This window comes from Micromys minutus (genome assembly GCF_963924665.1).
Source record: "Micromys minutus genome assembly, chromosome: 26".
NCBI classification, from domain to species: Eukaryota; Metazoa; Chordata; class Mammalia; order Rodentia; family Muridae; genus Micromys; species Micromys minutus.
Window position 1 is genome coordinate 12,988,205 of NC_137961.1, and position 144,179 is coordinate 13,132,383.

The following is a 144,179-nucleotide window of genomic DNA, read 5'->3' on the forward strand; positions in this document are numbered from 1 at the left end:
AAATTTATGGCCTTTTCATTAATAATTATTGCATATATATATATAAATATATGTATATATATGAATGACATATTTAGTCTATATAATGTTACTTGTATCTATTTGTTAGTGCTGACCCTTTGGCACTGGATCACAAATTGGTGTGTCCTTCCCTGGGGCAAAACCACTCTCCTGCTTCCAGCTTTGCGAAGTTATACACACACACACACACACACACACACACACACACACACACACACACACACATGTTCCTCTTCCCAAACTGCCAGGTCTGGACTCAGTCAGAGAAGATGAACCTAAGCTTTGAGTGATTTGAGGCCCCTAAGAGTGGAGAGGCCTATAGTTCTTTATAAATATGAGGTCTTCTGAATGACACTTTTGGACATCCCAAAGATTTTATTGTTGAATATTACTGTAACATGTACTTACACATAAATACCCCCACTCCATATTTCAATGATAATGTAACACCAATAATTTACATTTTGGTATTATCAGCATTTGCTTTAATAGCTCATCTTTTATTTTGTTTTATAATACCTAAGTTATTAAGTTTTATTATTTCAAGCATACCTATATGTCTGAGTGTCTTTCATAATACAGCACATCACTGTTGATCTATAATTTATTTTTGTAATTCTTTCTCTCTCATTTCTCCCTGTGTGTATATCTTCCTCTGTCTCTATTCTATTCCTCATCTACCTATCCATCTATAAATTATGTCTGTCTATCCATATATTATCTACTTATCTGTCATTTATTTATTATCTATTTATCTATCTACCTATTATCTCTCTACATACCTACCATTACTTTCAACACATAAATGGCCATAATACAAGTTCTTGTTGATAGCTTTTAGGATTACAAAATAAAATGAATAGAACATAGAAATAAAACTAAATAAATCTTATAGAATTCCAGAATCCTAAAACAATTACAACAAACCACTTTTTCAGAACTAATTGATGCTTCTCTTTTTAATATAATAGAAAAAGATCAAATCTTAGAAATTAAAATTAGTATAAAGCTTTTAGGCCACTCTGCTTTGATGCCCATCCCTTGTCTGAATAGTCAGTCTCTTCATAGTCAGTGTTTGACAATCCACCATTAACTGGAACTCTTTGAATATTTCTGATAAAAGTCCCAATACAGTCCTTTGTTCAGGAGTATTCTCTTGGAAATTGTTCTCTGATTTACTGAGGGAATGTATATTTTTGGTACCATTAATGTTATTTTTAATTACTGAGTAAGATTAGGTTCATTTTACATTTTAATTAGCATGAATATTTTCTAAGCTCTCCAATTTTCAATAATAGCTCCTAACCGTTTCAGCTGCCCAGTCCAGCAGTGAGACCACTACTGACTCCCCAATCTACAGACATAGTGCTGTGGGTGACATAAACTCTGCCATCTGTTGTGTCTTTTGATTAAACAGAAATTGCCCATAGACTAGCGATATGTCTCATTGGTAGGGCATGTATCCAATGTGTGCAAGGCTGAACTTCAACAAAGCTCTAGTGTATTACCAACACGCACGCACACACACACACACACACACAAACACACACACACATTTTATGCTACCATTTTCCAGGTAACTAATTGAGCAAAGGTGTAGAATTTTGCATTTCACAATAATTATTATTTTGTGGATAATGGTGCATTATTATTCCGGCTGCTTGATAAATTTCTACATTGTCATTTATGCCTTCAGTATGTGGACTCTCACCCCTGCATCTCTCAATATGAACAAAATCTTCATACTTAAAAAGTCTTTCACTCTATTTCTTTAGCATACTATATTATTTTATTTTTTTCCTCTTTAATTGGCTTTTATTATTTCAGTCATCCTGCTGGGTCACTCTTCCCTGTTTAGTGCTGTTGCTCCATAGGGTCCATTACTAATCTGCATGTCCTGCCAATGCGATTCTATTCATCTACGTTAAGGTTTATTAATTTAGGATTTGTAAGGTAGAACGGATTGGATTAAAACTGGTTTGCGAGTGTTTAGTTGTATTGGCTGTGGTGATAGAATACTATGACCAAAGCAACTTAAGGAAGAAATTGTTTGTTTTGGTTTGTAGTTCCATAATGGTAGAAAAAAAATGTGATATAGGAGCATGAGACTCTTGTGACCCACAGTCAGAAGGCCCACAGATCGGCCTTTGGAGCAGGCTATAAGAAATCTCAAAGTCGGCCATGATTTAATGATTTAAGTACTTCCTCTTGCAAGACACATGCCTGACAGCTGGAGACACTATTTGGAAAGCTAATAAGGCCCTAATATAGGTGGAGTCTTGCAAGAGGAAGGCAATGAAGATCATTTGAAGCTCCAACCACAACAGTAAAAGTGGTCATGAAAGTGTTTATTTTGGATTAAATTATCCATATACTGCTTATAGAAAAGCATACAAAGGATTCATTTGCATAATTTTGCTTGCCCTCTCCTGAACACAACAGTGAGCTCCTTCTCTACTCTCAAAACTTCAGACTTGCCAAGGACCCAGTGCTTCTGTTCAGTAAACGTTGTGAACACCATACAGTGTTGCAAGCTAGAAGCCCAGACATTTCTCATGCATGTTTCTTCATTATCTTCCTCATGCTATAGATCTCAGGCTTCTATCAATATGACATTTAAAACAGTCCATAGCCACCATCCCTCCTGCATTCCTACTCAGAAAAGCACCAATATTCTTACCATGGATGCTTCCTGCCTCCAGATGGAGTCCCTCCCATTCTTTCTCCAGCCTAAAAAGTCTTACTAAAAATAAATTTAGAAATGATTATGTTCCACTCTCGCACTAAGAATCTATATTTACTTCCATTATTCAATGAATAAAGCACAGAATGTTACTTGGTAATTGCATGGCATTTATGCCATTCCCTGAAGGCACATAGTATCATTAGCCTCTGATGTTGCATCATGCCATACTCCTTCATTCTCAACCTGTGCTGTATAGTCAGGACATTTCTTGAACCTGAATCTTACCTCTAGAACTTGGTCACCTGGTTGTTCTATCTTCAATATTTTTTCCACCTGTTCCTTTCCTCATCTTCAGAGCTTAAGCAAGATGTTGTCACTTTTACCAGATCAAATCATGTGCTCCATAATGTAGATTAGGTAAGGTCTTCCACTGTATAACTTTTGAATTCTTTATGCTTTCTGGCATGGGACACACTGTCAAGAATCTTATCAGTTCATACTACACAGCATTCTAGAAATCAGACATGTTCCTGTGTATGAAAGCAGCTCAAGAAACCTTATAGGCAACCTTCCACAAGATCACTGATATAAAATCCCAATAGAAAAGGTCCAGCAGTCACCAACTGCTTCAAACATATTTATCTGCTGCCTTGGCTGAGATGGAGCTATTGCATACTAAGGTGGAGGCCCCCTTATTTACCCTTTAATCTGTAATAAAATACTAGCACCATGCTCAGCAATATTAGCTGATTTGTACTTTTTCTGAGTATGTCTATAATCTATGAAATTTCACTAATATAAAAATTAATAAATAAAAAGAAAAGACATGGGGCAGAGCAATCTAGCAGAGAAAAGCAATGTGCCAACCTGACTCCCAGTCTGTCATTTATTCCCCATTGCCACAATGCAGTTTGTTATTATTAATCTTTTGCTATAAGATTCACCCCTCCACACACACACACACACACACACATGCATCTCAATCAATTATTTTGTACAGAGTACTGCCTTAAAATTCTTAAATCGCATAACCAGCCTGAGAAACAAAGGAATAGAAGGAAAAGAAACACTCATTTATGTTTTATAGAGGGGACATTTATACACGGTTTTGAGGCCAAGACAATCTTTCTTCTTCCCTAACATACCCTAATGATTAACCAAGGGAGTGCAGATACCAGTTCTCCCAGTACCTTAGAATTCGCTGTAGAATCCAATGAAAATCAGATTCATTTTTAGTAGCTGGACACACTCTTGCAATCTCTTCACTTACCTTTCAGTTTCAATTCCCCACACACAATGTATTTTCTTCTCTTTCCAGTCTGAAGATCATTCTCTTTGACAGGGAAGACAGAAATAAAATAGAAGATTCCTGTTACTTCTCTTTCCATGTTTGCTAACTTTATACCATCTGCTCACAATCAATAGAATTACAGCTTAGCTGTATTCCCTTGCTCAGAACAAAGCTAATATGCTTGTAGCTTCAGTATCTTTTGAACATAGTCTTTATGGTATAGTACTGATCATTTGGTTAGGTAAAGATGTTCTCATATTCCCAATTTTTATCACTTTTATGTAAGTAAGCCTCAAACATATAAAAGTTACATGTGCTCATTTTTAGTGACTAAGATATCATTTGCTTTTCACATTGCAATTTGGGTCTCTAGATGAGGTGTTCTATGGTTCCTGGCATAGTTAGTCTTATATCTAGCTTACACATCAAGAAACAGACCCAGGATGCTTCTGAAGACTTTCTGGTTTCAAGGATGTTTCTCGTTCCAGACATCTTACTCTCATCTTTTCATTAACAACACAGTATTCTTTCTAACCAGAGATACTGCCACACCTTTAGGGTCTGTATGATGTCTATCCAGGATCTTTTAGCTTTCATAGTCTCTGTTGAGAAGTCTTGTGTAATTCTGATTGGTCTGCCTTTATATGTTACTTATCTTTTTTCTCTTCCTGCTTTTAGTATTGAACATTCAGTGTTTTGACTATTATGTGTCAGGAGGAGTCTCTTTTCTGGTCCAACCTATTTGGAGTTATGTAGTCTTTGTGTATGTTCATGGTAATCTTGCTCTTAAGGTTAGGGAAGTTTTCTTCTATGATTTAACTGAAGATATTTACTGGGGCTTTTAGTTGGGAGTCTCTGCCCTCTTCTATACCTATTATCCTTAGGTTTGTTCTCCTCATTTTGTCCTGGATGTCCTGGATGTTTTGGGTTAGGAGCTTTTTAATTTTTGCATTTTCTCTGACTATTGTGTCAATGTTTTCTGTTGTCTTCTACCCCTGAGATACTCTCTTCCATCTCTTGTAGTTTGTTGGTGATGCTTGCATCTATGGCTCCTGATTTCTTTCCTAGGTTTTCTACCTCCAGGGTTGTCTCTTTTTTGTGATTTCTTCATTGTTTCAGTTACCATTTTAAATTCCTTCACCTGTTTGGTTTTGTGGTCCTGTAGCTCTTTGAGTGATTTTTGTGTTTCTTCTTTAAGGGCTTGTTTCTACTTGTTTGCCTGTGTTCCTCTGGTTCTCCTGTAATTGTTTAAGGAAGTTATAACGGTGCTTCACAAAGACCTCCACCATCATCATGACATATGATTTTAAGTCTACATCTTGTTTTTATGGGGTGTTGGGAAATCCACTACTTGTTGTGGTGGGAGAACTGGGTTCTGATGTTCCAGGTTGTCTTCATTTCCATTGCTTAGGTTAGTTCTATCATGTTATCTGGGATTATAGGTGATCATTTTGTCTCTGATTGGAGCTTGTCTCTGCTCTAAGTCTGAGGGCCAGTGGGCTCAGGAGAGAGATTGCTCCTGGGTGTTTGGCTCTTTGTGGGCAGGCAGTAAGTTCTAATGGCAATAACTAGATTCTGTCTCCATGGGCTTGGGTAGAAGAGTGCTTGTGAGCATCTTCCTGGTGCTCAGCTCTCTGTGAGCAGGTCCTAAGTCCTGATGGTAGTGTCCTGACTCTCTCTCTAGGCTGGAAAGGGTACCACCACATTCAAACTGCTTAACTACCCTGCAAGATAGTTGTTTTTTCTTAAAAAAAACTTTCAATGAAAAAAATACTTTCAATGAAACACATACATATATAAATTTAGTGTTCATATAAAAGGCCATATGTTAGTTTGACAGTCACAATAAGAACTCACCCCACATATATATCAGGCATTAACAAAACAGTTATCTGTGTCACCACAGTTCTGGTGGTTAAAAATCCAAGTACAAGTACTAAAAGCACTTGGTATCATTTGAAGAGGTTTTTCTTTGCTTTCAGATTAAGGTCTCGATACGTCCTTATCACAGTGGTGCCATTCAGAATGTTTGTTCTATTTTCATATTACCTTTTCATGTATAAACAGCAATCACACTGGACTCATGTGTATTCATGTAACTTCCTTTTCTCTTAATTAGCCGTTGAGAGCTCCTTTCTCTGAATATAATTAGATTCTGAAAGAACTTGGCCTAGAGCCTTCAACATATAAACTTCAATCATGATTCAACTTATTATGAAAAATTTATTAAAAATAAATTTCTCATTATATATATATTATATATCATATATTTATATTACCATGATATATATATATATATATTCCCATAAAATATATAGAGATCTTTCATTTCTTTTTTGCTTTCATACTTGTTTATTATAAAAATAATTTTCCTTTTTTTCTTTCCTTGCAACATTATTTAAAAAAAAATCAGAGATACCTGTACAGATTACTAAAAACATTTTGGCAAAAAACTACAAGAATATATTTTTGTCAATGCTTGATTTTTTAAAGGTTTGATAGCATGCATTGAAATATTTTAAGATCTTTCCTTTCTTACTGTACATTAAGTGCTGCTTTATTGTAATAAATTTGACTCACTGTTTTTCCTTTTTTTCTTGTTTTCTTTTTTTTTCTATTTAATTTTTTAACTCTTTTTAAACCAGAGTCTTATTGTGAAATCCTGACTTTCGTGGACCTCTCTGTGTAAAGCTCAATGCCTTCTAAGTCACAGAAGTACCCATGTCTTTGCATTATAATTGTGTGCACAACATATCTGGTTGTAACTTGGTGTTATTATCTGTTCACCAGTGATTTAAACAGAATTCCTTCCAAGTGTTTGCAATAGGAAATAGAAAAAAGTGAAGAAAATTAAGCATAGTGTCTTTATATATGTATGTGTATTAATGTGGACTATATTATCAATAGTGAAACATGGATAGGAATTGAAATAGCAGTGCTTTTTTTTAAAGTTCTATAGGTAAATCAAAGTTGTTTTCTATGTAGCTGTACTGATATCCACTTTCTGAAGTGAATTTGTTGTTCTGTGTTAGCAAATAATTTGCTATTTTCCAGGATATGTAAGGGAAAACTATCATTTCTTTTTTTGCATTTCTTTTATTGTACATTATCTTTATCTGATCATGCCCTTTCTTTAAAGATAAAAGACAATTCTGTTGTGAATTCTCGCTTTAGTTCTATACCGCAATTTTGATTGGGCTGTTTGGTTTTTTTGGAGGTAAGTTTCTTGAGTTCTTTACATATTTTGGATGGTAAACCTCTTTTGGATGTGGGGTTAGTAGACATGTTTTTCCAATCTGTAGGTTGTCAATTTGTCTTTATTGACTATGTCCTTTGCCTCACAGAAGCTTTCCAATTATATGAGGTCCCATTTATCAATTCTTGATCTTAGAGCATGAGCCATTGGAGTTCTATTTAGGAAATTTCCCCCTGTGCTAATGAGTTCAAGGCTCTTTCCTAATTTCTCTTCTATTACATTGAGTGTATCTGGTTTTATATTGAGGTCTTTGATCCACTTGGACTTGAGCTTTTTGCAAGGTGAAAAATGTGTCTATTTTCAGTTTTCTACCTACAGACAGCCAGTTAGTTATACCAGCACTATTTATTGAACAGGCTTTCTTTTTTCCATTGTATATTTTTGGCTTCTTTGTCAAAGATCAAGTGCGTGTAAGTGTTGGGATATATTTCTGGGTCACTGATAAACTTGTCTGTCTCTGTACCAATACCATGCAGGCTTTATCACTATTGCTCTGTAGTAGAGCTTTATGTCAGGGATGATGATTCCCCCAGCTGTTCATTCAGTGTTAAAAATTGTTTTTGCTATTCTGTTTTTTTTTTTTCCCTTTCCAGATGTATTTGAAAATTGCCTTTTCCATGTCTATGAAGAATTGTGTTGGGATTTTGATAGAGATTGCATTGAATCTGTAGATCACCTTTGGTAGGATTTCTATTTTTACTATGTTAATTCTGCCAGTCCATGAGCATGAGAGGTCTCTCCATTTTCTGGGATCTTTGGTTTCTTTCTTGAAAGACTCAAAGTTATTATCATACGGATCTTTTACTTGTTTGGTTAGAGTTACCCCCCAAGATATTTGTTATTATTTGTGGCTGTTGGGAAGAAACTTGTTTTCCTGAATCGTGAATAGCTAAGAAGCACCTAAAAAAATGTTTAAAGTCCTTATCAGAGAAATGTAAATCAAAACGACCCTGAGATTTCCCCTTACACCAATCAGAATGGTTAAGATCAAACCATTACTTAGGCTATGGAGCGCTCACAAAAAGAGTCCTATTATGACTGCCCTCTGAAAGACCCAACAAGCAGCTTAAAAGAGTCAGATGTAGATACTTGCACCCAACCAATCAATAGATGCTGCTGACCTATGTTGTTGAATTAGGACAAATCTGGTGGAAGCCAAGGAGGCAGGCAACCCTGTAAGAGGAACAGCAGTCTCAGTTAACCTGGAACCCCGAGATCTCTCAGACACTAGATCACCAACCAGGCACCATACACCAGCTGATATGAGGCCCCAACACATATACAGCAGAAGATTACCAGTTCTGGGTTCTGTCAGAGAAAATGTACCTAACTCTCAAGGGACTGGAGACCCACAGAGTTTAGAGGTCTGGTGGGGCAGGTGGGTAAGGACATCCTGATGGAGACAGAGAATGTAGGGAGGAGGTATAGGATGTGCAACATTTGGAGGGTGGACAAGGAAGGGAATAGAATCTGGAATGTAAAAATAAATAAATGATAATTCTTTTTATCTTCTACAAACTACCTTTCCATAGACTTTACATGTTTCATAACTTTGATTGTTTAGCAATGGCTACAAAATTTTACACATTAAGAAAATTAGCACTTTGTGATATGAGTTAACAGTATTTATTTTTGTCATGTGTTTTTGGATTTATGTCTTTTCTTCAATAAGAAAAGCTGTAATTTAGTGAACTTGAATTTATTAATACATTTTCATAAGTCTTCTATAATTTGGACCACCCTAAGATGGCATTCATCATTTCAAAGTTATAAACCAATACTGAATGGTTTGTGTTTCATTTTGCATTTCTTAACATTTTATAGTTGTTTTTATCAACATTAGTTCTTTGGATTATCTGAAGTTTAGTATGTGTCAGATAGAAATTCAAAGTTAATTCTTACAAATGGCTTAACTATTACCTTTTTTAAAATTTAATAATTCACTTTTTCTCATCTAAACTGAAAATTTTTACTAAGTGGGAAACCAAACTCATGGATTTAGACTTAGCTAGACTATGTGTTTACTATCTTATTTTCTTAAATAGAAGCATATATCACTCTCTCGTTACATTCTTAGATTTATAATGGGAAACATTTCAACAAAGATTGCCATAATTATACACTATCCCAAAGTTACTGTGACTATTATGATAATAAATTCCATATTGGGTTTTGACGTACAAACATGGAGTAGAACTGAGCTAGGTATGTGGCTCACTGTGGAGTGCAAGCTTAACATGTGGGAGAACTTTGCACATTTTATTGTTCAAGCAGAAGAATAAAATGGTATGCCAGAACCTTAAATGTTTTAGTTTTCCTTTGTTCTCTAAGAATTTTAAATGTCCTCATACACGATTCTACTGCTTTGAATGTTCCCTTCTTGATTCCCACTATTTTGTTGCTGTTGTCATATCTACTGCCTCCCATTATATTTTTTAACTGCCTGTTATTTTCATCAAGTAGACTTTAAGTGGTATTTAATATATTTTATTAGGTTGTTAAAGCATGATGCTGTTTTCTGTGATTTGTATGATACACACATATACATATATATGCATATATATTCATAGATTTTTATCTTACTTTCATGGTATAGAACATAGCCTAACATTGTTTTAATGCAGATATTTTAAATGATATTTACAATGCTTTCCTGCCTAATTACGTTTCGGAATGAACTGATATTTCACATTTAAAATAATGGCTTTATCACAAACCATGTTTATTTTTCATAAAGCATCTAGTGTTCAGACAGCATGGTCTTACTGTTATTTATAAAGAAAACATTTCAGTGATGTATTATTCTTCCTGGCTGGCTTCAGAGTAAGATCATAAATAAATGTGCAACTGGGAAGCATGTAATCTCAAAAATGACTTAGGATAATTGAATCCTTTAATACCTTTGCCTAAAACAGCAGAACTAGAACATCACAACAAAGCATGGCCTCATCTCCTCATGGAAATTATCAGAAAGAAAGCTCATTCTGTTTAATGTTTACACAAAAATACAAATATTTGGAATAGCAAGTGTCTGGAATCTCTTATTTGCTTGAGAATGGCTCCCTCATAAAATGAGAATTTGTTTTCAGAGCTTATTCACTGTCTGGAATGTTCTCTGCATGGACTTGTGCATATAGTATCTGTAGTGGGACTCGTGATGGTGATTATGATACATTGGAGGAATAAACACATTGAATAAATGAGCACTTTCCCCTGAGGAAATCATAAAACATATGAGACTAACTAATCTTAATAGAAATTCTGGTGGCAAATAACTCTATCACAATAACAGCAGTAACACCTCATTTAGATAGTTCCTCTTATCCTATGAACCTTTATTATGTCATTACATTATCCTTAAAACTTATAATCATAATGTAATTCACATATATTTCTTATCTGATTTTATATACTTAACACTTTTTAAAAATCAATCTGAGTATGGGTTTAGTAGGAAAAAGATAGATCTATCTATCTATCTATCATCTATCTATTTATCCATCTATCTGTCATGTATCATCTATCTATTTTACCTACTGGTCATCTATCATTGTTCTTTTATATTCTGTATGTTCTTATTGGAATCTTCTATATCCACATAACCTTAGCACTAAGAATTGGTGTGGGTACACAGTAACAAGAAATTAATATTTGTTTAAAAATATAGCTTATTTGAATTAAATAATAATCAATATCAAGAAATAATTGCCCAAATGCTTTGGTGTAATGGTGTGGATGCTTAAACAGAAAAGCCTAGATAATCCAATAACAGTCCCTTGAAATATCTGGACCTTTGTACCAATCCACCTTCATAAAGTATATGCCATTTATAGTCTTAGAATTAATGATTATGTGGCAACAAAACTGCAGAGTCAGAAATCAATGTTCCCACAATTCTTGCTGGTCTCAGTCATGGCAAATACACAAACAATTGGGATTTCTACCTTAAAACAAAGAGCTTGCTTTTTTGTAGTAAAACATAGATCAATTAATGACAAAATGGAAAAGCACACATAAGCCAATTGCTCATTTGTGAGTTGAGCAGTCTTAGGCATGAAGATTTTGGGGCTCAGATTTCTTAGAAGACAAAGCAGCTTGGAAGTCCACCCAAGTTCTTCAATTCTTTCCCTTATGGACAATTTCAAGCATCCCAAGAACATCCAGTAAGAAGCTGAAGGAGCCAGCAGCTATAGGTGTGACCTTCCAGTAACATGTAGTAAAGAGGAGATGGATAATTAGGGTTCACCAGGAAGGTGAGATCCAAGACTCTTTAAAAGGCTACCATCCCCTGAGTAGTTAGAAGAGATCACAGAAGCTGACATAAGCACTAAAGAGAGCTTTTTCCGAATCAAGAAATGAGCATTTTTTTCTGTCCTCTAGTTTTGATGTTGTTGTTATTGCTGTTTGTTGAGACAGTTCTTCTCTACAGCATTAAACTTACTTCTTATTTTCTCATTAATTTGTGTATTCACTTTATATTCTGATCACAGCCTTTTCCCCTCCCCGCAGTCCCACCTTCATAGACCCTTTACCCCATCCCTTTTTCCTCAGAGAATGGGAAGTTCTCCATGGCTACATCAAGTCAAAGCAGGACTAGATGCATTCTCTGCTACTGAGCCCAGACAAGGCAGCCTAGCTATGCAAAAGGGATCTTAAAGCGGGTTATAGAGTCCCAGAGATAGTCCACACTGCAATTATTAGGGGACCCAGATGAACACAAGCACATCTTCTACATCTGTGTAGGGGGGCTAGGCTCACTGGTTGGTGGTTCAATTTTCACGAGCTCTTGGGGTTTCAGGTTAGTTTACTCTGTATAGCTTCTTGTAGTGTCATTAATACCTCTGGCTCTCTACATCCTTCCTCTCGCTCTTCCACAATAATCCTTGAGCTTAGTCTAATGTTTGGCTGAGGGCCTCTGTATCTGTTTCTATCAGTTGCTGGATGAATCCTCTCTAAGATAGTTGTGCTAGGCTCCTTCTGAAAACAGAGCAGAATATCATTAACAGTGTCAGAGATCGACTTTGTTTCATGGGATGGATCTTAAGTTGGGCCCATCATTCTGTCCCTCCAATGCTGGGATTATGGCTGTGCATTACCATGTCAAAGTTTGGAAGTTAATTTAGTACTTAGCAGAAGAAGAATAGCTGTCTTTGAAGCATCAGTACCCAATGTTTAGAACTATGGAACAAGGAATTATGGGGGTTGGTGGTGAACAGAGAAACATGCTCACATGTTGTTCAAACATTGAGAAGAGCAGAGACAGAACTGGGTATTTCTTTGATCACAAGTTGCTGGTCATGTGAATGTTATCAGAGAGCTGAAGTTAATCTCAGAAACACATCTCTGCAGTAAAAAGTCAACTAATTGAAATTAAGAATGAAATTAAGCATGAGTCAAGACTGATAGAAAATGGTGAGACTTCCCAAGACTGAAGAAAGTTGTATATTTGAGAAACAAATATATAATGATGTTCTAATAAAAAGATGAATACTCTGACAATGTTCGAGAACTACAAATATACTTCTTAGCATAGACACAACTTAAAAAGTCACACTTGGTTGACCCATACTCTAAACCAGCCAGTATGGCTATACTAGGCAGAGTAGGCTAGAAAGTCAGAGCAGCATTTTAAAGATCAAACATCAGCCCATTAAATTAATACTTCTGAATGCACATGAATAATGATATAGTCCCAAATTAAACAAAGTTAAAACTTATAAGGCTGAAGAGAGAGAGAGGCTTCTCTTACCCACTCATCTTTGAAGAACTCCCAAATGGGGAAAAGACTGAACTGATCACAAACTTCACCACAAAATAACTCACATATATTCATAACTAAGTAATGTTCTTCTAGCTTGTAAGAGATATAAGGTGCCAAAAAATTCACAACATGCCTTAAGAAGAATGGCAACAAAGTACAAACCCTGTTACATGGGAAGTAGATACAATTATCCTAAAGGAAAAACTACAAGTGACTCTTTGCAATAAAGGAAGAAATTTAAAAAGTTAGTATTCATTTCAAGGTAATACAAAAATAAGAAATTAAATCAAAATAACTGCTTTAGAATTTCACTGCTATGAAAAGATACCATGACTACAGCAACTCTTATAATGTATACTGCTGGATCTGGGTTCAGTCAGAGAAGATGCACCTAACCTTCAAGAGACTGGAAGCCCCAGGGAATTTGGAGGTCTGGTGGGGTAGATGGAGTGGGGGATGGTAAGGATGTGGAATAGTCAGAGGGAAATAAAATTTGGGGTGTAAAAAAAAGGAAAAAATTTAATAATAATAATAATAATAATAATAATAATAATAATAATAATAATAATAATAAAGAAAATAGTACACTCAATTGAGGCTGGTTTATGTTTCAGAGGATTAGTCCATTATTATAATATTGGGAAACGTAGCAATGTATAGGCTGTGGAGATAGAGCAGAGACTTCTCCATTTGGATCTGCAGGCATCAGACTAAGAATTGTCTTAAACATGAGATTTCAAAGTCCACTACTTAATGACACACTCCAACAAAGCCATGCCAGCTCCAAAAAGGTGGTGACAGTGACAGAGGAGATACAATTAAAAATGTCTGTGATGAAAATGAAGTAGAAAAAAAAAAGAATGATTTTTCAAACAAGATTTTTTTCTATAGTATAAGACTGTCTGATTCCTAGGTCAAAATAACTAATGCTATGTAAATATACATAATGTATGCACTAATACAAATTTGCTTAGTTTCTTTCTTTTCTAACCAGACAAGTGGAGTTACCAAAATAAACAAATTAGAGCAGTTGGTCGTCATTTAAATCTGGACCCTGTGTACTACAATATCAACCCATTGGGCAAAATGTGTCCATTGGTGTGTGTCTTAGTCAGTCTCTCTATTCCTGCACAAAACATCATGGCCAAGAAGCAAGGTGGGGAGGAAAGGGTTTATTCAGCTTACACTTTATTTTACTGTTTATCACCAAAGGAAGTCAGGACTGGAAACCAAGCAGGTCAGGAAGCAGGAGTTGATGCAGAGGCCATGGAGGGATGTCACTTACTGGCTTGCTTCGCGTGGCTTGCTCAGCCTGCTTTCTTATAGAACTCAGGTCTACCAGCCAGGGATGGCACCACCCACAATGGGCGGGGCCAGGAATGGCTCCACCCACAATGGGCTGGGCCCTCCCCCTTGATCACTAGTTGAGAAAATGCCTTACAGCTGGAACTCATGGAGGCATTTCCTCAACTGAGGCTCCTTTCTCTGTGATAGCTCCATCGTGTGTCTAATTGACACAAAACAGTACAGTGTGGGTAGGACTATTTACATGGTTAGCAATCACTCTCCTTATAAGATTTCATAATTTTGACACAGGACATGATTTATGTCTGCTCCTATAAACATGCCTAAGAAGTCATAGGCCACAGCAGAGAACCTACGGATGTTCTAGTCATGTCGCCGTACCTTCGTATCCAAATTTTTTGATACTTCCAACCTTGGATGAAGAAGCTTCTTATTAGTGGGGAAGGATAAATAGAGTGGTGCATTGATCTGCATTACTCTAGTGATACACTGTGGAGCACTCAGTCCTAAATGATATCTTCATTAAGCTCTGCCCCTCAAAATTCAGAGGTCTGTGTAGAAGAGTAAGTGGAAATGTTGTGAGAGACAGAGGTCATGGAAAACTTGAAGAAAAGTATCTTCCAGCCACAACAGAGCTGATGTACACGTGAACTCCCTGAAAAGAAGAAACCATGCACAGGACTGGTATAGTTCAATCACCCCACCCCACCCCCAAAATATCCATCCTGGATAAGGAGAAATGGGATGCAAAGTCACATCTCTGAACATTAATATGTCCTGGAAAAAAAGAAAATTTAGTTTTGTCAAAGGAAATATCAGCTGAGTCTGTCAACCACATGTCAGTGTAGGTTTGTGCTCAGAAGTCGTCAGTTAAAATGTGTTTTATGTTTTATGTGCCTTAACTTTTTATGACTTTTATCTTCTTGGTTTTGTGGTGACTTTTTCTTTTTTAAAAAGAGAATGAAAAAAAGAAAAGCACGATTTTGTGTCAGTAAGGAAGTAGAAAGGGCCTGGTAGAATTCAGGGTAGAGGAAAGAATAGAATTAAAATATACTTCATGAAAACATAAATAACTAAAAATGTAGCAGAAAAAAACTTAAAGCACAAATACTCATGTATTTCACTAAAGTATATAGGAAAATTAAAATGTTATATCTATTATTAAAGATAAAAGAGTAGTTGCGTTAAAATATACATATGTACTATATATATTTGTGAAGTAGGCATTTAATTCAGGATTTGATGGGACCAAGAATATAGGAGAAGTTAAAGGTCAGCTTCCAATTGAAAGACATTTTGGTTGCAAAATACCTTGAATCAAAATAGATGCAGAAAAAAAATGTGTTACTTATTTTTTTTTTTTTTTTACTGTTCACCAAGTTTTAAATACAAAATTTCAAAACATCTTTTGCTAGACCCACAGAGAAAGTAGCATGTAAATTGATTGATTGAACTACATCTGAGGATTGAAGACACTCTGGGTTGCAGAGACTTTGTAGCTCTTGGATAATTTTTCTTTATCTGTTTTTACTGCAACAATATCAGAGTTTTCCAAAGTGACAAGTTATAGATATGCATAAGTAATGTGATATAGCTATCTCTTAATAATTGGCATTTGTATTTTTGATAACATACAGACCTGGATCTATATAAATATCTGTGCCTATATCTCTACTCTGTATATATTTTATTGGTAGAGAGAGTACATATGGATGGATATATGCATGCAAAAGTTAACTGAAGTGGTAACTTTAATAGTAAGTGCAGCTTGCTGAATATTGGAAATGGCTTGTCACTTTCGATCACATTTGAATGTCAAGTACCTAGTTCAGACACAGAGATGTGGAAGGAATTTTATCTTGTATTTATGATGTACGATGTAAAGCAGGTGCTCTTAGATCTTCTAATGATACTGAAAAGTCTTTTCTGGAAAAACAAATCAGCTTGACAAGGAGAGGATTTCCAAAGACCCTATCAATGCCTGAGAAGTTATTAGATGGTGCTGATTGCTGGCATGCAAAGAAATATATGTAAGATATTTTTATTTTTCTAGGAGTCTGGTCACTGGCAGGTTCCTTACGTTCCTGTGATTGATCAAATACACATATGCATATTAGTTGTACTTATTGGGGTCAATAGATTAAAACCTAAGTGAATAAATAAAAACTTTAGTAAGAAAACATGATTCTGGGAGGAAGATATGATGAGGAATTATAAAGAGATATAAAGGGGTAGTGAGGGCGAAGAGATAGAACAGAGATACTTTATAACATGGTCTGAAATTTTCAAGTAACAAACTTTTAAAAAGAAAATCTTGTTTTAACAGATTAATTTTATTAATAATATGTATTATCATTGTTAGCTTGTCTATGACAGTTTGGGGAAATTTCAAGCACAGAGTTTTCCATATAATCACACATCTTATTTATTGATATTCATAGTTATAAACAGTACTATTGGTAAATAAATGTTTATTCTTTATTTTTGGTGTATAAATTTTTATTTATTTGCAAAGTATTTTTATAATAAAAATTATAATGTGCAAAGTATGTAAAAATTAATTTATAGCAAAATTTCAACAATATTGAAACAAGGACACATTCTATGGTACAGCACTCTTATAAACCAAGAACTTAGGCAGTGGAGGCAAAAAGATCAAGGTTTACCTGAGATATATACTTAGTCTGAAGTGAATCTGGAGTATATAAGATTTTATCTCATAACAACAAAGAATTAGTCAAATTCTGACTTTATTTTCACTTCCTTCAGGCCAACATTTTAGTTTGTTGTTGTCATGGAAACAATGGTACCTGCAGACTTATTCATGAACTACTCTCATGCATCCTGATGGCTACTTATGCCAAAGGATGACCTTAGCCTAAATGGCCACTCCCAACAAGTTTTGAGAAGGGCAATAGTTCAGCAATAAGTCCCTAACAATTGACAGAACAGAAGGACCTGGGGAACAGTTGTTGAGAAGATATCTATCTCCCATCTACGATTGTCACTCCATTTCTGAATCCTGCACTAATCAAGAGAGAGTGAATATGAGAACCTTCATGCCACAAATACTGCTGTGGGAACTCTCTGGAACCAACAGATTAAGTTTAAGACTTGGAAGCCTGCACCAAGCCTCTAATAGCCAGAAAATCAAAGGCATCACCAGCACCAACACCAGAATCACTACTACTACTACCACCACCACCACCACCACCACCACCACCACCACCACTACCACCACCACCACCACCTTGTCTGCCTCCAAATCCAGGGTGGGGGAACTGAAGCTGAGAAGAGCCCCTTCAGGGAATTCTCCCATGGCTCCCAACACTCCTGTTACCCTTAGGCATTTTCTTCTAAAACTACTAGCTACATACATACTAGAAGGTTTGCTGAAGTCACATATAACATGGCATCCACATACCCACCTAAATGCTTATTCTTTAATAACCTATCATTTGTGTATTAATTTTAAATCCATCTGTGTACACATGTGTGTCTAGGTGTAAAATCGTGTTGTCCACCGTAACACAAAAAGTCTATTGTATGTACTTAATTTTTTCCCCATCTGTTGATTTTAAATTCACATATTAGAGAATGATTTAGAAGGTAGAAGAAAAACTTTGCAACACATTTCTTATAAAATCAAAGTAAAAACCCAACTATTGTAACACCTCTCAAACAGGAAAAACATATTCTGAAAATAACGATCAGTTCTTAAAAAAACTAAAGACATTTGTGAGATACTCTGTACATCTTTCCACGTTGTTCTCATTTTCTAGTTGGAAAAATGAGTGTTGTCAGAAGCCAACAGTTCAGCAAAGGCATTCAAGCAAATGCAACTCTATTGAGAATCACCTTCACCAAAATCGATGAAGTCAGCTGTACGAGTGACTCAGTGTAGTGTGCTTACCTCTGTTGGTTTTCTCAGGAGATGCCTGGCTCTGCGCACCCTCCCCTACGTACATCAGAGTTGAGATATGAAGTTCTTCTCAAGCCCACCAAGGACCCGATCTACAGAGAGGCAGAACTTGATGCAGCCCTTGGCTTTAGACCACCTATCCATCAGAATGGAAGACAAGTAAATGTCATCTCTCTTAAAATTATACAGCCTGGGATGCTCGTGTGTATGAGCAGATCATGGACTAAATTAATAATACCGGTCTACTTAACCTTCCCAGAATTTACTAAGTAAGCAATTATCTTAGGCTCTTATGATCTCTCCAGTTTTTTTTTTTTCTTTCCACTACTGAATTACACAGTAGGATGGATTTAAAGTTTGCATCAAAACCACAAGCTAAGAAGTGAGTGTTCCTATTTCTGGAAATTGTAACTTTCCACTGTAGTTGCAACAGTGAAGGGAAGGTTGCCATCCTCCTGGCCCATGAAGTAAGGCTCTTTCCCTGCTCCTTCTTCTTGCTCATCAGTCAGTGATCTGGGTTTAATAAACTTGCCCAAAAAACCAAAGTGCCTCATTCTGTGACTTGTGACATGGTTTAATGCTCTTGTTGCCTCCCGAGTGGCATTAAAACAGTCCAAATTAAAAGCTAAGTATTTTAAAACTAGATTAAATTATGTATCGCCACTTTCTTTGCTTCAAAATCTCAACCTCATGTTGTCTTTGAAATTGAGTATTAAATTGTCTCCAGTGGTCCTCAGTTTTTCTTCTCTTTTTTATCATTTAACCCAGTAAGTTAAAAAAAAAAATTTTTTTCTTTCCAAATGCAGTTTCTGAAAATGTGCCAACGACTTGCTCTGAATCAAAAGTAAGAATTTCTTTCTGCGTTCTGTTTCTTTTTTAAAAATAAGGAGAGCTCTACTTGAGGCTGGCAGGCAAGCACATTACATTTATTGGCCATGACCCTGATTTTGCATGGCAATAGGAGATTTGTGCAGCATTATCTCATTAAATTATTTAACTATCCATGTGAGTGGAGTATTTTCATAGGTTTCACAGATCAGACAACACAGTAATTTTCCCAAGAGTTCATTGAGATTTGATCTCAACATATTTTAGGAATGTGGGAGGTTAAAGGATGAAGCAGACATGGTAGTCTGCATTGTCAGTTAAAATGATAGTCCTTTTCGTCCTCTTACATCATCTCAAAATCCAGTTCTCTCAAACACTACTCTGTCTCCATATTCACTAAACGGAAATACCAAGCTTTCCCCAAGCTCCATACTTCCTATTTGACCTATGAGATCTGAAGCGGTTAAACATTTCTTAATTCACAAGAACCCGCGATGGGTGTTTCTTAGACTCCTGAAACACTGAGCAAACAAAAACAAAAACAACCCCCCCAAAATTAAAAAACAAACAAACAAAAACCTAGAAGCTAGCCCATGAGAGATATGGCTTCCACCATGTTTGCACATTCAAGTCCCCTCCACTTTGATCATTCTTTCCTAGTAAGTATTTGTTAGACATTCCATAACTTAATTATTTTAGATGCAGTCTCAAACCCTACCTAACTACATCGTCATTTTAATTAATTTTCTAGGGATTTAAAATGCAGGGCACTACAGTTTTATATGAAATAAAACAATTCAGTTGACAAACATAACTTTCAAAATCTCATGCTGCTTCCTTAAAATCTCTCTCTCTCTCTCTCTCTCTCTCTCTCTCTCTCTCTCTCTCTCTCTCTCTCTCTCTCTTCTCTCTCTCGCAACTGACATGTTCTTGTAATAATATTAAATTTCACTTATCTGAAAAGGTATTTTACATAAATATTCCCTCAGTACTCTATTTTTTTTTTATTGTCTGAAAAATTAAGCAGTGTCACCTTTCCTCCTCCTTTAGCTAACACCTTGTGCCAGTCTTCAGATGCCTACCATTGTGCATTGAACTCAGACAATACCAAAGAGCAGTTCTGACCGAAGCTGCACAGTGGGCAGGAGAAACAAGTAGAAAATGGCCTGCATTAGGGCTGAGAAAATGATACATTGTTAGCTTTCTGATATAGTAATAAAATGCTTGAGATAACCAGTGTATAAGTAAAGCACTTTATTTGTCTCAAATATTGGTCTATGACCAATGAGTTGCATTGCCTATGGGAAATTGCATTAGGCAGAGAAAATTCGTCATCTTATGACCAAGGAGTGGAAAAGACAAAGAAAGCCCTGAAGTCCTCCCAGCAGGCCTGGCTCTTGATGCCACTTGCCCATTGCAACACTTTGAAGACCAAGTCTTTAACACATAGACCTTTGAGAGTATTTGAGTTCCAAACTATCCCAGAGACCCTAAAGTGGACATCCTAAAAGCAAAACATTGAACATCTTTTGCTCTCCTGTTCTTGATTTCTTCTTTGCCTTCAAAGAAAGATGAAGCAATGAAGACAGCTTCTGCTCTACATTTTTTGTTTATAGATCATAACAGCCTAACTTCAAAAAGTATAGTTAGTTCATACCCAGAATCAAGAAATGCTGCCAGAGAGGACACAAAGAACAACATCAGACCATCTGCTGTGCTCTCCTGGAACTCAGTTATTATGAGATCCCTCTGATCTTGCCCACGTTTCATCATGGCTGGGTATAAAGCATAAAAATTAACTCACTATAGAATTTGGAAATTCACTTTGGAGACTCAGGTAAAATACAATGCAACCCAAACTAAAATCTATTCTCACATAAATCTACAACTAAATCTGTTTCCTGTGTTAGCCTTTTTTACTTTTAGTAGTGTAGGCCATGGCCTTTTGTGATGGATGGAAAAGGAATGGAGACATTGATTCACCTTTATCCTAATGGGTTCCATTTCCCTCTTCAAGAACAAAGTGTGTAGACAGTGAGCAATGAAAAAATGAGCCAGGATTTATCCACATATGAATAGCATACTTTGAACCAGAATATAGGTCACCAGATAGTGACAACCCAAACAGGAAATAAGAAGGTCAGAGAACTCTCAGAGACAGTAGCTTGCAGGCATCTGCATATGAGCAGGGGTTTGGGGTAAAGGTGTGGTCCTCTGAAGAACAAGTTTGCAGAGCAGGTCTGGCAGAACCAGAGTATGCAGCAATGTATACCCTGCCCACACTAATAACAGGAGGCATATTAGACAAAACAGAGCTGTGTGATCTAGTGTGTAGGAACTTGAAGGAAGGAGCTGTCTTCCCTCATCGTTCTTAGTCTTCTACAGACCCCAGGTGGGCCTTTCTTTTGGCTGTGTACATCCAGACGAGGTGGCAAATAATGACCAATCGGGGAGTCCATCAGCCCTGGAACCTAAGACCACCCAAACAGGTTCCCCATCAGGCTGGTGGCTCTGCTTCTCCTGTTGCCACAGCAAGTTCTTAGAAAGGCACAACAAAACTTTTTTGTGACCCTTGATGCTGTTGTGTTCCCCACCTGTTGCTGTCCATTGCTAGCCCTGTCATCAGAGTACCTTGTTCTACAAAAATCAGCTCTTCTTTGTCTCATACCTGTAAATGTGCTATTTTTAATTTTGGATTTTTGCCTCCAGGTCTATAAGTGAAATCAGTTGTTTGTTCTTTCTTTAGCCCTTGAGGGATCATGAGCCTATTAGACTGTCAGGCCAGCGCCTTAACTCTCTGGAGTGTGCTTGATGGTAAGGACAGGGTTGAATTGAGACTGACCTCATGCATGGGTGTAGATGAAGGTCTATTTGTTCTGGAGCTGATAACTGTGACCTAACAATTCTAAAATGATGAAAGAAATCTTGCCTTTGGAACAAAAGCCATTTTAAAGAGCTATGAGCTGTTGGGTATCAAGCAAGTGTTTTCAGACTTGCAGTGCAACATGGCATCTTTACACCCAAAGGTGACTGCCCTTTTAGGACATCAGTAGTGGGATGGATGAGTGAGCCTAGCCCTAAATTAAAGACCAGGAGCCTCTGACATCCTCATGCTGAGTTTCATTTCTAGCTATGTTTCTATATCAGTAAATAGAGTGTCTGACCATAAATGGTGATATTGAATTACAAGATATGAATGTTCTCAAAACTTAACTATGTAGTAGAGCTCTCTCTCTCTCTCTCTCTCTCTCTCTCTCTCTCTCTCTCTCTCTCTCTCTTCTTTTAATCAAACACAAATAATTCTTGGAAAACTTGGCAAAGGCTCTGCATTTCTTTAACAGAAATATCAATAGACTTGTGCATTTGGAAAGATTACAGTTATATGGCCAGACTATTTTTCCCCCATCCCATACTTTGTTTTGGGGAGCATTCACTTTTACTCCACTGTCTGTCTTTGGTGAGGAGGGATAAGTATGTACTCTAAATCTGGTGGTCCCAAATTATGTCTGGTTTCTGGTAAACTTGCTGTGTGCCACAGGCTTTCCTTCTAAAAAAATAAAAGAACCAACAATTGGAGTTTAAAAACATTTAAGAATTAGCCTGTGTATTTATTTTCAGAAATCTCTGCTGAGAGGATCTGGAAGGCTCCCACCTGTGGTCTTTGTTTCCAATGTCACTACAAACCACCATCCTAACGGTACATTCAGGCGCAGGGTTCTTCAGGAGCTGGGATTTTCAGTTTTACTGAGCTTTGGTTTTCTGTTACTTGATTAGCCTCAGTATTTTTCCATGCCCAAGACACATTCTTCTTTTTAAAATTGGAGGAAAAAATATAAGCAAATAACATTGTCAGTATCAATAAATCTGCATCATGGGATTCACTTCTTATCATGGTTTCCAATGTTCTCTGTGCTTTTCCAACCTCTTGTCCCTAATAATCAACTCTGATGTTCCACGTGCCCTGCTTGTGCCATGCTCAACCCAGCTCTGAGCTGCTTTCCACGTTAGAAATGAGAATGTAGGCGATTTATCTAAATAGTTAGTATACAGTCCTGATGTTGATCTGCCCTCTGAAAGCCAAGAGGGTCGAGTCAGCTGGGAAGAACAGCAGGAAGATGGCTGGCTCTAGGGCAACAAGCTTATTTTCTGCTATAAATTAAACAACCTAATACTACCCTCCCTAGCAAAAAGAATTAATGGCTGGGATTGCACAGTTCACTTTCAAAAAATGGAGCATAGGATTGAATTCAACTTCAACATTTTTTTTCTTTGCATTTTTTTTTGTATAGCCCAAATTGTTTCTGCAGCAATGGGAATCACTCAAAGGAAGACTGGGAATCAAAGCTGCTTAATGGTTGTAAAGTTTCTTTAAAACTAAGGCAACAAGTGCCACAAGTATTAATTGCCTGACATAATAGTATGTGAAGTCATAAAAAGTAATGATTATCCCATCTTCTGTAAATTTTATTGCTCCCAGTATAAAGCTTAGCTGGGTTTGATGTCTTCATTCTTGAAAGTCAATCTCTGCAACATGGCTTATTTCATCTTCTCTGTGTGGCCATTCTCTCCATGAGCAGATGACACAATTCATTTTTCTAAGCTTTGAAAGAGCATCTTGCATAAATTATTACTACCTAATCATAGGCAATTTACCAAATCCTAGCTTTTGAGACACTTTAAAATCAAAATAAAAGCTACATATATTCAGTAACAAACATGGATGCCGATGTGATAATGCCAATCTTACTACCTAATAATGATTATTGAGCTAGAATTAATCTTCCACATTCTTGCTTTAAGTGGCTTGGGATAATCAAATGTGGGATTAGAATGGCAGTTGGGTCAAACAAAAAATGAAATAAGATTTCACCTTGCATCTAATGCTAGCACAACTACAAACCTACACATACATATACATACACATAACCCATAGATATTTCTACACACAAACATACACATGCATGCACACATACAAACACATATATTTATACATACAAACATATATACACACATAAACACACATGCATAAAAACAAGTGACCACATATATAAGCATACAAGGTACGCACACATGTACATATATACATACACAGTATTGAAAACCCAAGTACTCACAAATATATATTGAACAGTTATACACACACACACACACACACACACACACACACAGAGTGAGAGACACATACAAACACACCAATATATGTACATATATGCATGTATACACAGACATGCATCTAACTGTATATATAACACACAAAATGTATATACACACATATGCACATAAATACAATACACACTCAAATATGTACATACAAACAAACAGAAAAACACTAACCACATATACATATACACATAAATGAACACACACATACATACACACAGTCATAGATGTAAATAAATACATACATAAACACACATATAAATGTACACAGACACACAAGTACAAGCACACACATACCACATCTATCACCCAGATACATGGGGAAAGAAAGCAAGTTAATAATCTTGAGCCAAACAGATGTGATTATATATGATTGAGCATGTTTTATTTTATTTTATTTTAGTTCTCACAAATGTAGATCTTGATGAAGACCAGTTTGTTTAGAGTCCCACTGATTTAATTTGGGTGAACTATAATTTACTGGGCTGGAGGAGAAACAGTAATTTGTTGAGGCCCTCATCAGCTCATTAGAACCACACTGGGAACACTTAATGGTGTACAACCCACAGATTTTTGTATCCACTTCATTGTAATTCCCCTCCCCCTGTCTGCTGCTTACTAATCCAACTGTTGATAGCAGGATCCCTTTCAAACACACCCCAGAAAATGAGAGTTATTTTTTAAAAGAAGATTTAAGTCACCAAGAAACACATAAAGCCAACATTTCAGGGTGTGAGGCATGCTGTTAGGATAATATATTCTCATGTATTGTTAACATGTAAGATTGGCTAGCTGTTAAGTACTGCAAACTGCAACTTACCAGAAGCTCAAACATCCTACACAACAGAACCGAAAATAATTACTCTCCCTGAACAGCTATTGTCTCCTGCCTCAGCTTTGCCTGGACTAATAAAAGGTTTCATTTTAAATGGTGCAAAAGAAATGTCAGCATTGCCAAGATATACAATACTCGGGTGCCCTGCTCACCATCCCTTCAAACACCTATGAAATTAGACCTAGGTGAAAGCTTAAACAAACCTGAAGATCCCCCCCCCCCCCGCACATTTTCTCTTTACCACTGATTGATAGGATCACACAAAACCAGCCTGGGTTCCAACACCTTCCTTTCAGATGACAAGGTCTTGATAAGGGCCGAGGGCGCTAGTTAGGGGGTATGTATTTCCGGGCCTATGATTTCAGTTATGCACAGTGGGCAATTTAGTTCAAAGGAGCAGGGACATTTATTTTGATGCTTCATAGGAGAAAGAAGTGGGGGCAGGGACAACAAAAGAGAAAAAGGCCTGAAAGGCTTCCTGCATTCAAATGTGTGCATCTGTTTTCACTTTTACTGTCTTGAAAAGAAGAAGAAGATAACGTTTCAGTCCAAAGCTGCCTTCCGAAGCTTTGCTTTGCTAAGAAGAACACCGTTGTGGGGAACATGGCAGGGAGCAACCCTCCTAAACTCTCGTCAGCTTTGGACTTCACAGTGATTTTTAATCAGATTCCAAACTATTAGCAAAAATAAAATTATACATTAGGGAAGTGTGCTTCTTTATCAGTATTTCTCGGGTAGTTTTGTTTTAAATAAGCAAACACAATGAGGTTTGGAGAGATATAGTTACCTTTATTTCTGCGTTCTTTCTTTTTGCTTTCTTTTTCTATGCACAATCATATGATAGTCACCCATCACCTCCTTTTACTGTGTGTTATGGTAGCTACCATTAGCATACATTTTTCTTTAAAAGAAGTGCAATTTATTCTTTTTAAAAGTTAGACACAGTATTTAAACATTATTGGCAATCAATTCAGTGCTGTAACAGAGAAGGTGAGTGGAAGAGCAAGCAGCTACCACCTCCCAAGACTCCCCTGAGGATAGAGTGGGGCTCAGTCTTCCACTTACTAGAATGGGAAAAGATGGGCAATGTGTGTAAAGTACTTGTTCCACGGGCACACATAGGCACCGGGAGTGATAGCCAGAGCTCCACAAAGAAAGGAATGTCCTTTCCACCTTTCTTCACTGGTTGAAAGAGACATCTATGCCAAAAGAGGAACCAGTGAAAGAAAACAATGGTGTCCATTGGAACATATACCTTTATGAGTTTTCACAATGTAACACACACAAGCACGTGCATATGCACATGTGTTCTGGAGAGATACACAGAGAAAGGAGACACAGTCTGGAATTCAGTTATAAGTGCCATTTCTGGCCAAAACAAATGTTTGAGCCCAGAGACAGAGAGGTGGCAAGAAGAGCTCTGAGGCTGGTTCTTTCTGCACACCCTGGGGTCTCAAGGACTTTGGACTCATAGTTCTGTTCTGGACTTTGGGATGGATACTCTCACAAAAATGATGCCATCTTTTTTAGATGCAGTTTTCTTTTGTAAGGGAGTAACAGATTCATGCTTTCAGAGCTTCTCAGTGTTTTTACTTTCTCAAAATTATCAGCTCAAAATAATCTTTATGCCAAGGAGGCATATTTTCGGGTGGCATATTCTTTCCCTTTTATCGGATTTGAGTGTAGCAGGTTCATCGCCTTCTAGGCACAGTAATCCAATATGTTAACGTGACACGCTGTGCTCTGTATTACATCTTGAATTTTTCTTCTCTTTATCACATTGCCACTAGAATTCTGTCAAATCCATAACTATGTTAATGCAAGACACTTGTCAACAGCCATGACTTTATATTTGTTAAATATTTCTTTACAATAATCTATACTTAAATGGTATTGTTATAAAAAGCATGAGAGTATGAACTAACTTTATAAATTCGGTTTGGTAACCCATCCTAAAATCTAAGAGCTATGGAACTCATCTTTGAATATGGCTATTTCGTATATTTCACAATAACTTTCTGCTAACATGAGTGATAGCAAAGACTGCCTCATCCTCACTGTGGTAGTGATTTTGGCCTTTTGGTTCTACAGAACAGAGAAATTCTGGTTTGTAAGACAAATCGTCACAGATCATATTTTTCAGCTCAGTTTACATTTTCTTCACTTAAATCACTTACCTAACCGGGAAACTTCAAAGAAATAATGATCATTCTTGCTTCATTTTCTTTAACACCATTTGGTTTCATCTCCATTTGAGTGGGAATTACCAGCTAAATTCCTTGAACATATTCAAACTTTGTTTTTAGCAGACGAACCCTTTACATTTTTCAATGTTACCAGGATGAGTTCTGACTTGTCACAAGATCCCTTTCTACATTTTTGTTTCCCTATACGTCATTAATTTTTAATGTTCGCCGCTTACAATTTCTTTTGTCCGCTGTTATTTGACATGGCTTAAAAATCGTAAGGACAGTTTCCTGCTTCTGGAATTCTGCATGTAGCAATCTGGGGTCATATTTTCTTCTGTTAGGCCTCTCTCTCCCTTTCTAAAGAAATTTGTGTGCTTTTCTTAGCTTGCAGTGCATTTCCTGGGGAAGAAGACCTGCATCAGCATCTCTGTGGTAAAACTTTAGCTGACAGTTGGTGAACTTCTGTTTGAAAACTGAAGTTTCTCTACAGACACTGCTTTTTAACCTGCCCCCTGTGTTCTCTGTACGTGGCCTATTCTTTTTGAGCTTCTTGAAACTTTCTTAGCTGTGTCTCCAATGTCAGGATGTTTCAGGCTCATCTGGTTTCATTGTAGCCCTAATCCTAGAAGTAACATTTTTTTTCCTCCACAGTCTTCATTTTCTACTTGGAAAATGGCATTTGAAACAAAGCTTTCAGGGCTGGGAAAATTGCTCATCAGGTAAAGACTCATGGTACAGAAAGACTGATGACTTGAGTTCAGTCCCTAAAGTCCATATCAGGTGGTAGGAGAGAACCAGCCCTAGGAAGCTTCCACATCACATCATGGACATGCATATACACACTAACACTAGAACTAACAACAACAATAACAATAAAGCTTTAAAAAATAAAGAAACCACGCCCTTGACTATAGCTGTACTTATTTACCATGAGAAAGTAACTGCTCCTACATTATAATGAAAAAAAAAAACCACAATAAAAGATTTGCTGGGCAGCTATACAAAGTGTACTTTAATAGAACATATTTAATATTCAAAATTGGAGTATATAATATTTTTGACTCGAATGAAGAACCATAGACATCATTCTTCTTGTTGTTGAAATGCATCTTCTAAAGTAAGAATATGGCTTTAACCATTCACAATTTTAATTTTTTTTAAGACCAAGCATAATCACACAAAAATTTAAAAAATTTAACCATTTTCCAAGAAATTATTTCTCAAGTATCTTGAGTTTCTTAAGAAGGAATTCTATTAAGAAAATATTTTCAAATAATGTTATGTTTGAATGCGCTGCTAACAGATAAACAATAATCTTTATGTGATCATTGAATATATAAATTTATAATGATTTGCTTTGAAATATTAGCATATTTAATTCAAGACAGCCAACAATATTCAAATTGATTGAAATTCTCTACATCTCTGCATTAATAACAGACAAATTAGAGACTTAAGATTTAAAGATGCTGCCTTAACAAGACAGATCAATTATATGTCATTATCCAATGATGCTATGAAAAATGGCTTTTTAATTACTACTATTATCCATTGGAAGTAGAGTTGCAAGGACACTTTATTAAATAATGTTTTTTTTAGCATTTCTCCAAATCACATCCTTTATGATGTCACAGTGAACGATATGGAGATTATTATGAAAGAAGATGGTCTGTTAGTAGGTTGTGAATTTTGGCTATTATGGTCACATAAAAAGTATGAAGGTTACTGTGTATGTCATATCACTGGCATGAAAGGACATTTTACTTTTAGGAAAAAAATCAATATATACCATTTGTTAAAATATGAGAAGAGCTTTCATTGGTAAGAAGCCAGAACTGAGTAATTTTGCGACTTGACTCGTATGATCTTTCCTCATCTAATCAAATGCATATCAGACACCCTCCAAAATATTAACTCAGTGAAAATACCATATACAGTAAGACCAATGGGTGTTTCTGTCTCGACTGAATTAGCTGATTGCATTTTCTAGTAGCTGTCTGAGATAATGTTCTCACGATTTTAAGTCTCAAGAAGTTGAAAAGCTCCTTCACAATAGGTTTCTCATGACATACCTGAGGCACTGAGGTATCTGAGTGTCATGTTCGCGATGGCAATGAAATAGGCCATTCCTGTAGCTACTTTCACCGACACTGTACATAGACCACATGCTGCTGCTGCCATTTTGCAAGAGCCACAGAGATTCCACTACAAAACTTGGGTATAAAACAGGGCGGGGTTGGTTTATTGTGTTGCACTGAAAGGTAGTTCTGAAGGGCACTTGGGAAGAACAATTTTTTTTCTATGAGAGCAGAACACTTTTTATTTTACATTTTGGCCAGCACCAGAATTATGAGGCTTTGATTTGTCATTTTCTATTGACACTATTCCACTTTTCATGAATGTTCATTCCTTGTTAAAAAGCAGAATATATATATATGTGTGTGTGTGTGTGTGTGTGTGTGTGTGTGTGTCTGTGTGTGTGTGTGTGACTTAAAAGTGAGTATTTTATCTCATAGAACATGCAACACTTGTAAATCCAAAATATAAATGAAATATTGTCATAGTTTATCATAGCAGCATCTCCTGATATTGGAAACACATGCTTAGGATAGACTACTTGTTTCTTTTCATGTTTTTGTGTATGGAGTGGTAGTGGTAGTGTTAGTTATTGGTGTGGTGGTGGTGGTGGTGGTGATTGTGGTGTGAGTATGTGTCTGTGTGTGTGTGTTCATATGTATACAGGTACTTGGGATATGCATGCACATATATGCTACAGTCAGAAAACAAGCTTGAGCTTTATCCTCAGGGGCATTGGCTACTTCATTAATCCAGGCTCTTTCATTGACTTGGAACACACCACTGGCCAGTAAGCCTCGAGGCTGCTCCTGCTCTGCCTTCCCAGCATTGGGATTACAAGTTAGCTTCACTATGCCAATTTTTAAAGCCTGAGTTGTAGGGACCAAATTCAGCACCTTATGCTTATAATGTAAGCATTTTACCACATCATCACTGGAGCCTGGGTTAGACTATCAAAAAATCATTAATACAGCATTGTAAGATTTCTGTTTAACCTCACTGATTACACATAGAGGTCCAAATCTATTTTCCATAATTTGATGACTTTTTACTAGTTTACTTTTTACTAGAGGGTCCTTGGGAGGCTAAAATTTTGAAGACGTAGATTTGTTTTATTTTTGTCACTGATTTTTGAAAACTGTTTAAAGTAAACTTTGCATGCTATCTGAATAAAGCTTTTGAGGAACTTCAAAGTCGGCTACAGAACTTGAGGAATGCATGGCATGTAGTTAGTGTTATTTTTTAATGCTAAGGATGGGACTCGGCCTATGCATGCTAAGAGAGCTCTCTGCCACTGAGGTAGCTATACCCTCCCTCCATATGGTACATATTATGACATACACTTACAGAATTATGTCCAGACTTTTCACCCACTTTTGAAGCCATTTTTATTCTTGACCCCTACCTGGAGTTGGTCTCCTCTGATGTAAAATGCCTTTCCAGACTTACTTGGCATTTTTCTAATACTTCCATTTGTTTCCACTTGTGACGTGTATGGGAAGAAAAATGCCACTCAATTCGATCTCAGTTTCATAGCTGAGGCTCTTAGAACAAATGTGGATATATTAACTGAGGAAAGGTTGCCCAAAACAAAGTGCAAAATTGTAGCACTTTATGTGCCATGGAGTATCCACAAGTAAATGAACACCCTCTCCTGCAAAAATGAGAAATCGTCTTTTCATTATTTTTAATGTCAGAAAACATAAAGGAGATAATTATGAAGAAATACAGTCGGATAGAAGAGGTGTGATGTAATGGTAGTAAACCACGTGCAGCTTATCGAGAACTATGTGATTTGATTATCAAGGGGAAAGGACGCTGATTTACTCTGGTCATGGGGAAGACACCACTCCTGTAATGCTTCAGAAGACCAGAAAGCCATTGTTGGGTTCGTGATAACCTTCAGGCAGAAGGAAAGAAGATACAAGTCATTTTCTTGCTGCTGAAGCTTTCAACTGATGAGATGCCATCACTAGGGGCAGTACCTCCTGAACCTCATAAGTAGTTCTTTGTTTTGTTTTTTGTTTGCTTTTGTTTTGTTTTGTTTTGTTTTGTTTTATCCTATACTGCCTTTGCATTCCTTACACTTGTAAAACACGTGCGATTTTTGGAATTATGTTATCTCTTGTTCCAAGTCTGTTCTTTTGGCCCCAAGTAGTTTTATACTCTTTGCTTACTGAAGTGTACATGCCATTTGTTTGTTTGTTTGTTCCTACACACTTTCTTCCAGCGCCAAGAGAAAGAAGCATTGACTGCTCGCATCACTCAGAGGATAGGACATGTCCAGTGCCGTAGGCATTTTTCCAACTGTTTCTCTGTCGGGTCTGGCTGACATGCTAACTGATACAGATGGACCTACATATAATCCAGTAGTAGACATGAAAGGATGGTGGATGCCCACTTTCATTCCAAAAAATATCCCCACTTGATTTTGATGCAAACCTAAATGTCCCGCGCTACCGTCTCGCCAGCAATAACGCACTCAGAACACCAGGATCCTTCTGCAGCAAAGCATTAATTGCATCTTGAAGAGAAAGACCACGAGGTCCCGCAAGCTGTCCCTTATATAGGCCCCAAGGCTGCGTGTCCACGCCTAATTGGTCGCTTACTCATGATCTCACTGGCACGCCCCGGGGTGGGCAAAGACTTGGCACGAACTTGCACATGCGCACACAGTTTGATTACAGAGAGGGGCCAGGCTGCCGCAACGGAAGTCAGCGCCATCTTGTGATGGCGAATGCTATCGAGGCTTTCCACACCTAAAACTTTTGTAGACATAGTCACCTGAAGGCAATTGAACAACTGCAAAGAATGCCGTACTTGGAGGTGAGAGTAACCACATTGAGGTTATCTTTGTTGCTTACCGCCAAATAGTTCGTAAAAGTACCTAAAGCATTGGAGACTAGCAGTGCTTATCAGAATAGCAAAATTGCATCCAATTTTTCATTGAAATTGCCATATTCTAGTGAATTATAGATACTATAAATCAAATGTCTGAAAGAAGATAGAGTATCTTCACCTTGGCATGTCTGTATTAGACATGCACACTACAATACTATTTTAAACATGCACATTACAATACTATTTAGATAATAATATAAATAATGATGTCCCTCAACAGCCAGTGTTAAGGGTGAGAACACCAAGAGAATGTCTGCCATCATTTGAAACTTAAATGTTTCCCAAAAGCCTTTACATTAAATGCTTGGTAGCCATATTATAATCTCCTGGGAGGATGTAGAATTTTGAGAAGGGAGAGCCTACATAAAAGAAGTTGTGTCACTGGAACATGGGTTTAAAGAGCATATTGAGACACCCTCTACTTCATCTCTCTCCTTTGGCTTCTCACCTACCAAGAAGTTATTATCTTTTCTCCTCAATACGCCATGTTCATTCAGCCTTGCCACAGACCCCCCAAAACAATGGTATTTGTCAACTATTACCTTGTACCATGAGGTCAAAGAATATTTAGCCCTTTAAATGTGCTTATTTCAGGTATTTTGTTTAGCTCTTGCTGACTGGCACACTTTTTTGAGCCACTCTAGCCTGGCATAGGGGCAGGCAGAAAATGAAATTTGCAAGTGTATATGGAGTAAATGTACATGAATGGAGATTGACCCAATTGACCCAGTGCACCCTACAAAGTGACCTATTACAGTGATGACCTTTATGGGTGGGGGAGCACCCTCATAGAATCAGGGAGGAGGGGTTTGTGAGATAGACAGTTTTCAGAGGGGAAACCAGGAAGATTGATAACATTTGAAATGTAAATAAATAAAATAATCAATAATTTTTTTAAGTGATGGTCTGTCAAAACTTGGATCAGTATAAGAACTGGGCAATAGCAGTGACCTGAAACCAGGGCTGTTGAGCTGGAGTCCTCATCTGGTCTTCCTCTAGCTTAAGCTCTATTGGCACTCCACTCAACTTAGTTTCTTCTTCAATCAGATGAGAATAGGAAAAGGACATGCCACATTTTTGATGGGATTAGATGAAATGATATGCATGAATCAGACCAATGAACAACCTGTCATAAAAAACATAAATATCAATTCAGTCTAAAAATCCATAAGATAATTAAAGTAGATTAAAATAGTACTAATTATCTGAACAGCAATCTCTAAATGATACTAAAGTGGGAGGAAGCAAGAATGTTATCGATGGGAGAATCATTCTTATTTTTGTTATCTTCTCCTCTTCCTTTTCCTTCTTTTTTCTAGAAAGGTCTAAGGTGGCTCAGGCTGACATTGAGATTTCCATGTAGCAAGGATTATCTTAATTTTGTGATCCTCTTTCCTTCATTTTCTAAGCTCTAGGAGTACTGTCCTGGACTATCATATTCATCTTATTTGGGGACTCTTTTAAGTTTGACTTTCATCCATGTAGTTACAAGAACCTCAGAAGTGTAATCATTTTCAAAATCTGATTATCAGCTTCTTTATATTTTTTGAGATTCTGTTAGGTACTGAGAAGGGCTTAGGATATATATATATATATATATATATATATATATATATATATATATATATATATCCGTATGAATTTCTTCTGGCATCTTTTTTCCTATAAGAGGGTCATTATGGAAAAATGTGATCTCTATGCTGAATTGTTTTAAAGAAATATTTTAAGCAGAGAACAGCGCAAAATTATAAAAGTTGTGTAGGTATCCTTGTACTCAAAGGATAATAATATGGTCAACTAGATAAAAGTAAAAGTGATTTCAACTTCCTGTGTCCAGTGCAATCAATAACTAGACCTAAGAATTATGGCAATGGTAGACTAAGAATAACAGGTTTTTGTTGCAATCCATGGGGGTATACACAATTTCTTTATGTCCTCAATGAGTTTCAAGAGTGTACTGCTCATACACAATGGGTTACAATGAATTCTCTCTTCTGGTTGGTGTTTCTTTGGAACACATACATCCTGCATAGCTACTGCCATTAACTATGATCTTGGATCCTAAGAGGAGTAAAATGCCTGCCTCATTGAGATATTGATAAGCCTCTGTCAAAGGTATGGGAAACTGTGCCCAATACCACATAGCTCTGGGTTGAGTGTCAACATTTAATTTGAATCTAGTAATCACACAACAGGTGAAATAATTTTATCTTATTATGGAAAAGACAAAGACAGCAATTCTAAGATGAAGATAAGTCTGAAAACTATTTCTTAGGTGTGCTTCCTATTCCCAGCAATATAATAGTGCCTGAGTTTGAAAAGAAAGCAAAAGGATAGCACAAACATTTGCTTCCAGTACAATATTTTAAGAAAAACTATTACACATCTAGAATAACAAATTATCAAGAACAACAGGAGAGAAGTACACAGGGTCAGGAAATCAGATAAAAATATTTAGCAATGAGGGACGAGGAACTGGGGTTGGTCACTAGAAAGTCAAAGACACTAGGGAAGCAAAAAGCTCTCAAAAGTCAGAGATGACTTTAATCAAAATACTTATGCAACAAAGAGGAAATAGAACCTGTGGAGACCACTTCCAGTAGATATAAATGGCCCCAAGCTGAATGGCCAACCACTCATCTCACAATTTTGAACTCAGAAATATTTCTGTCCAAAGTAAAGACAGGGACAAAGAAATGGAGCAGAGACTGAAGAGAAGGCCACCCAGAGACCTCCTCAACTAGGAATTCATCCCACCTGCAGGCACCAAACCCATACACATTTGCTGATGCCAAGAAATGCTTGCTGACAGGAATCTGGTATGGCTATTTCCTGAGAGGTTCTACCAGAATCTGACCAATACATATGCAGATACTCACAGCCAACCATCTGAGTGAGGTAAAGGAACCCAATGGAAGAGCTGGGTAGAGGACTGAAGGAGCTAAAGTGGATTGCAACCCTGTAGGAAGAACGAAATCAACTAACCAGTCCACCCAGAGCTCCCAGAGACTCAACCACTAACCAGAGTATACATGGAGAGATCCATGGCTCCAAATCCATGGGAAGCAGACGATGGCTTTATCTGACATCAATGGAACAGAAGGTCCTTGGTCCCACAGAGGTTTTATGCCCCATTACAAGGGGATGCTAGAGTAGTGAGGCAGGAGTGGGTGAGTGGGTGGAGGAGTACCTTCATAGAGACAAAGGAGGAGTTGTACAAAAATAACAAGGAGAGGGGATATCATTTCAAATATAAACAAATAAAATGAATAGTAAAAATGAATATTGCAACAGTAACAAAAAAGATAAAAGCATGTAAATATTGTACTGATTAAACATGATTGATTTTTTTTCTTTTAATCATACAGATTTAATGACTTATGCCATTTATATCTTGATATCAGAATAAGATAGTAATATCATCAATAGAAACAATAAGATGTGCTTTCCACTGAAGAAAGAGATGATGATGCTCTTGATGCATGTGCCTTGGAACAGGACACCAAAATGAAGCTATTTCATTTGCTGCCAAAAGCCATATTCTAGAGACCTCATTTACAACTACTCTCATTTTAAATGGCAAAATTCTTTAAAGGAAGAGCCAATAACTAGTTTTATAGGTGAAAGTTCTCTGTGCCTCAATTTTCTTAATAGTAGAAAGAAAATACTAGCATCTAGACAGTCTTTACCATGTGTTTCTGGATTTGTGGTTGATATTACTATTTTTGTTGTTGCAGTTGGAAGTGGTACAGATGTGCTTTGGTATGGATTTTGGCATAGCCAGTGTTCAGGTTTCTCACATGTAACCCTGTCAATTAGGACAACACACATCTTGTTGCAACTTCAGTTCTTATAGTTTAATTTATCATAGTTTGCAAACTTAGCTGGAAGAGTAGGGTGTAAATTATTATCATTTAAATTTCTGATTTGGGGCTGTTACACATTCCATACCCATCAGTTAGAGAAAGCATATTGAACGTTGAATCTTGAATTAAATAATGAGAAATATTCATTTATGATCTTCTCTGAGCATGTTTAAAAATATTTATTTACTCATTTGGATTACTTTAGAGAGTATTTTTTCCTTAATTTATTCTTTGGCAATCACAGATATATGTACTATGTATCTTATCATATAGATCTCTCACCACCTCCTTCATTTCTTTCCTAGCATCCTCACCACATTTTTCTCTGAAATCCATGACCTCATTCTTGTTCAGCATTAACATCTGTCCATTCACATCCAGCCCCTATATCTCACACAGGCATTTCTATACAAGCCCATGTTGTGAACTCCATATGTAAGATATTTCAACAAATATTTCACACTAGAAGTAAATTGTAAGCATGTAAAATTTTTGTGAACTGGGCTGTGAAATGTCAGTGGAAATGCACTCTATCCAATTTGACAGTTGATATCTGATCTGAAAATAGGGTATTTTACTTCAAATGTTGGACTCCTGTCACTGTATATTCCTCTGATATAAACAGCTATACACAGGGAAAATTACTGTGAAGAAGAAAATCTTTCTTTTATAAATATGGTAACTAAAAAACAAAACAGGCAAAAACTCAGAGCTAGTCTATGCTCTTAATATCAAAAATACTGCTTCTACATTAGAAAGGTGATTTTTTGTTTGTAAATGCTGCATTAATTTCACATCGATGTTCTTTGAAAGTGCCACAAAATTAACACTTAAAAAATACATTCTCATTTGCTTACAAGACTGAAAGTCAAAAATCTAACATAGGTCTTCCTAAATTAAATTGCAAGTTTTCAAGCAATGTGTCATTGCTGTCACCTGTTGTCCCTGTGCTTTAGAGGTTAAAAGACACTACACATTTGAGGCAGCTAGGCATGTATAGTGACTGTAACAGGTCAGTATTTCTTTGTCTTAAGGTTTCAACATGCATACATACATACATACATTCATACATATATGCATGCATACATACATATGTATATACAGTGCATATATATAATAAATATTAAATATGTGTATGTGCATATTATATATATGTGTATGTGTATGTATATGATGTATATGTGTATGTGTATGTATATGTATATGTATGTGTGTGTGTTTAAAATATGGATATATACAAATATGTCTTAAATTTTTAGTCTCTCTCTCTCTCTCTCTCTCTCTCTCTCTCTCTCTCTCTCTCTCTCTCTCTCTGTGTGTGTGTGTGTGTGTGTGTGTGTGTTTCTTTGTTCCTGGTTTTTGACCTAGAGTTCCTAAAATCCTTTGGATCTGCACAGCAACAGAATCTTTGATTATCTGATGAATTATTCATAGCTGAAGTACTCTACATAGATTAAGGAAACAGGACAACACCCTAAAGGCCAAGACAAGCTTAGGACTATGGATGCCTACAGTGTCAAGTGCTGCACTGATAAGAGGAACCATGCAATAGCCAGTGTTTTAATTAATAAAGACTAAAGAAGAAAGCTGCCACAGAAGCAGCTATGGTTGGTTGGTTTGAGAAGGTGTTTGTTAGCCTTACAGAAACTTTGCAATCTCATTAAGTCCCATTTGTCGATATTTGACCTTAGAGCACGAGCCATTGGTGTTCTGTTCAGGAAATTTTCTCCTGTGCTTATGTGTTCTAAGGTTTTCCCTACTTTCTCTTGTAATAGTTTCAGTGTACCTGGTTTAATGTGAAGATCTTTGATCCACATGCACTTGAACTTTGTACAAGGAGATAAGAAAGGTTCTATTTTCATTCTTCTGCATTCTGAGTGCCAGTTGGACCAACACCATTTGTTGAAGAGGCTGTCCTTTTACCATTGAATGTTTACAGCTGCTTTGTCAAAAGTCAAGTGACCATATATGTGAGGGATCATTTCTGGATCTTCTATTCTATTCCATTGATCCACATGCCTATCTCTGTATCAGTACCATGTAATTTTTAGCACAGTTGCCTTGTAATATAGCTTGAGGTCAGGGATGGCGATTCCTGCAGATGTTTTCTTGTTGTTGAGGATGGATTTTGCTATTCTAGGTTGAGAAGGTGTTTGTGTGTCTTGAACATGTTTGACTACCTGTTCTTGAATCGCAATGCATCCTTATGTGGATTTGTTCATGATGTTTAATGTGCATCTCTCTCTCTCTCTCTCTCTCTCTCTCTCTCTCTCTCTCTCTGTCTGTCTGTCTCTGTCTCTCTCTCTCTCACATGTGTGTGTGTGTGTGTGTGTGTGTGTGTGTGTGTGTGTGTGTGTAATGTGAGTATTCTTGTGTTCTTGTGAATTGTCAAGTGTATATGGTTAATATCATGAAACACCCCAGATTTGCAGTTTATCATTAAAAATCCGTATAACCTGGAAGTTTTAGTTTTAGTTAGTCTTTGAAAAGTGAATGAAGTTCTTTGGTTTTGAGCTATTAACTTATAGGGTTCACAGTTATCTGTGAGTTTATGTCTAGTTTACTTGAATAGCTGGATTTCTACTGGCCACAGGAAGCTGGAGAATTGGTGCTGAACCTGATTCCATGCATCTTACAATGTACAGAATACCAAGGCTACAATCCACAGAATTCAAGAAGGGTATCCATCTGAATAGCCCAAGTGAGGATGCCACAATCTAACTTGGGAGGGAGAGGAAAGCAATCATAGGGGCTGGGGACCAGAGAGAGGGAGGGAGTTGAGTGGGAAAAAAGACAAGGAAGAGAGAAGCAGAACTTGATCAGGTATGAGGTGGAGAAGACAGGACTGATGCCCTGAGCTCCAGAAGAACGAATAGAAACAGGCAATCTTGGGAGATAGGAGGTAAAAAAAAAAGTTTTACTTGTCCTAAGTATAGTCTTCAATTCAAAGTAACTCTAGTGTAAATCATAACAGTGTTTATTTAGAATTACTCAAATTAATGTATAAACATGTATATACATATATCACAAAAATCTTATAAATAAAATTTGAACAAATAAACTATTTCTAAATCAATATATACCATTAATAAATAGGAAAGAACACAATATTCAGAAAGTCTACTCTTAACTATGCATCCATGGAACACATGTACATGTGGTCTAGAACACAGTTCCATGGATGTCAGAGCATGTACAAGTGGTCTAGAACACAGCTCCATTGATGTCAGAGTATGCATATCTGGTCTAGATCACAACTCTATGGAGGTGAGAGCAATGTTCTTCATAAGACTGAGGTAAGCTTGTCAGTGTCATACAAAGAAACAAATAACACAAATATCATTCTTTCTGTCTCTCCCTCCATTTGTGTATATTTGGAGAAGTTGGAAATTGAGATTTATATATATATATATATATATATATATATATATATATATATAAAAGCAGTGTTTCAAGAAGAACCAAAATCCTGCAAAAATGAAAAAAGAAATTAGAGACTGAAAATGTTACTTAGTGAAAGGCCCATTTCACCTAGTGTTTTGAACTAAGCTAAATATGCTGATTTCTTTGTGGAATATGAACATATTTCATTGTTTCTTTTGAGACCAGAAAAAGCAGGAGATAACCTGTTCTCTGCCGCTCATGCTAGCTGCTACTATTACTTGGTAAGTTGTTTCTGAGCATAAACTAAATCTGATCTTAAGATTGCTTCTACTTTGTCAGACCAGGCTGCAAGATTTCACGTGGAAGACAATCACTAAATTCTCAGTTTTCTTCCATTGGCAAAAAACAAAGTAAACATTCAAAAAGTTTCCTCCAGATTTCACTTCTATACTCTTTTCCTCTTCTTCTTTTTACATTTTTACTGATTTTTAATTTTTATTGGATATTTTATTTACATATCAAATGTTATCTCCTCTCCTCCCATTGATGCCTAACAAGGCCATCCTCTGCTACATATGCAGCTGGAGCTATGGGTTTATGTAGGTGTACTTCTTGGATAGGTGTTCAGTTTCTGGGATCTCTGGTTGGTATTGTTTTTCTTATGGTGTTGAAAACCCCTTCAGTTCCTTCAGTCCTTTCTCTAACTCCTCCAATGGGGACCCTGTTCTCAGTTCAACGGTTGGCTGTGAGCATCTGTCTCTGTATTTGCCATGCTCCAGCAGAGCCTCTCAGGTGACAGCTGTATCAGGCTCCTATCAGCAAGCACTTGTTTGCATCAGCAATATTGTCTGAGTTTGGTGACTGTATATGGGATGATTCTTCAGGTAGGACAGTCTTTGGATGGCCTTTCCTTCAGTCTCTGATCCAAACTTTGTCTCCATAGAGTAATAAGTTGGAGTTAAAGACTGTGAGACACCTGACATGGTTGTTGAAAACTGAACATGAGTCATCTGCAAAAACAGAAAATTCCATTACCTGCTGAGCCAGTCCTTGGTTCTCTTTAATGTCCTTTAATAACATTTTACTCCAAGAAATTCTTCTATACCTTTAATATTATTTCTTCATTTTGTATAGATTTGACAGGAATTTAAACAATTTTCTTTCCTATACTTCCTACAATACAAAATACATGTCATGCCCCACGACAGTTTGGTGACATATTTCTCTAGAGACTGCTATATTTAAACATTTGGCTCCCAGTTGGTGACATTATTTGAAGAAGTTATAGAAATTTTAGGATGTGGAGATTTGATGGAGGGAGTACATTATTGGGGCATTAAGAGTTTATAGAATTGCCCGATTCTAGCATACTCTGTTTCCTGAGAGTCTAAAAGAATGAAATAACTAGGCTATCAGCCAAAGGGTGGAGCTGGTCTTTGGACTTGAATTTGTCTAAAATGAGCTTTGTTCTTGCTGTTCACACTCTTCCTGTGCCCCCATCTTGCCATCAACCATTAGTCTTTCTCTCCCTACACTGAGCATCTCTCATCCTACAGTGAATTCCATTCATGACTTCTATGTTCTCACCAACCCATTTATATGATACAGGTAGGCACCAGTGTGGACCAGAGTTTGGGAGAATAAATCTTTTGGATCAAAAGCCACCCAGGTTTTTAATGGTATAGATCACTGATAGCTGAAATGTAGGTTTTAGTGAATGAAGTTATTGCTGTGAGTTAAAATGCCTGACATGTGACTCAAACCAATAGGGAAGTTATTGACAGATCAATGACTAATAGGTTGCTAAATAAAACAATATGTGATGTAAAGAAATGTTAGGCTTTCTTAAGTGACTTTTGGTCATGCTACTGTACCACATTACCATAAAAGTAACACACCTCTCTCTTAGTTCTTTATTTAGATATATAACATACATTAGTTATTTGGGTATACTATATAATCCCTTACAGAAAGTAAAGAGGGAAGGGCAGAATGTATGTGGTTAGCTGGAATAAAAATAAAGTTATGTATGGGAAATAAGTCCACATATTTCCTGGCAAAATGAGATAAGATGACAATTCACTAAATATCTCAAACAACAAATATAATATTGATTTTTCACAACACAAGTAAACTCAGGGTTAGGTGTTGAAAAAAATAGATTTGATCTTGACACTGTTTACATGATTTAAAATATCATCAGTATCTTAGAATATATGTGATTGCTGTGTGATCACTAAAATTAAGACATATGCTACAATAAAATAAACATCCATATTAAGAGGTTATCAATATGATGATGCTTTAATTTTGTAATTTTTAGTTTTTATATTATGTATGAAGATACAATATAATGCAGATTTGTCTGGTTTTGAATATATATATTTAAGTAATATGGGGCTTGTGGTACTGAAGTTTTACCCAAAATCATGTTTCTGAGGTTTGTTCATAATGTATAATTTTATCATAGCTTATGGCTGATTTTACATTACTGACATAGTGGTTATTTATATCCTAACCCAGTGGGGTCACTGTAACTAATTAATCAATCAAATATTAACAAAAGTGTTGCCATGGAAGTGTCTTCTAGCTGAACCTAATATCTACATTTTATGACGATGTATAGATAATTATCTTGACAAGGGGATACTCCTATTCTAATTACAGAAGTAGAGAACTAGATTATACTGTGTATTACTTAAAGAACCTTAACTTACTCATACTTCTCATTCTTTTTTTTTCTTACAATTTTATTTTAAAACAGAGAGATGCATGTACAGATTTTAAAAAGCATTTTGACATAAAACTATATGAAAACATTTTTGTCTGTACTTGGTTTTTTTAAAGTTTTGATAGTATGCATTGAAATCTTACTAGTTACCATAAGCATAGCATACATGTAAACCATATTTCCCATTCTTATGAACAACTCTGTTCTGCTACTTTTATGTCAACTTGACACAGCTAAAGTCACCCGAGAGAAAGAAAACTCGGTTAAGAAAATGCTCCTGTAAGACAATACTGTAGCCATTTTTTTTAGTGTTTGATGTAAGAAGCCCAGCCATATATGGGTGGGGCAATTTTTGTACTGGGCACCCTGGGTTCTTTAAGAAAGTGGGCTGAACAAGCAATGAGAGAAAGCCAGTAGTCAACATCCCTCTATAGGCTGCACATAAACTTCTACCCAGGTTCCTGACCTGTTTAAGTTTCTGTCCTGACACCCTTCAAAGATCAATGAGGAAACATACGCTTAAGAATTTTTTTCCTCCCCAACTTACTTTGGTCATGGTGTTATATACCAACAATAGTAATCATAACTAAGACCAACTCCATAGGTTTTAACACATTTGTATTCCAGAACATATGTCTCCAACTCAGTAGGCTCTGTACCTAGGATATTTATTAATTATAATTATAATGTACATGCATATTTATTAATTAAGTAAAGCAAACATTTTTTAAATGTATATTGTCATTTTAAAATATGCACATTGTCAACATTTTCAAAAATTTGTGAGAGGTCTTTATTACTCCATTCTAGCAAATATTTAGTATTGCTATATTTTTGTATCTTAACTTGATATGTTGTAATATCACAATAATTAAGATCACAGTAGAATTCATTTTTATTTTTCTTTAGCCATGGTTTTGTATCTTCATTGGGCCTTTGAATATACACTTGCTTGAAGGGTTGTTTTTCTTTTTAATGGGATCACCTATTTTTATTTGAAAAGATTTTATGGATTGATTTGGCTGCTTTAACTCAAATGTCTTCTTCTTATCTAGTATGTTTAGACTGCTTTATTAAAAGATAATTTTATAATATGCTTGATTAAAAGATAATTTTATCATATACAAGTAAATAAATGTCTTTTATCATTTATTCTATATCTTTGTAGAGTAAATAATGTTTTACTTTAAGATGTCAGAAATATAATCCCACAACTTTAGTACAAGACATTATTTTTCTTCTATTGTTATATTTTAATTAATTCTTCCTTGATTGCTTTATATGTTGTGAAATAAGGTACTAATTTTATGGTTTGCCAAATTCTGATGATTTGTTCAATACACCCTCACAAGCTTCTGAAAATGCATCCACCTGTTCTTCAGTCTTTGTTTTCTAATGCCCTATTTTTATGCCAGTTTCTTTTCTATTATAGCTAAGTGACCAGAGTTTTATATTAAGTTTTAGAAGATGGATTTCTTTTTTCAAGAGTGTTGTGGTTGTTAATTTTGTGCTGATTTAGAATTTCAGTATACCAGTTTATAAAACAACAAAAAATACTTCTAAAACTGGCAAATATGTTTGGTAATCATTGATAATAAAATATTTTACTCATATAATGTGAATATGACTTAGAACTCCATTGATATAGATCTGGGCTTTAATAATGATATCTATTTTTTCAACATCATTAAATACTTTTGGTTAAATTATCCTATGTTGTTTATACTATTGCTGCTATTACAAGAGACATTGCTTCAGTTTTACTTTTTTATATCTATGGTGGTAACTACAACTGAATTTCGTCTAGTTATTTTATAAGCCATAATACTATACTCATGTCTGTGATCTTCAGCTTCTTGAATAATCATGTCAGATGCTGTTGCAATAAAGTCTTATAAATACAATAAATAGCTCTACTAATTTTGCCAAATTCATCCAGGTTCAAATCAATATATAAACATCATGTTTTTAAAAATTATTTAAAGCCATTTTCCCCATGCAAAATGCCTTTTGAGTGTGCATGTGTTTCTCTTTGTGTGCTCATGCATGTCTATGAGAGTACATGCATACATGTGCATGCATGCCTGTTTAAGTTGTGTGTGTGTGTGTGTGTGTGTGTGCACGCGCGCGCGTGCGTGCTCATACGTGCACGGGCAGGCACACACTTATGTACATTTCTTTATTTAAATATGCAGGAATACATATATGGAGCATGGAAGAAAAAAAATCTCTTTTTCCCTTCTATTGATTGTTTTGATACATGTTCTCTCTCTCTCTCTCTCTCTCTCTCTCTCTCTCTCTCTCTCTCTCTCTCTCTCTCTCTCTCTCTTTAGAAATGGATATTTTATTTATTTGTTTTACAAATGTTATCCCCTTTTTTGGTTTCCCCTGCACAGTCCCCCTATCCTATTTCCCTCCCTCTGCCTCTATGAGGGTGCTCACTGACCAACCAACCCATTCCCTCCTTATGTCCCTAGCATTCCCCTTCACTGCAGCATTGAGCCTTCACAGGACCAAGGACCTTGTCTCCCACTGATGACAGATAATGGCATTCTCTGCTACACATGCAGTTGTAGCCATGGGTTGTTCAAGGTGTATTCTTTTATTGGTGGCTTAATCTCTTGGAGCTGTGAAGAGTCTGGTTGGTTGATATTGTTGTTCATATGAAGATACAAACACCTTAATCTTCTTCAGTCCTATTCCTAATGCTTCCATTGGGTTCCCTGTGCTCAGTCTGATGGGCGTCAAGCATCTATAGCTGTATCTGTAAGGCTCTGGCTGAGCCTCAGGAGACACCCATATCAGGCTTCTGTCTGGTTTTGGTGTTTGGGGGTGGGCTGGATCATGTATGGGAGGAGACAGGGATGATGTACAGAGGGTCGGGAAATTGAACAGAGCTATGTAGCAATCAGGGATGGGGAACTGGATGTAACCACCCAAAAGTCCCAGATTCCAGGAAAGGAAGAGTCTCCCAGCACCCAACGGGAATGACATTAGCTGAAATACGCAACAAAAGGGAAAGAAAAGCTGTTGGAACAATATACAGATGCTAGGCATGCCCCCTGTTGAGGGATGAAACCACCCACTCATCTCCAGCATTTTAATATGTTCTCCTATTAAATCTAGAGCTAGTCTGGTAGCTAACAAGCCTCAGGAATTCTTGTGTCTCCACCCCTCAAACACTACTGCACAAGCTAAGTGAGAGAACTGAACTCATGTCTTCATGTTTGCACAGTAAGAGCTCTTCTTCAGCAAGCCATTTTGTCAGCTCTGAAACACTTTCAATTCATAGGCTCTTTATTTACAACTTAGAAGTTTTACAGCATGTTAAGTGTGATCATTATCATTTTCCTGGATGGAAGAATTAATTCACTACAAACCCCCTGCTTCATTCTGTTAATATGATACCTTTTTATTTCATGAAAACACCTATATACAGGAGTCCCCTTAAACCATGATAGAAAAATGAAAATATACCTACAGGTATAGCTTTTTACCATTTCCACATAATTATGTTTATTTGTTTGCCTTCTTATGCCTTGTAACAGTGGACTTGGATAAAAATAGTTGTTCTTAAATGGATTTAATCACCAGAGGAATTAAAATACTCTGCCTTTTTATTCTGCACTATTTCTAACATTTGTTATTAGCTTTGGCAGGATAAAGACTGGGTACAGCTTTAGATATAATTACATTGCAATGTTATTCATGACATCCAACTTGTTAGCTCCCTAGGAATCTAGAATGTGATCTTTCCTGGTTCAGCATTGTTTCATTATACATTTCTTTGTGAGCAGACTACATAGGAGCTATAGAAAATTCAACCATGTAGCTGTATATTCTGTGTGTCGGGGGAGGAAAGGATTTCAATTTTAATTTATCTAAATTGTCTATATTGAGAGAACATTTGAACTGGGGTTAATTTTAGATTTAATCACTAGTATTTCTCAGAAATGAATCACAAACATTGTAAAATTATTTTATATGCAGCAATTATGTATCTGATGTTACATATATTATAGCTATTAATAGCTATATACACATCATGATGCACACATATCATAATGTATATTATATGTAAAATGAAATATTATATCAACAATAAAAGTTTTTTGCTGATTCTAGAAACATCCTGAAAAGCAAAGTCAGAAGATGAGAAGGCTCACTTTTTTTGTATAAAATGGCATAGATTTTGGAACAACCTTCACATACCATTCCATGAACCCCAAGTTATATTTAGGCTACTTTCAATATCTGAAACAATACAAAAACTATGACCTGACCTGAATCTAAACAAAGCTGTTGGCACTATGATTCCCTCATAATTTAAGCAGATAGAGCATCTATATTTTGGGGTTTATAATCACATTTTTAATACTGTCATCAATTGCATACAGAAATACATTTTAAATTGGTTCATCTCTACACATGACTTACATTGCTCTAGAATTCAACAAAATCCCAGGATGGTTTCAGACCCATGTGATTGTGATTTTTCCAGAGAAACTCTATAAATAGATGGACCAGAAAGAATGTTTCTTCTTTAAACATAAATAAAAACAACAATAACAAAAACAAAACAAACAACCTTGGTTACATTCAAATGACCTGGGAATCCATACATGAGAGGAAAGTTATCAAAAAGAGGATTGCTATGAATTAAGATATTTACATGGACTTAAAAAAATAATCAGCATTTCATACTCAGGCTGTCCTAGAACTCACAATGTATTCCAGACTGGCATCAACTGTGTGACAGTTCTTCTGCCTCATCCTGTTTATAAAATAACCTCTGTTAGGTACCTAAATTAAAGTTGATGGGAGGACAAAGAAGAAATAAATATCAAGAGAACCAAGTTGGCAATGAAATGTCATCTGGAAGAGAGAACTTTGAGGCTTGATATGTTTAAAGGCAAATACATTTTAAAAAAGCATATGAAAACATGGTTATAGGGACTATAATATAAAAATAAGACAAATAACAATTTTGCATAAATGGTGGTACAATGATAAAAATAAATAGCATACACATAGATTATACACAAGCTCAAATAGACTCTTAAATGTAAAGATGAAGAAAATGGTTCATTCATAAAAAAAGACCATTGGTTTGTTTTATTAACTCATTCATTTGTGTGTTTGAACTCATAGCCATACACAGGATGACATATCTCTACCACTCAGCTATGTGGCAGCTGGCTAAAAATGGAGACAGTGTCTAGGAAACTCTTCTGGTATCATACTTTAAAGGACTTTCTGGATATTTAGGCAAAGAGAGACTCTTAAAGGAAAATACATGCATTTGTAGACACAACCTCATGGTCATCCACAAGAGCAAAATCTTCACACATAAGAAGTGTGGCTGCATTGGTTTATACCTTCATGGCAAATGAAAAACTGATTCAAGAATGAGAGCTTCCAACAGTTGAACACATTTAGAAACCTGATAAATATAGTTTTGTGGCTATTTTTTGAAGCCACTAGTGGAAGATAACTGTCAATCTACTGCAGATTATTGAAAAACTTTAGAATAGGAATTTGTTAAACGTAGAGAAAAATCTAAATAAAAAATAATGTCAGATACAGTGAAAAACATAACAGTAATAGGCTGAATGTTGACTTGCTGAACGAGAAATAGTTGATAATAAGCCTAAGCACCCTTAGTGACAGAGCTCACTGAGGAAAGAAGTCATCATCACATCTAATGGAATAAATTTGATTCTTGGTCACTTATGGTGGAACGAGAGAACAGATTTCTGCAAGTTGTTCTCTGACTCTCACACATGCACACACATGCACATACACACACACATACACACAAACACACACAAACAAATACACAAAATTGTAGATCATAATAGGTACATATAATTTAAATAAGGATACTTTCTTCACTTAATAGCTACAGGTGAATGCTGGGTAAATCAAACATCATTTATAAATATATGTACCTGCAAAATACTGCACTCAGAACCATCTTATGAAAATCAAGGTAAGTCATTCCAGTATCTCATGCTATACTTAAGAGCAAACCAATGGAATGAGTTAATAGTACCAAATAGAAAATGAGGACAGGCTACCCTGGATTCTGTAAAACATATAAAGTTGTAGCTTATATGAAGTTTTAGATGAAGGGAAAGAGGTAACCATCAAAGGTGGAGAGGTTGTTTGGGAGAGGGTGCACCTTCATGAAAACAAGTGGAGGAGGAGGGAGAATGGGAGTTGGGGGAAAGGGGATAACATTTGAAATATAAATATAGAGAATATCCACTAAAAAAGAAATCACATAAAAATTGTGATACTAAAAAATTCTAATATCTAAAATATAAGTATAGTCAAGTTTACTTTCCATATAGATAAATGTAACAATCTAAATAAGTCTATAAAAACTTATATATTGATCATTGCATAAAATTACATGTTCCAAGTAGAAAGGACTAAAAAAAAAGGCACTAAAGATTAAAAAGGTAAGAGTTAAACAATGATTATTTGGCATATTCAATTGGAATAAATAACTATCAAAAGTCAGTGTTTGAAACCTGAATTCTATGCACACATCACAAGGATACTTTACTGTAATAAAATGTAAGATTTAAAATCAATATCAAATGGCTATACAGATTTCTTCCCTAAATCCTTTTTTAACATCAATCAACACATATTAATATTTAAATGATAAAGAGAAGCACTGAAGTGGGGAATCAGTTCTCCCCCTCAAACCACCCACTTGAAGATGCTACAGGTAGAAATAAACTAAAATAAGGTAATTAATAAGTTAAATGCATTAGAACTCTCTCATTAATAGTGTTTTGAAATAGATATTCACATGAGGCCCCTGCAATTTGTGAATATAAATTTATTCTGATCGCACCTTTGCAGAAATCATTATGTCAATGGCCTTGTGATGAGGAAATCAACCTTGATTATCCAAAAATTCTGGGAGCTATTTAAGACACTGAAACAAGAAGAGGAGAGCACAGACACAGAAGTCGAGTAAGATGGAGCAGAGTCTGTAGTGGTGGCAGTCTAAGTCATTGAACACTGTGAAAGAATAAAATCAATGTATTTTGTATTAAGTCACCACCTTTCTATAATGTGTTCCCACACTGATTTCATGAAACTCTACATGTGATTCCAACCACACATTAGACTAACTGCATTTTTCTATAGCTTACCAATGAATGGCCTATGGGAGTTGAGTTCCCTGTTCTATAAGGACAGAGGTCTCAGCATGTTATTCCAGAAGACACATGGTCCTAGGAGGCCTTTGAAAGTGTAAGACAAGAAGCAGATGATATAGATGTCTCATTTATGATTGCACACCCAACACTCATTTATTACCAGAACTATGATTGTGGAACACTGCTGACGGTGGTCAGCAGCACAAAAATAAGAAATTTGGTTATTTTTCTTTAGTTGTAGTTTTAATTTGTCAGCTTCAAGTAGTCAAGAGAAAGAAATCTGTCAAGTTCCAATTTGATAAGAGAAAAGAAAACATAATTCAATGACCAAACATAACTAGGAAAAGAGTCTTGAATGATCATCTTAGAAATGTACCTGACAATCATGGTAGATGTCTATCAAAAGGAGTAAGAGGTTTGAGTGGAGAATCTCATTTCTAGTTAGCTGGTTATGATCCTCAAATTTCTATTTTTCAACAAGAATAAAAGGCATTAAAGTTTGTTATGTATGTTTCTTTTATGGGATATGTGTTTTGTCTGCATGTATATTTAAGTACCATGTGCAGGTTATGCATACAAAGGTCGAAGCAGTGCATCAGATTCCTTGGAACAGATTTTTTAAATGGTCTTGAATTATGTCTGAATCCTGAGAATTAAAGATGGAATAGGACTCAGGCCTCTTAAGTGCCAAGCTGTCACTTTAGCCCCCAAATCACATTCTTGAGAAGTTAAAAGTGAGATGAAATTTGTATGACTGGTTCACTTGATATAGGTGAAGAAATACTATCAAACAATTTGTTCACTGCATCAAACTGTTCTATACTCAACATCTGTTCTGCCATGTAAAACTAACATTTGAAGAATCATAAACACTGACATCAGAAATTAGACTTTTGACAGTAGGTGTGAATTCTCTCAGGAGATGGAAATTTCCAGATAGTTGTTTTCTCCTTTCCACTGACCACTTTGCTGTTTATGTAACATCACTTTCTTTTGCTTCCCATGACAGGAATCACACTGTGGCATCTTTATAACATGAGATATTACGACTTTTAGTGTCTGTTCAAAAGATTGACTTGTACTTAATTTTTTTCTGGTAATTTTCTGTTCCCTAATTTAGTGAAATTATTTAAAGCATCCAGTAGGTTGTTATTTTGCTTAAAGGCACAGTGAAGGGGTTAGAGAATTGTGTCAGCAGTTAAAAGAGTTTGCTTCCCTGGCAGCTTGCTAATGCCTATATCACTAGCTTCAGGGCACTCAACCCCTAATCCATCCTCTGAAGGCATCTTTAAACATGGATGTATGCACACATGTACAGTTAAAAATTAAAGTAGATATTTTGAAAGGCATAGTTATTAGTCCAGCAATGTGGATTGAATAGTACTGTAAAACAATAAACTAAGGTAAAGGATACAACTACACATGCACACATATGTTTATGAATATACATGTATATTCATAAACAAGATACATAAATGATAGGACAAATTCTTTATTGGATTAAATAAAGCAGTGAATTGTGAAGCATAAAGTAGCATGGCAGTGCTGCATCTTGGAAGTGTAGACTGCTTGCAAGTCAGGAGCTGCTGCTTCTTTATATTTTATAGCATTTTACCAGAGTATCAATACAAATCAATAAGTTAAAAAATAAAAAAACACTAAAGTAGGAAAGAGAAAATGAGAAAAATATACATGAGGACCCACTTAAGAGATTAACGTTGCTAATAAGTTATAATGTTGCCGAGATCTTGGAGTCCTCTCATAGAAAGCAAAGCTAGGTCACTGTGCATAAACACCAAAGTGGTCAATGGAAAGAAAAGAGACATTTCTGGGAACGATCATCTACTGAAGGAAGTCAAGTTGAAAAAGAATCTGAAATGCCCAATATCCACAGAAAAGGAATTCAAAAGTAAAGACTTTAGATGCAGATAGTGTTGGAGAGGAACTCCATCACATCCCCAGGAGAAACTGTACCAAGTCAACAGAACTGTTCAGAAAGCAAGAGGAGGGAGAAGAGACAATTTCATTATCTCAAAGCTGCTTTACCCTGACACAGGTAAGTAAGGATCTAGGAAAAATAGATAATCACAGTCTAAGTTCCCACATGGACAAAACACCAAAACTTATCAGAACACCAATAGGCTCAACTGTTCACACACATGCTTTTACACATGCTGAGAAGTCAGTCTCCTAATTACAGTGTGTTGCTACTAGTGTAGGTGAAATTTTGTTTAATGTTTATCTGAATTTATTGAGATGATATTATTTTTCTATTTCAAACTAATAACTTAGTGAATTGAAATAAAGTTTCTTTTGTTGTTTGGATTTGAATTGATTTGTAGGTTGAAGCAAACTCTTGCCTTTTAAAGGAAAACCCATTTTGGTGATTATATATTACTTTAAAAACATAGTAAAGACAGAGAAAATATTTAATAAAAGACCCCAATAACGTCTATTTCCAATTGCACACTATAAAAATATCTGAAGGCATAAAAGAATTTATTCACTCTGATAAAAGAATTTCTAAAATTCCTACAGCCAGCACTATTATTATGAATAGTGAAAAGCAGCCGCATTCTGGGAATGGCATTGATCTCATTTCTTACATTTAACATTGTTTTGCAACCTATAGCCAATAATTCAGGAAAAGAAAAGAAAGGTGAATGTGTTGGAAAGAAGAGTAAGAACACCTTTACTCACACATGACTTGGTAGTGTTTCACTCCAATATGGTTTCTGTAAAATAGCTAATAAAACTAATAAATGAATATAAAAAGGTCAGAGGCTTTAATGTTAACATATCAAAACCCAATCTATTTCTGAACATTAGCAATCATTATCTCGTAACAAAATTTAAGTAACACCAGTAACAACACAGTAAAAGTGAGCACAACATTTTGTAATCATCTATGACAACATATATGCAAGAGAATTGGAAGATTAAGACTTTCTAACTTGGTTAGAGTATATAGGGTGATTCTGATGTGCGATAGAATGCTTGCCTGCTATTCATAAGCCCCTTCCTCAGTTCTGTACTAAGTAATACAAGAACACAAGCATCAATAGCAACACAAAGTATAAAGGGGTTAAAATAATTTTAAACATTTCTTTAAAACAGGATGTAATATAAAGCTCCTTATTTCAAGGTTTACTATTAAGATTATAGTTAAGAAAACATAAGCACTGGTGTATTAAATCCACTGAGTAATGGGATATGAAATATTTGTGATTCATTGCTTTAAAACACAGGCAGTGGTGGGTGTAATGGGTTGTTTTCTGATGACTTCCTTACATCTTATGTCAAAGAAGACAATACTGTTACAATTGAGTTGACTAATTAGATATCTTCAAATCAGAAAAACCATTGGAGACCTTATGACCAGATGAGGATCACAGAACAGGAGGTCAGAGAGGTGACCCCAGAGTAAATCAGAGACATTCAAATTGTAATAGACTCAGCCTACCACCTCTCTCTTCAAATTAGAGGTATCACAAGAAAGCAGAAGAAGAAAATTGGTTCTAGCTATCAGTGAGTGTGGAAGACAGTTATGATTGAAAATGAACTATTTTAATTTTAACACAGTGAGATGTGATATAAACTCTAGATTAAAAAAATAGACTTTTGTCTTACAAGTGAAGGTAATAAATTATTCTTTATTTTAAGTGATAAAGTCCATAAAATTTTTCTACTCAAGAGAAAGATGTATAATATGCTTGTGAAAGTTTTGCCATTAGAGATATAAATTTTCCATCAAACAGTGCAAGGAAGGTTGCTCTATATTCAAAGGAACAGACTCTGACATTGTATCACCCATTAGTGATAAACATATAAGCCAAGCTCTAAGACTTCCTAGAGAAAACAGGGTAGGAATGTCAATAATCATATGGCTTTGTTATATTTCCATATCAAAGCATATGAGAAAAGATATGCTACCTATCACACTCACATTTAATAGATACTGTGGATGGTAATTACTGGCCTACCTTAAACATAATTTTGATGAAGAGCTCAGATGCAAAGAACATATGGAATACATGCTTGATAAACATTATTTGTAAAGACAGACTTGCCCCCACTCCTCCACTGCAATGGCTAAATTTAAAGCCTGAGAATAAAAGTGATGATCATTTCCCAAAGTGAAGTCGCTTTTGCCATTTGTGGGAATGCAAACTGCTACAGGAGGATTTCTTATTAAACTAATAGACACACTTACTACATGACCCAGTAGTCCCCCTCTAACATGTCTAGCTACAGTAAAGAAAAACACATGTTTATATGGTGGCCAGGATAGGCATGTTCCTAGCATGTTAATTCAAAATAGTCAAAACTCAGGGAAAAGTTTGGGTGTTCTATATTATGTGAATGGATTAGAAAGATGTGGTAACACAAGACTCAGAAATAAATGGACAAACCTTTGACATATGCTGTCCCATGGATCAATCACCAAAACATTATACAAAATATTAACAAAAGCTTTTAACTGAAAGCTACCTATATTGTGTATCAGTTTATATGACAACTGCCCGTCCCAATAGGTTAACTTCCTATAACCATAATGAAATAGCCAAAGGGGATTCATCTTAGCCTATAGCTTGGGATATCTAGTCCATGGAAGATTGGTATTATTTTTCTAGATGATTCTTCTTCTTCTTCTTCTTCTTCTTCTTCTTCTTCTTCTTCTTCTTCTTCTTCTTCTTCTTCTTCTTCTTCTTCTTCTTCTTCTTCTTCTTTTCTTCTTCTTCTTCTTTTCTTCTTCTTCTTCTTCTTCTTCTTCTTCTTCTTCTTCTTCTTCTTCTTCTTCTTCTTCTTCTTCTTCTTCTTCTTCTTCTTCTTCTTCTTCTCCCCTGCCCTCTCTATTTCTTTCTCTCTCTCTCATTTCTTTTGCAATCAATATATTTATAGAAGACAATATTGATAGAAACAAATAAATATTTTAGTAAAAATAGGACCAAACTTAATATCTATCTATCTATCTATCTATCGATCTATCTATCTATCTATCTATCTATCTATCTATCTATCTATGTATCTATCTATCTATTAATTTATCATCCATCATCTTTCTATCTCCATATATATAGCATGGAATAGCAAAGCTACTGTTTATAGAATGCTTGGGATGTGCACTGTTCTAATCATGTTAATTCAGAGTGCTGTTTGACTTCCATTAGCTGTTTTATTTTAGGAATAAAAATATTGAAGATGAGTACATTATAAATCAGAGACAAAATACAATCCAACACACACACACACACACACACACACATGCATATGTGTGCTTGTGTGTGTGTGTGTGTTTGTGTTTGTGTGTGGGGGAAAGAGCGAGCGAGAGAGAGAGAGAGAGAGAGAGAGAGAGAGAGAGAGAGAGAGAGAGAGAGAGAGAGCACATATCATAGAAGAAGAACATGGTAAAACAAACATGCTTATATCATCAACAAGGGAGCAAAGAATCCGGAGGGGAACTTAGGATTTCTTTGTTTCCTCTGAAGATATGCCTCCAGAGAAGAGGTTATTCTGGCCCTGAGAGCAAGGAAGATCACTGCAAAGAAATACAAGGAAAAAAATTAAATTGATAGAAATGTTCTCGATCCTGGCTGCAGTCATGATAGCTTATTAGGCTTTTATGGTTTTAAATGAAGTTTTTCACAAAGTACTTAATTCCAGAGTTTTTCTCAATATAAAAAGTATAGAAAAAATAATCTATTAGGAGTATGAATCAGTACAATGAAATAATTCTTCTTGTAGTGAAAAAGATTGTAGAAAATTGTAAAACACAGGATTGATATTGAAGAAAAATACATTATACAATGTTTCTAGAAAAATAATTTAATCAATTATCTCAAGAAACAGAAGCAACACAAAGATTATGATTGAATGGTAGAATTTATAACTAGAAATACTGTATCAAATAAAAAGACCAGAAGGAGACTTAGTGTAATAAAATAGAGGGGGACAATCAAAATGATAAGCAAAAAAGGATAATGGCCTTTAAAAAGCTAAACCTATAGCTACATTCAGAGCTAAGTACTAAGTCAAAAGACACACTCAGTACTAAAGACTAAGTCAAAAGGCACAGTAAGCAATCAGTCAAATTCACACTAAATGGTAAGGACTAAAGTGCTTGCTATGCACACTTGAGGATCTGAATTTAGGTTCTCAACACCCACATAAAAGCTGGTCACATTAGTGGATTTCTGTCTTTTGAGCACTGAAAAGCTTGAGACAGAAGATTCTTGTGGTCTAAAGCCATCATATTAGCAGAGTGAGCTATATTAGTAGGTTAAATCAGTGAGACTCATCTCAAAAATAAGGTAGAGATTGATAGAGAGATGTCAAATAGTGAACTACAAGTATATACATAAGTCCACTAAACACACGCACATGCCTGCATGTGCATACATACACATACAAACAAACACAGACTCACACACACACACACACACACACACACACACACACATCATGTATAGACAGAGAGACTTAGAGAAAGAGAGAAGAAAGAAAGGAGAGAAGACAAAATTTTGTCCACTGACTGAGGAGAAAAACTATGTATAAATCAAATATTCAACAAAGATCTTCCATTCAAAATACATTTTATGAATAGCTCTCTGATTCCAATAATAATATAGCAAAAAGAAATAACAATATTCATGTAGAAATCCAGAAAAACTCTGAACTGATATTTTATGAAAGAAACTGTTCAGGAAAAAAATACACAAGCACACGAAAAGATGCTCAATATCATTATTTCCTGGGAAAAATGTAAATGCAGATCACTGGATACAGCACTGCACATTTATTAGCAGAGCTGAGGAAACCAAACCCTTATAGGCTGAGATCTTCGCAAGAATACATTGCAGTTGAGGCTCCCATTGCTACCTGACAGTGTAAAAATGGTATAGTGATTGCTGAAAAATCAGTTGGAAATTTGAATGAAGTTAAACATAGATACCGTAGTATATATGAGTTTCATCCAGGTATTTGCCTCAGAGAAATAAAATTTGCATTCATTCTCAATCTTACATGTGAAAAGTAAGAGCATTGTTTACACTAATGCAGGTTTACTTTAGGGAGTGAATATTTAAAGTGTGGTGCATTCACATGGTGGAATACAACATCCCAGTGAGAGAAATGAGCTACTGATGCAGGTAAGGCTGGGTTGGCATTCAGTGCTGTAGCTGGCGAGAGAATGCCAGTGATGGGAGAAGGTACCACTTCTTCAGTGTGACTTTCTGGGGAGGATCTGTGAATAGATCTGTGAACATAGGAGAGTGTGGCACTGTTGGCTGTAGAGAGAGGGGGTGTGGGACACCCTGTAGAGTTGGAACTGATCCTGGCTGGGGTGGTGGCTGCTCTACTCTATGTATGTGTTTAAAATCAGAACTAGAAATAAGCATAACAAGTTTTACTATTTCTGTGCTTGCTCGAGTGTACATGTTGAAGGAAATGTAATTATTTAAAGTTGCCTATAAGGGTTCCTAGCAATTTCAACAAACCTTTGATTCTTCTTACATCTTCAAATAGGCATTTTGTGCCAGAATGCAGTTTTTGAATCAAACTATTTCAAACTAAGTTCAGAAACTCTGAATGTGCAGCGAGGAGGATAACATTTAGTATTAATATCCTGAAAGCAACTGAGATCTCAGGTAAAAGCAAGAGGGGGTAAATTCTGTTGACTCTGGTGTCAATTTGTATGGCAGACATGGCTTAAGTAAGGGTGTAGCCATGGCTTCGTGGCAATATAACAGCAGACTTTTACAGCTGTACTCTCGAGACTATTAGAGAGAGGGGTGTTCTATTTTTGTTTGTTTCCTGCTTTTAGTACTTATGAATTGTAATGGTAGATCTGTCAAGAAGATGATCAGATAGATTTTTTCCTGTACACCTTTTCAAAGTACGTAATTTTTCCACACGTGAGATCTTAGGCTGTACATTGCTTTGATTTACAACAGTGAGCTCTGTGGCAGGCTGCATTAATGTAGCTCTCCTCAGAGTCTCTACCAATCGGAGATCTGTGATAAAGGCAGCCTTTCGTCGTTTACTCACAATTGGCCAAATACACTCCAACTTGACAAGTAATGACTGTCTTCTTTGAACCGCACTCAGAGCTACCTAGAGAGTGAGGAGTTTCTACTCTCAGATGCACTCACATATTTCGGTGTAACATGAAACACCCATGAAATTGGCCTTTCAGAGCATGCTTTGTGTAAATCTTTTAATACAAGTACATAACATCTAGACCCCTGGTGAATGGGATATTACAAATTTATTACAGGAGTTGTAAGTGTACACAGAAACTATGCTCTTGGTCTGATGACTTGTATCAAATGCATTTGACTAATAATGGGACAAATTATTAGTCAAATATCTAGGACATTCCTTGAGATATGGTTTTATCACATTTCTCTAACAGTGAATACTATTGTTCAAACTACATTTTAATTGTTGTTAGAGTAAAGAAAATATTTTCCTCCAAATGAATTTACTGTCCTATGCTCAAAATTACCAATGCAAAACTTGTAAATTGTGACCAGCATAATGATTCCAACTTATTCTTATGGCACACAAAGGAATATCTAATACCTTGAAGAAATTTTATACCTGGACAAGCATGTTTAAAATATTTTAAAAGGCCATATTTAATACACTTTAAAGATATTCCTTAATTAAGATCAGGGCAATCAGTGTGATTTACTGTAAGGGCATTATTACCAGCATCATCATAAAACTATGTCTTCTGAACCGGTGGAGGCCACAGAATCTAAAGCTCATTGCAAAGGACATGGACCAGATCACGCATAAATGCTTTACCAGTATCTTACTGTTTGCTTCACTTCACTTGGATCCTTGATCTAAGTCGTTAGACAGATAACCTCAGATAAAGCAGAATGTTCTAGGAAGAGGTCAGACTGTCTGTATGTCAAATAAGAAAGGTTCTATTTTATTAGTTATAAACTAATTACAGAGAGTAAGACACATTTTTCTCAAGAGAACAGTGAAGAATTTCTTGCCCATACCTTACTGTGGTTTACCACAGTGGTCAAAATCCACTGACTTTTCCAGGAACTGACAGAAAACTTGTCAGTTAGGTATTAGAAAGTTTGCAACCAATGGTGTCCCACATGCAAGAGTGGAAACCTCTGAAATTCTCGTCTGGTACTGCTGCTGGGAAGATGGGTTCCAGATTGTATTTGAATTTGCCATAAACTCAATGACAGAGAATGCTATAACAACTCTTAGCATATCACAAAGCCCATCTGTGACATAGAGCTACCTTGTTCATCTCAGGGCTTGCAGTTGACTGCTGGCCAACAAGAATGAAGTTACTTGCTCTACAGAACAGGGTGATGGAGATGTTAACACTGGACTTTGAAAGAAAAAGGACAGTAGTATTTTGTTGTTGTTGTTGTTTGTAATATGATATTTTGAGTTTTCAGGTGCTAGAAGCTAATTCACTCTCAAATATGAATGTAGGAAAAAGCTGTATCTTATGGATGAATAGAAGTATCATGTTTGGGTGTGACTAACAGTTGCTACTTTCTGTTAACACTGTGCTTGATTGATGCTGGGTTGGGGTAACAATGACAGTGGGTGGCCAGAGAAGCAACTGTAGATGAGAAATAAGATTCATTTCTTCATTTTTCACATTCTTATTATATACCTCAGCCAAGTGGGTATTATAAACAATCCTCAAGCTCTTCTATCCCAACCTGGTAAAGGAACTCAAGCAGAATAAATTAAATCACAATACTGTAACAGACATGTGGCATATGTTGCACATAGCTGTGTCAATGGATAAAATACAGAATGCCTATAATGGGAAGTTCGATCTAAAATAAGAAGGAGAATAATAATTCTGAGACCTAAAGTCTCAGGGACCTAGGTCCACCTTCACTCAGACCAAGAGCCCTGGAGCACATGTCACCAGCTTCTACCACTGAGATATAGTCATTCTCTTATGACACGTCACATTATATAATGCCTGCAAGCCAAGAGTTATAGTTGGCGATCCAGCATGGCCCCTGGCTACTTGTGAATATAAACAAAGTGCTTAGTTTCTACCAAGAAAGTGGAAGATCATCAGCAGCTATGCATATTAAATGAGTGTTTTCACAGTACCCAACGTTGTGCCCGATCACTCAATTAAGTTATTATTAATCACAATTTTCATCACTGTGACAGAATATCTGAGAAAAACAAATAACTGGAAAATGGTCTGTTTTTGTTCATTGTTAGAGTTGTTTCAAATTATCCCCGCAGGGAGCACATAGAACAGCGAAGTAGTGCACATAGGAGGGCGAGGAAGTCCAAACAGAATAAACTTGATGGGAGGTTTCCTTGTTTCATCTGCGTGTGTCATAGCACATGGGATGGAACTGGCATAGGCAAAGCACATTGCTCTCCTTCCATCGCTTTTCCTCTTGGGAAAAGTGTTAGTGTCAAATCAGCTTTTGATACAATCATGTTGTTGATCAAAATACCACAAATCCTCTTCCTGACCATATGACACCTAAATACATCTCTAAAAGACTCTTCTTGTTTGTTTTTGAATTTTTTGAGATTATACTTTCCCCCAAACCCACTGGAGGCCAACCAATAGCTGTATGTTTTGAAAGTCTCTTGGACAGCATGACTCGAAAGTGGTCTTTTCGTGTCTGGAATTGGGGGTTTTGTTAACTAGTCCTTGACTTTTGTAGGGAGAGAGTTTATTAACAATTATTAAAACTATACATGCATATACATACACAGAACTACATGTATTATACTTTTGAGGTAAATATTTAATAGTATTATTCATTATACCTTAAAAATCCATCTATATTTTTATTTTATGTGCCTCCCTCCTTCTTCTGTGTCAACCTTCTCCCTCTCTAAAGATCCACATTTTCTCTATTTCCCCTGCAGATTACATGATATTCCCCTTCAACCTCTTCCATCTATACGCATCCCTTAAACCATAGAATGCCTTAGAAATCTAGTAGGGTCATGCCCATCTCATAATGCAAAGTGTATTAAGTCAATCTTCAAGAGAAATAAATGCCAGCATGTAAACCTATACTATATCAAAACTGAGTCATACTCTTCCACAATCCAACGGAACAAACAGAGTATACATTTTTTTTTCCAAAAATATTCTAGAATAGCAAAGAAGGGGTAGACTAAAGAAAAACAACACCCAGAAGGTTGGACAATACCTTAGATCTATGCCTCCATGTTCTTGCTATTTGGTTGTTCTGTGTCCTTTTTTTTTTTTTTTTCTTTTTTTTTTTTTTTTTTTTTAAGAGTTGATCTTCTCACTGTCTACAGATTTCTTTGGCACACATTCCATATTATTAGCATCATGGGGGCTGTACCTTAACTTTGGCTCTACACTACTTGCTTTATTTGTGCATGAGAGTAGCATTACATTCTGATCTCAATTGGAGGAAAAGCTGGGACACTGTGGACTATAGGAGGATGGTCTCTGAGTGAAGGGATGGCTAAACAAAAAGAAAGACTGTCCCGGGCTTCAACTTGCAAAGAAGCCCCGAGGATCTGTTAAACAAAACTAAACAAAATCTTTTCAATTATGAAGGACTTTTGCACTCCTGAGCCAATAATGGATTCTTAGTTAGGTTTCCTCTGCCGTGATAAGACACTATGACGAAGGCAATTCTTATAAAGGCAAACATTCAGTTGGGGCTGACTTACAAGTTTAGAGGTTCAATCCATTATCATCGAGTCAGGAAGCATGGTATGTTCCAGGCAGACAGAGTATTTGAGAGGGAACTGAGAGTTTCATATTTTGTTATGAAGGCAGAAAGAAGAAGACTGACCTCATGTAGTTAGGAGGAGGGTCTCAAAGACCAACAGCACAGCAATAGACACCCTCCAACAAGACTCTATTCCAACAAGATGTACCTGCTACTAGTGCTACTCCCAATGAGCCAAGTATGTATATTATATATATATATATTGAACAACTTTATTTTAAAAAACAGAGATAAATGTAGAGATTTTTAAAAGCATTATGGCATAAAAGTATATGAATCGATTTTTGTCAGCACTTGATTTTTTTAATGGTTTGATGGTATGCATTAAAATTTTACTAGTTACAATGAGCATAAATTACATGTAAAATAAGATGTAACCTGGAAATAGTCAAAGTTTTCTTAGTGTGTAATGATTAAATATAATGATTTTTCATTTTTTATTGGGCTTTATTTTCATGAACTTCATATAGTCTGTAAGTTGTTTCTGGGGTGTTCAGAGATTTCGGGGGTTAGTATCCAATTATCAGTAACTGCATATTATGTCTGTTCTTTTGTGACTGGGTTATCTTGCTCAGGATGATATTCTCTAGATGAGTCCATTTTTTAAAGAATTTCATAAAGTCATTGTTTCTGATTGCTGAGTAGTACTCCATTGTGTAAATATACCACAATTTTTGTATCTATTCATCTTCCAAAGGGAATCTGGGTTCGTTCCAGCTTCTGGATATTATAAATAGGGCTGCTATGAACATGTATCTTTGGTGTATGTTGGACTGTCTCTGGGGTAAATGCCCAGAAGTGGAATAAGTGGGTCTTCAGGTAGTACTATGTCCAATTTTCTGAGGAATCGCCAGACTGATTTCCAGAGTGGTTGTATCAGTTTACAACCCCACCAACAGTGGAAAAGTGCTCCTCTTTCGTCATCGCCAGTATCTGTTGTCATCTGAATTTTTGGTCTTAGCCATTCTGACTGGTGTGAGGTGGAATCTCAGGGTTGTTTTGATTTGCATTTCCCTGATGACTAAGGATGTCCAGCACTTCCTAAGATGCTTCTCAGATATTCGGTATTCCTCAATTTAGAACGTTTTTTGTTTAGCTCTGTACCCCATTTTTTAATAGGATTGTTTAATTCTCTGGTGTCTAACTTCTTGAGTTCTTTTTATACCTTGGATATTAGGCCTCTATCTGATGTGGGGTTGGTAAAGATCTTTATCCAATCTCTCTGCTTCCGTTTTTTTTTTTTTTTTTTTTTTTTTTCTTTTCTTTTCTTTTCTTTTTTTTTTTTTTTTTTGAACAACTTTATTTTAAAAAACAAAGATAAAAGAACAAATTTTAAGCATTTTTGCATAAATGTATATGAATACATTTTTGTCAGTGTTTGGCTTTTTTCCTCCAAAGGTTTGATAGTGTGCATTAAGGTCTTTCTAGTTACAATGAGCAGAAATTACATGTAAAACAGGATATAACCTGGAATTAGTCAAAGTTTTCTTGGTGTGTAAGGATTGAGAATAATGGTTTTTTTTTTTTCTTGAACTTCATGCAGTCTGTGAGTTGTTTCTGGGGTGTTCAGAGCTTTCTGGGTTAGTATCCCGTTATCAGTGACTGCAGAACAAAACACCAATGGCTCGTGCTCTAAGGTCAAAGATTAAGAAATGGGACTTAATGAGATTGCAAAGTTTCTGTAAGGCTAAGGGCACTGTCAAGAAAACAAAATGGCAGCCAACAGAGTGGGAAAAGATCTTTACCAACCCCACATCAAATGGAGGCCTAATATCCAAGGTATACAAAGAACTCAAAAAGCTAGACACTAGAGAATCAAACAACCCTATTTAAAAAATGGGGTACAGAGCTAAACAAAACGTTCTCAGTTGAGGAATATTGAATGGCTGAGAAACATCGAAGGAAGTGCTCGACATCCTCAGCCATGAGGGAAATGCAAATCAAAACAACCCTGAGATTCCACCTCACACCAGTCAGATTGGCCAAAATCCAAAACTCAGAGGACAGCAGATGCTGGCGAGGTTGTGGAGAAAGAGGAACACTTCTCCACTGTTGGTGGGGTTGTAAATTGATACAACCACTCTGGAAATCAGTCTGGCGATTCCTCAGAAAATTGGATATAGTACTACCTGAAGATCCAGCTATTCCACTTCTGAGCATATACCCAAGAGACACTCCAATATACAACAAAGACACATACACCACAATGTTCATTGCAGCTCTATTTATAATAGCCAGAAGCTGGAAAGAACCCAAATGTCCTTCAGTAGAAGAATGGATACAAAATTGTGGTACATTTACACAATGGGGTACTACTCAACTATCAGAAACAATGACTTAACGAATACTTTAGAAAATGTTTGCATCTAGAGAGTATCATTCTGAGTGAGATAAACCAACCATTTGCTTTTCTTGACAGTGTCCTTAGCCTTACAGAAACTTTACAATCTCATTAAGTCCCATTTGTCGATATTTGACCTTAGAGCATGAGCCATTGGTATTCTGTTCAGGAAATTTTCTCCTGTGACTATGTGTTCTAAGGTTTTTCCTACTTTCTCTTCTAATAATTTTAATGTACCTGGTTTAATGTGGAGATCTTTGATCCACTTGCACTTGAGCTTTTTACAAGGAAATAATAAAGGGTCTATTTTCATTCTTCTGCATGCTGAGTTCCAGTTGGACCAACACCATTTGTTGAAGAGGCTGTTCTTTTTTCCATTGAATGTTTACAGCTCCTTTGTCAAAAATCAAGTGACCATATATGGGAGGGCTCATTTCTGGATCTACTATTCTATTCCATTGATCCAGGTGCCTATCTCTGTACCAGTACCATGCAGTTTTTAGCACAATTGCCTTGTAATATAGCTTGAGGTCAGGGATGTTGATCCCTCCAGATGTTTTCCTGTTGTTGAGGATGGATTTCAGTATTCTTGGTCTTTTGTTATTTCCGGTTGAAATTACACGTTGGTCTTTCCAACTCTATCAAGAATTGTGCTGGGATTTTGATGGGGATTTCATTGAATCGCTAGATTGCTTCTGGTAAGATGGCTATTTTTACAATGTTGATCCTTCCAATCCGTGAGCATGGGAGATCTTTCCATTTTCTGAGATATTCCTAGATTTCCTTCTTCAGAGATTTGAAGTTCTTGCTGTACAGGTCCTTCACTTGCTTAATTAGAGTCACACCAAGTTATTTCATATGGTTAGTGACTATTGTGAATGGTATTTTTTCCCTAATTTCTTTCTCTGGATGTTTGTACTTTGAGTGGAGGAAGGCTATTGATTTTTTGAGTTAATTTTATATCCATCCACTTTGCTGAACTTGTTTATTAGCTGTAGAAGTTCTCTGGTGGAATTGTTGTGGTCACTAACATACACTATCATGTCATCTGCAAACAGTGATGCTTTTAATTCTTTCTTTCCAATTTTTATCCCTTTGAATTCCTTTTGCTGTCTTATTTCTCCTGCCAGGATTTCCAGTACTATGTTGAATAGGTAGGGGAAGAGTGGGCAGCCTTTCTAGTCCCTGATTTTTAGTGGGATTGCTTCAAGTTTCCCACCGTTAAGTTTGATGTTGGCTATTGGTTTGTTGTATATCACTTTTATTATGTTTAGGTATGGACCTTGGATTCCTGTTCTTTCAAGGACGTTTAAGATGAAGGGGTCTTGAATTTTGCCAAATGCTTTCTCAACATCTAGTGAGATGACCATGTGGTTTTTATCTTTGAATTTGTTTACATGGTGGATTATGTTGATGGTTTTCTGTATATTAAACCATCCCTGCGTCCCAGGAATGAGCCTACTTGATCACGGTGAATGATCATTTTAATGTGTTCTTAGATTTGGTTTGCAAGGGTTTTGTTGAGTATTTTTATATCAATATTCATAAGTGAGATGGGTCTGAAGTTCTCTTTCCTTGTAGGGTCTTTGTGTGGTTTAGGATCGAGGGTTATTGTGGCCTCGAAAAATGAGTTAGGTAGTGTTCTATCTGACTCTGTTTTGTGGATTAGTTTGGAGAGTATTTGTAGTAGGTCTTCATTAATGTCTGATAGAATTCTGCACTGAATCCATCTGGACCAGGGTTTTTTGTTTTTTTTTTTTTTGTGATTAGGAGGCTTTTGATGATGGCTTCTATTTCTTTAGGCATTATGGGATTATATATATGGTTTACTTGGTCATGGTTTAACTTTAGTATCTGGTATCTGTCTAGGAATTCATCCATTTCCTCCAGATTTTCTAGCTTTTTTGAGTATAGGCTTTTGTAGTAGAATCTGATGAGTTCTTGAATTTTCTTAGTTTCAGTTGTTATGTCTCCACTTTCCTATCTGATTTTGTTAATTTGGATACCCTTTCTTTGCCCTCTAGTTAGTCTGGCTAAGGGTTTATCAATCTGGTTAATTTTCTCAAAGAAACATCTCTTGGTTTTGTTGATTCTATGAATGGCTCTTTTTGTTTCTATTTGGTCAATTTCTGCTCTGAGTTTGATTATTTCTTGCTGTCTACTCCTCTTAGGTTTATTTGCTTCCTTTTGTTTTAGAGCTTTCAGTTGTGCTGTCAAGTTGCTGGTGTATGCTTTCTCCAGTTTCTTTTTGGAAGCACTCAGAGCTATGAGTTTTCTTCTCAGTACTGCTTTCATTGCATTCCATATGTTTGGGTATGTTGTGTTTTTGTTTTTATTAAATTCTTGAAAATCCTTAACTTCTTTCTTTATTTCTTCTTTGACCAAGCTATCCTTTAATAGTTCATTGTTTAGTTTCCATTTGTATATGGGCTTTTTGTTGTCTTTCTTGTTATTAAAAACCAGCCTTATACCATGGTGATCTGATAGGATGCATGGGAGTATTTCATTCTACTTATATCTATTGAGACTTGTTTTGTGACCGATTATATGGTCAATTTTGGAGAATATACCATGAGGTGCTAAGAAGAAGATGTATTCTTTTGTTTTAGGATGAAATGTTCTGTAGATGTCTATTAATTCCAATTGGTTCATATTATCTGCTAATTTCATTGTGTCTTTGTTCAGTTTCTTTTTTCATGATCTTTCCATTAATGATTGTGGGAAGTTGAGGTCTGCCACTATTATTTTGTGGGGTACATTGTAGTTTCTTTTATGAATATGGGTGCTCTTGTATTTGCAGCATATATGTTAATGATTGAGAGTTCCTCCTGATAAATTTTTCTTGTAAAGAGTAAAAAGCATCCTTCCTTATCTTTTTTGATAACTTTTGGCTGAAAATCTACTTTTTTAAATATTAGAATAGGTACTCCAGCTTGTTTCTTGTGGCTGTTTGCTTGGAAGTTTTTTGCCCAACCTTTTACTCTGAGACAGTGTCTGTCTTTGTCTCTGAGATGAGTTTCCTGTATGCATCAAAATGCTGGATTCTGTTTATGTATCCATTCTGATAGCCTATTTTTTTTTAAATTGGGAAATTGAGGCCATTTATTTGAACAGGTATTAAGGAATAGTGGTTGCTGTTTCCTGCTATTTTTGCTTTTAGAGTTAGAATTGTGACTGTGTGTCTTTCTTTTTTTGGTTTTCTTGCTTAGGTATTTTCTTGTTTGTACTAGGATGTACTTTCCCTCCTAGTATTGGGTTTTCTACCTATAATTTGTTGTAGTGCTGGGTTTGTGGTCAGATATTGTGTAAGTTTAGTTTTGTTCTGGAATATCTTGCTCTCTCCATCTATGGTTATTGACAGGCCCCTGAGATTCTCTCTTCCATCTCTTGTAGTCTGTCGGAGATGCTTACATCTGTGACTACTGATTTCTTTCTTAGGTTTTCTACCTCCAGGATTGTCTCTTTTAGTGTTTTCTTTATTGTTTGCATTTCCATTTTAAATTCCTTCTTCAATTCCTTCATCTCTTTGGTTCTGTTTTCTCTAGTTCTTTGATTTCCTTGAGTGTTTTTTGTGTTTCCTCTTAAAAGCTTCTATTTCTTTATGCTTTTCCTCACGTTCTTTTTTAAGTGAGTTATTCATGCTCTTCTCAACGATCTCCATCATCATCTTGAGGTATGATTTCAGGTCTGTGTCTTTTTTGTCTGAGGTGTTTGGCATTCTGCTCTTTGCTGTGATGGGAGAGCTGGGTTCTGATGTTGCCAGGTTGTCTTGGTTTACATTCGGTAAGTTCTTTTGCTTTCCTCTTGCCATCTTGTTGTTTGTGATTTTACTTGGTCTTGTTGTCAGTGATTTGTTCCTGTCTCTCCTGTGTACCTGGCCTGTGTCCCTGGATCTCTGATGTTTTATGTGGCAAATGGCTTGAGCATTTGGTCTGCACTCAAGGGCCTTCCGGGACGACCTGAGTCTCTAGGGCAGAGTTCCTTCTCCCCTGGTCCAACCGGAGGGCCGCACCTACTGCATGCTAAGCCTAGCCCTCTCTGTGCCCAGGCCATTAGCAGCGCAGTCTCGCCAGGCCTGTGTCTCTGGATCTCTGCTGTTCGTGGTGGCAAAAAGCCTGAGCATTTGGTCTGCTTGTGGTGGCTTTCTGGGCGGATAATAAGTCTCTATTCTAGGGTTCTTGCTTCCCTGAACCAAGCTTTCCATGTGCTCGGGCCAAATATATTTAAACCAATGAAGATGGATATGGTCCATCTGTTTATATGCCCCATGGCTTCCTTCATCTTGACCAATAGCTAAATGTTTGACCTTTTAAAACCACATTAATCTATAAACTTGAATGCTTTGTATGTGCTTATTTTTGGACAAGTTTTTATATCTTTCTGCTTTACATTTTATTCACAAATCTCATGTGAATGGGAACAAAAGCCTCCAGCAATGTAACTGCCCAGGCTAAATGCCATCCTGCTTTTAAATCTCCTTTACAAGATTAATTTACCTATCATATTAAAAGTAAGCATATTATGTATGGTCTTAGAACATGGATATAATGGGGACAAACTATTCACCACTGTGTAATATAAATTATCTTTAATCCATTACTAAAAAGAATCCTTTTCCTTCACTCTCCCCTTCTCTTCTGGTAGGATGGAGTTCTGGTTATCCATACACCCTGGCACATTAAGAATCTGTAAAGCTAGGTCACTCTTCCACTGAAGCCAGACAAGTAAGCCCAGCTGGAAGTATATATCCCACAGATAGGCAACAGCTTTTGGGATAGTCCCTGTTCTAGTTGGCCCAGTTTCACATGAAGCATATGTGTGGGGTGGCCTAGGTCCAGTCAGTGTATATTCTTTGGTTGGTGGTTCAGTATCTAAAAGGTGGAAAGTTCAAGTTAGTTGACTCTTTTGGTCTTCCTGTGGAGTTCCTATCTCTTTCAGACCTACGAACCTTCTCCCAACTCTACAATTAGAGTCCTCGAACTCCATCCACCGTTTGACTCCGGCTCTCTGCATCCCTCTGATGGAGCCTCTCAGAGGCCAGTCTCGCTAAACTCCTATCTGCACGCACAACAGCGTATTATTAATAGTGCCAGAGACTGGTGCTTGATCATGGGATGGGTCTCAAGATGGTTATTGCTTGGCCATTCCCTCAGTCTCTGTTGCTCTGTCACTGCACTTATTGTAGACAGGATATATTTAGGGTCCAAAGTTTTGTGGGTGGGTTTGTGTCCCTATTGCCCCACTGGGATTTCTGCCTGGCTACAGGTGGTGACCTCTTCAGATTCTATATCCTCAGTGTTGTGAGTTCTAGCTACAGTCACCCCATTGGTTCTTGGGAGCATCCCCTATCCCAAGTTCTGACAGGTAATGGAGGTACCCCCACCTCCTGTCCATTGTCAGTTATATATTTCCATTCATTCTCAAGGCCCTCTGATCCTCTCTCCTGTTCCTCCCAATGCCTAGTTCTGAATGAATGCCCCCATTCTTTTCCCTATTTCCTCTCCCACCCAATTCCTCCCTTCTGTCTGCCTCCTCTATTTTATTAACTCTCTAAGTGAGATTCAAGCATTCTTATTGGGTGTTCCTTAACTTTTAGCTTTGTTTGGTCTGTAGAGTATACAATGGGTCACCTTATTTGATGGCTGATATTTACTTATAAGTCAGTATTTGTCATGCGTGTCATTTTGTGTCTGGGTGACCTCACTCAGGATAATATCCTCAAGTTCTATACATTTGATTGCAAAATTCATAATGTCTTTGGATTTAATAGCTGAATAGTACTCCATTGTATAAATAAATCATGTTTTTGTTACCCATTCTTTAGTTGAGGGTCATCTAGGCTGTTTCCAGATTCTGGCTATTACACATAAAGCTGTTATAGACATAGTTGAGCAAAATTTTTTTTTGTGGGATGGTGGAGCATCACTGGATATATCCCCAGGAATGGTATAGCTGGGTTTAGAGGTAGAACTATTCCTAGTTTCCTCAGAAGCTGCCGAATTGATTTTCAAAGTGATTGTGATTTTTGATGTCTAACTTCTTGAGTTCTTTACAAATTTTGGATATTATATCTCTGGCACATATAGGGTTGGTGAAGATACTTCCTCAATCTGTAGGCTGCCATTTTGTCCTATTCTGAAGCCTCTTGAGAATGTAGACTATCACAGTCTACATTCCTTTCCACATTCTGACCCTCCGAATTCCCAGCAACATTTCTTATTAATTCTCATTTTCAGAATGGATGATGATTTCTAGCTTCATCTCTTTGCCTGCAAATGTCATCATGTCATTTTTAAAGAGCAAAGTAATACTCCATTGTGTATATTTTCTATTTACCTGTAACATCATGGTGTCATTTTATTTATTTATTTTTATTGGTTATTCTCTGAATTTACATTTGAAATGTAATCTCCTTCCCCCACCATGCTCCAATTCCTCCCCACTTGTCTTCAGGAAGGTGCACAAGCTCCTAATCACCCTCTCCACCTCATTGCCTCTTCATCTTCTAGGTTAAGAGACTTTATTGACTATGTCTATGTCACTTTGGGTTATGTGTCTATTTACATTATTTATCTGGTATTAATTTTGTTAAGTGCTATTAATAAAAAGCTTATTCATTTCTTTAGAATTTAAATTGTGTACTTATTAGTCTCTTTATTTCTTCGGTGTCTGTTATGCCAAGCTTTTAATTTCTAATTGTGTTAATTTGTATATTTTCTCTTCACATTTTGGTTAATTTAAGTAAGAGTTTGGAGATCTTATTGATTTTTCTTGAGGAGCCATCTCAGTGTTTTAATGATTCTTTGCATTTTTTGTTCATTTTTATTGTTTTCTTAAAATTGATTTAAATACTGAGCCTGATTATTTCTTGCTTTCTAAACCTTTTGGTTGTGATCTTTCCTTTGGGTTAAAATCATCCAGATGTGTTATTTAGCTGTTATTTAGTATGAGATCCCTCTAGTTTTTTTTTTAATTGGATATATTTTACTTACATTTTAAATTTTATCCCCTTTCTTGGTTTCTCTTCCATAGACCCCTATCCCATCCCCCTCCCCTTATTTCTATGAGAGTGCTCCCACACCCAACCAAACACCCACATACATCTTCCTACCTCCTTACCCTGACATTCCTCTACACTGGGGCATTGAGCCTTGGCAGGACCAAGGGCTTCTCTTCCCATTGATGCCCAGCAAGGTCATCCTCTGCTACATATGCAGCTGGAGTCATGGGTCCATCTATGTGTGCTCTTTGGACAGTGGTTTAGTTGCTGGGAGCTCTGGTTGATTGATATTGTTTTTCTTATGGGGTTGAAAAATTCTTCAGCTCCTTCAATCCTTTCTCTGATTTATCCACTGGGGACCCTGTTCTCAGTTCAGTGACTGACTATGAGCATCCACTTCTGTATTTGTCACGACCTGCCAGATCCTCTCAGAAGACAGCTATATCAGGTTCCTGTCAGCATGCACTTTTTGGCATCAATAATATTGTCTTGGTTTGGTGGCTGTATATAGGCTGGATCTCCAGGTGGGCCAGTCTCTGTATGACTTTGCTTCATTCTCTGCTTCAAACATTGTCTCTCATTTCTTCCAGTAAATATTTTTGTTCCCCCTTCTAAGAAGGACTGAAATAATTTGCACTCTGGTCTTTATTATTCTTGAACTCCATGTTATCTGTGAATTATATCTTAGACAGTCCAAACTTTTGGGATAATACACCCTTATCTGCGAGTGCACACCATGTGTGATTTTGTGTGATTGGGTTATCTTAGTCTGGATGATTTTTTAGCTTCATCTATTTTCCAAAGAATTTCATGAAGTCACTGTTTTTAATATCTGAGTAGTACTCCTTTGTATAAGTATACCACACTTTCTGTATCCATTTCTTTTTTGAAGGACTTCTGGATTCTTTCTAACTTCTGCTATAATAAATAAGGCTGCTATGAACATAGTAGAGCGTGTGTCCTTGTTATATGTTGGTATGTCTTTTGGGTATATGCCCAGGTATAGCTGGATCCTCAGGTAGTGCTATTTCCAAATTCTGAGGAAGCACCAGAGTGATTTCCAGAGTGGTTATACCAGCTTGTAATCCCAGCAAAAATGGAGGAGTGCTCCTCTTTCTCTACATCCTAGCCAGCATCTGCTGTCACCTGAGTTTTGGCCTTAGTCATTCTGACTGGCATGAGGTGGAATCTCAAAGTTGTTTTGATTTGTATTTTCCCCATTGACTAAGAATTTTGAACATGTCTTTAGGTGCTTCTCAGCCATTCGATATTTTTCAGTTAAGAATTCTTTGTTTAGCTCTGTACCCCATTTTCTAATGGTACTATTTGATTCTGTGGAGTCTGCCTTCTTGAATTCTTTGTACTTACTAGATACTAGCCCTCTATCTGATGTAAAATTGGCAAAGATATTTTCTAACTCTGTTGGTTGCCATTTTGTCCTAATAACAGTGTTCTTTGCCTTACAGAAGCTTTGCAATTCTATTAGGTACTATATGTAGATTCTTAATCATAGAGTATAAACCATTATAGTGTTCTGCTCAGAAAAATTCTGCTATGTGTTTGAGGCTTTTTCCCCACTTTCTCTTCTATTAGTTTGATTGTATTTGGTTTTATGTCAAGGTCTTTAAATCTCTTGGACTTGAGCATTCTACAAGGAAATAAGAATAAAACAATTTGCATTCATCTACACACTGACCAACAGTTGTACCAGCACCATTTATTGTATATGCTCTTTTTCATCCACTGGATAGTTTTAGCTCCTTTGTCAAAGATAGAGTGACCATAGGTGTGTGAGTTCATTTCTGAGTCTTTGATTTTCTTCCATTGACCTCTGTGTCTGTCCCTGTGCCAATACCATACAGTTTTTTTTTTTTATCACAATTGCTCTGTAATACAGTTTTATGTCAGGGATGATAATTCCCTCAGAAGTTCTTTTATTGTAGAAAATAGTTTTCACTATCCCGAGTTTTGCCTCTTAGAGCTGCTTTTATTGTGTCCGTAAGTTTGGGTATAATGTGCATTTATTTTCATGGAATTTAAGAGATTTATTTATTTATTCATTTATTTATTTATTTATTTATTTATTTATTTATTCCTTCCTTTCTTCCTTCCTTCCTTCCTCTCATTCTTTCTTTCTTTCTTTGCCAATCTGGACGCATTTTTCTGTTAGTAGAAATTTGTTCATTTTCCATTATTTTTTAATTTTTCTGCTGTTAAGATTCAATATTCCTCTGTGTTGAGGGACAGTTATTTCAGTTTTTTGGATTTGTGGAGACTTCCTTTGTGTCTAAGTGTGTTATTAATTTTTAGAGAGCCTTTTATGTGGTACAGAGAATAATATATAATCCTTCATGTTTAGGTGAAATGTTCTATAAATATTTGTTAAGTCCATTTGGTTTATTATGTCTGTTACCTCTAAAATTTCTTTGTTTACCTTTTGTCTGAATGACTTTTATATTAGAAGGAATGAGGTATTAGAGTCTCTCACTATGGTGGTTGAGGATTGATATATGATGTAAGCTGTATTTGTGTTTATATTATACTTGTGGGTTCCCTTATGCTTTTGGCACAGATGGTAAACAAACTTGTTCCCATGGTACACTTTCTATTTGCTGAGTATATATTGTTCATTCCTATTTCTTATTCTTACTTTTAGTTTGATGACTTTTTTTGGTAGATATTTAAATGACTCTGCCAGGTTGTTTCTTGGTCCATTTGCTTGAAATATTTATTTTTTTCAATTCTTTACCCTGAGACAGTGTCAATCCCTGATGTTTTAGTGTACTTCTGGGATGAGCCCTGTTTTCACATTCATTCTGTTACACTTTATCTTTTTTAATAAGGAATTGAGACCATTTGATATTGAGAGATATCCATGACCAATGGTTATTGACTCCTGATGTTTTGTTTTTGAGGATGGTAGTAATGATGGTAGGAGTGGGGTGTGTGTGTGTGTGTGTGTGTGTGTGTGTGTGTGTGTGTGTGTGTGTGTGTGTCACAGAGAGAGATACACAGACAACTACAGAGACAGAGGCAGAGGCAGAGAGAGTTTCCCTTCCTTAGAATTTGTCTATACTTAAAGCTTCCATCTTTCTCCATAGAATCCTTCTGTAATACCATTTTTCTTTGTCATGAATCAATGGTCACTTAGCCACTAGTCTTGTTCTTTACAGAACTGTTTGTGAAATGACCTGGTTAAAAAACCTAATTACATGCTTTACTGGATGTACGTTTTTTTGTTGTTGTTGAACACAATGAGGGAATCTTCATAAATCTTGCCTTCAGGGTTTTACCTTTTCCTCATCCAACATTTGTACTTTTATTTGAGAATTGGATTCTGGATATTTTTAATCCTTTATGATGGATGGAGCAGAAGTGATAAGAGAACACATGCACAGTTCCACAGCAGCACAAAGGATTAAGATGTGTTACTTGTTGTGTTTTTCAATACTCAAAAAACCAAGCATTAAAAAATATGGGGCATCAAATATGTGGTTACTATTAAACAAATTTAATTGTCGTGTTGTGTTGATAGTGATATTTGTTTAAATGATTATTCTCTCTCCAAGGTCCCCTGTGTACACAACTCTCTGCCAATCAAAATGCTATGAACAGATTTGGAAGAAAAGGTACTCAAAGTTAATGAAAGTTATAAAAGATGTGAAGTAGTCCTCACAGGTGCTTTTCTTGACAAAGTAAAAAACTGAAAAATAAAAGAGGTGGAAATATATTTAGTAGTTTGAAAATTAAGATATATCCTTAGACAAAACATGGATTACACAGAACTGTTCATTATTTTAAAAAACAGTAAAGAGAACAATTTATTTTAGCTACGTTTAGTATAAAATTATTCTATTAAAGAACAGTATAATCTTAACCTGTCTGTATTTATAAAAAAGTAAAAAAAAAAAAAAAGCAAATATATAAAGTAGAGAGAACTTTTCAATTTGATAATATTATAGAGAAAACCGATGATATTATAAATTAGAATAAAGTGATAGGATAAAATGTCGCACTCCACCTCGTCCGGCAAGGAAGCCATGACACTCCGGATTCTTCTCAACAGCCTTTATTCAGGAACACCTTGATGCTGAACACGGGAACCCGGAGTGCTGAGCGCTCTCCCTATTTTTCTCCTTCTAAGGGGGAAGGATGATTTGTCCCTCAGGGATTGGTGGAGCTGGGATTACCAAATTAGCATAGCGCCGCCTGGCACCAAGAGCAGTATTGCACACGCGTAGTACATTTGTTTACCACAGTGCAAGCGGATGTCGGCGCCATTCAAGCGGGCGCGGTCGGGGCACCGCTCCCTACAATAAAAGAGAAGAACCCATATCTCTAACTGACAAAAGTCTGACAACCTGGAGGATCTGCCTCTATTTCTAAGTGTGGTATCCAAGTATCAAAATAATTGAATAAGTACAGAATTTAAGCAAATTTTGAAAGTTTGAAGGTCATTTAAATGAATAATGTAACTGGGTCAATAAGTTAATGATTCCAATTATGTATTTTTCTAAAAAATAATTCTAAAATTATACAAATTATTCACTGATGGAAAGTTTAACGTCTTTGTAATATAACTACCATTAAATGAGCCCACAAATTAAAATCAAATGTGATACTGTAAATCAATGTCACATATTACTGGTATGGAAGAAAAACTATAATTGTAAATATAGAAATAATAAACAACAGAGAAATCCTTAGTAGCAGGAAATTAATATTTTAGTGTATCACTACAATTACACACTACAAACAAGCAAGACTTAAAGGAAAAAGGGGAATTTGATCTCAGGAAGTATGAATATGTCATTAGCTATATCAGAGAATGTAAACAGTAAAAGATATTAAATTAAATATGCTTTAAACACATTAGGCCCTCAGCCACTCTTACTAAAATTTTTATGTAAAGAAAAGGGAACTATATAAATTGATAACAAAGCTTATTCCAAATTAAAAGTCAATAGCTGAGGTGAAAACTCATTGTATAAGCTAGTTTCATGTCTACTTGATACACGTTAGGGTCATCAGAGAGCAGGGAGCCTCAATTTATAAAACGCCTCTATTAAAATGAAATGTAGGCAAGGCTGTGGGGTGCTTTCCTAATGTGTGGCTCATGAGTGAGAGGCCAAGGCTACTGTGTGGGGTCCTTCCTGCAGGTGGTCCTGGGCTCTATGGGAAAGCCAGCTGAGCAAGTCATGAGCATCAAGTCACTCAGCCTCAATGGCATCTACTTAGCCATGCTCTATACAGAATAAAGGGAATATCTTACAATAGTAATATTTTCACCATTACACATTTCACCATTACACACATATTCAGGTCAAGTCCATGAACATCCCAAGGGATTAACTAGACAAACAGCTCAGAATACCCACAAAACAACTCAGAGATCATATAAAACTCAAGAAGAAAGACCACTGTGTGGAAGCTTTAGTACTGTTTAGAAGGACAAAATAATCACAGAAGGTAGATGATAAGAGGATCTTGGGAGAAACAGAAGTAGAGGGGGAAATGGGAGCAGAACAACGTGTGAGAAGAGACAGAGAAGAAGTACAGAGGGTCAGGAAATTGAACAGACATGTAGAAACAGGGGGTGTGGAACTGAGGGTAGCTGCCAGAGAGTTCCAGTTGCCAGGAAAGCAAGAGACCCCAAGGACCCAATGGTGAAGACATTAGCTGAAATACCCAACAAAGGAGAGAGAACCCAGAGAGACCATATCCAGATGTTAGGTATGGTCCCAGGATGAGGGATGGGGCCACCCACCCATCTCAAAAATATTAACCCAGAATTGTTTCTGTCTAAATGAAATGCAGGAACAAAGAGTAGAGCAGGTAATGAAGGAAAGTCCCTACTGGGCACTTTTGCTAATGCCAAGAAGTGCTTGATGACATAAGGCTGATGTAGTTGTCTCCTGAAACTCTCCACCAGAGCCATACCAATACAGATACAAATACTTGTAGCCATCCATCAAACTGAACACAGGGTCCCCAATAGCAGAATTGGGGGAAGGACTAAAAGAGCTCAAGTGGCTTGCAACAACATAGGAAAAAACAATATCAACCAACCAGACCCCTCAATGCTCTCAGGGACTAAACCACCACCCTAAGAATACACATGGAGAAACCCATGGCTCTCCAGCTGCATATGTAGAAGAAGATGCCCTTATCTTGTATTATTGGGAGGGGAGGACCTTGGTGTTATGAAGGCTAGATGCCCCAGTGTAGGGAAATGCTAGGTAGGTGAGGCAGGAGTTAGGGGTAAATGAGGGAGCACCCTCATAGAAGCAAGGGGGGGTGGGAATGTGATAGGGGACTGCAAAAGAGAAACTAGGAAGGTAATAACATTTGACATATAAATAAATAAAATAACCAACAAACTTTTTAAAAACTCAAATGATCCATTGAAATATAGTTCACAAAATGATTAAAGCTCACAATAATAATAAAAATGCAGAGAAGATAATGTTACAAAGATAAAAATTTGAAGGGGTCTTAGTTACTAAAGCATATTACATATGTATCAAATCACTGTATACATATTATCTAGAACAAATTATATTATATATGTAATATTATAACAGAGAAATAAAAAAGCCATAATTAGTTTCTGCTAAGAAACTTGCATAGGAAAAAAGTGTGAAAATATGAAGCTTTTAAATGTCCAAAATTTTATTCTTCAAATAATTACAATTAAGTATGTAATCTAAAATTTACAAAATAATTCTGATAAAAACCTCAATCATACTAAATAGTATTAGAGAAAGATTAAATTTTTATATAATAGTATTATGAAAAATGTTTTATTTTACATAAATCTCCTCTATGCCAGAAATAACATTATGAAGTATTATAAAAAAGACATTTTCTTACAGACAACATAGCATCCTGTAGAGACAGTGATCAGCAAACATTCTGAATATGGTACCATAGGCAGAAGTGAAAGTAGAAAATAATTATATTATCATACTATATGTATATAAATTACAGCTAATACATGTCAATAATATTAATATAAATGTATATGTAACAAGACTGTTAATTTGTGTTTACCAAAGGGTCAACTTTTATATGTGATCGTATCTTTAGAAACTGACAAGACAGAGGCCGATAAGAGAAGAATGAAAAAAAAATACAATTAACACATTAATGATGGTCACTTTTTCAAGAATTGTAATGTATACATTATTTTATTAATTAATATATTATACTCATATATATATAGTATGTAGTATATATATATGTGTGTGTGTGTGTGTGTGTGTGTGTGTGTGTGTGTGTGTGTACATCCTCACACCATATATTTAACAAGAAACAACTTAAGGATGGAAGGTTTTACTGGGCATATTCTGGCACAAGGTTTAAAAAGGGCTACCATGCATATTTCAAGGCTTGGTATCAGGAAGGTGAGACAGGTGGTCAGATTGCATCCTTGATCAAGAAGCAGAAAGCTGAAAGGAAGTGATCTCATGTTGCAAACAGTCAAGGTCCACTCCCTAGTCCTAATGACTGACTTTCTCCAGTGAAGCTCCACCATGCCAAAAGGTTCCCAAACAGTGCTACAACACAGGAAACTAGGAGGCCATAGCAAACTCATAACACAGCAATAACTTTGATTTGTTTATCTATGTCTTTTATTCATATCACAAACCAATACAAAACCAATGTAACCACTTTTATGGGGAATTGGAAGAGTCATGAGCTTTTATACTTTCACATCTCAAATTTGGTCCTCTAATTGCTCAGCATACAATGTTCTCACCACCCTATTATGACTGCATTTATTTTTTATTATTTTGAACCTCAAAAATACATATGTTCCTCTTTCTATGGATAGTCATTAATTTGATAACTGATATTGTCATTGTGTGTGGCTGCTGGCACAACACACAACCCTATCGTCTACATTCTCCTCTAGAAAGTAAAAGTCCTTAGCACACTTCTGCTGGCACCTGTGGACCACTTACATGTAAACCCAAGAAGACAACTTAATGCCTCTGATCTCTAGTCTCCCATTTTGGAGCTATGGACCTTAATGATAAAGAAAAAGTCCAGATGATCATGTCTGTTTGCTGAAAATATGCCATTTGTAGATTAGCCGCTGTTGTTTCCTGTGGTAATATTAACAGGATGTATGACTCAGATCCCTATGGCTAAACAAATAACCTTCAATTAAATCTAAAGTGACTATCTCTGTGCAATCAAGAGCTGTGTAGACTTTATTTCCTCTGCTCTTTGTGTTGTTTTATGGTACATTTGTGGCCAGTCTGATTGTTCCAAACTTCTTCATGAGACATTATTTTAAACAAATTGATTGTAATATGGTTATTTAAGTTATCCAACCATTAGATCTAGTTTACAATCTTACTCAGGGAATAGTATTTTAGAAAAGTAAATAGAGAAGATTGTGGCAAAAATGTGCAGCAGTAATTCATTTTGCAAAACAAAAAGCACATAACTGCTCTCTAATTACTAGCCTTTGAGGCATTTACAGCTAAATTAACATCATCATTAGCTGTTAAGTGTGTTTGCTTTGATTAGTTCCTGTTTTATGAGGTTTTAGGCAGAAGTAATTTGCCCTTATTGTTATTAATGAATTTAATGTTAAGTGGGGAAAAGTTTTGTTATCTGACAGGCTAGCTTCAACTCTGGAATTATCAGTTTGAATTTTGTTTAAAAAAAAAACAGTGTAACTCTTACTCTCTTAAAAGTATTAGCAATAGCATTAATTATATTGGAAATAAAAGATCTCTTCAAAGGTATCCTAGTGAGCAAAGTCAAAGAAAATAAAATAAATTTTAGCTTTATTTCTCTTGAAACTTATATCAGGATAGTTACAAAATGGAAAAATCAGACTTTGGATATTGTCTTGCTCAATACCACATTTTAGTACTGTTATTTGAACCAATAATCCAGCCAACCATACTCAATGTTCTTCACTTGCATTATGAAGCTATTCACCTTGAGAAAATCCCCAAAAAGATGCCAAATTAGAATCTAACTAAGTGATACTGGATGAAAGGGAATAACCCAGATTTAAAAGTAGACTTTATTGCTACAGAAGAAAGAAATAGATTGTAAGGAAATAAACGAAGGTGAAATCTCCATCAAGAAGCACCAGCAACATCTCTCAGATGCATCAGGCATGCTACTATAAATAGAGATAGAGTTCAGTTCCCCAAGTGTGCATAGGTATGAGAGATAAATAGGTAAATTTAAGGACACTATAGTCATCCAAACTAAGCACGTAGCATCCACTTCCCTCACCCCAAAAAGTAGAAGAATCAATTTCACAGGCACTGGCAGGGTGAATTCAGAATAGGATTGTAGCTCGAAGACTAACTGAAAGAGTGAAGACAAAGCTCCCACAGAGCAATGTCCCAGAACATGGGGACATTGTCATTGAGACGCTTCTCTAGGGACCCTTCATAGGTCTTATTGCAGAAACTGAGCTGAGTCATGTGGGGAAACCATGAATTCAACTGGTCTGCCTATTATATATCCAGGTTCCTAACCATAAGATATATTTCTCAATCTCTTCCATTAGGCTGATGTCTCTTCAACATCTTTGGGAAAAAATGTAAAGTTTAGGAAAGCATGAATCTTCTACTCCAGTTAACAGTTGGACAGATGTCACATACTGTGTTTGTTATGGCAATGAGCTTTGATCTGATATAGTATTGGGAAATATAAACACAAGTGAGAAAATTCTCCAAGAAGATTCTCATAATTTTCTATTAAATTAGAAAAGAGAAAAAATCTGGAGGACACATTTATCACAATAATATATAAAAAAAAACACAGCATAACAAAAAGACTTATAGAAATATGACATTACAACAAGTTTTTAAGCTCAAAAATTTAATACAAGAAATAAAAGTAAAATGAAAACTAAATATACCAAAGAAAGACCTCAGCCTCTCATTTTCAAAGACTTATGACCATAAAGTAGACTGGGGCATAAATAAAGAAAGGAAACCCTTCAGGACCTGAACTAAAAGGCAAACAAAAGAATGATGTCAAAATATAGGAGGAGTTGAAATGAACAATAAAATATAGAGAATTTGTTCAGTAAAATATAGAATAAAATTTTCCAATTTTAAAGAAATAGATATGTAAACACTAGGAATGGTTAGACTTCCAGATAGTCTTGACCAGAGAATGTTTTTTTTATCACATTTTATATAAAAGATGCCAAACAAACAAACAAAAAAAGCAAAACTTGGAAGAGAAAAACTTTCAACTTACATACAAAACCAGAAACACCTTGATAGCATCAGATCCTTCATTAGAAAGTGAAAAAGGCAAAAATGCAGGTAATTATGTATTTAAACCCAGGAAATGAAAAACAGGCAATGAATATTGTCATATCCAGAAAATATATCTGTTATATCTGAAAGATAAATCAAGACATTGGTACTAAGGCAGTCCATAACCACCAAGCCAACACTGAAGAAGATACATAACGGAATGGCACACACACAAGAGGAAGAGGGATATTCTTAATCACAAGAACATAAAAAGAGCAATGGCGAGCTATGACAGTAACAGCTGAAAATAGAGAGGTAGAAAGGGTCTATGGTGTTCAGTATTCTTACAAAAATAAAACCCTACTATAAACAGAGAAGAGATCTAAGAAAAATCTATAATCTAACAAATTTTAAAACTACAAACACACTTTCAGAAACTATGAACATCTCTCAGTATTAAATTTAATGATCCCAATTTACCAATAAGGAAATTCAGGCTGGCGGACTCAGTTAAAGAAAAGCAGATTTAACTATCTAATTTTCCAAAACAAAATATATCACATTGGGAAAGATCTCCACAGTCACGGGAAGGAAAACAAATTCCTAAATGAGCAGAAACTAAAACAAAATGGCATGGCTATATGATAGCTGGCTTTACCTTAGAAGAGATAAAGGAAAGCATGGCACATTAAGATGCACTATTCATCAAGAAGTCATAACAGCTATAAAGTTGATGCACAGTTCCACAAAACAAAATGAATGGACCTAGTATATCAAGTAAATTCTGACACATTAATTGTGCAAGATTTTACTGTCTCAATTTTGCTTCTAAACAGGCAATTGAAACTGAAATGAAATCATCTCAGTATTTAAACAAAAACATAAGTTTGTTAGACTTTCTAGAAAACAGTAGAATGTTTAGTCCAAAAAGGTACAGAATAATTTTCTTCTCAGCAGCCGATGGTGGTTTTTATACCAATATATCACCTTTTAGGTCACAAATTAACCTTACTCAATATAAAAATATCAGAATAATTACTATCTCTTATTAAACTGTATTAAGCTGAAACTACAAGTCAAGTCAAAGGAAGAAAAACTGAACCAACTGACAAGAATCCCTAGAATAGATGTGAAGAAAAAAGAATCTTTGTATGATTCTAGGAGGAACATAAACAGCTAGCCTACCATGGGATTAAGTATGAAGGTTTCACATGCACACACACACACACACACAGTCTGAAGAAATTGTTCAGTAGGGAATGCTCTTGCCGTACATCCTCCTCTCAGGAAGCTAGTTCAGACTTCCAAACTTTAGCAGAAACAGTGCTGCATACGATACCTTGTCTCAAAAAAGATAAACTGTGAAGGTTAAAACCTGAAGCTGTCCTATGACCCCTATGACTTCCACAAGTGTTTGACGGCTCATTTATTCTTAAAATTGTACATATGAATAGTCACACACAGGAGCATTCACATATATTTGTGCACTAACACACATACACAAATGCTGTAACTGAATTCATTACATTGTATGTATATAAAAGCAATTTAAATCAGCAATTATGATTCACAAATCAAATTGGCCCACTTGTACAATTTCAAGCTCATGTCTGAAGGAGTCTACCTTATTTCTGTCTAAATTTTATTGCTGTATTCTTAGCAACCAGGAAAGTCTAGATATCTACCAACAAATGACTGGGTAAAGAATATATATATATACATATATATTAGAAATTTATGGAGCTATAAATAAAAATGAAATAAATGAAACCTCAGGGAAACAAATGAAACTGAAAATTATTATGTCAATCAAAATAATAAGACTCAGAAAGGCCAATATCATGTTTTCTTTTATGTGAAAAGCCCAGATTTTAATTCCCATGTATATTGCGGGGGCCATGAAACTAAGAGGTAGTACAAGGATGAAGAGATTTTTAGGCAGAAGTAGGAAGAATGAAAATGAGAATATAATGAGGTTCATGAGTCGTCAGGGCCAGGCAGGGTTGTGGAAGGGGGCCGGAGAGAGGAACTATGAAAAAAAAAATGTATGCAGAGGCCTAGTGAAGCACACTGGCATGTATGTTAACTTCAAAAACATAACAAAAATTAAAATAACTAGGATAAGCTACAAATATTGTTTTTAAAGAAAAATGTAAAGAATGAAAGAAAATATTTGTTTTTCTGGAGCACAGTGTTGGGAGCATGCTCAATAAGAGGTAATTGTGTATTTCTTTCCTTTCACAGGACTCAGGGTATGAGCAATATTTGAAAACGAATTCCAGGCACCTAGACAGAGATGAATAAGGGAGTTATATATGGGTGTTATTTCTGCCCTCAAAGTTTGGAAAGGAGAAGAATGTATAGGAGCTTTCAGACACAGCGACAAAGAAGCATGTGTGGTTTCAGTCATGTATATCAACAGAAATATAGTTCTCGCTATAAATCAATTTATACTTTCTGAGAGTACTGAAAAAATGTGAACCCTGTTTTCTTTATATGTCGCCAAAATTTCAAATTAAGATTAAGTTCCTACAAGGGCTCAGAGTAAAGGACTTCAGTGGAAACAGTCGAGGTGGAGGAAAAGGAGGGAAGGAGGAGATCAAGGACTTATTTCATTCAGCAGCATCAAGTCACATGCAAGCTTAACAATGTCCATGGCTCTCCTCAAACACCCTTGTTTTGTCAAGATCAATCTGCCAAATACTGTATTAGATGTTTGTAATTTATGCTAATTATTTACTACATCATATATATACCATTGTATAAATACATATATTTTAATATATATACATAAATATGTACCACTATTGTGGCATGGATAAACCCATGAGCGTTGGTAGGCATGCATAGAATTTTGACCTTATATTTTTTTCTCTTGGAATCACTCAATCTCTTTTTAAACTTTGGCAATGATTACTACCAGAATAAAGATAATCACAATATACTCATGGTTTGTGTCAGAAGGAAAACATAGACTTCTTTGTATGGCCATTAATTTTGTTTTCGGTGAGTGACAAGATCACAAAATGTCCAAAACAATATTATAGGTAAAGAAATGGTCTTTGCATCTCACTTGTAAATGTGGAGTCTTATATTTAAATTGTTGATCTCAAGATGTGGTAAGTTCTTGATGATTTCATTGTAATGACACTTTTTTTTTCCCCAAAAAGATCTTGCGAAAATTATAACAGGGGCCATTTTATAGCCATTTTGGAACAATCATCCAGTTTATCATGGATTGAGAAATACCTTTCCATCATATGATCTCTTGTTTAAAATTAAGCTATTCCATAAAGTTCCCCTTACCTTACTTAGAAGTGCATAAGGATTTATAAGATTTCAGCAACACATAAACATGAAAATATGGAAGGTGGTGTTTGTGTGAAATGTATTACTGAGGGTCGGGGCCCTGGAATTGATTAATATACTGCGTGCAGCCACAAGAGGATTTGTTCATATGTATTCAAGTCACAGCCGAGAAACATCAAATATTAACACATTTGCACCACAATACAAGTCTAATACAAATATATAGGATTTAGATGAAAGACCAGAAAATACTCACTATCACTTAGTTTGTTCCAGTCATGTTCAATGAAATGGATTCTAAGACGTTATAAACAGACAGAAGAAAAGATCCATATTGGTAGAATTATCCACCATTGTTCAGCACATGCTTATTGAGTTATAATCACATCATCAGAGCAGTTGGAGGAGTCAGGTAATATTTATGGAGAATCATTAGTATAGTTATTTACTAGCTGGCTTGCTAGCTTTCGTGTGGAACATACCATTATAATGTGAGTTCATAAAAAGCCAGTGTATCGTGGCTCACAGCAGACTGTTAAGCAAGAAGCATCAACAGGAGCTTCCACCTCCCCAGAGCAAATGGTGTCTCTGCTTTTTGACAAAAGGGATGTGAGCAAGTATGTGGTTACACACCCACCAAAGCCCAGCCTCACTTCAGAGCTCACTTAGAAACTCACCAAAGCCAAGCCTGACACAGCATCAGCCTCTAAATCGAGAGCCGATTTACCTGAAGAATATGAGTGACTCTTGCACACAAGCTATTCTACTTGCTTTCAAAATTACCTTCGGGTGATGGTCACTGTCTCTGTTCACTTTGTGTCTGGCAGTTCTGATGGTGCACACTCAGGAAACCTGAGCCCAGCATATCTCATGGCCAGTCTGTCTCAAATGGAATAAGAAAATACCTCCTGTTTGGGGCAGGGCACGCATGTCTGGTAGAACACTTCACAAATAAAGCCCAGAGAATGATTTCAGTAACAAAAAAATTTAAAAAATATAAAAATAAAACACCAGAGACAACCCCCAAATCCACGGTAGTTTCTGTAAGTTTCTTTTCTTTTCTTTTTATTCTCTGTTATCCCCTTTGCCCCATTCCCATGCCCCTCCCCCTCCCTTTGCTTCCATGAAGGTACTCCCTCTCCCAAGCAGCTTAGCATTCTCCTACTCTGGGAAAATGTGCCTTCACTGGACCAAAGGCCTTTTCTCCCATTAGTGCCAGACATTGCTATCTGTTACATATGCAACTGGAGCCATGGGTCTCTCCATGTGTACTCATTGTATGGTGTTTTAGTCCCTGGGAGCTCCGAAGGGTTTAGTTGGTTGATAATGTTCTTCCCGTGAAGTTGCAAACCCTTTAAAATCCTTCAGACCTTTCTCTAGCTCTTTCTTTGGGGTTCCCATGTTCAGCCTGATGATTAGCTGCAAGCCTCCTCAACTGCATCTGTATGATTCTGCAGGGGCATCCATATCTGGGTCCTTCCAGTAAGCACTTGTTGCAATCAGCAATTCTGATTGGGTGTGGTGGCTGCATATGTGGTGGATCCCCAGGTGAGGCAGTCTCTGAATGATCCTTTCTTCAGTCCCTGCACCTCTATTTGTCCCTGTATTTCCTCCCTTGAGTGTTTTGTTCTTCCTTCCTTTTTTTTCTTACTAATTTATTTAAAACAAAAACCAGAAATACATGTACAGATTATTTAAAGCATTTTAGCGTAAATATATATGATTTTTATCAGTATTTGAGTTTTTTAAAGGTTTGATAGTATGCATTGAAATCTTACTATTTACAAAGATCATAAAGTATATGTAAAATAAAACATAACATGGAAATAGTCAAAGATTTTTTTGGTGTGTAAAGATTAAACATAATTTTTAACTAACAAAAATTGCAAAAAGGCTATCTTCTCAGGTCTTGAGTTATTAATGATTTAAGGTCTAGGTATACCCTGCTCTGAGAGGGTGATATACACTTATTAATATTATTTTCTAAGAAAAACTGAGGCTTCCACTGTGTGGCCATTTTTTTTTTAATTTTGAACTTTATATGGTCTGTGAGTTGTTTCTGGGGTATTCGGAGCTTTCTGAGGCTAGTATCCAATTATCAGTAACTGCATATTGTGTATGGTCTTTTCTGACTGGGTTACCTCACTCAGGATGATATTCTCTAGATCTATCTATTTGCCTAGGAATTTCATAAAGTCGTTGTTTCTAATAGCCAAGTAGTACTTTATTGTGTAAATGTACCACAATTTCTGTATCCATTCATCTACTGAAGGACATCTGGGTTCTTTCCAGCTTCTGGCTGTTATAAATAGGGCTGCTATGAACATAGTGGAGCATGTGTCCTTATAGTCTGTTGGAGCATCTTTGGGTTATATGCCCAGAAGTGAAATAACTGGATCTTTATGTAGTACTATGCCCATTTTTGTTCTTCCTTCTAAGTACTGAGATATCCACAATCTAGCCTTACTTCTTTTTGAACTTCATAAGGTCTGTGAATTTTTTCTTCGTTATTCAGAGCTTTTGGGGCTAGTATCTGCTTATCAGTTTCATTTTAAAGTTTTAATTCTAGTCCAGGAAGTATCATTTATTAATTTAAATAAAAATGCCAATAAAAACCTATAAGAAACCCAATACTAATAATTTCATGACATTTTAAAATCCAGAATTCTTTGTGGCCACTAAATTAACTATATTTAACTTGATGATTATAATTATAATTTTCTGTCTTTGCAAATTATATTTTCTTTTAAACAAGAAAGCACTTGACTTTTCTTGATTACAATGCATCATCGGTATCTCATACAACATTTCCGTCTGGTAAATCCCCCCAAAACACCATTTTGTCTCAGAATAGAAACCAAGGAGAGCATTTACTCTAATTGCCAAATTAACTATTTTTGTTCTAACTCTCTTAGTAACAATCAAAGCTCCTTTTAGTCCTAAAACAAGTACATAAACTAGTCCAGCCTGTGTCTGGGGCTGTTCTTAAGCCATGTATTTGAGTAAGGACTAGATGCAATATGCTGTCTTCAGTTAATGTGTTTCCTAGTAATGAAAGAGAGCTGTAATTATTTTAGTGAAAACCACAATAAATACTGTCAAGCTTTTATGATAGTCAGCTCCCCTGTCTAAATAGTGTTATTCCTCTCGTTTTGTCTGCTTTTCTATTCTAGAAGGGTATTTGTGCTTAAAACCACTAAATGAGAAAAAATGTTGTGGCAGCATATTACAGAGGAGAATCCACTATGGGGAGAACATATGCCACCATGTATGTGTATGTGTATTTGTATACATGTGTATGTATACTGTGTATGGTATAAAATATATGGCACACAGTATATCTTATATTGTGTATGTATCATAATTTCATGAAAACTCAGAAGTAATATATATCACTTGGAAGTACATAAAATATAACCACAATGCTCCCTATAATTACCTCGTGTTGTTGAACTAGTAAGAAGACTTGGTCATAGTTGAGACAACTATGTTCTTGTTTCATTGGCATATGTATTAAGATTCTATTTGCAATTTTTGTAATTAAAATCGCTTTAGCTAGTATAAATATCCTTAGTCCTATTTTTTTTTTTTTAACTAATGGAAACGATTGTGACCAACTACTTTCCTGATAAATAATAGTTTGCAGTTATTGACACAGACCTCATTTATCTGTAGGTTTCTATCTTTAAAAATCTTCCAAGATTTTCTCTTTTGGAATTCAACCAAAATGCACACTGAAGTCAGAAAGCAATGGGGAGCCTGGAATATAAGGTTCCCGAGCCCTTTCTATTCTAGTCTCAAAGCTGAACTGCGCTGCTAGTTGCTGAGACCTGACTCCTGGACTACATCAACCGTCTGAGGACCACTCCCCCTTGCTCCAGTCTGCCTTTGATCAACTCTATTGCTCACACCACTGACATGATGAAGTTCCCCAAACACTACATTCCTCCTGCCAACTCCCTCTCCACATTATGTGGGACATTATTGCTATCTCTGTTATCAATAACTAGCACAGCACACAAAGCTTTCTGTCTTTTCAAGAAAGGCTTTCTGTCCTTTTAAAACCTTTCTCTCATATATGCTCATTTATCTTATGTGGTCCTGTGCCCCTTTATATCTTAAAATCTCTCATGATTTCATGAAGTTCTTAGTTGGTGGTTGTAGTTTTGACTAAGCCCTGCTCCCTTCTGCTAGCTTTGTTTAAATATGCTTTCTCTAGGAGTTTATTGTCCACTTACTTGCTTTGCTTCTCTCTGGAGTACAGATTTAGTATTCATTAAACTTATGTATAAAATTACTATTTGACATTTCCGTGCTTTCTTTCTTGCCTCAAGATGGTGAACTTGGGATATTCTGCTGCCTCTGACCTCTTAAAAATACCATTGAAATGAAAACAACGGTGGGCCAAAGGGAACAAATTCACAATATCCAGAAAATGGTTCTGAGAGCCAACAGTGCACTCAAGTTATTAATACAATGCTAGAAGACACAACACAGATGGGTGTGGTGACAGGAGAAAGAAAGCAGAAGTGGCCACAAGGCAGAGAAAACAGAGATTCTGCTTTTAAAGCTGTATCTGAAATGGTGGTACTGGGAGCAACTTCACACCATATGAACTGAGGAATAACAGCAGTACAATCTATAATCTATATTACAATCTATAATCTATAGCCATGGTATCTTGATCCCACACAGGGCCCATGATTGTAAGTTTGAGGTTTTCAACAAACACATAAGAAAGAAACAGAGGGCCCTCCCCATGGACATCTGAGTATATCTAGCTGCAAATAGTAAGGACTCTAATGCATTTAATCTAAAAATGAAAAGGACTTTTATGTGAGAGGACCCTTGCTTGCCTTTGCACCCTAAAGTAAAATAAGCTGTATTCCAGGTTCTTCCCTGCACCAAAAGATCCAGTAGCTATAACCATTAAGACTGATTTTGGATTATGGCTTAGAAGTTTTGTCTAGGCATGATGGAGCTCATAGAAATTGGGACATGGGCTGCTGACTTTTACTAAGGATCATAGAAATCAAGCTGGAACCAAGGATGTAGTGTTACCTGTCTTAGTCGGGGTTTCAATTCCTGTACAAACATCATGACCAAGAAGAAAGTTGGGGAGGAAAGAGTTTATTCAGCTTATACTCGCTCATTGCTGTTCATCACTAAAGGAAGTCAGGACTGAAACCCAAGCAGGTCAGGAAGCAGGAGCTGATACAGAGGCCATGGAGGGATGTTACTTACTGGCTAGCTTCCCTAGCTTGCTCAGCTTGCTTTATTATAGAACCCAGGACTACTAGCCTAGGCATGGGCTACTACTACTACCACTCACAATGGGCTGAACCCTCCCTCCTTGATCTGTAGTTGAGAAAATACCTTACAGCTGGATCTCATGGAGGCATTTTATTATCTGGGGCTCCTTTCTCTGTGATAACTCCAGCTTGTGTCACGTTGACACAAAACCAGCCAGTACACTAGCTATAGTGTTGTCTTGTAAAAGCTGTTTGACTCAGTTATCCAATTCCCACCAACCAAATGCTCCACATGTCAGGGATATATGCTGAACACCTGAACTCACGAAGACACATTCAATTCAGACTCAGCCCTCTCTCATCTTGTGAGTCACCTCGGTGTTGACATTGGCACAAGAGTATAGACAGAAGCTCGGAGTTGCATTTCTCATGAAGGTCATGTCTGTGGATTGGCACCTGATAGATGTCTAGCTTAGATCCTGATTAGGCAAGAGTTTCTCCTCTCTTGTGTTGATCCAATTTCTTTTCTTCTCTGGTACTCTGTTCCCTGAGAATGCTGGCCAGTGTTCTTAGCAGCAGGTCTCACAATGAAGACTTGAAACACTTCTTACCTTGGCTGATTTTCAGAATTTATTATTATCAGTATAACATCTACACCCAGGTCCACTTGCTGTTCTTTATGGCAGATGCCTTCACTGGAATTTACAGTCTTTCTGCAGTGTACTCGTGAGTCCTCTGAAGCACCCCTGGCTGAGATTTCTAACCTGCTCTTATCAACTATTCTAGGCCTATATGCAAATTTTTCTTCTGTGCAGTCTCAGCGTTCTCCTCTGTCCAACAATGACACCCCCTTATGACCATGCTTGTCCTGCATCCATTATCACACCCCATCAATTTTGTCTCATTAATTATTCTTTTGCTATGGTTGTCACAGTATTCTTTGTCCTCACCAGTCTCTACATTTAAGCTATTGTGTTTTTAAATATTTTCTCCTCTATGTAGAAAACCTTACTGAAGACAACCTAAACGAGTTGCTGGTACACTTCTCCACTTTTTTATTTAAAAAAATCATAATAATGTTACATTGTAATCTTCTCTTTCATATGTTACTTTAGAAACATAGTGTTTTCTTCCTATTTCTTAACTATTCAGCCTCTGCATCCTGTGCCACAGACTGTCATTTGTTCTTTCTGCTCAGCCTGGAAGATTTTCTCTGACCTCCATTTACTTAGATTGGGGTATTTGGCCATGCGCTACTCTCAGAGTATCGGTTTATTATTCTAACCATCTCTCAGGTCCAACTCTTTTGTTTCTGCTACCAAGTATTCAAAATATATGCAAAGTGAGCCTCTAAGTAGATCCCACGAAAAACATAGACATAGATGTGAACAGACAAGGCTCTATTAGCAATTTTATTTGAGTTTTCTACATGTATATGAAACTCAGGAAGCTCAAAAGTTCTCTCTTCACTTTCGACTACAAAAAACAAACGAATGAACAAACAAACAAACAAAAAAACCCCAAAAGTACTATTTCTGAGTCTACAACCATACATGTATGGCTCATATACTTACTTGTTGTAGAATAAGATATTTACTGGGGAGAAATAAGTATTATAGCTCAGCTATTTTAGAAAAAAAACTTAAGTACAAGAAAATAGCAATTCTTTCAAGGCTAAAAGAAAAACGAAAAATGAGATGGCATATTGATGTCTTAGAAGATTGTTCATCAAATAAAAGTATTATAGAAAGTAATCACATATAAAATAAACTAAATGGCATTAGACAAAAATGTAAATGACACAGACAATAAACAATGTAAGTGCACACATTTAAAAGTTTACAGGATATAATAACTTTTAAATTAATTTAATTCTCAAGAGATAAAAAATATTAAAAAATGGAAATACAATGTGTTTTTTTTTAATCTTGTGAGGAACATAAGTGGGCTGTTATGATCCAGAAAACAATAGCAAAATAGCAAAAATATATGTCTATATCCATATATATATATCTAAATCTAAGCATGCTATTTTATCAATTCTAAAGATAAAATTATATTACGTGTATTTGAGTAGAAAAGAATTAAGAAAGTTTTAAGGAAAATAATGTGGTTATATTATTATTTATTGCAAAATATATAGGTGCATAGTGGTATGTAAATTACTAACAATTTTTATAACAAAAACAGCCAACATTTATCAGCTGCTCATTTGATTTCTAGAACTATACTATATATGTACAGCGATCATCTTGCTGCAGTCAAAATATGACATGGGCATTACCAGTTATATTCCACACAGAAGTAAACACATACAATAAAAGTATTAAATTTCTTCCTTTTCACAAAGACATAAATCAGAGAAAGAAGGAACTGAAATATCTTTTGATGTCAAAAAGCAATAGCACCCATTTTAAGATGACTTTCTATGTCAGCTATATAAACTATCTGTAACAGAGATACCAATAGGAAATAACCCATCTCTTCTTTATGCTGTGCTTCTTATATACTATAATATATACATGTGTGTATATATGAGTCTTAATGTATATATAAAAGAGACAAATAGAGATTTTGGGCCATGTCAGATACACCCACTTAGGAGTAAACTCATAGCAAACACATTATTTATCACCTCAACCTAAGACTGAGAAAGAGTTTGGCTAATCCACTGTTATCAAGTACAAAAATGTACTTGATAAAATATTTCAGAAGCTAACCAGAAAGATGAATTACTTGCTTTCAATTTTGAGTAAGCAATACTTAGAAAGATTGACAGCAGAAATTGACTCTATTTGCACGTGGGAAGGTTCCTTAGCTTGTCTTCCGTGTTTTTATTCATAAAACACACATGCAAGCTCACATTTGCATTAGAGTTGTCAGGAAATTTGTGTAAGATCAATCATAACATGCCTCAGACAATAGGCAGCACCATAAAAATGAAGGCTTCATTTTATACTTTTAGCTTTCAAAACCCGAAAGAATGTATTTTGCAGGAATCCGAATTGCGGTGAGAATTTGAGAGATGAACCATCTGTAGATGAAGAACACAGCCTTGGAAAGCCAGAATCTTGAGCAGCCTTTTAGCTTACAAAGGATGCTTGGAAGGAATTGAGAAACTAACACACAATATCCTCCCCAGAATGGTTATTCAAGGAAAAGGACGCCAAAATGTTACCTAGAGTGAGGGTCTCACTGAATGCCTCAAGACGCAACCCCAAAAAGAGGCAACTCTAGACTTCTTTGGTTTCTCAGAAGGGTCCCGATGTTTAACATCATGGAGGCTCTGTATTTCTGTGTCCTAGAGGAAGCTTCATATAGGTGCGGAAACAGCAGTAGCAGAAGTTGACAGTGACCTACACAGGGTCTTCAAACAGCAGATTACAGATTCTAGAATACACATACTGCCTTAGGACTTCTTAAGTGGAGGTCAAGGTCCCACTGTTATGCAGGTAGGGGTTAATGAGCTAGCAAATTAGAGTATTAATATTAATGGAGCATTCTTAGTACCCACAGGCTAATGAAGTCTAGGGTCATTTGGGTTATATTAACATCAAATAAAGTGGAATTATGAACCCAAAGCATTTACCAAGATACAAAGAATAATTTTACTGATTAAAGAAAAAAATAAATTTTGTCTCTATGCCTAAAATAAACAATATAGTATCAAAATATATGAAGTTAGGCATTGCAATAATTATAACGAATTGACAAGAACCAGAATAGCAGTAATTTTCAAAAATTGGCAAATTAAAAGATACATCTTAAATCTTTATAAGGAATTTAAAAATATTAAAAAAATGAAGTGTGCTTTTGTGTGTGTGCATGCGTACACATGCATGGATGTGTGTGTGTGTAAGTATACAAATGCTGAAAAGCCCTACCTTTTAGCCCTTATTATTGGAAAAATGATAAATTGAGATAGATTCCATAAACTGAGATGTTCTCTAAAGCAAAAATGCATATATGGGCTGTATTATATGAGGAAATTAATTGTATGGAAAATTAATAATGGAATATTAAAAATTTCTAACTGTGTATAACAAGGATATTATAGAGTAGTCTTAGTGTAGTGTTACATATTAAAATCTTAACAGAAACATGTATTCACACAAAAAGTCCCTTCAGCATTTTTAGTCTTTCACTAATTAAACAAAAAAATTATTAAAAAATTTTCATAAAAAGTAATTAGTAGTGGCAAAATGCCCTTTTAATGATTACACTATGATAACAGCAGAAGTCTTGTGGTATATATTTGAGAACAAAATCAAGAACGGAGAAGGTAAATTTGGGTTGTGGACACAGTTTAGACAGACGTGAGACAACATGTATCAGTGGCCAAGAGAGATTTAGATACCCAAATAGACCACACATCTGTATCAGTATATGTGGAAGTCTTCCTGAAGTGAATGATATTTTACGAAATTGGCTCTAGCTGAGAATACTTTACTGAAATGTTTCTGTTGCTGTATCAAAAACCTCTTGCTGTCAGGTGAACTTTCTAAATGCCCAGTTGAAATCATTTTATTATGTTTCTCGCCTTATGCATAAAGATGTTTGAATGTGGTGGTGTAAAAACCATAGTTTTCAAGATTGGAATTTCCTGATCAACACTAAGATGATTAAAAACAGGACAATGCATTTACTAAAATATATACAAAACTGAAATAGTAATTTGGAACCACACAATTAGAAAGAAGTGATAAAATGTCATGAGTTAGTAGAGGTTGTGATAAATGAAGAAAAATGTTGACTAGTACAATGAATCATTTTAGTTTAAGCCTGGCCTTGAATTAGTAATCTTTCTTCTTCAGCCTACTAAGTAGTTGAGATTAAAGACACATTCTGAAATACATGGATTTAGGTAAACTACCATTTATTACTATCTAATTAACTTTCTGAGTATAACAATATTTTCTAATCAATGGATAGTTTTAGTGTTTAAATCTATATTAAAAGGGAATGATTAATTTTGATAGTCTTTAAGTGATTTGAAAATATCATAAAAATAAAATATTGGGCTATACAAATAGAAGAAATGCAAGAAACAAAAAAGTCAGGGACATAAATGGCCAAGACTTCTCCAAACAAGTCTAAATATTTGTAATTCAGAAAAGAAAACATGTATATTTGTGTTTAATGAAATGGTGATACAAACTAGTGTCATTTTAAAAGAGGGGAACCTCAGTTAGGAAAGTGTTCCAACTAGATGGGCATACATACATAAACACATACATATTTACATATATATACATACACACATATATACATATATATGGGCACACACACACACACACACACACGATGATTGATGGAGGATGACCCAGATCATTGTGGGTGCTTCCAGTCTTGGGCTGGTAGTGTGGTCAGGATGCTATGAGAAAGCAGAGGAAACAAGCCGGACAAGCCATGAGGAGTAGACAGTAAGCAGCATCTCTCTAGGGCAGCGACTTTCAACCTTCCCAATGCGGCAAAGTTTAATACAGCTCCTCATGTTGTAGTGACCCTCACACATGAAATATTTTTATTGCTACTTTGTAACTATAATTTTGCTACTCTTATAAACCATAATGTAAATATTTGTGGTCTTTGATGGTTTTTGGTGACCTCTATGAAAGGGGTCAATTGGCCATCAACCCACAGGTTGAGAAATGCTGCTCTATAATGTCTGCTTCATTTCATGTCTCCAGACTCCCCCTGACATTCTTTGATGGTGGAGTCTGATGTAAAAGTTCAGGTAAAATAAAGCCCTTTCTTACCAAAGTTACCATTAAACATGGTGATATATCAAGGCACTAGACGCTCTAATTAAGACTATGTGATTATTTAAAGGAATGACCAATGCTCTAAAAAAGCAATTCACAGAAGCGAAGCAAATGGTCATCAAACTATGCAAATATACACAGAACAGGTAGTTAACAAAACCAATTTATTGTCTTTTGGTTGGGAAATGAAAGAACAAATCTACAATGTTAAATCTTGATTCAGATTCTCTTGCATTAACCCATACAAATGTATCCTGGGGACATTTTATGAATCTAGGCAATGACTTAACCAAAAATAATTTTCTTAATTGTTTAATCAAGAATATATAGTGAGGTCTCATTTTAAGTCACAAGATGCCTCAGTTTCTCTAGTGTCATCCCATTTTCTGTTTGTTTTGTTTTTCTTTTCTTATTTCTTCTTCTTTTTTTTTTTTTTAATCGTAGCCTTAACTATACCTTATTTCTTCATCTAAACTAGTTCTTTCCTTTCATGTTTTCTACTCTATCTTTACCCACAAGAGGTATGGCTTTCCACAGCCTGGACTGTCACATTCAGTTATTTGGGAGTTAATCAGTAATAACAGTACTGCCTTTAGAATGGCAGCCAATGCTTACTAACAAGGTTATGTGACAGACACAATGCTCAGTACCTCTTGTGCATTGTATTATTTAATAGGTAAAAATTATTCTATATGGAGTTTGAGAGTGCTCAGTGGTTAAAGGAAGAAATAAAGATACATCTTTTAAAACATGACTTTGTGCTATCTATTTCTATTAGATGCAGGTGTGTGTTTGTGTGAACACATGTGTGTGCGTGCATGCATGTTCCTTCTAGGACAACTTCAAAAATGAGCTGCTGATCCCAAATGATTTTGTCTCAGGTGGCCCTTTAGACCCTTCCAGTCAGGACTTTAATTAAGCCCTGAACTTTCTCAGTAATAGAGCTTGGACACAAATAATGCCTGTTAGCTTTCTTTTGAGTGAACCATTTTGCCATTTTCCTATTGGGCCCCCAAATAGGAATTCTTCACTCCAATTCATCAGGAAGCAACTATAAAAGACTGTCACCTCAATCCCTTAAGTTGGGATGGATGGTTTTGGTTATTTTTATGAATTATATATAGGTTGTCATTTAAGGGATGTTTTATAATTACAATTTTTGATAGGAGAATACTAAATAAAGAATCTAGGCTCAAGAATTTCTGTCTTCCCTGTTCTCTTTTATTCTTTCTTAGGTAGAGGAAAGGGAGTTAAAAAAGGAGGAATATAATGATATTATAATAAATTTGACAAATACAGATGAAATATTTAATATACTCTTAAAGAAAAGCACTTTATAGCCATGATCTTACATTGGTAGACTTCTTTATACTTTGATTCATAATTGAAGTTAGGTTTTCTTATATCCATACAGAGCGATGTATAATAATACAGGTTTAACCTTTTCCTTGGCATAAATCTTTGTATATGGATATAAAAAATAATATAAATTTTTACAACATGATATATGTTTATTTCAATTCTTATTTTGATTGGATATTCTTTGTATTTATATTTCAAATGTTACTCTCTTTCCCCTCACTCCCATCTGCCCTCCCTGTCACCTTGCTTCCATTAAGGTGCTCCCTCTTCCAACCACCCTCTCCCACCTCAGCACCTAGGTAATCCCATATTCTGGGAAAATGAGCCTTCACTGGACCAAAGGCCTCTCCTCCCATTGATGCTAGACAATGCTGTCCTCTGCTGCATATGCAACTGGAGCCGTGGCCTCTCCATGTGTGCTCACTGGTTGGTGTTTTAGTCTCTGGGTGCTCTGGAGTATGCTGGTGGTTGAAAATGTTGTTTTTCCCATTGGGATGCAAAACCTTTCAGCTCCTTCAGGCCTTTCTCTAGCTCCTTCATTAAGGACCCTGTGTTCAGCGTGATGATTAGCTGCAAGCATCATCATTTGTATCAGTACAGCTCTGGGAGAGCTTCTGAGGAGGCATCTCTATCAGGATACTGGCAGTAAGCACTTCTTAGTATCAGCAATAGTGCACGGGTTTGGTGGCTGCATATAGGATAGATTCCCAAAGGAGGCAGTCTCTCGTTGATCTTTTCTTCAATCCCTGCTCCTCTATTCATCCCTATGTTTCTTCCCACGAATGTTTTGTTCTCCCTTTTAAAAATAACTAAGGCTTCCACATTCTGGCCTTGTTTCTTTTTATGTTTCCTAAAGTCTGTGGATTGTTTCTTGGATATTCAGAGATTTTTAGGCTAGTATCTGCTTATAAGTAAGTGCATACCATGTGTACGTTTTTGTTACTGGGTTACTTCACTCTGGATGATGGCTTCTTGTTCCATCCATTTGCCTAAGAATTTCATGAAGTCACTGTATTTAATAGCTGAGTAGCTGTGAAAATGTACCCCAAATTCTATTTCCACTTCTCTCTTGAAGGACATCTAGGTTTTTTCCAGCTTCTGGCTATTATAAATAAGGCTGCTATGAACATGGTGGAACATGTGTTCTTGTTAGATATTGGAGCTTTTTTGGGTATATTCCCATAAGTGGTATAGCTGAGTCCTCAGGAAGCACTATGTGCAGTTTTCTGAGGAACTGCTAGACTGATTTCCAGAGTGGTTGTACCAGTTTATAACCCCACCAACAGTGAAAGAGTGTTCCTCTTTCTCCACATCTTCACCAGCATCTTCTGTCACCTGGGTTTTTTATTTTAGCCATTCTGACTGGTGTAAAGTGCAATCTCAGGGTTGTTTTGATTTGCATTTCCTTGATGACTAGGGATGTTAAGCATTTCTTTAGGTGATCTTAGCCATTCTGTATTCTGCAGTTGAGAATTCTTTGTTTAGCTCTGTACCCCATATTTTAGTAGGATTATTTTATTCTCTGGAGTCTAACCTTGAGTCTTTGTATATATTGTATATATTGTATATACAATTTGTATATATTTGTATATATTGTATATATTGGATTCCCTCTATCAGAAGTAGGATTGGGAAATTTCTTTCCCAATTTGTTGGTTGCCATTTTGTCATGTTGACAGTGTCCTTTGCCTTACAGAATTATTGCAGTTTTATAAGGTCCCATTTGTAGATTCTTGATCTTAGAGCATAAGCCATTGGTGTTCTGCTCAGAAAATTTCTCCTGTGCTTATGTGTTCTAAGCTCCTCTCAACTTCCTCTTATAATAGGTTCAGTGTTCCTGGCTTTATGCAGAGATCGTTGATCCACTTTGACTTGAGCTTTGTGAAAGGAGATAAGAGTGGATCCATTTGTATTCTTCTGCATGCTGACTGCCAGTTAAAACAGCACCATTTGTTGAAGATGCTGTCTATTTCTGATTGAATGTTTTTAGCTCTTTTGTCAAAGATCAAGTATGTGGGTTCATTTCTGTGTCTTCAGTTCTATTTCACTGATCTGCCTTCCTATCTCTGTAGAAATACCAAACAGTTTTTTATCACTATTGCTCCCTAATACAGCTTGAGGTCAGGGATGGTGTTTTCCCCAGAAGTTCTTTTATTGCTGAGAAGAATAGTTTTTGCTATCCTGGGTGTTTTTTTATTCCACATGAATTTGCAAATTGCTTTATCTAACTCTATGAAGAATTGAGTTGGAATTTTGATGGGGACTGCATTGAATTTGTAGATTGCCTTAGGCAAGACAGCCATTTTTACAATGTTGATTCTTCCAATCCATGAGCATGGGAGATCTTTCCCTCTTCTGAGATCTTTTTCAATTTCTTTCTTCAGAGACTCGAAGTTCTTATCATATAGATCTTTCACCTGGTTGGTTAGAGTCACACCCAGGTATTTTATATTATTTGTGACTTTTGTGAAGCATGTTGATTCCTGAAGTTTTTTTCTCAGCCTGTTTATCCCTTAAGTAGAGGAAGGCTACTGATTTTTTTTTTTTTTTTTTTTGAGTTAAGTATATATCCTGCCACTTTGCTAAACCTGTTTAGGAGCTGTAGGAATGCTTATGTTGATTTTTTTGTGGTCACTTAATATACTACCATTACCATATCACTTGCAAATAGTGATATTTTGACTTCTTTCTTTCCAATTTGTATCCCTTTGATTTCCTTTTGCTGTGAGGTTGCTCTGGCCAGGACTTCCAGTACTATATTGAATAGGTAGGGCAACAGTGGGCTGCCTTGTCTAATCCCTGTTTTTAGTGGGATTACTTCAAGTTTCTCACTAGGTAGTTTGATGTTGGCTACTAGTTTACTGTATATTTTTTAGTATGTTTATATATGGGTCTTGAATTTCTGATCTTTCCAAGACTTTTAAACTTAAGACTACAAGTCATTTAAAAATGCAAGACTGAGAACCAGTCTTTTTAATAGTTACTATGACAAACACTTTAGAAGATTTATGTAATGCAAGGTAATAGATCATCAAATTTGTGGTTATATTAGATACTAATTTGGTTAATTGCAATAAAATGTTTTCAAAATTATTCAAATAATAAATAGCTAAAAATAAATGATGTTTAATCATTTGGATATGCTATATATCAATAGTTAGTCTTCAAAGGCATCAGAAATCAAAAGAATATGTCCATTAATATCTTTTTCATTATTAAATGATCTTTTTACTATGAGATAGATGTTTTCTGACAGTTCTCCCAGTATACTTAAAAGAAGATAATGAGCATCAATTACCTCCATATAGGAGTTGGTTCAGTTATGGTAAGCTAGCCATTGGAGGGAAATTCCCCAACTTTATCTGCAGACAGAATGCTGTCCAAAACATATAAACAGATGGAGGATAGTTGACAGCTAAGATAAGCTTATCAAACAAGATAAGCTAGTCCTTCATAATTCCTGCTTCACTTAAGTTCTATCAAATGTTCTGGGCCAGGAGACTGAAGACAGATGTTCCAACATTATAAGGAATACATTGGACACTGTCCAAGTTGTAACCTATCTATGATTTTTGAAAATTGCACATCTGCATTCCCTGCATATCAAATAATATTTATCCTTTGTCAGATATCTGATGGAGTTTAAGGTAAGATAGTTATAGTCTCACAATTAAACTTAAGTTGTTTCACATATTAAAAGATGTTCTAGATCTAAAAAACATGTTTTAGTATGAGTAATACAAATTAAGTTAAAAAATAATTTAAATGCAAAATTCTAACTCACCAATCTAAATTGCCAAACACATTAGAATGATAATTATAAATGTATATCATACCTCACAAATTTTACAATTGTTATAATTGTATTCGAGTTATATCTAAGAGTAAAGGACACTTTATTGGACTAAAAGGGGGAACTGTTGACATTAGGTCTGTAACTATGTATGGTATACTGGCTGGTTTTTTGCTTCAACTTGACACAACTTCTAGTTATCACAAAGGAAGAAGCCTCTATTGAGAAAATGTCTTTATGAGATCCATCTGTAAGGCATTTGCTCAAAAAGTGATCAAAGGTGGGAGGGCCCATTGTTGGTGGTGTCATCCCTGAGCTGGTAATCCTGGGTTTTATAAGAAAGTAATTCATTAAGTAACATTTCTCCATAGACTCTGCATCAGCTTCTGCTTCCTGACCTGCTTGAGTTCTAGACCTGACTTCCTTTGGTGATGAACAGCAATGTGGAAGTGTAAGCTGAATAAACCCTTTCCTCCCCAACTTGCTTCTTGGTCAGATGTTTGTACAAGATTAGAAACCCTGAATAAGACATATGGTAATGCTAAGTACTGACCCCTGAGGCTTGCTTTTCCCAGAAATGAGAGTTTGCACATGTCCAAGTGACCTTATGTGAACATACCCCCAAGTTATTTCTGATTGGTCCATAACAATGCTTATAGTCTACAGCTGGGCAGAATTGAAATTGGTAGATCTTGGTATTCCCAACTTGGGGTTAGAGGGGACCACAATGAGAGGGGGGGGAGGGAGGGAGGGAAGGAGAGAGAGAGAGAGAGAGAGAGAGAGTTAGAGAAAGGAGAAAGATGCCATGAGTTAGGCGTCATAAAACATGGCCATGAGGGTGACCAATTGCAGTGAAGAACAGCCTAGATAAAACAGTAACTAATAACTTATGGTTATTGTAGAAATTTCATTTTAATAACATAGAGAGTAGATATCTGCCCAGCACTGATGCTAATAAAGGCTTATTACAAATATAGAGGTCATGTATGTCTTATAGCTGGAGACTAAATATTCAAAAGGGGGCATAGAAACATCAAAATGAGATTAAATATTTTCTGTAACAAAGGGCATCTTGTTTTCTGGATCTGCATCTATATGTGGTTGTGAGCTGTCTGACATGGGTGCCTGAGAATTAAACTCTGGTTCTGCAAAAGAGCAGTGAGTACTTTTAACTGCTAAGCTCTGTCTCCAGCCCTAGGTGGTACTTTTGTTATCCTTGATTTAAAGATAGATAAGTAAGTAACTGACCTAAGTCTATCTAGAAATGGTAGCACAATCCCCGATACTCCAATTCATCCTCTCAGACAAACGTGGTCACTATTTGAGTACACAGTTTATCAAAGGATTTAAATGTTTGAGTTCACCCAGTTGTTTTCTAAATGTAACCCAGAACCTTCAGGCAAAACACTTTCTAGCTCTTGAAAGAAAACATAAACAAAACCTCAGTGAAAACTCAAATTTCATAAGCCACCTTGTCTAGTTATACTTATAAAACATATACAACTTATTCTTCCCAAGGGGGAAAAAACTATTAACCTAGTAGATAATGATTTGGATCAAATGACAGATTTCATCTCAGTTAATATTATATCAAATACATTTTCACAAAATACATATAGAACTATCTGGAAATTAAAGCCATATTTTCTAATATTTTAAAAGGTTAAATGGAGAAACTTAAAAATGTGAAAATTAAATTATATATTTATAAATAATAAGTGCATGTATAAGAAAATCATCATGTATCAATCAAAATAAGTCATTGTTATTAAGAAGTGTGTAGTAATGGAATACTTGGCTCTAATTCCACCTGTAAGACAGGGGGATGTTGAGTTCTAGAACATCTCAATCATGTAGTAGAGACTTACCTTAAAAATGGGCAAAGGGGATCCTGAGGATAAAACCTCATTGTTAGACCAGAAGTTCAAGGTCATCCTGGCTAGTGAGTTCAGTGTCAACCTCCAAAACATAGGACCTTGTCTCAAGAAAAATACAAAAGAAGCAAGAAAATCACAAGCCAACTATGATCTGTGAAGAGCAAATACTGAAAGCAAACAAGCAGAAGAGGAAACAATCAGAGGGCCAGTGGGTGAAAGAAGCAGTTTTCCTCTGAGTCGATTTCAGACCTGAAAGACTCCAGACAAAGTGCTGGAATTCCCCAGATCTCAGAGGGGAAACTAAGGATGTGGTAAGTGGACTGGTTTTCTGTCTTACATTTCAAGTCCCCATAAATGCTTTTGTTGCTCATAAGTCACAGGGAAAAGAATGAGGCTTTTCATTTCATATCCTTGGAGACATTTTGACTGACCTGTGAGAATGAAACCTGAAGTCATCATAAAGTGGATACAGAAAGAGATACAAATTCCTTGTAAAGAAACTGACTATGCCAAGAGATTTTGACAAGGGGTAGTAAATTTCTTTTACCATAAGCCCTATAAAATAACCTTCTTAGACAAACCTAAGCCTCCCAAACCCATAGTTCAGTGATTCCCAGGACTCTTTGGTACCATAAAGGTGGATCTTTTGGTACCCTATGGAGTTCTTTAGAAGTAACACCTTTGATTCAGACTTTTCTCCATTTCTCTGACATGTTTCTGCTTGGAGGATATCCAGCCTTGGCAATGTCAGCTTTCAAAAAAGAGAACAAGGAGGGCACGTAATAATTAAAGCTCTCGTCTATACGACTCCTCCCTAGATGGCACAGTACTATAGAATTAACATGTGTTCTAGAATCAACCAAGGTAGGAATTCTTGCTCTCATTTCTACCATAGCTTGCTGACTGGGCAAGGCCTTCCACTTTGGTGAGTATTTTTTTCCCCTACCCTATGAGTTGGAACTATAATATCTGTGAATTTGTGAAATCTCATAGGGTCCTAACGTCATATATACCCTAAGAGTCAAATACTAGGTATAGATTATCTTATGACGTCTGGCAGGCTATTTTAACATCTATGAATTGAGTTAATAGTGTTTGGCCTCGGTGTGTGTCACTGAGTAAGAGTGGCAGATGCATTCTGCCTGTCGGTTTTATAGAACAATTTTCTTATAGGGCAGTACTTTTCCAAAGGTAGACTTTCTGTCCTGTGGGTCTCTTTCACTCCACACTGGGCTATCTATATTCCAAAATCTCCTTCTTAAGGAACATGAAAAAGAAAACAGGTCCTCTCTGCTTCTGATTTTAATGTTCATCTGCACACACAAAAATTGTGTTTGCTTCTTAGATCCAATTCGTTTAACTGATATTTCCATAGAGCAATGCTCTGAAGAAAACTTTAGGCACATAAAGACGCACGGTATTGGTTTCATACAGTTAGGGAAGGAAACAATAATACGAGATGGTAGAAAAGGCAAATTAACAAATACCAGCTAAGAGAGAATGTGGAAGCAGATCATGTAACTTTTAATGCAGCCTCACATCAACTTCCATTACTTTAATAGAAATTCCTTCAGTGATGTTAGTTTAGTTTGTTTAGATTATATTATTTAAGAGTTTGAAGACAGTTCTCATTTCATTTCAACTTAGAGCACTGTTTATAAAACTTCCTTAGGCCTTAAAGAAACAGCTGATGCATTTCCAGGACAGCCGATTTGGAATTAAAGACAGTCCAGGCTCCTTGCACTATTTAAGTGGCTAAGTCTCCCAGGGCCAGACCCTCAAATAGGACAGGCAAGTTGCTATTAAAAAAAAAAGAAGAAGAATGACCAATCTCCTCCCCATACACAAAAAAAAAAAAAAACAAAAAAAACAAAAAAACCTGGTACTTAAAATTGTAGTCTTTAGGCTAACAAGATAGGTCTAAGCAAACAGTTGATATAACCCTTAAATCCTTAGAACTATCAACAAATGGACTTAGCCATTTCCTGGTAGGAAGTAAATTTCTTTTGGAGAATGTGTCCTTGAGTCCTTTTGTGAAAAAAACAAAAACAAAAAACGTTTTCAGTCGTCCTCAGGTGCCACTGAGGAAATTATCGTGAAGTTTCTTTAGTGAAACCCGAGGGCCCAGAAAGATTTACTGAGCCTTCAAAATGCTAAGTTACTTTTCAGACAGAACTTAAAAGTGGAGGCATTTAGCTAGGCTTTACCAGACAGATTCTCTGTGGATAGGCACAGATACTGAGTGGTTTTCATGAGGAGCATAGCTTTTCCCATCAGGTACACGTAAGTTTCCATCTCAGGACAGTCCGTGTAGAATGCCCTCCTCTAGCCTGATGGCTTGCCTTGTCTTGATTCTGTTCTTCTCAGTTTAGTAAACATGCAAGTGTCTTCTAGATGACTTCCAGATGACTATGTTAGTTTCTTTGAGGAAAAATTAAGTAATTCGGAGCATACTCGTAATAAACGAGTAATTTGGTATTGAGAAGTGAATAACACATTCCTTCACTCTTTTTGGCTTCTCCAAAAAATTTGTCCACCCTGTGTCTACTCTTGCCACCCTGTCATCTTCAGGACTTGTATCCCAGGGCAGTGCCATTAAAAATCTCAGAGCCCAGAAGGTTACTGTGCTAGCAGCCCTGGTTTCTGATTACACAGAAATCCTCAAAACCCCTTTGAAAGCTGTTCTTTTACAATTCCATGTCAAATTACCAAACAGGAATTTGACTTACAATGTTCTCCTCTAGAGTCTTCCTCAGACCATCTCATTGTTTTCTGTGAAAGTTGACTTTTTTTCTCCTTTTTTTTCTTATTTTATTGGATATTCTCTGTATTTGCATTTGAAATATTATTCCCCCCACTTGTTTCCATGAATGTGCATCCTCTCTCAATCTCCCTCTCCATTTCAGTGCCCTGTAACTCCTCTACACTGGGAAAATGCTCTTTCACTGGACCAAAGGTCTCTTCTCCCATTGATGCCAGACACTGCCATCCTCTGCTACATATGCAACCGCAGCCGTGGTTCTCTCCATGTGTGCTCAATGGTTGGTAATTGAGTCCATGGGAGTTGTGGAGGGTTTGGTTGGTTGAGAATGTTGATCTTCCCATGAGGTTGAAACCCCTTTCAGCTCCTTCAGTCCTTTCTCTAGCTTCTTCATTGGGATCCCCATGTTTGGTCTGATGGTTAGCTGCAAGCATCATTAGATGTATCTATATGATTCTAGCAGAACCTCTGAGGAGGCATCCATACCTGGTTCCTGCCAGTAAGCACTTCTTGGCATCCACAATAGTGCTTGGGTTTGGTGACTGCAGATGTGGTGGATCCCCAGCTTGACTTCTCCATGTTTAATGTGTTGTGGAGGTGTTTTCTTGAGCAATATAGACTTGCTATTCATCTATAAGCAGCATTCTCTAAACTTGACAACAGCTTAGGATATTTGGAGTTTCCCAGAGAAACCCTTGGGCCAACAATTTCATTTGATGTAACCCAATCCTGGTAGTAAAAGTTTGACTCAGTAACAAGAAATATCCAGTCAGGTGCAGCAATAGGACAGTTCCTGGCTTTGCACCCAATTTTTTAGTCTATATTCTTTTTTACTGGATAATTGAGACCATTGGTTATTGAGGGATATCAATGATCAGTGTTTGCTGATTACACTTATTTGTTGTTGTTTTTGTTGTGGTGGTGGTGGTGGTGGTTGTAGTGGTAATGGTGTATCTCTACTCTTTTAGTTTGGTACTCTGAGAATATTTATGCCTTGCTGTATTTTGGGTGTTTCTTTAGGCAGGAGTTTGCCTTCTGTATGGTGGATTTGTATGTAGATACTGTTTAGTTTAGTTCTATCATGAAATGTTTTATTTATCATTCATCTATTGTATGTGAACGTTCTACTGGGTATAGACCTGAGCTGGCATCTGTGGTATGTGAGTGTTTGTAGACATCCACCCAGGCCCTTCTGGCTTTTAGAGTATCCATTTAAAAGCCAGGTATAATTGTAAAAGGTCTGTGTTCACAAGTTACATGGTTTTGTTCCATCACAGTTCTTAATGTCTCTTTATTCTGTAGATTTAATATTTTGATTATTATGTGCTGAAGAATTTTTTTTCTGCTCTGGTTTATTAGATGTTCTGTATGTTTCTTATACCTTGATAGGTGTTTCCTTTTTAGGTTAGGAACATTTTTTTTCTATGAATTTGTTGAAAGTATTTTTGAGCTTTTACCTGGTATTTTCTTCTTGCTCTGTTCATATTATTCTTAGATTTGATCTTTTCATAGTGTCCCAGATTTCCTGTTTTGTGCAGGTGTTTGGGGAGTTTAACATTTTCATTTACAGAGGTACCTGCTTCTTCTATTGTGTCTTCAATACCTGGTACTTTTTTCTATCTCTTGTATTCTGTTCATGAGGCTTCCCTCTGAGTTTCCAGTTTGAGCTCCTCCAACTTTTTATTTCCAAATTTCCTTCAGGTTAGCTTTTTTTTTTTAATAATTCTACACCCAGTTTTGGGACATGAACTGTTTTATTCATTTCATTCCATTGTTTGTCCAATTTTAATAAATTACTTTAAGGGATTTATTCATTTTCTTTTAATCATAGCTATCATTTTCATAAAGTTTAATTGTCTTGTGCTTCAGCTATGCTATAATTCTCAGTGCTAATTATAGTAAGGATGGTGAGCTCTAACAGGTTCACATTTTCCTGGCTATTGCTGGTTGTATTTCATGCTGGCCTCTGGGTTTGGGATTTTTGTGATTCTAGATGCCTATACCTGGTCTTACCTTTGTTAGAGTGTTTTGTTATTTGGGTTCTGTTGCCATCTCTGGTTCTTCGAAGGATGTGCTGGCTGTGTGTTGCCTGGTAGGTGATTCTTCTGGGTTTTTTCTAAATGTAGCCACTGAAGATTCAGAGTAATATATGTTCCTAGATATTGGGAACTGAAAGGAATAAAAATGGGCTTGAAATGGGCTAAGAGGGTCACAGGAGTTAAGAAAGCACAGGCTTTTTTCTCGATATACTTAGTCCTCTCAAAATAGGGATAGAGAGGGAGAGGAGGCCACAGCAGGTAGTTTGTTACAGAGCTTGGTGTAAGACTGGAGTTTGATGATCTACAGTTACCCTACCCACTGTCCTAGTCAGGGTCTAAATGTGACTTTTTAAATTAAAGTCACTTGTCTGTAGTAGCCTGCATGTCTCTGAAGTCTTGCCCAGAAGCACCATGAAGAAAACGTCCCTCTATTTGATCCTATATTGAGCATAGTCTCCATATATATAAGCATAACATTCTATATATGCTCGTCCAGTGTTTAAAAGCCAAATTCTAAACCGCACCAGTATTCCGACATATTTCCATCACCATTAGTGATGGTCCTTTGTCTTAACCCATCTATCACGGGCCTAGACTTAGTCTTTGTGTTCTCTAGTGGCCTGTTCTCCTGTCTAAGTGCAGGGCATATTTTCTGTGGCAAAGAAGCTTTAATTTTCTACAACCACAGTTTCCCCCACATATGTTCATTTCATGCTCATTTTCCATTAAATGGGGGAGAAAAGTCTAATTTAGTTGTAATTTTAATTAATATGTCAAATATTTCAAGGATTTATAGTTACTAAGTGAAATTGCTTCCCTAATATAAATTCAAGGCAATTTCTTTGGCATTTCCAATACTGGTTCTTCTCAAGGCTTAATATGCAACAAGATTACCTAAGGTTTTTCTTAAAATAAAGATTCTGAGTAAATTCTGCATCTATCTGTGTGGGGTTGCAGGAGGCTTTGCTTTCCATAAATAATCCCAAATGGCACAAAAGTCTGGGCTTCAGATTAATCAATCTGAAGAACAACACCCAAGTCCATCCTATAAAATTCTTCTATGCAGAGTTTAAATAATTACAGTTAAGTATAGGAAGTGAGAGGATGTATCAATCAATGATGGTTATGGCAACAGATAAGTGATCAAGCTAATAGCTACCTCCTTTTATGATAATACTTATCACGGGTCCAGAATGGCTGGTAAGAGGACAGAAGGATAATCTTTTCTTTGTTGTTTTAATACTTAAAGCAATTTCAAACTGTGAAAGATTAGTTCGGAGCGCTTCATGACTTAAGACTTAATGCAGCATAACAGAAGTAAAAGAGACAAAAGTCATGGGCAGGACACAGAACTGGGTCTTATTTGGATGTCTAGCCACAGCTAAAATGTAATGCATGAGTGTAGTGGACATGACGTTTGGGTAGCTCGTAGATGAAGAATGACACAGGGGATGGATTAGGTGTAAGGAAATGCTCAGGTGCCCCTCAAAGGTGCTGTGCAGGACACATATATGGAACCAGATGAAAGAGCCCCCCCCCCCATAAAGCATAACATTGCCACAGTGAAGGGTTTGAGCAGCAGATGTCACAATCAGAGAAATGGGGGTGCCTCTTAGGCTTGTCTTTTAAGCTTTGCCATGGAAGATTCTTAAGGGAAGTAAGGTCAACCTAAATAAAAAGTTTTCAGCCTTGCCTCCACTCCACAGACTATATGCCTAGGAAGTAGCTACCTGCCGGCAACCCACCCTCAAAACTGGTGTAATTGGCCTGGTCTAAGGCTCGAGCATGAGTTGTTTCAAATTTCCTAGGTGATTACAGCATGCAGCATGGACAGAGGCCATGTGCCAGATGCCAAGACCCTTAGGACAGCATTTCTCCTTTGCAGACTTGGAAGAATGTCTTCTTCCACAGCTGGGCCCCTCATTTCCAATGGGTAAGTTTGAACTAATTCCTTTCTCTAGCATGGTGATTGTCAAACTTCACTGGGCATTAGAGATACCTGTAGGGCTTGTAAAAGCTTAGACTTGGGTCCTCATCTGATCCTTGCCAACTCTGTGAAACTACTTTGGGGCTGTATGTGTTCAGACATTGCCCATGCTGTTCATCTAGAGATCTTATATTAAAAACCAGGGCAAGGTTACAGATTTGAATATTAGTGTCACAGAGGTATAATGTGTGTAGTATTATAAGTGTGGTACACTAAGTATTAGTCTTATATCTTCAGGGTATAAATTTCAATTATGGAATTCTGGCTTAGAGCACACCTCTAAGAGTCAGCCTTGAATGTATGCCAGTATAAATGACTGACATTTATTATTCCCTCATTGTTTTCTAAGTTGACTGTCCAAATGTGTCACTTTCTCATTCAGAAGTGGAAAACTCATTTTTCAAGACTGCTAAACAAATGAATTATGATATATGTCACTTAGAAAAATATCTTTGTTTTGATACCAAGTGTGGAATAGAGAATTGGAGAATGGTTGTAATAAAGCCTGAAGTCAGAATATAGATAAAGAAGGGCAGTGCCATTGTTCTGGGATGAAGTGAAAGAAATCACCATAAATATTAAGAAAAATTCAACATGCTTTATTAGCTAACAATTACACATGAAGCCAAGGGGGTGAAAAAAAATCAAAGTTAGCTGAATTTATAACTCACCTGTACGTTAACAGCCTAAAACTCCCATTACTTCTCTCAGGTCAGTAAGATGTGTCTAATGCCTGAGCCTTGAAAGTTGTGGCGAATGAAGCCGGTGTCTAAGCTTGATCCTGTCCCACTTTTATCTTTTTGTAAAGGAACAGCTAGAAGCACAGATGGTTATCTAAGATCCCACCATGTTCCTCAGCAGGCACTGTTATCACATTCTAGTAAGTTAGAGTTCTTGGGGGATGTGCAGTAATTCTTCCCTGACATGAAGGAACTTCTATGCAGCTGAGATTAGAAAGCTATCAGACCTCGGAGGAGAGGAGCTGAGGGTTTTGGCAGTACATTCCAGAAGCCTGGGAGCTTATTTTAGGACAAGGTGATTTCTCATTTTTAGCACTCCCTCCTAGCAGAATTTCAGACTGTCTTATTATTCTACTTCTTGGAAATGAGTCTGATAAAATGACAAATATAGTTAGTGAGCCAAAGAAAGCATTGGAATTCAATTTTGTTATTGGGTGTTCGTTCTTTATTTTAATTGCTAACAAACTTCTTTGTCCTTAAACATGAGATTGGCGTTAAGTTAATGGAATGATCTAATCTAGTCTTCTCGGTTCAGAGTTCAGAGAATACTGAGCAATGAGTAGGCAGGGTTACAGCTCAGGTTCTCCAGGGGGCATGTAGCATTGCAATTTTCTTTGTTTTTCTGGGCAGAAACATAATACAGGGCCAATACCAACCCAAATTGAGTATTCAGGAAAACAGGAGCATGAAGTAACGTATGTAAAGTTTTATGGAACTGCTTGGAAATCAAGGTTGTTTGTATAACTAAAGAAGTAATCTGATCTGGGGTTCCCAAAAATTCCTTAAGACATTCGGCCAGAAAGCAACAGATCGACTCCAACATCTTGAAATACTTACTGTCTCGTAAGGCTATGCAGCCTCCAGACTACGATCCTGGATGAAGCTCCAGGAGAGTAAATGGAATAACAGTCGGTGGAAAATAACAAGATAAAACGTACAAGACAGGAATAATCACTGTGAAATCCCACATGCCCAGAAGTGACATGGAACTTCAGCAGTTATTCTTACATCTTGAGCTGAATTTTTTTTTTCTTATTTTGTTAGAACTATAAATGGCCGAGTGTTGTAAAATGTTTTCAATAATGGCTGCCTTCATGTTTCAGATTTGAGATGTAAGCATGAGGGGCTACTGAGAACAGAAAGAGCAACTTTCGTATAACTGCTACAATCTCTGTCTAAAATATTTGTAACTAGTTTAAACATAGTTCCACTAAACCTGGACATTTGGATGTCTGTATCTATAGCATGTAGCTTATAGTTGAAGTTATAAAGTTGTATCTTTTTCTGTTGTTGTTCATTTATTTATTTTTAAGACAGGGTATGGTCATGTGACCCAAACTATCTTTGAATTTAGTTATCCTTCTGCGTCCTAGGTTTACAGGCATGTGCAACATTAGTAGGTTTAGAAGTTATGGTTTTTTAGGGTTTAATTATTTTTTAATTTTATTTTTATTATGTAAATTAATTTTTAATTTTAAATACATTTTGATCATATTCTTTCCCATCCTCAAATCTTTCCAGGTCCTACTCACCTAAGTTTAAATTTGTTTGTTTATAAAATGAAAAACCAACACAACAAGAAAACAAAATAAGACAACACCACCAAAACAAAACTAAAGCAAGCTATAACCAAATGAACGTACCCAAAAGAACTGTGGCATTCATTACATATTTGTTTAAACATGAAGCTTACCTTTGAGTAGTTGATATACCAAGTATTACTGCACTGAGAAACTCCTTTTCACTTTCACACCAGATAAAATTACAATTGAGTTGTTAACCTTTACTCTAGTGGCCAGTTTTCCTCTCATTCATTTTTTAAAAGAAAAAAAAAAACAAAAATATAATAAGACAAAACAAAGACATTATTGTTGGACAGGACAAACCAACAGAAGGAAAAGAGCCCAAGATGCCACAAGAATCAGAGACCCACTCTTTTCTACATTTAGGAATATCACAAAAGTACTAACTAGAAGCCCTTATATATGTAATATATATATATATATATATATATATATATATATATATATATATATATATATATATGTATGTATATATGCCATATAATATGATATAATATGGTGAGTACCCATGCACAGCCTATGCATTCTGAAATATATGATATGCAGCATATATTGACCTATATTCTTTTGAACCTTTACAGAAAATTTTAATATTGGTTGAAGACCACTTATCCAAAATCTGAAATAAAAAAATTTTGAAGATGTAAAAAGTTTAAAGATTTACATAATCCATAGATAGAGAATTTTATACTTTATGGGTGCTAGTCACAATGTAAGTATACCAACTGTAGAGAACACACAGGCTATATGTACATGATTAAACAACACTAATCAATTTCTTGCTAATCCTTGGGTCCCCTTAAACAATGCCTATTTATGAATATTTGAATGTTTCAAAACCTTTAAATTTCAAATTCCAAAGTATTTTTGCCCTTAGCTTTTGAGACAAAGAATAGTTATCCTGCACAAGAGAAATCAGCTTCAAGTGATTTTACATGGATTAGCTTCTTTCTTCATGTAGAATGAATAAAATAAAATAGATGTGTGCTAAGATCAGAGCTAAAAACAGTGGTACCCTCCTCAGTTTTCCACATAATGGGACATTTGGACCACAGAGGGGACACAGAAAAGCTTATGCTGGCAGTAGACATCTTTATTACTATGGTTCCAGAAAGTCAAGATTTTGCTTTGGTCTGGTCACTACAAACTCTGACACTAGTGAAAGTCTTGGAACACTCTTTGTCATTGAGAATAATGACAGATTGATGGAATTCAACTTACAGCCTCCCATCACATATTTTAGATGAATTCAACTGATAAACTGTCCTTAAAAATACATTGTAAGTAAATATGATATCTCTGGGTATTTATTAGCACTCTATCAGCATACCCAATTAGAGCCAAAGCTCTCCAGGGGTGCATAATTCATTTAAGAGTAGATGCTTCTCAACAACAAAGGCTGGGCACAGATGTAACTGGGAGGAAACAAAAGACATGAATAAACACAATGAAAATGAAGATCGGACTTTCAAATATGTTCTGAGGCTTCTGAAATAATCGCAAAGGTTCCTCGGAATCTTCTGAAACGTTTCTGCGGCCAGTAAAGTAGAAATCTGGCCATGAAAAGGGGGATGGCATCCTATCCTTTACAGCTACACACATAAAACCAGAGGACACTGGAATAAAATGGGCTAAACACACAAGGACAACTGCAACACAATGTTGGATGCAGAGCATTAGAGGGATAGAGAAGGGAGAGGAGGAGATATGATATGAGATTGATACAGAGGGAGGTCAGAGGTACAACAGGCAGCAAACTCTTGCCACCTGGCCAGAATAAGTTCTAGTGTTCCATGCCACAGCTCAAGAAGGATTGGGTTTGAAGGATTTGAATGTGAAGAAGTGCAATGTTGATAAAGGGAAATGTTAATTTCTTTAATCATTACACGTGGTGTCCTAAAAATATGGGCAATTAGAATGTGTCCCGTTTTAAGAGGTAAGGACAGATAAAATGGAAACAATATGAAAGGTAAAAATCAGGCAGGCAGACAGGTAGGCACCATCTGATTTTCAATTCCCTTCAACAGGAGCCACAGCACACAGCAGAAGAATGAGGCTCTGGAATCTCACTGCTAACTGGATTCATCTCAAGCAATGAGTTAGCACTATTAGCATTTCTGCTGCAGTCCCCTAAGAGAAGGCTGCCTGTCTTCACATTCTTCAATCCAATTCATTTCGTAATTTTTCCATCCCTTTAGGTTACTTGGGTTGCATTTCGGCTGGGTGCATTCATTATTATGTTTCATAGGCTGCCCTAAGCCCATGAGGGCCAAGCATTGTGAACTCCGTACCAGATACTCTTATCTGTAAAATTAGACAAGGAGCTGTCAGCTGACAAATAATAATCATGACATGGTTATAACTACTTAGCATCATATTTATATATCTTATATTTTGACTGCCATAATGCTCTACTGTCTCTACTTTCTTTTGAATTTTATGAAAAATTGACCAAGTGAACCGGATACTCACTGCTATCTCTATCTTAACTTGAATGATGATGTTGAGGTTCTATGACTTTCAGTGGTCCACATTTCCTGGCAATCCAATTGGAAAAACAAATGTGGCAAAAAATTAAAAACTGAGCCCACTTTTCAAAAAGCACACACACACACACACACACACACACACACACACACACACACAAACACACACACACACTTGCAAAAAGATATTTTGTAATTTTGTATATGTTTTGAGACAAGTGAATTAGTCTTGAATTATTGAGCTGTCCTGAGTTCATGTAATATGGACTGCACATAATTTTGGCATATGCACAAAGACCCATGTCTTTATACAATAAAACACATGCATAAGAGGGAATAGAAGCCTCACAGTTGGAACTGTTATAAAAATGAGAGAAAGAAAATGGCATGGAACCAGCTTCAAGATAATTTAAACACTGAAGTCAAGTAAGCTTAAAACTCTTAAAAGAATATTTTTATATTTTTAGGAGTAAAACCAGAAAAATACCATGTCCATGGGAACACAACATTCAGACATATTAAAAACCACATCATCTTTGCCTTGTTACATTCACTTTCATTTTTTTCTTTCCTTTTATTTCTTTTCAGTGAACTCTAATGTGAAAGATTAGAGTTACTGCTCTTTAGATACTAAATAAAGAACATCCCAGTAGGGCAGTTTTGTGAGTCACATATGAAAGTATAACTATGTATCAAAGCAATTCAAACTAAGAAACACATTATTTTCTAGGACTGGACTCTCTCTTACCATTCATTACAGATAAAGAAGTCTCTAGAGGAAGGAGGAAAAGCAAACTTAATTTTGAGCACAGTGAGGGTTTTTCTAGATGCTTTGAGCATCCCCTGGCTCTTAGGCTAGCCTACACCTTTCTCTTTTCTGGACATGATTTGTCCTTTCATAATTGTTTTAATGACTTTGAATATATTTGACGTGCCTCAACTCTGCTTTGGAAATAATTTTCTGAGCACTTGTCATTAATAAATGGAATGGGTGCCTGAAAGCATGGTATTCTTTGGCTCTGCGCTGAAAAGCAAAAACATTTATCAATATAACAAATTCATGGACAGAGGAATTACATTTTCTAAGTGAAATGTGAGAAATATTATGTTTGTTTAAACAGATGTATACTTTGTATGAAACTCATGAGCAACTTCATGCCAGAGCAAGCACAAACCATGACGTATTCTGATGGACTGGGGTGGGATTATAGTTAATGCATAATATAACTTCATTATTTTTAATTTTTTATTTTGCTAGACTCATAATGTTATAAACAATGCTTGGAAAGAGTTTATGCATAAGCAATCTGCTGTGGGTTGTTTCTCTCATAGACAATCCTCTTTGCTTGAAAGAGGGGACAAGTTTTGACTTCTTTTTTTTTTAAATATTATTATTGATTTATTCACTTACATTACATCCAAATCACAGATTCCCCTCCCTCCTTTATGCCTAATCCATCCTTCTCTCTCCCTTCTCCTCGATGCCCACCCTCACTGTCTCCTATTAGCCAACCTTGGCATATCACGTTGCAGTAGAACTAGGTTCTTCTCTGCAAATGGTAGATAAAACAGCCCAGTTAGAATAAAGGGATCTAAAGGCAGGTACCAGAGTCAGAGATAGCCCCTGATCCTGCTATTAGGAGTCCAACATGGAAACCAAGCTTCACATCTGTTACACATGTACAGCGGTTCCATCACATGCATACTCTCTGGTTGTTGGTTTCATCCCTGTGAACCCTTATGGCCCCAGTTTATTTGATTCTTTGGGTTTTATTGTAGCATCCTTGGCATTTCTGGCTCCTTCAATCTTTACTCCTACTTATCCATAGCATTCCTCAAGTTCTGCCAAATATCTACATCTGTTTCCATAAGTTGCTTGGGGAAGCATCCTAGATGACAGTTTTTCCAGGCACCTGTTCGCAAATATATGAGAGTACCATTTATACTGTCCAGGGTTGACTCTCTCTTACGGCATGGGTCTCAAGCTGGACCAGTCTCTGTTTAGACATTCTCTCAGTCTCTGCTCCATTTTTACCACTACGACGATTGTAGGCAGGACAAATTGTGGGTCTAGGATTTTGTAGCTGCGTTATGTTTTAATTCCTCTATTGGAGGTCTTGTCTGGTTATAGGAGATGTCAGGTTCAGCCAGCATATCCCCCACTGTTAGGAGTGTTAGCCAGGGTCACCCTCAAGGCATTGTGGGACTGTCCTCTGTTTGAGATCAAGTCCTGCCTTTTTTTAGCTCTTGGTCTACATGCTTTGTGTGTCAACCACAGTTCTTGTTGCTTCTTTGTGACCTGAGCAGCCACCAGGACCTACCTGGAGGCCCGTGGCTGATGAGTCCATGCTATAACATTGAACTGCTACTGACTCTGCCATGGCCACAAGTTAAAAAAAATGTGATAAGGCATTCTTGCTTCATAATCAGCAAAGGAAGGGACTCGACTTGAGACTCCTGTTTCTAAAACATAGGTCTTCCCTCTTCAGACACATTTCCACTTAATGTAACATGCAGACCTCCTTCAAGCCTTGCTGGGAGGGTTTTGTCTTACTATGACTTGTTATACCATGTTAAGTAGATATACTTGGGAGGCCTTCTCTTTTCTGAATGGAGATGGAGGAGTGGGGCATCTGGGTGAGAGAAGAGGTGGGAAGAGATACTAGGAGGAGTGGAGGGAGGGGGATCTGTGGTCAGGATGTATTGTGTGGATGTAGAATAAATTAAAAAGAAAAGAAAAAGGAGTTCCACAGTTCTAATGTCTTTGCATTGACTTCCAATGTTAAGACATCCTAATGATGACTAGGCCATGGTCTCATATTTCATTAGTAATCTCACCAAATCCAATTCTCTCCAAATGGAAAATAATGTAGGAGGCAAATGGATGGATGAAGGGGCGGGGCTTATTTTTGAATATTCTTTATGGCTTCTGTATATTTTTAGGGAAAACTGCCAGAGAAATCGAGCTTTCACCCTTCATTGAAACTGTCCAGCTAGTTCTGTTTGCTGCAGAGAGGCAGGGCCAGCCAGCCGTTTTACTGTCTTACTCAGCTTTCTGCAGTCTACTTATGAGTATTTTACAAGACTGTAATACATTACAAGGACTCCAGATTCCTGTGACCGCATGTGTCTTTGGGTATTTTTTTTAAGAAAGCCTATGGTAGGCCTGCATAAAGTGTACTGTCTGTCATAGACTTCCCTTACAACTAAAAGAACAGTTCATGAAAGATACAGGAGAGAAGAGAAGGATGGTCAGATGGTCAGAGCTGTCTCCTTGTGTTGAATGAAAACTGTTACACTGTGTTTATGTACTTATGTGGTGTGTATTGCATTACTATAGGTTTCATGGAATTATTTACACACACACACACACACACATTTCATTTTTGAAGTCATTTTGTTATTATTACACCTTCAAAAAGTGTTACTTTAATATGGTCACACAGAGAGAAATTCTGGCCACAGACTTTAAATATTTTATCAAACTGATGGAGAAGCAAGTATGTTTTTAATTTTCTGTACCCATTTACCTTTTACTTGTGCACAGCATTTTTTTTTCAGGTAGTTGGTACTCAGCGCCAGGTGAGGGGCTTATCAAATGCTATGTCAAAAATGAACTTTCAGAAAGCCAGAGAAACAGTCTGCTTGGAAACTATTCATTTGACCTTCAGTGACAAAGCTTATGCCTTGCAAATTGATTAATACAGATACAATATCAAATCATTTTTCATACAATTTTTTAATGTTTGTTAAGTGCTGGCACAGTATGTAAACAGAGTATTTGGCATTTTTATTAGGCTGCGGAACTCAGTCATTTCCTTTGCAACAACATCTCATAAACTATTTTGACAGTCTAATAAACTATAAAAAGCTGTGGTAAAAACTGGCTCTGAATGTTATAACCGAACAAAATGGAAAGAGCAAGAGAAAACATCTATCACCGGGATTATTATCACTGTTGCCATGGCAACCTGGTTGCAATGGCAATATCTCCACGGCTCTGCTGTTTGTTATCATCTTTCTTGATTTTACATCATTGAAATTGTAGTAATTACACTGTGCCTGATGAAAAATGCATGCTGTCATGGCAACTAAGTCAAATATTCTTAATCATTTCACCTCTTCAATCTAAAATGTAATTGTTTGTCAGTAAAATAGGTTATACAGAAGGCTTCCATAGACTTATGATGGCTTTAAGTGTTTTGCAGAAAAATAGTGCTTTTAGTCTCAAGACCTTAAGCTAAACTAATAGCCTGAGATGGCAAAGAATGACTCATTAGAAAAAGTAAGCAGTATTAATTGTAGTACAGTGCAATTACAAACCGTAGTGACCATGGTATTTAACATCAAAGATACAAGAGAAGATTTTTCAATTGCTCTGATGACAAAAAAAACAATCATTTGTACAGGGCGTATTCATTCTTGGGCACCTCATTTGTGTTTCAAAAGTCGGTATTTTCTGGCGAATATATTTTAGAATATTTTCTTCCTCTTGGGTGTAACTAAGGTAGAGAGATAATTCTCTTTGAAAAATATGAACATTAAAATAATAAGACAAAAGAATGTATTTTCAAAAGGAACAGTTGGTTGTGAGCCTAGAAGCTAATTTTCAAACTAAATATTTTATTTAAAATTTCTAAGCACTTATTATTCTCATGATCATTATTTTCATTATTGGTCACATCTCATATAGCTGAACATGTGCCTCTTATAAGAGCAGAATGTCAAAACCAAGGTACACATATTCTCTATAAAATGACAAATTTATCTGCCTGAGTAGAAATCCATAAATTAATTATAAAATCTCAACATTAACATAGCAACTGTATTACAAATTTATCTAATTACCCAAGAGTTCTATTTTCCCCTAGGATAGAAATTTTGCCTGAATAGGAAAAGAAAATTCAGTTCTTAGTTTTGGTAAGAACACAATTTTTATGTCACCTCCTCTTTACTTTTAATCTCTGATATAATGACGCCGCAAATGAAAGCAGAAAAATAAGTTAGTTGTGTGTTTCAAGAACTTATGAGTGGTGTGATTATCTCCATTAGTGTCCTGAGCTGTGTGCACTTTACCTTTGGAATCCCAGGATATGTTAAAAATTACATCTTCTGTCTTTTAGGTCCCGAGAAAGTGATACACCTCCTCCTCAAGCACAGACAACCACGGTTTTCCATCAGTGCCCTTACAGTTCCCCTTTTGTGTTATCGCGTCATTATTTTTCCACGGAAAATAGGTACCAGCTGACTCTAATATGATTAATTTATTTCTGCCAAAACCAGTTGTCGTTGCTATCGTAAGCCTCGATTTTTATCAACATGAGGCCGAGGCAAGGCAACAAAATGCAAGAATGTATTTTCAGAGAGCTGGTATACCTAAGTATTCATAAGGATGATAGTAATTTGAGCGTGATGGGGACTGATTGATTGCTCTTTAATGGACTTAATAACAAAATTGCCTTGAAAATTATTAATTGCTCCAACAAGAAAAGAAAACATTGCACAAATGAAATGAATATGAATCATGGAACTAAAATCTTCACTAATACAGTTTTGGCTAAATGTGGAATTTTTTAAACAGAATATGAGATATGCACATAAAAAGATAAAAGCTGAACATTTCCTTCCATCTGCCATAAGTTAACAAGGTTACACAGAAAGTCACTGCTAATCTGTGCTGTATTGTATAACAAAAAGTAAGCAATGGGCAATTATAGACCTTAAGGATATTAAATACAGCATAATCAAAACACACTTGAAATTGTTAGGAACCAGTCATTAACAAAGATATGTTATTTTAAAAAAAAAAAAAAAAAACTGTTCCACTACTGACTCTTGAGGAAGAAAAGGGTTTTGGTATAGAATCTCATTGCTGATCATATTTCTATATATCATAAGTGCCCCCCAACAATTAGCCTACACCGTAGCTTCATATGGAATATGTCTGTGTTGAGGGTGGATGACATCTCATTTTAGCTGCCACAGTTTTGACCACATACCCTGCCCTCGCGCTGTCTCTCCAGAGTAATCATGAAAAAGAGAGATGGGGGGGGGTGGGCTGGAGAAAAAATCTTGGGTCTCTATTAACATTAAGCATTTCTTAGACTTCTTTTTACATTAATCCCACTTACATTAAGAATCAATTCTTTCCTTTCTAAGTAAATTCCTTGGGAAATGAATTGTTTTTTATCATTAATGTGTCAGCTTCCTGGTGGCCTCCTTACCCATGTCTGGGCTGCATCAGACCTGACTGTGTAGGGACAGATCTTTGTTTCTGTCCATCCAGTCACCTCCAATGATGATGGTGTCATAAGAACCAAATAGGACAACAAATCTGGATTTGCAGAAGAAAGTAGATTATTGCACTGTATCAAATGCACGTGCTCTGGGATGGCCCAGCACTGTTTGAAGCATTCCTAGCCGTGAACATAAAGCCTCAGGCCTTGCTCTAAGGGGGATATCCCCCAGCAGCTGGGCTATTATCCTGTGTTAGAGACAGAGCCTGTCACATGGCATTTGCTTTCCTAATGTGTACAATTCTCTCTCAGCCTCATAGTGGTGGGGAGTGGCTGGTGAGGAGAAACCAAATCGCACTGTAAAAGCCCAAGTGTTGTAGAGACAGGAGTGACCATGATGAGTTAATCTAATTCCTCCTTCCCTTCAGCAACATTTATCCATTCCCCTCACTGTCAGTTCGGGGCTTAGGGAATACAAATTAATTTAAAGATTAGGCTGAGTAAAACATAATTAGGAAGGTAAATGTTCTAGAGGGGAAAGGACATGAGAAAACGCGTTCCAGACATAAATATAAATGATGTTGGCGTCATCTGACACCTCTACCTTGTCTGTCATTGTCCTTCCCCTTGGTATGGCTGGCCTGAAGCTGACACACTTACAGAATGTGACATTAAATGATAACAAGAAGATACGAAGATATCCAGGGGAAATAGAAAAAAGGCCATGCATAGGAGTAATGAAAGAGCAGGTTGAATATGGCTGTAGTATTGTATTCGAAGGGCTTCACCAAATGGAGGTTTTGCTTGCTTGCTTGTCTTGTTTTCTGAAAATAGAGATACACTTTAAATTTCAGCTATTTTGAGAACAGAGGCTTTCTAAGCTTAGACGATAACAATGCAGTCCTGTGATGTAGAATAAGATTCATAAACATTAAATAATTTAAATTGTGTGCTTAATCTGTAGCCAGGGCTACTTTAGCAATTTCATGTGGTAATGAGGTTCAAATGCCCTTTGACACCTCAAAGTTTTCTATAAACTCCAGGGTAGTTCCATTAAATTCTAGCTGGCTAGTCTTTTAATTTCCCCCTTTAAAGAATTAAAATAGACCTGGATAAAATTTTGCACGTCTCCTATAGAATCTTTCTGTAGAGTACATGATATAAAGACTTGGAAAAGAGTACAAGGCCTTCTTTAATCATAAATTAAAAATTAAATATCTCTTATAGTCTCTAAGGTCAAAGGCAGGTAAGGTATTGAAAATCTGAGTGTCCCTTCTTGCTGCATTTGAATTCCCGAAACAGAGTTTTCAGGTCACACTGAAACTTCAAGATTTTGAAATGTGAACTGCGTTTTATGGCATAAGCTTCTTAGGATGGCCTGAAAGCTGATGGCAGTATTTCTAAGAAGCAACATATATTTCAAATATACAGACTCAAGTCAAAGACTTATGCTAAGAATTTGAAAACAAGTTTCATAGTTTCTCTGAAACGTTTCTGCTTGTCTGTTTACATATTGTTCTCTCAATGTGAAACCAAAACTGAAAAGCTAGTTTGTAGACTTTCTTGCAAATTATAGAAACGTATGTGGCTTTTGAAACAATGTAAGTATTTATAAATCACCACTTACAAATTAATGAGCCAGTCCAAATTCCTAGGTTTAATATCACTTCTAATCAATTACCATGTTTGTTTCAAATACAAAGATAAGGTTGTTAAGGTGTTCAAGTTCTGTTAACCAAACGTGAAAGCCATATTTCACCTAGCAAATGGCATTGACCCCATAAAGGCATCTGTCTCTGAAGTATTATGAGTCAGTATAACACTCAGAAGGAGTGACAGTGTATCTGAACAGGGGAAGGTACAGGTAGCCAAGCCTGATGAAACACACTCCATCCTTGGTGCACAGAAAAATAGAGAAGTGTGTCCTGCAAGTTGTCTTCTGCTCTCTACATGTGTGTGTAGGTAGCATATATGTGCCCCCACATGTAACAAATGTAAATCAATGGAAGATTTCTTAGGGATGAACACACAATAGCATGATGTATAGATTGTCACCAGAAACCAGCAAATGACTTCACAGCTAAAATGTAAGACAGAGCAAGACCAGTCCATATTTGCCATCTTATTCTAGATCCCCACTGAGAAGAATGTTGGATGACTTGTGGTATTGTATTTTCGGTAGCTTCTTCCTGTAGAGAAGACGAGGTCAAAGCCACAAGAGAGGCCCAGGAGGAAATGCAGTCCAAAGCAGAAGACAAAAAAAAAAAAGAATTTATTTTCTTCTGATATGAAATTTCTTTCTTAAACTGCCATTTCTGTGAGGTCAGTGGTTTGAACCCTGTCGGGAGCCTGAATGGACTGAGCGATGACTGAGGGAGGGAGTTCATAGCTGTTTGGCTGGAAACAGTTAACAGCTAAGAAAATGAAGCTTCCAGGTTCTCTGCTTTCTTCAGCGTCTATAGGCAACCAAGAAATGCTTTCAGAAGCAGTAGTTGTCTCTTGAGATGTAAACTTTCTTACCTCAAATGGAAAGAGTATGTGACTCTCTTTTGGCCTTAATTTATAAATATCTTGAGCATACTATGTGTCCAGAGATTTTTAATTGGCCAGAAATAACACTCAAAAGAATTAAATGAAGACAAAGAAAGTAACTACCAAGGCCCATAGGTAGGAGGATCTAGAGGCGTTAAATTCTCAAGTCTTTAGCTCCATTTTGGTCTTCAGGTCTCAGTTGGTTCTGGAGGCCAATGGCTGCAAGCCTCAACCTCAGTATCCACTCTAGTAGAAAAATAAGGCCTTTTGTTGAAAATTCCTTAGAAAAGGAGGGAGAAAATGTTGAGATTTTTTTCTGCTTTTTCATTTTCATGCTGACTTGGTCACTGGCATGACAGGAAACTGTTTTACTAGTCTGGATGTGTTTGGATTTCTGGATTCTGGTGAGATAACTCCCTTCAAATATATGCAATCTGGATTCAGGAATCAAAATCTGTGTGTTTCTAGAAGCACAGGACTGCGTGTGGAGAGTCCCTCAACAGTGAGCCACAGCTGCTGATGAGTGTCTCCAACTGTACGGGGAGTAACTGCCTTTGCCTTTCTCAACTCTGTTTTCAGAAACAATGAGCTTCCCACGCAATAAAATGCTCTTTCTTTTAGACCTTATTTCACAAATGATTTGATTTTGTGCTGCAGCCCCCAATTTGTGGTTTAATGCAACAAGTTTACTGTAAATGTAAACTTCCCATGTAGCCCCAGGAAGGAAGGTAACTGGCTTGCCAACCCTCAGGGGTGGAGTACTCTCAAAGGTAATAATAGTAGAAGGGCTGTGGGTAGCTTCAAATTACATTTTCTTTCTAATTGGCAATTAGTTCTAATTAACTTTTAATTAATATTCAATGTTTTCTTTAACAAATGGAACCCTGGTGAGATCACATCTGTTAATACCGCTTCTTTTCTATTTTAGTGTTCTACAATTTTCCACTATGGTAGTGGCGGATACAACTTCAGGATGAAGTGGTCACCTTTTTGATAAGATGAGATGGGGCGTGATGCAAAGCCAATGCCAATATCAATGTACTTTAAATGTAATATTAGGAGAGAGAGGGAGTGAGGAAGGGAGGGAGGGAGAGAGGGAGGGTGGGAGGGAGGGACTTCAGGGACTTCCAGGAAAATCTCAAGAATTGAGAACTATCTGAAAAATTCTTTTTTCCTATGACTAACACATATAATTTGAGGAATAGAAAGATACTTGAAGATCATGGGCATGTAGATGGTTTAATAATGTGTGCACTGTGCTATTCTGCACAATGGATTTCATGCCTCCTACCTCTAGGTTTTGCGCAGGTTTTGCTGCTCTAGGATGTTCACCTGACCTCACCTTCGTGTTGCATGCTGGTGCTTTGCTGTTTGATCCAGTCTCACTCTGGACTACTGTTTTAAAGTATTCCATGATTATAACTCCATCATTTTTATAGGTCCTTTTGGATGATGTCACTCTTACCTTTGTTAAGTGGGATAGTTTTCAAGTATGCTTCTGCTGTTGCTCATTATTAAGCAGAACTAGAGCCTCTGTTTACCATGATGAAGAGATGAGATGGAATAATTGGGTTCCATCAGAGCATTTATCAGCTTTATCTAGTAATCAGAATGGACAAACCACAGATGTAGTTGACTAACTTTGGAGGTGAACATCCAATTTTATTGTCCTTAATGAGAACTCAAGATGCAAATCTTGGCTTTAAAGAAATAAAGTTTGAATGGTCATGCTGTTCTCAAATATTGGCATAGAGCTGTAGTTTAAGAATCAAATTATTTTCGGAGTGTTTTACCCCTTTAATGTGACAATTCACGTATCTGTTTGGTAGATGGACTATATTTTCTTTTTTAAGTTTGAAAATGAAGAATCATTTGACAGCCTCCAAATTTCCTTTTCCTCAACAATCTTTTTAATACATGATACCTTGAAAATGTGAAGAAAATTTCTTTAGCAAATAAACCATCACAGTAATAATGCACAGATGGATTCTTATGACTTAACGAAATATTGGTTGATGAGAATGTAGTTTTCCTTCCTAAATACATGTGTTAGAACTGTACATCTTGAGAGACACTGTGTGCTGAAGAAACCCTTGCCTTAGCCATTTGTTGAGCTTTTGTATTATAACACAATTAGAATTGCAGACTTTGTTGTGACCTTCATGAAGAAATTGAGAGATCTGTAAACTAGTTCCTTCTAGAATTCAGTGTCATTAACTTCTTTCTTCTAAGCATCCAGGTAAGTTTAAGCTTGCTTGGTATTTTATGAATAAATCCTGACACTGTTGAGATTTTTTTTAAAAAACATCATTTTTTTGTTTGTTGTTTATTGCTATTTATCACTTGTGGTTCATGGTACCATGATCTTAAAACACAGTACCTCTCTATTTTCAGTACCTTCTGATGTAATCATAGTGATGCTTTTATGTTGAGTGGTCCAGAGAGGAAAAACTTCACACAATTACATAGTGTCTGGAGAGAAGTTGACAGGCCACACAACCTCTATGGGAAAGAACAAAGTGCTAACACCAGCGACTGTGAAAACTGCAAGGCAGAAAACACTAGCCCAGTGCATATTTTGTAAACATTAAAAACCACAAATGATGAAGAATTGATCCAATCCATCAGCAAAGGAAGAAACCTCCTTTTACTAACTGGTTAAATCAAGTATCAGCTAATTTCAATGCTAGTAAAATTATAAAAACAAATAAAATTCAATATCAGAAAAAATTCTGTTGAAAATTAAAATGAATGTCATGATACTGAACACCATAAATAAAATTAAATGACTCAAATCAAGAGAAAAGCTGTTCACTTCTTTGCAATCTCACTTTTGGAATTTTTCAGATGCATAAACGTCAAATGAGAACCCACAGGAACAAGGGCATCCTTAGAGCAGTCACCTATAGCAGCAAGGCTAGGAAGACAACCCAGTCAACTGAGGACACTGAGTGCAAAAGATGAGAGGGAGATTTAAAGGATCAGCATGTACTTAGCGGAGCTGCCAATGGAAATCATCTTTACCTGAGTCACCATGTACTCATATGTGAACAAATAGAAGAAGGGATTATTCAACCAAAATAGAATGAAATAAATTGAAGTAAAATGCAAATGCAGTATAATTGTTCTAAAATAGCCTGATGTGTAATCTTTAATTCCTTACGTAAATAATATTTAGAGATTTATTTTATTGAAGAGTTTCAAAATGAAATAGGTGTGTGCATGTTTCTCTCTCTGTCTCTCTCTGTCTCTGTCTCTGTCTCTCTCTCTCTCTCTCTCTCTCTCTCTCTGTGTGTGTGTGTACACATGTGTATATATTCACACTTAAGTGCCAACAGAGACTAGAAGAAGGTATTGCATTCCTGGACTTGTATACACAAGTAATTATGAGAGCTAGGCTGCTAGAATCTAAATTCCAGTTGTCTCAGTGACCACCCTTAGCTATTTCTCTAGCCCTCTGATACAAAATTTTTATATCATCTAACCACTGCAAGCTTACTCAAGTTCATAATTCCATAATTTTAAATCAAAAGATTTTCTTAAAGTTTTTTTCTGAAAGTGTTTAAAATATAAAAGAAAACGTATTTCCTTAAGAAATATCTAATAATTAAAAGTGCTGTATATGAGCTCTGAAAATTAATACTGTTGCAAATGTAATTAAAACAGTATAATAAGAGAAAATAATTTTCCCCCTAAAGCTGTGCTGCTTAATTTCCCAGACACCTCACTAAAATGAACAGGGTTGAACAAATGCCATCAGACAAATGCAAATCAGAGCAAGACACTGCTATATCTTGTTACAATGAGCAAATCCCAGAACCCTGACCCTTCCACGTGCAGGCAAGGATGCAGAAGAGCAGGAACTTTCATTCGGTGCACAAGTGTAGGAACCGAGCAACCACTTTGCAGGACAGTTTGGCAGGTTCTTTAAAGGTTAAAATGATCTTGCCATATGAACTATCACTGGTGAGCCTGATGTTTACTGAAATGAGAGAAAATCCTGTTTCCAAATCCTCACAAAAACACTTGCACACATGCTCCTCCTATCAACTCAATTTGCGACTGCCAAAATTTCAGATGCAAACAGGACGTTTTTCAAGAGAATAGATTCATTGTGCTTCGTCCAGGCAATAAGATAGTATCCGTTGGTAAAAATATATGATCTGAGGAAAAATTAAAATGTGGAAGAAGCCAATCTTAAAAGTCAAAGCTAAAGGCAGAATAATTGTTAGTTTATGGAATTGTGAATAAGGCCAAGCCAAAGGGTCTACAAAGAGATTAATGGTTGGCAGCAGTTAGATAGGAGGGAAGGACAATATGGCTGACTGCAGGAAGCTTCTAGAATAACAAGACTCTGTGCCATAGGTGACTATTGGGAATTACCTGTCTGGTGCCTCCCACTTACTTACTGTATCCAACCTTAAATGACCCTTTCTTGATAGATGTGGACTTCAAAGGATGATGGGAGGTAAACATCAGGTGATCAACAGTGACTGCAGCAGATGTTCCATGCAAGTGAACTCACTAAGGATAGGAGACTCTGTGGGCTGCTAACTCAAGTACTTATGAAATCAATGGACCTTCTGGTCCATTTCCTGAGCAACTAAAATTCTCAAAAAAAAAAAAAAAATCATAAAATCGGAGAAGATACTCTTGTTTTGGATTGGATAAAACCTTTCCTATGATATTATGGCAACCAGGAAGAAAACCTTTATATCTATAAAATACCTACAATTTTCCTCCAAATATTTACTTTGTTTCTATAGGCATGGTTTTCTTACACACACACACACACACACACACACACACACACACACACATGAATGAAAATGTCATTTTGGAATTCAGAGTATCCATATCTATGTGTTAAGATATATGTTAAGGCGATACATGATTGAACACAAGAGATATAAGTGAGGAAAGGTATACGAAAGCAGAAGAGGAGAGGAGCAGTAGAAAAAAAATGGAGGCAGACATACAGCCTCACGGGAGCAAAAATATTTACTTTTTATTATTTACAGCAATATCTAGGAACTATGGGGAAGTGGAATCTTCAGTCTCTATAGAAGGTCAATGGTTACTATGATTGTTATTGTTTCGGTGAGTTGCTTCTTACACAAGTTCTTCTTATGTTGAGAGTTGGAAAAAATGTCTCTTTATTTGAATGAAATGTTAAATTGAACATTTTCTTTTAATTACAGAAATTCCTATCTCCCCCCAACCCCTGAAAACAAGTGTAGGTGACCTGAGGCAAAACCTGGCTAAGGATCAAGAACCATCTTGTTATTTTCTATAGACATTCCCAGTAATAGGATTCTCTTCTCTGCCAACAATTTCCTTTGCAGTGTATGTGATCAGGAAAATTGGGATTTATGTTCAGCTGATTTGTAAATGAAGGAGAATTATATTGCAAGTTCCCTTTTTGGATTTGTTCCCATTTTTGTTAGGCAAACACAGATGATCTGTCAGTGACACACATTCATAAAGTGATTTGATCTCTTTTGTGTCTCCAAATCGAAGGTATTATATTCTCTGAATTTAAATTAAATTGTACAGAATTCTATGTAATAAGGCATCTAATATAACCAACTATGAAAGCAGTACGTCTCTTGCCAATTGTCAGTAGAGTCAAAGATAAGACATGTCTTTTATATCTGACAGATTAAGACAAAACATTCTTTTCAAAATTGCAAGTAGAAAAAAAATGGGCATGAACTTTTAGGCTCCCTTGGCAATATAAATAAGGAGTTACACTTTGTGCATAAAACACAGGTTCATACTGCATTGTGAGTAGCATGAATGTGGAAATGGATTTATTTTTGAGTTCTGATATTATTGCATCATAAAACTTCTTGAAAGGCTATGTTTTACAGAAAGACTAGGAAATCAATAATTTCGCAATTATTGGGGAAAAAATCTACACTGGCTTCTACAGTACTTGGTCATCAGCATATGATGTCAGCTATAGGACACTTCTATTGCCAGTTTACTTGGCAAGTCTATTTGTCACATTGACAGCCATGAGTACTATCTTTGTGTGTGTGTGTGTGTGTGTGTGTGCGTGTGTGTGTGTGTGTGTGTGTCTGTGTGTGTCATATGTACATTTCTTTGTGATACATATCCAGATACTAAAACAGAAAACCCAAGTTCTTTGAAAGAAAGGCATTGAGCGGACTTCTTCTGGGCATCAATCACAGCAGTGTCCCCACTGGTAAAGACAAAGCAAATTCCAAAGTGAGATCAGTATACATCGGTGACCCTCCCATAAAACTAAACGCTGAGTCAATCAACTTCAAAACTACATCCCCCAATTATTACAAATTTATTGATGCCAGAAGGAGTAGAAAAGTATGAGAAGAAGCTCAATACGATCACCACCCTCTTTTTTCCCATAAACTATAGCTCAGAGATTTTTCAGCAGGCCACCTTGCTTAACAGTATCATACTTCTTTCCCATCAAGACTGGTAATCACTAGCTTACTTCACTCCTATGTTTTGCATGTGGAGAAGGTCACCATTTCTTTTTCCTTTAATATGAAGTTTCTGTTGTGTTCACCTCTACCAGAGTTACTTTACAAGGCAAGACTAGGTAAAGCTGTTAAAAACTCCCATACATAAAACACTGAAGACTCCCCTGCCATTTTTTATTGGACATTCTCTGCATTTACATTTCAGATGTTATCCCTTTCCAACAATTCCATACCCCTCCCACTCCCATTGTCACCATCAAGGTGCTCCCCCTCTCAACAACTCTCTTCCATCTCAGCACCTTAGAGTTTCCCCTACACTGGAAAAATGAGCCTTCATTGGACCATAGGACCCCCCCCCCCCCATTGATGACAGAAAATGCTATCCTCTGTTGCATATGCTCCTGGGGCCATGGGTTATGCCATGCAAACTCATTGGTTGGTGTTTTAGTTCCTGGGAGGTATGGTGGGTTTGTTTAGTTTATTATTTTGTTCTTCCCATGAGGTGGCAAACCCTTTCAACTCCTCAGTCATGTCTCTAACTCCTTCATTGGGATCCCCATGTTCAGTCTGATGGTTAACTGCAAGCATCCTCCTCTGTATCAGTATGGCTCTGGAAGAGCCTCTGAGGAGGCATCCATAGCACATTCTTGAAGACTCTTCTTTGGGTGATTTCCCCATTATCTTCTCCTTTTTACTTTAATAAAATGTCATTCTTTGAGTTTGTAAGTACCTAGTCTGCAGTTCCATAATTAATGTATCTTTGCTTATTGGCTTTGAACTCATTCTTCTAACCTTCACTGTCTACCCCTGACCTTCTCTGCTGATTAATCTTGGTGTTGGGCCAAAGTCTTCATGAGAAATATTAGCAATGCATCCTTCTCCATGGTTCTATCTACCTACATTGTGTGAGCATCATTGGAACACCACACAGCTGTAAATAATGTGTTTTCGTCGAACTCTCCAGTCAACTTTGGGATTAGAACTAACCATCAGTAGAACAAAACAGATAGTCTGCTATGGACTAAATCTTTCACAAGGTCCTTCATCAGAGAATTCAGACTTTCTACCCTTGGAGTTTGGCTTGTGTTAGAGCTAAGGTTAGTGGTGAAAACAAAAGCTTGATATTCTCCCGAGTAAGCTCAGAGAAGCCTCCTTCATGATGGTTTCTAAGATCCTCAATCGATATTATCCTGCTGGGGTTACTGTGACAATGAAAAGAAAAGGAGCCATTATTACTGTGTGACGGAATATTCCTTGTGTATGCGCGCGTGTAAATTATAAATATTACTTTCCTCCCCACCTTCAGTTTTTAAAATGTGGTTTCACATTTCATTTAATGCTAAATGGTTCATTGCATAGAGTCGCAACTCAGTTCTCTTATTACAGTGTTATCTTTCACTTTGTCAAAATATGTCGACTTGATAAGAAATCTGACAGAAGTTGCTTATGATGGGATAACTAACAGCCATCAGTTTCTCTCTAGCAAATGAAACTGTAACCATGGATACGGCCTTTTTTTTCCTCCAGGATGAAAATGAGACAGCACTCTGCTACAGCCATTAGCAGAATACACAAATGTCCCTCAAGGCAAACATCTAAAGCAAATGGACTGCAAAGGAAGGAGCGCTAATTTCTATTTATTTAGGATTTGTAAACCTAGTAGAGCAAGATATTAACAAAGGAACAAACAAAGGCAGCTTTAAAACTCCCTGCTGCTTGCGTTTTTCCTTCCAGTTTGTGAAACTCCTTGTCTCAAACCTAGAATCCTTTGGTCTGATTCCCCTACTCTGGTGTTGAATAATATCAACAATGTGCCTTTGACGCTACCCTGGATATGCCATGGGCTTTCATTCCCCCCTTGCGTGAAGAGGGGAAGGGAACTTAATCAAGTAGAAAAGGTACTTTAAATGATAAGGAGTTTTTCCTCTCTCTCTTTTCTTTAAAGGTGCATTTTAGGGAAAACTATCAAAAAGTGAAATACAAGATGTCCTTTTTCATATACTTTAATTTTCAAAGAGGCACGTTCACTCTGATAAGGTGCATAGAAGCTGATAATAAGTCTATTCGAACACTATCAGCAATCAGCTGCCGACTGTCAGACCTTTCAAGTGTCACACGCCTCTCTCGGTGTCTTCTTATTCACCCTTAGCCTCATCTCACTGAAACTCCACAGGGCATGCAGATATTCCCCTGACAGGCTCAGCGCAGGTGAAGGTTCTTCAGCCATCTGGGAGACAAGAATACTGTGTTCAGCTCTCTAACACCCAAAACAAAGCATTACTTGTTTTAGTCTGCCTCCTACACTCATCCCTAAGGATACTGCTCTCTGGCCTCCATCCTTTTTGCCTTCTTTCCTCCTGAAATTATCCCAAAGATAGAGGAAAATTAAAGTTTTTCAGTATTCCACGTAGTAAGCTTACTCATTCTGCTAAAGTATTTGTGCAATTTTAAAACCATGCATTGTTCCCCAAAAGAACGAGTGTTTTACAGAGCGAGAAAAGCGTCACAAACGCCCATTTGTCTAGATATTAGGCCAGCATCCCTGCTGCCACTACCGAAGGGAACAAAGAATTAAGATCACAGGAAGGAATTTCTGTCAGGTTCTCAGTGAGAATCAGAGGCAACTGCCACTGAGATGTTGCTGTGGAAACCTGTCTGCTGCTACAAAATTAACCTGTGGAATCATCTCTCATCAACTGCAGTGGAGATTCTCATGGAATAATTGCTGGGATGTCTCCTTCTTTGTTTTCATGTTGCTTGCTTAGATAGGTCTTCTCTGTAAAATCAGCTTGTCCTGTCCAATTTGAGTATCTGTCTTGAGTCCCTGTGGATGGGAGTAGAGTTGTTTTGGACATAGAAAGTGACCTCTGGCTATACTCTAGACTCCAGCATTTGAAGATGGTTTCTATAATGTCTAAATATTCATGGACACATAACAACGTTTTTCAGAATTTCTGAGGAGTTTTGGAGCTGTTAGGATTTGTGCTGTGATAGATGAACACTTTGGAGCCCTACAGCAATTATACAGAAGATGAACAATATCTACCCTTGGCCAATGATAGTGGGGGTCAGAAAAGACCAGTAAAGGCTAGGCACACCTGAAGAGCAAGAAAAAAGAACCTTGATAACTAGGGGAGAATAGAAAGTCAGATACATTTGTTTCTTTTTTTCTAAAGTAAACATAAATTGCAACAAGTGATCTATTATTTGCTGTAGACATACCCATGTGGTACTGTGTTGTGAGGCACAGGCCTGCGCTAGTGTGAATGCTACTCATATATCCATCATTAGGCTGAACCTCAGCTTCCCCACATATTAAGTTGAGACCACATCATCTTCCCTAGTTAGCAAGTATTCACTTAGTCTTTGCCTGGAGGGTGATGCATGTTAACCTTTAAAACTGGGATCTGCACAGAGTGCTAAGTGCCCAGCAATATGATCATCCGGTTCATTTTACCCTGCTTCTTCAGCTCTCTTCTCCAGGGAGCACAGACTGTTCATACCCTTGATCGTGGAAGTCTGTGTCATACAAGGTGAAGCTCTTCTGAAATCCAGATCTGAGTACTAGATTCAATTCCTTGAGCATTTTTACCTAGTTTAAACCAACCTAGGAAAAAAAATAATTGCCAATAATTCTTTGTGTTGCCCATTACCCAATGCTGGTATTAAATTACAAGCTGCTCATTGGAACCCACCACCATATAAGTACACTGTGTCTGTCAGAGTAAAGCTGTCTGCTCAGGGGGAAAAGCAATAGGCTTTGTGGGCTACACATAGTGTGTAGCTTCGGGGCTCTGTTGAAGTGTTTGACATGAGGAAAATGGATGAACATTAAAATGATTCAACTCATTCCAAAGTCCTTAAAGAACATGTACATACTCTCTGAGAATGTGACCCAGTCTTCCTTTCTTCAGCCATGGCTTCGGTGCAGAGCACTTCTAGAAGACCTCTAGCTAGAAGCTTTCCCTTTGGGAGGTAAGACTTACAGTAAGGTTTAAGTCAGCAATCCAGTTCCAACCAAACTTCAGTTTTCAGTTTTCCCTTTATGTTACTTGCCTGGATTTTTGGCAAATTTACCTGCTAGAACTACTATCTCTAGATGAAAGTTGTAAGGCATTTCACACATAAATATAGCCATTATACACATGCACGCACACACACACACACACACACATACACACACACACACACACACACACACATAATACAATTACATATATATTATATATATATGTGAACTTTTATGTCTTACAGCTTTTATAGTTATACTTATATATGATGGATTTATGTTCTCTCCTACTGAAAAAAGTGTCTAAAGATGTTACCATATGCCCCATCAGTAAGCAAACTATGGGCAAAAATCATAAAGGAAGGATCATCGCAAATAACTGTCTATTCTTCTAAACCTTGATACCCATCTGACAATGTACACACCAGGACCTCTCAGCAAGACCAGATCTACAAAGAAATGTCGGAGATAAAATACCTTAACCACTGCTCCTGATGAGCATTTGCTCTGATTCCTACTGTACCAAATTGACTAGCCATGCAAAAAATAGGATTAACCGTCCAATTAGGAATTGAGGCATTTTTCCCAAGCACAATAGAGACTGCCTATACAAGGAACTTATTAATAAAATGAGCCATTAAATCCAAAATAGACAGTAGTTAAGTTAGGAACTCCCTTCTTCATCAAATCACATTTGACTCATTTAAAAGTGACACTAAGCATAAAGTTTTCAACATAAATGAGGGCTACCAAAGAAATACCCAATACCCATAAAAATGTGTGCCAGTAGAGTGTTATTTCAGGCTGGTTTTTATCCAAGGGGTGCAGTTTTATAGGAAGCATATGAGAAACATGAATGAGTTCCGATGCATATCATATTTATTTAAATATTTGTAGTGTTCTCGTGTTTTCCTTGGCAGCTTAAAAATGCATACATCAAATAAATGAACTTGTAATACTAATGAATGCATGCTTAGGGGATATTTTCTAATAGTGAGTAGTCTCTGTCAGCACATTTCTACTTTACAATCGTTAGCTATTTTCTGTAATCCTAAAAGAACTACAACCTTTACTTCTGCACACTGGTTCTCTGTTGCAAACAGTCATAAAATAAGAATTTTAATGATCTCAATGAAGATGATGTGAGCCAAGGTTTTCAGGAAGCTGAGCATGAGGCAGACCTTGGAACCTTATGCTCTCACTTCTTCTGACATGTGAGGCTCTTCTGAGTCACAGGGAAGATTGGAAATTTCTATAATTATGGTGATGTTCCAATATCTTCTTTATACTTTGCAGTACCATATCTATAAGATTACAACCAAGACTCCACCTTAGGATTAATTTAGATTTAGTCAGCCTACATTGGCCCATGGTACTTCCAAACACACATTATCTCAGTTGCAGTAGAACGACCTCCCTTCTTTAGCACTACTTGTTTTAATGAAAGAGTTTGAACAGCATAGTCTTTGGAACTTTTCACAATTTTAGGAGGGAAAGCAGACGTTGCATCTAACCTACCATTTGTAGTTGTCATTCAGAATAAATTAAGTCAAACTACGCAGAGGCCATTTTACTTGGCTTTAAAATGAAGATGATATTTCCATATAATTTCAAAAGACACATAAAAGACGTTATTGGATAGAATTCATGAAATGTTTAAATAATAAATGAAGGGTCCCAGATGTTTGTATTTTGTTCAGCATCCTATGTATTTAGATACATAGCATGAGAGGGCTTGACAGATAGGAATTAGATTGTTTTCAGGAACAAGAGAATGTTCTTGTTCACTGTAACAGGGTTCAGTTTAAACTTGCAGGCACTGTATAGTTCACCCATGTGAACATGTCAGCCACCACAGGGCTCCTAGACAAATCTGTCTCTTCTTTATGCTATTGCATACAACCTTGAGATAACAACAACAACAACAACAACAAAAGATACTTTCCTGCTCTGCTTCAGATATTTTGAAAAAAAATTCTCAACTGAAGAACAAAGGAAAATAATAAAAACAGCATTACATACATCAGTCTTCTTATCAGATAGCCATTCCTTGGGTCTTTTATAAAGTAAACCAAGACTAGAATAAAAAATAGAGTAATTTCTGTTTTTTTTTTAAACTTATGTTTTGTGTGGAGAATGGAAGGAAACCTGTGTGAATATCAATGGAGCAGATGAAATCCTGAGTGAATATGAGCCTTTAACCCATGGGAATAGCAACCCCTCCCTCTGGTCCATGTGTAGATATTGACAGTATGCATAAAATATTGACTTCAGCTTCTTGTCCCCAAAGGTTTAGAGTCTAAGACTGCTCTTTTACAAAGACCCCTTATGGGACTTGCTAAATGTACTACCTTGTTCAGCTGTATATAATAAACCTGCCTCCTTATTTAGTTGTATATAATATTCCAGTCTTTCCGTGTAGCTGTATATAATAACCCTGCTTCCACAATTAAGATATGTAAGCTGACAGAATTTGGGGGCTAGTGCTGGTATAGCTCTAACTCTCTGTCAGAGCACATGGTTCACTAATTTTAAGTTAATGTATGTCATTCTGTAATTTTTCTTTTACTTCTTGGTAATCTAAGTTAGGTCATTCCCAAAAGTTGTTCAGGTAATAAATCGTAAAAATTTTAATATCTAGATATGTGTGACCATTTTTATGAACCTAAATTATAAATAAATATTTTATATAACATGTTTAATATAAAATAAACATAAAACAAATATAAAATAAATATATATATGATAGGTATACAATATAATATATATACAGCATATATTATATAATATATTTATATATACACATGCATATATAAGTACATCTTACCAAAGCACTTGTAATATTAATAAATAATAAATGTATTTGTTTACATCATACTTTCTCCAATAGATTGGTTATTGAAACGGAAACAAAACATAGACACAAAACAGGGTGAAACTAATAGAGCTTATGAAGCAAATTCATTTAACAGATATATGCAGAAAATTTCATCCAAAAGCAAAGGAATATCTCAGCACATTATAATACCTTCTCCAAAAGTGACCATATAATAAGTCACAAAACAATCCACAACAGATACAAAAAGATTGAAATAATCCCATACATTCTATCAGATCTCCATTGACTAAGACTCTAGACTTCAGTAACAAGAAAAACAACAGAAATCCACATATACATGGAAATGGGACAACTCTCTACTCAATGATAATGTAACCAAGGAAGAAATAAAGAGAGTAATTAAAGACTTTCTAGATTTCAATGTAAATGACGACATAGCACATCCAAACTTATGGAATACTACGAAAGCAGTCCTTAGGGGAAAATTCATATTACTCATCCCCCACCTAAAGAAATTGGAGAGATTCTACATTGGCAACTTAACAGCACACCTGAAAGTCCTAGAATAAAAAGGAGCAAACATATCCAAGAGGGGTAGTTAGCAGGAAACAAACTCATGCCAGAAATTAACCAAATAGAAACAAAGAGAACCAAAGAATTAACAAAACTGAAATCTGGCTCTTTAAGATAATCGACAAATTAGATAAACCCTGGGCCAAACTGACTAAAGTTACAAAGATACTATTCAAATTAACAAAGTAAGAAATTTAAAAAAAAAGACATAATAACAGAAACTGAGAAAAATTTTTAAAAATCCTCAGATCCTACTCAACAAAACTGGAAAATCTAGATTAAATAGATGATTTTTTAGACAAAAACCATGTACTCAATTTTAATCAAGATCAAGTAAACTATTTAACAGTCCCATATCCCCTAGGGATATAGAAAAAGTCATTAAAAACCTCTCAACCTAAAAGAGCCCAGAGCAGATGGCTTTAGCACAGAATATTACCAGTCCTTCAAAGAAAAGCTAATATCAACACTCTTCAATCTATTCCAAAAATTAAAACTGGTAGAACATTACATAATTCATTCTATGAGCCTGCAGTTACTTTGATAATCATAGAAAGACCAAACAAAGAAAGAGAACTTCAGTCCAATTTCCCTTATGAATGTCAATGCAAAAATACTCAATAAAATTCTAGGAAACCAAATCCAAGAATACATCCAAACAATCATTCACCAGAGAAAAGTAGGCTTCATCCCAGGGATGCAAGGTTGGTTCAATATATGAAAATTTATTAATGTAATCCACTATATAAACAAACTCAAAGAAAAAACACAGTCATTTTATTATATGCTGCAAAAGCATTTGACAAAATATAGTAAGACTTCATAGGAATTCAAGGCCCATACTTAAACATGATTAAAAAATACATAATAATTATCAGTTAGTATCAAATTAAATGAGGAGATATTTGAAACAACCCTACTAAAATCAGGAAGAAGACAAGGCTGCCCACTCTCCCTTTATTTATTTAATATTGTAATTGAAGTCTTAGCCAGAGCAATAAGAAAACAAAAGGAGATCAAAATAATACACTTAGCCAAAGAAAAACTCAAGATATCACTATTTGCAGTTGATATGGTAGTGTACATAAGCAACCCCAAAAATTCTACTAGAAAACTCCTACAGCTGATAACTTCAGCTAGGTGGATGAATATAAACTTAACTCACACAAATCAGTACTATCCTTTATACAAATGATAAATGGGCTAAGAAAGAAAACCAGGTAAACAACACCTTTCACAGTAGTCACAAATAATACAAAATATCTTTGGCTAACTAACAAATCAAGTGAAAGTTCTGTATGACAAGATCTTCAGGTCCCTCAAGATAGAAATTGAATAAGATCTCAGAAAATGGACAGATCTCTCAGATCTCTCCGGTTCATGGATTGGTAGAATTAACATAGTAAAAGTGGCCATTCTACTAAAAGCAATCTACAGACTCAACGTAATCTCCATCAAAATTCCAACTCAATTCTTCACAGAGTTTGAAGGAGCAATTCTCAATTTCATATAGAAGAACAAAAATCCCAGGATAGCAAAAACAGTTATTAACAATAAAAGAACATCATGGGAATCACCATAATTACTAGCTATACTACAGAATAATTTTGATAATATTGTGTAGTGTTTGTACAGAGACAGTTAGATCAACAGAATAGAATTGAAGACCCAGAAATAAATTAATACACCTACGGTTACTTCATTTTTGACAAACAAACCAAAGCCATCCAGTGGAGAAAAGACAGCATTTTCAACAAATGGTGCTGGTTCAACTGGTGGTCAGCACATAGAAGAATGAAAATTGATACATTTTTAATCTCCTTTTACAAAGCTCAAGTCCAAGTGATTAATTATGATTAATTATTCAATATAAATAAGTCATCCCTGAAATCATATATGTATAAACCACATAGCCATACAAATGGTCTTAGGGGATCTTGTATTTATATATCTATGCCAATATATATAACAATAATAATTCAAAAGAGGATTGAGAGAGATTAAGAGAGGTTTATGGAAGAAACTGGAAGAACTGTGAAGGAAGTGACATCACTGTATTTTTAATTAGAAACTGTTCTAAGCAATGAAAGAAAAAAATAAAAATGGAACATACTTTTATTAATAAATATCTTTAACTAGCTTTCTTCTTAAGATACGAATAAGAAGTTATTTTTAATCTGTAATATAGTTGGGTTGAGGCATCCTAGTTTCTGCTCTTTGGAAAAGAATTGTTCATAACAGGAGAAAACAAAATAAAATATTTTTTTAGGACTTGTAGAAGCCAAGAAAGGTCAAAGGTAGATTAAAATGTTAAAGGGTAAATACCAGGTCCTCCAAGAACACAGATGAGGCTAAACTTCTCCACACCCCATGGGGTTCTCACCCCTAAGCCTATTCTTCATTTAATGTATGACTTGCTTTCAGAAACCTTTGATTGTAGGATGGTCTGTGAATTGTCTTCCAGCCTTTGTGATTACCTTTCTTAAAACACAATAGTGCTCCCATGTTTAATGTTCTCCTCTGAGAAATATTAGGACCAGAGTCATTTTGACCTTTAGCATGTTCTAGCCTTAACAGGTTACTTTGATCAACAATCCAAACCCTGAGATCCCTAATTCAGTTAATTTCGATTAGATGTAAGCAGGATATAAAACACTGTTACTTGCATGTGATGATGGGCACAGTGGTTGCATGTATTGTTATCTTTCTATATCTACAGATTGGGTCTAAGTCCTGCATAGGAACCAGAATTTCTGGAAACTCAAATCCTTACATAAACATGTATACTCACTGGTGTTTTAGTCCCTAGGAGATCTCAAGGGTTTGGTTGGTTAATATTGTTTTTCTTCCATTGGGGTTGCACATGGAAAGACATATGGCTCCACTTGCATATGTAGCAGAGGATGGCATTGTTTGGCATCAATGGGAGGAGCCGCATTTGGTCCAGTGAAAGCTTGTTTCCCCAGTGTAGGGGAATGCCAAGGGGCTGAGGAGGGAGTGGGTGGTTGGGAGAGGGAGCATCTTCATGAAAGCAAGTGAAGGTGAAGTGGTGAGGGGAGTGAGGGAAAGGGGATAACATTTGAAATGTAAATACAGAGAATATCCAATAAAAATACCAAGGCAACCAAAAAGATAAATAAATAGAAAACAAAAAATAGAAAGTAAAAAGAAAGATGTCCTCTTGGTCATGCTGTTTCTTGCTTGTGTGTTTTGAACATTGTTTGGAAAGTGTTCTCTTTGGCTTATATACTCCAAGCACCCACACATCCCCATTAAAAACTGGAAGTAACTTGGATAGATAATGTATTTCTGGAAACATGTGATACAAACTACAAGAGACAATAACTATCTGTTAGTAAACAGTGAGAGTTATTTCATTCCTTCAGTCACCAGTAGTTGCTCTGTGTTTTTTTTTTTTATTATTTTTTTTTCAGAATTGTTGGGCAAATCATAGCTCATTTTCATTCTTTGATGTTTAGTTTTCTGTGAAGTTGAGTGACCACCAATCCAACTGGCAGTAGCATAGTGAACCGGCTGTGGAGGGTGGTAGAGAATCAGCACATTGTGCCCATTCACAAAACAGGGCGTTCACCCCTTGTTCACCATTCTCTTCACTTCTGAATCTGACATGTGTGTTACTTGGTTTTCCTTGAATCAAAATGCAGCATGATCATAGTTAATGTAACACTTTATATAGCATTTTTTCATAAATGAAATGTGTATCTGGGAAATATTTTAGAAAATTTCATCAAAATTATAATTTTCCTCATTTCCTCTTTTTTACTCAACTCTCTCTTTTTGAAGCAAAGTACTGAGTTTATTAATAATATATTTTTTATAGATCTAGTGACACCCACTAAGACTTACTGGGGGGTATAATACACCTATAAGAAAAAGACAATAACTACATAACCTAAAGTGGATGCTGGCTTCTCAGAAATTACCAAGGGTTTTTCATATTACATTTTAATAATTTTAGTTTTTATTTATTCCACATTTGATTAGAACTACAAACATTTATGAATTAAGATTAATTTAAAATAATCTGATATAATTGTTTGTGTATTTCACAACTGAAACAAATTTAATGGTATGGCGCATTTCTCTTTTTCTAGAATAAAGTTAGGTGTGTCTTAATATGAAAATAACATGCTGAAGTTTGTAAGAATGGTAGTTTCACCATTGTAAGTTCACTGAACTCTTACTACTTTCTGAGGGTCATATAACACTTCTGATAACTTTTTAAAACATGTATGATGGGAAGAAAGGCCACAGAGATATAAAAAGGAGTAAAAAAATCCATTTTAGAAGATGTAAATGTCTATGTTGGAACATAATGAGATCTGATTTTAATCATATTTTCAGAATATTTTACATGTATTTATGCGTGGATGTGTAGAAGTGCATATTCATGTATTATTGAGTGCATGTGAAGCCAATTTGCAGAGTAAGTTTTCTCCTTCTACCACGTGTGTCCTAAAGATCAAGTTCAGGGACAAGTACTCCAAGTGCCTTTAACTACCAAGTCATCTAATCAGCCCTTGTATTTTCCTTGTTCCTTAAAATAATTTAATTAATTTATTGTCTTATTGCTTGTGTTCTCCGTCTCTCTGACTCTCTGTCTCTCTCTGTCTCTCTCTGTCTCTCTGTCTCTCTCTCTCTCTCTCTCTCTCTCTCTCTTTCGTGTGTGTGTGTGTGTGTGTGTGTGTGTGTGTGTGTGTGTGTGCCTGTATACGTGCACATTCATCAAAGCCAGCATGAGTGATTGGGTATCGTTTTATAGGTCAGAGTTGGGTCTTTCTTCCCACCAAGCTGGTCTCAAGGTTGCTCAAATTCAGACTGTCAGTCTTGATGGCAAATTCCTTTATTCATTGAGCCATCTTGCAGACTCAATAACGACAATTTAGTAAAATGTTGTAGAGGTGTGGAGTTCATCAAAATTATCAACTATGCTTTTGTTTCTTTCAAAGGCATCTTCTAAGCCTTGGCTAAGTGTTCCAGGAATGCTTTTATTGTTTTACCTCTAAATTCATTTAATAAATGATGACAAATCTGCTATTTAAAATGCATCGCTTCTAAAAAATCTTCCCAACTATATCTTCTTGTGATTTGTCTCATTGACAGTGATTTAGCAGCAAAGTTCTATTGCTACAGCATCTCCTTTTTGTTTCCATGTGCTTATGTGCTCTTCTTAAAAAATGGGCTTCACAACAAAATTCTTTAGCATGATTGACAAATATGCTGTTGTAGTCTTGAGTACAGCCTGCTGCACCAAGAGAGGTCTGAGGTCAAAGTTTCCATCCAATCCCTTCCTTCCTGAAGAAAGAAATGCCCATGTATTATGGAGAATTGTATTGTGTAACAAAATTTTTTAATGTTAACATTTAGAAACTCTTCTGGCTATCCTTGTGCTCCTTAGTTTCCTTGGATAGAATGTGATCATCCACCTGCACTGTAGATTGAAACATCTACATTTGTGCCTAGTGTTCTGCATCCAACGAATGGGAGAGAATTCAGTATTTACTTGGTACTAAAGGGATATATTTAATTTCACTAGGCTCACATAATGATTAATTCCTGTTAATTGTTAAGGGCCTTACGGATATTGCACGTGGACCTGGCCCAGAGGGTCATGGAAAGTTTAGCTACCATTCTTAGAGATGAACAGATTTCTCTGTTGTACTTCCTAGTTATGCCCACACCAGCACTCAGTGTAACACTTAACAGTCTTCAGTGTAGATTTCTACAGAGTAAGAAATATTACTTAAAAGCCCATGCATTTGAACACCTAGTCCCCAATTAGTGCCAATGTCTGTGGAGCACCTCCTATGCTAGAAGAAATAAGCTACTGGAGGTAGGCTTTAAAGAAAGAGCTTTGTCAGCTTCCTGTCCTCTTGCTCTTCTGTGTAGAGATAAACTGTGGGTTGAGCAGTTTCTATGTTTGTGACCATGACATGCTATCTCTATTGTTATGAACAATAGACCTCCAGCACTGCAAACCAAACTACACTTTCTTCCATAAGTAGGTTTTTGTCCCATTATCTTATTACATCGCCATCAACTACAACAACAAAACCTCAAATTATCCAAATGCTGATGAAGTTGCTGTTGTGAAAAACCTTAAACTGATCTTTTTGAAGGACTGTGGAATACTTTGAAAGCTTGGACTAAAGAAGTTTGGTGTAATAAGCAAGATTTGGAAGCTACTTGTTCTGAGAGTAATGAGAACAGTGCAGACCTAGCTTCTGAGGTTTCAGAAGGGAACAAGAACTCGATTGGCACCAGGGTGTGAAATGGCAAAGAAGGCAGCTTCATTCTGCTCATGATTAAGAACATGCCTGGTGCTAAACTTTAAAGTAATGTGATAATAATTTCTTCTGTGAAGAGAATCTTTTGACAACTGAATCTTGATTCTGTAGATTGATTACTATCTGTCACTCTTATGTAGACCCATAATCAAAAGGGGCGGAGTTGTTAGAAAACAGCCTTTGGTATCTGCAACATGTGCACCTTGTAGAACAAAGAGCACTAAGAAGCTTAAGGATTCTATCCAAAAAGCATGTACTGAAAGACAGGCTATAACTATTAAGGTGATCATTGGTGATAAAATAAAAGTTTTCTGCTCTGCATTGAAAAGATAAGAAATGTAGCCTCAGGTAAACCCATCCTACTTATTTTCCAACTTATGAATGAAAGAGTTTGAGGTGTTTCTTGGTTGTACATAGCAATACAAGCTAGTGTAGATGTGATCCTTGAGACCAAAGATCCCTTTAAGGCAGACAGCCAAAATTGTTAGGTCCTTTCCCATGCTGCGTGCTATCAGGACTAGGCATCCACCCCCAATCACGACTGGTGCCAATGAAATAGAGAGGACCATAAGAGATTACTGCAGTTACAATACAACAGATCAAGTAATCAAGAATATATGAGGGCATGTCAAGATACAAAGAACCTATCAAGGCAGATTAATGGAGAAATGAATAGTCCCATTTCTCCTGAAACCTTGCAATGTCTGTGGAGTGACTTCTTCCTTCTCATCCTTGAGTGACTTTTGGAAGTGCCACTCGATTGCTTTTACCTTAGTGGTATCCTGGTGTTATAAAACAGTTGGATTTTTCTTAGTGTAAAAATATATACTTGAAATAAGTACCAGTGTTATTTGAAAATTTAAGATATTGTAAACTTATGGTATAGAAAAATTTGAAAGAGTTTAGGACTTATAACAGAAAATGTAATTCTAGCAAAAGCGAACTGCCCCTTCTGGAATTATGTAATTTAGTGACTACTGGTGAGCACTGGGGTTCTCACAGTGGATTTTTATGTTTTGATTGTGAGGTTTATAGAACTGGAGTGGTTCACAGTTTTAAATAAGAAGAAGTTTATGACAAAGAGGAAGTCTCCTAGATGACAAGAAGGTACCTTTAAGATTTTATATACAATACAGAAAAACTGAAGTGGGGTTCCTTACTGTTGTGATTGCTGATATGCAAACTTGACCGTGAAATCAGGTATGCTCTTGTGCTACAGATGTTGGGTTACCCCGAACAATGGCTCATTGAAAGCTACTCATGACACAATTCTTTGTTTACTAGTTCCATTAGGACTTTGTAACAGAGAGTTACAGAAGTAGTATGTAATTATTTTTAACCATATCCCTCCGAATATCAAAGATCTTCTCTCTATGAAACCAACAGTGACGACAATGAATGGGGCCTTTGGGATCTGAGTGGGGCAAACCACACATCACTTTTGTATTAACAGGTGGTTTTTATTGTTGCTTTATCTTTCAAAAATATAAAGAAAAGACGATTAAAATAATCATTAACTTC